A 144179-nucleotide genomic window follows, 5' to 3' on the forward strand; every position below is an offset into this window, starting at 1 on the left:
TGCATAATTGTGAGATTTGGGCTTAGAGTATACCCATCACCTGAAGAGTGAACATTATACCCAAATGGTAATTTTTGAGTCCTCGCCTCTCACCCACCCTTCCCCTCTTGGGGCCCCCAGTGTCCATTATTTCCCTTGGTATGTCCATGTGTACCCATTGCTTAGCTCCCACTTCCATTTGAGAACATGCAGTATTTGATTTTCTGTTTCTGAGTTATTTCACTTCGAATAATGGCCTCCAGCTCCATCAGTGTTGCTGCAAAGGACAGGATTTCATTCTTTTTTATGTCTGCACATATTTTTATGTCAGGATTTCCACTGAAAAGTGCTAATATCCGGCCGGGCGCGGTGGCTCAAGCCTGTAATCCCAGCACTTTGGGAGGCCGAGACGGGCGGATCACGAGGTCAGGAGATCGAGACCATCCTGGCTAACACAGTGAAACCCCGTCTCTACTAAAAAAATACAAAAACTAGCCGGGCGAGGTGGCGGGCGCCTGTAGTCCCAGCTACTCGGGAGGCTGAGGCGGGAGAATGGCGCAAACCCGGGAGGCGGAGCTTGCAGTGAGCTGAGATCGGGCCACTGCACTCCAGTCCGGGCGACAGAGCGAGACTCCGCCTCAAAAAAAAAAAAAAAAAAAAAAAAAAAAAAAAAAAAAAAGAAAAGTGCTAATATCCAAGTTCTGGAGATGGAAAAGCTAGTCATTTATGAAAAATCTCAACATCCTTAAATTTGCATCATATTATAAACTCTGTACAGGGAAAACTCAGCACTTTTGTGTTTGTGTCTACTGTTTTAACTGTATGTGATATATATGGTTATATATCTTGTCTACATTTTTTTTTTTGGAAAAAAAATCAACCTTGCACATTTTACTTAATTTGTATTGATATTTACTCTGTTTTCACAAGCAGAGATCATATATAACACACACAAAAGAGTTATTTAAGTATTACTAGTATTGGTATGGCTTTACCAGCACACGAGTGATTCATATTCCCTGGGAGTCCAGGCATTGAGGCCATGGCTGAGTGAAATACTGACTGCACAATGGGAGTGCATTGTGTCTTCATTGAGTTCAGACCTTATAATGTATAACTAGTGTTACTGTTTTTCTATGAACATGCATTTAGTGACCCTCGTCAAGTTTAATACCTAGTGATAGCAAAATCCAAGAGCTGCTGAAGATAGATAATAAAGAGGCAGGATTGTTTAAAGGGACAGATTATGTTGTGTAACGATTGATATGGAGTCATCTTCAGGATGGCCAACTCAATGGTCTTCACGTCTAAGCAGATTTGGCAGAAAGAAAAGCATTATAAGCCCCATTCACCTCTCCCTGAAAGATGCTGATGCCTTCCTAAGGCTACATCAAACACTGCCTACGCTAAAATGGGTGTTCGTGCTTGTGTTAGCTTCATGTGGATTGTGCAGTTTTATGGAATATGCCCCAGTCTGCTTAATGATGACAATAATAAAAAAAAATAATAACACCTACGAACATTCATTAAGTACTCACTACATGCTTGATACTGTCTTTAAAACTGGGAAATTATACCTATATATTAATTATATATAATCAAGATATGTATATTCTTCAAGGTTATATTTAGTTATCGCTGTACCAGGTATCCTCATTTTATCTTTTAAAAAGGTTGAGATAGGAACTATAATCATCTTACAATTCATATTAAAGCACAGAGACATGATATAGAATGTAAGCTCCATGATAGCAGGAAGATTTGAGTATTTAGTTCACTGTTGTGTTTCCTGGAATTTATAATAATGCCCAGTACATACCAGGAGCTCAATGACATTTGCTGAATAAATGAATGAATGAACATAGCTTGTCTAAAGTTACTATGCCAGCAGTTGCCCAATAATTGAAAGTTAAATACTTAGCAAATTGTAAGAACTTTTAAAATGTAATTCCCTTTTCTAAAAATGTGTGTGAATTGGAAGATTTATCACAGCTAACATCAGTTTCAATTATACAATCTTTATTAATTTTGACAGAAAAAATGAAAGGTACTCCATTCATTCATGAATTGATTTGGAAATATTCTATACACCAAGCTCAATGCCAAATACCAGAGACATGGAGAAAGTTACCATGGAAACCAGGGCGGGGAACATAAATGATAAAGTGAAGTAATGATTATATCACAAAAGAGGAAGGAAAAGAAGGAAGAGGAGGAAAGAGTGGACTAAAATTCAACGTTAAATATAGTATTGAAAAACTCAGAACATACTCTAGTCCTCTTCAAAGGTTTCCACTGAAGAATCCCTAAGAGCAGATGAGATCAAACCTGTCCTTCCAATGAGTCTGTTTCTCTTAAAGAGCCCATGGTAAGCATTAAGTATCTTTTTAAGAGTCATATTTTATCCTAAAATTCGTGAAACTTTTGTGCAATACCATCCAATAGGTTTTCCCAGAATCCCTAGAAAACAGTGCCTGAGGCAAATACTTTCACACTGACACTTTGCTGAGTAGTGCAATCCCAGAGAGGCAGGAGGGAGAGAGAAGGGGGATGAGGCAGATTAGGTGGAATGCAGATATGAGGGACATCACCAAGTTAGCCTTCCCTTTGTAGCAAGCAGAGTTGATTGCCTGGTCTGCTGGATGTCTTTTCAAAGGCCATATGGGGACTCTGTCGTTGAAGGGGTGAGGAAGGAGATGGGAGGGAATTTGTGCACTGGGTCCATTTCATATTTATCAAAATTTGCCCAGTGGGGAGTTAGCACTTCTGCATTCTGGATTAGGGTCTTATGACCCCTTCAAGACACCATAGAGCAAGCCACATCACCCATAGGGAAGGTACTTCTTTGAGTCCAGAGTGGTAAGAGCATGCTGAGACCGCTAGTGGGAGCCTCAAACCAACACAACTATGGTAGAACATGTGAACAAGGATCCTGGAGACAGGTTGAATCCCCGGGTATCTAGAGCTGACCATATGAGGAATCTAAAACAACTGAGCAAGACTGACCCCAGAAAGATGTGCCATGTTCCTGTTATGGTTTTGTATTGCCGCTGGACTCAATACCCCTGGGAGAACTCAAAACCAGAGGGAAACATTGCCTGATTAAAAGATGCATATCTGAGATTTAAAATAGGGGATGGATGTGATTTCTGACACAGAGAGCCCACTGGAGAGCAGGTGGGTGTGGATTTGCAGGGAGGAATAGAAATTAAAACATTGCAGACATTCAGGTACTATCAGGTGGGGAAAAAATGAGTAGTACTCTCAGCTGCTATTCAGGTGGAAAAAAAATGGATGATGCATTCCTGTGCAGTGGCAACCTATATTAAGAGGACTTCAAGTCATTTATTTACTTATGCTCTACCTGTTCCCAGTAAGATGTCATATTATAGAATCATTTGCAATGGTTCACAAGTAAAATTAAAACTAAGTCATGAATTAAGACAAAAAGAAAAACATCTTTAAATATTTAGATGTCTTAGAATAATTATTTAACTAACTTCCAACCCTCTGAAACTTTCTTAAAGTGCTTCAATGACAGTTTCAGTCCTACACGTGAAGAGTTACGTATCTAAGCAACTTCAGTTTTGACCAACTTCAAAAAATGTTCAGAGGAAAAATACATATGACTACATGGTATGAGATTCTGCAGGAAAAGCCATCTCAAAGAGATTTAGGAAATGCTCAGTAATTGTGCAAATACACGATACCTAAGTTGCTAACATTATGGATAAACAAAAGATAGCACATAATAAATTTACTCTTACCAAACCTGGAGAGACCCTCAGGAGAGTTCTAGTGTCATTTCCTCCTTCTTCGTGGTCACCCACCCTCCAAGGCCCTCCAACACTCCAATCACACATATGTCTCAGCACGTGATCTCTTCAGCACTTCAACGTGTGTGTCAGATTCCTTGAATGAACACACAAAAGATATAATTATCAAAATTGTAAATGACTTAACATTGTAGATAACTTAAGCTAAGCATGGTGGCTCGCACCTGTAATCCCAGCACTCTGGGGGACTGAGGAGGAAGGATCATTTGAGGATAGGAGTTCAAGACCAGTCTGGACAACATAGCAAGACCCCATCTCTACAAAAAATGAAAAAATTAGCTAAGAGTGGTGTCTTGTACCTGTAGTCCTAGCTACCCAGGAGACTGAGGCAGGAAGATCACTTGAGCCCAGGATTTTGAGGCTGTAGGGAGCTATGACTGTACCACTGTATTTCAGCCTGGGTGACAGAGCAAGACCCTGTATCCAAAAAATGTACTATTAATTATGACATACAGAATTCCCAAAAGAACTTGAAAAACTTCGACTAGATCTAGAAATATGAAGGTTTTGTAGAGATAAAATGAAAGCTTCTGGACTTTCTTCTTTCCATGAATAATTTTGAGCCTCTATGATATGCCTGCCACTGTACCAGGCACTGTGGATACAGTGGTGGGCAAGACAGAGGCTTCCCTGCCCTTGAAGCACTTAGAGTGCAACAGGGAAGGCAGATTTTTAAGCCATCAAAATTAAAATGTGTGGCCAAGTGTTATGATAGTAGAAATAGTTTTGAGGTCCCTAACTTATCTGGGTGATGTCTTCCATGCCCCAAGAAGCAACATTTAGGCTGGAATCTAAAAAAAGAAAGAGAAAAGATTTGGGATTAGCTAAGTGAAGCAGAGAAGATATTCAAGGAGTTGGAAAAAGTAGCAAAATCATGATCATGAAAGGCCCTTTAAGCCATATTAAACGATTAGATCTTATAAAAGCAACGGAAGCCCACTGAGCAGTTCAAGCAGGAAAGTAATATGATCAAATATGAGCTCTAAAAGTATCAATCTGGAAGCATGTGGAGAATAAGCATGTTCAGGAGGGGTCCCGGCAACAGAGGCTGACAGCCAGTAACAGAGAGAAAAGTAGCAGAGAGAGATTTGTGGGTAGAAGCAACCAGATATAGTAAGTTTTTGGATTTGAGATGTGAAGGATGGGGAAGACATTGATGATACTGATACTGAGATTTCTGACTTGAGTATCTCATTATAGCATGGTACTGTTTAGTGAGATGAAAATATTGGAGAAACAGCAGTTTAAAAAGAGAAAATAATGGCTAAAATTTAAGACATGTAGCATTTAGATAGCTCATGTTCCTGTGAACTATCCAACTACAGATGACCAAGATACAGTTGAACATAAGAACCTGGAGCTCACAAATGAAGTCCAAACTAACTTAATGAGGTACATATTTGAGAATCAACATATATGTAGTAACTAAAACCATGGAAATAAATGAGACAAGAGAATTGGAGATAGAGTATTAGAAATGAGTTTGAATTTACACTAAGTTCCTGGAGTCCACAGTGTGATAGTGTGATGATAGTATGTGTTAACCCAGAATGTATTTGGCTCTAAAATAAAGTAGGGACAGTCGTATTCTCCTTGAAGCTGATCAGGTCATGCTGAGCATCATACTGACTATCGGGTACCATACTAGAAGCAGCTTCAGAAGAGATTCCTGGTGATGGCGAAGCTGAAAAGCCGAGATAAAACCTAAAAACTATTGAATCAAGCATGAATGTTCGGTCTAAATATAAGAAAATTCTTCAAATATTAAAAGGACAATCATAATAGAAGCTGGAATAAAATTATTATGTCTTCTTTCATTCAACAATTATTATTGAAGGCATTGTCATGGGGGTATTGAAGCATAGGCTAGGGGAAGAGCTATTAAGGGTTTTGTAGAGTATGAAAAGATCAGATAAATGGGTAGGTTAACAAACTGTTAAGGTACTTTCCAACCTTGAGACCCTGATTCGCATTGACTAGAGATGGGAGGGACATCGACGAGGCAACATAATTTCAGCAGAGTACTTGGAAGAGGACTTATTTTCAAGTTTTGAGTCTGCCATTTCATGGTGTAACCTGGCAACTTCACCAAACTGTACTTCAGTTCCTTCACTGAAAGACGAGGGATTGACAAAATCTTTGGTCAGGTCCCTAATGAGAGTTTCTACACACATTACCAATATACCTCAATTATGTAAATTTTTCACATGCATATTTTGGTTGGATGCAAGGACTGTTTAAAAAGTGAGGACTTCCAGGGAGGCAGAGGAAATGACTCATGGGCCATTGTGCAAGTTGGCAAAGACAGTGTAAACCAATTTTGAATCACGGATAAACCATTTTGAATCATTACAAATATAATGGATTTAATATTCCTCAAAGATACACCCAGGAAAAGGAGGGTCTGGGAGGCAGTGGCAGAAATATGGATCATACAGTAATGCCCTTCCTGTATCTGAAAACAGATATGAGCTTAGACTTTACATGGCATAATTTATAAGTAATATCTGTTCACATTCACCATGCTCAACAATACACCCATATTCAGATTCTTAAAACATACCCTTCTTGTTTCAGTCACCCCTTTGAATTTCATTTTTATATGGATAACTGGAATAGCTCTAGGTTTGATAACCTGTTCAGAAAAGGCTGAAATCCTAGAAGATGCTATAAGAAGGCAGTCTTGAACAGCATGTAACTGAATTCAGTAGCAAAAGCTGATTGGCTCTTTCATAAATAAACACATATAAAATTACACCAATGAGATGGCAATATCCAGATAACTTTGTCATGCTTAGCCAATTGGCTATCTCTTAGAATAGGAATCCTGGGCTTATAAATCAGCTTCTAGCTCAGTGAGATGATAGGAAAAAAGAAAATAAGCAGACTCTGCATTGCTTTCTTCAGGTCTTGCCCTAGACATTGGGTAAAATGAGGAAGGGCCTCTACTCCCCTCAGAGCCTTTAACAAAGAGCCCCAGACAACCTAAAGGCTCTAGGAAGGAGAGAGACTGGTCTTTAAGAATCCTAATTTTCTCTGGCCTTGCCACTACCTTCAGATGCACTGCCAACACGGAGAGATGAGGACTTCCTGTTTCAGAGCAAAGTTCTTACTCCATTCCTGCCCCTTCTCCTGAGCATGTCTCTCTGCAGAGCATTGACTTCCATGACAGTCTGATGAAATGAGCTTGCCGGGGCTCACAGCTTTTTGGTATGCATGAATTTGCTCATCATCATCTCTTTCCTATTCACAGCTCCTCAGGGGTTTCCTGGACAGCAAGAGATTTGCTACAGGTGGGGAAAGCAGGGATTCAGAGCAAAACGTTTCCTGGACAGGCCAGTTCTGCTGTTAAAAACCCCCTCCATGGCCATCCACCTCCCTTCCTCTATGCAGGGAAGTGTTCCTGTCACAGGGACAGAGGCTCTGGCTGCTCCAGCAATTACACCTTGCGCTGCCCATCTGCAGACGTGGTGTTTAGCCCATTGATGAAGTTATAGGCAATAGGAACAAGTTGCATCTACTGAAAAAGTCAAAAGCCTCAAAACATAAGTGATTCCCTCTTAAGGCCTTGAGAGGTCTTTGTACCCAGAGGCTAGCTCCTAATTAAATTATTCTGAAATTTTTCCTGCTCTATTTCAGGTAAAGGAATAAAGACAGGAAAGGAATAGTATTTGACTTAGTCTTTAATGATAGATGGGAAAAAAAGAAACCAGAAATATTAAGAGACATTATAGTTGTAAAATAGACGATTAGCATCCACTTCCTTTCTTCATTTCAGACTTTGTCCACTGTTCTCCACAAGGAACGCCTCATTTTCCTAAGAATGCAATTAGAAATGAGGGGTCCAATAATTGTCTGTTTCCCTTCAAATGTGCACAGATGGCCTGTAGACTTCCACAATTTTTCTTCATTTTCTCTAAGAGACCAAATAATAACAAAGCATTACCACCTTGTGTCTTCAGAATCCTCTAAACAACTTCTGGCACTACAAGGTGGTTCCCAATGTCAAAAATTTATACAACGTTCCCAACTTACATACAGGCTTATGCTAAACTCCCTTTAGTAAGTTATTGTTTTAGTTTTTAGGTTTTAGAAATTGGAATAGTCTTTTGTGGAAACCATACTATTTTGTAACATTTCATTTGTAGTAATTTTAAACTTTAAAAAGTTATAAAAATATATACAGAGTCCCAAGATACCATTTGCCCAACTCCCCCTCATGTTAAGATTGTATATAACCACAGAATAATTTAGTTTCATGTCACCTTAGTCTCCTCTCATCTGGGACTGTTCCTCATGACCATTATACTTTTGAAGAGTACTGGCTAGTTATTTTTTAGAATATGCCTCAGTTTGGGGTCGTCTTTGTTGTTTCATGATTAAAATGTGGTTATGCATTTTTGCCGAGGGTACCAAAGAAGCAATATTGAGCCCATCTCAGAGCATCCCATCAAGAGGTACTTGATATAAATATGTTTTAATATTGATGATGATAGCTTTGACCACTTGGTTAAAGCAGAGTCTTCCACGTTGCTCCTGTGAAGTTACTATTTTTCCCTTTGAAACCATGATTTTTCAAAGCTAAAGTTTCAGGATGATCCCTGAAGGCCTGTGTAACCCATCATAGTAATCACTTTGCCCCTCTGGACTTGAAAAGAAGGGAGGGCAGGAAGCCAAATGATGCTGTTTCTCCTTTGGAGCTACCATTAACTGGAGGTGGTAGGCAGTATAAATACTTTCTCCATCTTTGTCACTGTAGTCAAAGAGGAGTACAGAGATCCAAGGAACAATTTTTACTCTCATGATGAAATGAGAATAATATGGGTTAGATTGTCCAAGGTTTGAATCATAGATCTGCAGTGTTGGACAAGTCTTTAACCTTCTCTTTAACAAAATAGTGATAATAGTTTCTATCTTGCATGATTGATTTGAGTATTAGAGATTATAAACATAAAGTTCCCATGTAGGGCCAGACCCATAGTAGGTACTTAATAAAAAGTATTAGCCAGGTCTGTTGGGAGATGGGATAGATGTCTCTGTTCTGGTGTAACACAGGTCACATTCATGAACTCTTTGTTAGCCTAGTTCATTCTTTTATTCCAAAAAAAAACCTATATTGAGTGCCCACTATATGCCAGGTGCTGGCTTTATATTCCCAGCCCTCATGGAAAATACACCTTCATGGAAGAAAAGCCAGTAAAAAAAAAAAAAAAAAAGGAAAATATATTGCTTTATAAAAGAAAAATGGGAGAGGAAACATACTTAGATGGAGTCATAGAAGAAAACTTCATTCAAGAGGCAACATTTACAATGAAACACAAAGGATGGCAAAAACTGCTCTATGCAAAGAGCAAGAGGAAAAGCATTTCTAGCAGGAAGAATAGTGAAGACAAAGACCCTGACATGGGAAAAGAGCCCGGGATGTTTGAGAAAATGGAAGAGAGCCAGAGTGGCCAGAGCACAATGAATAATTTAAGAGCTACGTGTACTTAATAGCCAAAACTATTTAAGAGGCTTATATGCATATTTTTTCCTTAGCTAATGACCATCTAGACTTCTGCCCAGTTTTAGACATTTCTGTAAGTCATTCGTGGTAGAAATGTACTTTTCTCCTGACTCCAGCCCATACCTTAATTCCGCTTGTAGTTGAAAGTGTTATTTATTCCACAGAGGTTTCCTTCCTCTACTGTGAACATATCAGAATATTAAATGTGCACCCACTTACTTCCTTTGCTTTCCCACATCTCCCATACCAGTTCTATTCTGCCAGCCTGGTAACAGTCTTGCTAAGGTCCACTTGCTGATTGCACAATTTGCTCTGCTTAAAACTCCCTAAGCATGCTGCACACATAGCATGCCTTCAGCCCAGAGAGTGAAGCTGTAAAAACAAGGTTGTCTAGTACCTTAAATTTTGTCATGTTACATTAAAAACACATTATACCTGATTCTCCAATGCTCAAAGCAAAGCAGACTCATGTAAACCTGCTGGAGAATTCTTGGCTGGCTAAACTGGCTGAAGTTTCCTTGGGGTCTGTTCGCAGACATGACCGATGGTGTCTCCTGGATGGGCTTATCACAACAGGTGCCAGTGACCTTCTATTTTCTAGTTGTGTTGCAATGACCCTGGCGCCTCATTGTAGATCTAGTAGCTCTGCCTCAAAAGCATCATATGAAAAGTTCAGAATCTGTAATGATAGGCTGAAAAAACAATGTTTACAAAAGATTGACTTTCTGTTAATATGATTAGGAAAGGCTCTGGTTTGAATGGGAAATCTTGCAAAAAGGAGTAGAGAGTATCCCTCTCCCAACCTCAGATATTTTCAGCTTTAGAGCAGAATTAGTGTTATGAGTTGCATCGTACCCCTATTCCTCCGACACTTATATGCCGTAGTTCTAACTCTTGGTACTTCAGAGTGTGACCCTATTTGGAGATAAGGTCCCTACAGAGGTAATCAAGTTAAAATGAGGTCGTTACAGTGGTCCCTAATCCAGTATGACTGTGGTCCATATAAAAGAAGGAAATGTATACACAGAGAGACACACAGGGGAAAGCAATGGGAAGAGACATAGAGAGGCGACCACCATCTACAAGCCAAAGGGAGAGCGCTGGGACAGACTCTTCCCTCAAAGCTCTCAGAAGGAACCAAGCTTGCCAACACCGTGATTTTGGACTTCTGGCCCCTAAAACTGTGAGACAATTAGTTTCTGTAGTTTAAACCACCCAGTCGGTGGCACTTTGTTACACCAGCCCTAGCAAACTAATATAATTATTTATAACCAGAGGTGGAAGGAACAATTAGATGGCTAAATATGTGAAAGTGAAAGGGATTGCCTATCCCGCTCCATTCCCCTATCATACTATCACTGTGACAGCCCCCGAGCCCTAAGACAGTGATTCTCAGTCCTGCTTGCATGTTATTAGAATCACCTGGAAAGTTTAGAAAAATTTCAAATGCTTGGGGACCCCAGATCAATTAAACTAAAATTTCTGTGGGCCAGATGCCATGGTTCACACCTGTAATCCCAACACTTTGGGAGGGCAAGATGGGAGAATCACTTGAGGTCAGGAGTTGGAGACCAACCTGGGCAACATAGTGAGACCCTATCTACAAAAACATCAAAAATTTAGCTGGGTATGGTGGCTCATTCATACTTGTTGTCCCAGCTCCTTGGGAGGCTGAGTTAGGAGGATCAATCACTTGAGCCCAAGAGTTCGATGTTACAGTGAGCCGTGATCACACCACGACACTCCATCCTGGCAACAGAGCAAGACCCTTACTCTAGAAAAAAAAAAAATCTGAGAGCAGAGACTAGCATTTGATTTTTTCAGAGCTCTCCAAGAGATTCTGACGTACAGATAGGTTTGCATTAGTTTAAAGGAGTGGTCCTCAAAGTGTGGCTCCCAAACTAGCTGCATTAGAGTCAACTGGGAACTTGTTAGAAATGCAAAATCTTGGGCCCCACAAACAGAGCTACTGAAACAGAAACTCTTGGGGCAGAGTCTAAGAATCAGTGTTTTAACAAACTCTCAAAAATGATGCTGAGACATGCTCACATTTGAAAAGCATTAATGCATTGATGCTTTACATGTTAGAAGGTCAAGAGAATCTGAAAAATTATGGGACCTTCCCACACACATACACAAAGTATATGTGCAAAAATCTATATTTAATATAGAAATTCACTGGTCTACCTCATTCTGGTCCATGACATCTCAATGTCCTTTTAAGGACCCCAATTTGAGAACTTAAGACTCCTTGCCTTCACCTCCAACCCACCAAACCATACATTTAGAAAAAAAGCTCCTTCTTTCTTATTACAAAATAAGCCTCCAAAGGAAAAGTCTTTCTTCCTGTGCCCCTCATATGCCCCTCTTCAACTAATTCAGGGCCTGCTAGGGTGAAACCTATGCCTCCTGCTTGTGGCCATCAATCTGCATGCTGAGGTTTACAGGCCTGTGGCTGAGCTGTGTATTCATTCACCTGATACAAATAGCAATATTTTTCCTAGGCTCACATGAATACAAACAACCCAGCTGTGAAAAGATCAAGGTATGTGTCTGTTGTGGCCAGTCAACTGCAAGTTATTTTTTGCAGCAGGGCACGGGAAGAATACAGCACCTTTTCTCAAATCAGATCATTTTTCTATGAAAGTGACAAAGATGAAAAGTCATGGCAGGGAAGGTTGGTAATTAAAATACATCTGTGTCCAATTAGAGTATGTGTTACAATTATTGAGATGGTAGTGATATATGCTGGTACCAGGGAGAGGATCCGAAGCCCTGAACACCATAGGCTCGTGAGCAGGGCATTGCCTTAGGCAAAAATTGAAGTCAATATGGATGGAGATTATTTCTTTATTGAATGGCAACACTGTGCCTGGCATATGCCCCCAGGGCTTAAGACCTAAGTTATATAGACAGGCAGATTGCCTGGCCACTAGGTGGTCCATGCTTGTTGGTGGGCACACTTAATGAAGTTCCTCATCTGTGCCCAAATGTAAATCAAACTTCTGTGGACTCCAGCTGATTTGTAATATCAATGCCAAACCTGAATTCTCATTTTTCAAAGGCAGAAAAGAAAAAAGATAATATGTCCCTGTTCACCTTTAAGAATCTTGCTAGAATAGCCATGCAAATTAATATTCTTTTCAATTAAGCTCTGTATTGTTTCCTAATAGGTTACAGGGACAGTTTGAGCATCTTCCTTCCTTTGCAAGGTGCCAGTAATCATCTCAGCCAACACCAGCTGGAGAGATTTGGTGCTTCTGGCTTAGCTTTGTTAATCTGAATTCTGGAAGCCCTGATAACTTCTACAAAGGAAAGAGGGAGATGTTACACACACACACAGAGACACACGCACGAACACATGCACGCACACACAAATTGATAGGCTAGGCCTTGTTAAATGAAGGGTTAATTCATATTATCATCTGACGTCTGCCCTTCAACTATCAAAATTTCCAAAGAAACAGAAGCATAATATTTGTTATTTTTTATCTAACAAAATACAAAATGTATTTTAGTCCCCAAAACTAGTATAGGAAGGGAAAATGAAGAGTCACATGACCGAAAGTACAATTGGTGTGATATTTGAATGCCTGGATGTGACAGCAAGTTGATTTATATTGGATTTTATATATTCTGGAGCATGTAATGAGTTATTGATTTGTGATAAACCAAGCTGACGTTTTTGTAACCAGTAAACCATCAGTATATCCATTAAGCATGGGTTTCACTAATGTATCGTTATAACCTGGTCATTGGTAGTTTTAGTACACATTTAAAACAGTTTTTGCATGAAGGAACATAAACACATTTACAGATATGCATGTATGTTTATGCTATTTAATTCTCTCCTTCATCCACTAGGAAATCTGTTTTTTCGTTAGCATAAACAGAGGTCTTCTGTTCACTCACCCTTAACGCGCTTCCTTGACCTAACTTGACGATGGATTCCCAGGGTGATCTGAACTCCACTTTTCCAAGATTTTGTTAGGGACTGAAAAACTTGTTTTCAATTCAAAATTTCATTAGATGACTCAGTCTTCAAATCCACCCATTTATAGTATCTACTCGAAGTGTAGTTGGACATTCAGCACTCTACCTCTCCCCACAGCCAAAGCTGTCTCACACTGCAATTCTGTAAGTCTCCTGAGCAATGGGGTTTCTTGCTAAATTCAAGCAGCACAAGGGACTTCCAGGGGTTTCTTTCAGTCTGAACAACACACTTTAGACATTGTTCTCAGGGACTGCAAGTCTCAGCAATTATTTTTAGAAGTAAGGGCTGTGGGGAAGGGGAGAGAGGGTCTCTCCGTGGTGGTATCTCCACTAGGCAAAAGCCCCTAGTGACTTGTCTTGCTGCCAAAGATGAAAAGAAAAGATGCAGGGAGTGGGAAGGACCTGACATCTGCTGTGCAGCTTCTTGGCAGCCAAGTACTGTGACAGGCCCTTCACCCAAATCCTGCCATGGGGACGGGGACATGGGGATTGTTACTTCCATTTTGTAGGTGAGAAACTGAGGCTCCAAGAATTCAGTCCTTTCCCCTTAATCACACAGGCAGTGACAGAGCTGAGCATTTGGAATTCTGCTTTAGGGACTGGCTACACAGTTCATAGATGTAGGTATAATACTGGTGATAGTAATATCTGTCTCATAGATTTCAAGTTATGTCTCATAGTTATGAAGATTAACATTTATAAATATCTCACTGAATACTTGACACGATAAGGACTCAATACATGGGAACTGCTATTATTATCATCATTCTTGAGGTTGTTGTCATCTTCATTATAATCATCATCGTCTTTTAAGTCCTACCTAAGTCTCCACTGCAATGTGATCAGATGGTTGGCATTTCATAGGTGTCCAATAAATTTTTACGAAATTGTTGAATAAGGGAAAGAATGTATCTACTGCTTTTCTCACCTTCCTTCTTGGCAGCAGATTTTAAAGAACTTACTAGAACAAGTCAGCTGCATTTCCCTTGAGTAGGAAGGGCAAGGGCAATGCACATCTGTCAACTTGCAGGAAACAAGGGTGCAGGATGGAGGCTCCTGAATATCTCTCCTCACTGCCAGAGCAGAGAACTGCAGGAAGGACATGTCTGTTCACAGGTGTTCATATCTTGATAAGAATTCTGGTGTTTAATAGTTATCCTCCTCTCCCAAACAACAAGCCCTGCCTTGATTTCCTCTCTGAACTCCCACAAGAACTTCTCAGGACACTGGAAGTATCCACAATAATGGTTTGTTGTCCTAATTTACCTCTTGCCTCCTCTCCTTTCCCACTAAGAAAGGCTGTAGCAATTTTGCCTATTGGTTGAATATTGACTAATACTTACTGAATTCGAAGGTTCATCCTATTTTTACATCTAAATTCTAATGATTTTTAGGTAATAATTTAATAAACTGGATTTGTTAGAAATCAAATGCAAAAACCCTTTTAGCCCATTGTTTGATATTTTTAATTGTCCTTTAGTCTCTTTCAAGATCTCTTTTTCTATATAGGGATGGTCTGATGAATTTGAAATTAATTCTAATTAATCTAATTCCATCACTGATTAAAGCTTTCTGATGTTTCCATCTCAACCTGTCCCCCTCCTTTGGAGAAAGCCTTATAACATCCTCAGCACGTACACCACCATCTCATGTCTGACACAGCTCTTTTGAAGATCAGTAACATTTGTTGGAAAATACTGAGAGCCGTGAAACTTAGATTCCATTCCAACCCGATGCTTCCCTAACTTGCTAAGGCCAAAAGATTGCCAACTGCTCTGGGTCACAGTTTTCCCATTAGTAAAATAGAAGACTTGGCCATAAGTGATCTTTAGAATCCATTCAATTCTTTTATTCTATCAGAAGTCACCTAATCTTTAACATATGCTTGTAGGATAATTCACTTTTTCATTTCTCCTCAAAATGGTTATTTCCCATTATTAAAATACGAGTTTAGGGAGATCCCTTTGAGATTACATATTTTTTCATAATCCAAAAAAACATTTAAATATTTCTCATGGTGAAGTAGGGAATGGTCAATAAACAATGAAATGCAAGCTATTTTAGATGTTCTGCCACTCTATGGAAGTAAGCAACCAATAGAAGAAATGAGAAAAAAAGGCCAGTATAAGCTTACGTATTATTTAACAGACAAAATGATCACATTTTCCAATGGCAAGAGCAAAATTTTATAAATGCTTTTTGCTGCTGCTGCAAAACCTCTGGCAATGAAAATAAAACTCTCTTAAGACTTCTTCAAGGCATGGCTTCCAGGCTACTAAAATCTTCCTACCAGGGAAAACTTCTCAAGAGGGAAATGAAAAATGTGTTGATATAGATGGTACCTAAAAATGTGAATCTACTAAATGAGACACATTTATAAACTTGACTGTTCCCTTCCTGCCTGGAAATCACCTGTTACTTTTTCCCTTCTTCCATCTTTTCCTCTGATGTAACTAATTCACATATATGAAGTAGAAATACATGGCAAGTACCTAGTCTGTCTTGCTAAACCCAAGGCAGGCATAACTAATTAACGATAATACTCTTTTTCCATGAGTTCTGCTGCAGCCACAGCATCTTTGTCAATGCAACATCCCATGCAGTCACTATCAGAGTTGCCACAGTATACTATACTTTCTATTTACTTGCCTCCCATGAACTGGAGACAAGCTAGATCCCTAGACAGTATGATTTTCCAGGCACTGTCATAACCTACCACCACCACCCCAAGGAGTAGCTATAACATTCTCCATTGTATGATTCAATAAACTGAAATTTTAAATAGCTGTGAGAGCAGGGGCTGGCAAAGGGAAGTGAGTGATTTTAAAAGAAGGGGGATATGAAAGAAGAATAATCCCTAAGTTGCGTTTTTATCTTAATTATCTATACAATTTATTGAGCACCTACTCTATACCCAGTCTAGTAAAGACAAGAAGGGTGAGCCTATGCCAGCTTTTTAAAGGCCTTTATTTTACTTCTCCTTTTATTCAATACTATTCAATGGGAACCTATATTTTACCTCAAATTAACCTTCACACAATCATAGGATTTAGGTCAAAGAGCAAGACAACTAATTTATTACAAGCCTACTGTGTGCCAAGCACTGTGCAAAGTACTTTGCCCTTGCTATTTTGTTTGCCTTTTACAATCCTATGAAGATTGATATTATCCCTATTTTATACATGAGGAAATTAAAACTCATCAAATTAAAGTGACTTTTCTGTGGTCAAACAGCTATTAAGGAGTGAAGTTTGGCTTTATTTGTCTCTATGCAGTGCTTTTTCACCACAGCAAATCACCTCTAAGAAAGACCTTAGAGATCTGTTGTTCTGTTTAATTAACAGATCGGCAAAACAAATCTTGAAAACATAAGCTACCAGCAACAGACAGAGGATAATGGCTGTCCCTCCAAGTCATGCCTAGGCATATACCTAAACTGCCTTCCTGCATTTCACATCAATTACATTGCAAAGGAAGGGGAATATTTGTGGGAGAAAAGAAAACAAAAGAAGAGCAAGCAAATTCAAGACATTTCACTTTCCCCATGAAGACCAAGACAAAACAAGGATGTCGCTTCTCGCTATGCTTTTTGACACATACTGGAAATATTAGCTAATGCAATAAAAACAATAATATGAAATAAAACTGCCTTTGCAGATGACATGATCATTTATGCAGAAAATCTGAAAGAATTGATTAAAAAAAACACCTCCTGGAACTAATAAGCAATTATAACAAGGTTGCAGGATGCAAGATTAATATGCAAAAGTCAATTGCCTTCCTATATATCAGCAATAAGCAAGTGGAATTTGAAATTTAAAACACAATACGATTTACATTAGCATCCCACAAAATGAAATACTTAGATATAAATATGTACAACATAGGTACAAGATTTATTTGAGGAAAACTACACAACTTTAATGAAATAAATCAAAAAGGAACTAAATAAATGAAAGGATATTCAATGTTCATGGATAGGAAGACAATATTGTTAGCATGTCAGTTCTTGCCAAATGGATCTATAGTTTCAATGCAATCTCAATCAAAATCCTACCAAGCTATTTTGTAAACATCAACAAACTGATTCTTAGGAGGCTAAGGTGGGAGGATCACTTGAGGCCAGGAGTTTGAGACCAGCCTAGGCAATGTAGGGAGACCTTGTCTCTACAAAATATTTTTTAAAAAACAAAAATTAGCCAGGCATGATGGCACACACCTGTAGTCCTAGTTACTCAGGAGTTTGAAGTGGGAAGATTGCTTGAGCCTAGGAGTTCAAGCAATCAGTTACAGTGACCTATGATGAAACTACTGCACTCCAGCCTGGGTGACAAAGCAAGATCTTTTCTCTAGTAAGTAAATAAATAAGGAAATAAATAATTTTTAAAAATTGATTCCAAAGTTTATATTGAATGGCAAAAGACTCAGAATAGCCTATTGAAGGAGAAAGTATAGGCTAGGTACAGTGGCATGCACCTGTAGTCCCTGTTATTTGAGAGGCTGAGACAGGAGAATCACTTGAGCCTAGGGGTTCGAGGCCAGCCTGGGCAACATAGAAAGCTCATATATCATTTTTTAAAGTATAATTTTGGCAAAAGAACAGACAAACAGGTCAATGGAATGGAATGGAGACCCCAGATGTTTGACAAAGAAGCAAATGTAATACAATGGAGAAAAGACAACTATTTTAACAAATTTTACTGGAACAACTGGGTACCCACATGGGAAAAACGTTAATCTAGACAGAGACTTTATACCCTTCACAAAAAGTCACAGACCTAATTGTAAAACTGTAAAATTTCTGTAAGATAATACAGGAAAAATTCTAGATGACCTTGGGTGTGGCAGTGACATTTTAGATACAACACCAAAGGCACAATTTATGAAAGAAGGAAGTGATAAGCTGGAATTCATTAAAATCAAAATTTTTTGCTCTGTGAACAGCACAGTCAAGGGAATGAAAAGATAAAGGATTGGGAAAATGTATTTCCAAATGACATATCTGATGAAGTACTGTTGTCCAAAATATATAAAGAACTCTTAAAACTCAATAATAAGAAAACAAAAAACCCAATTAAAAAATAGGCCAGGCCAGGCACGGTGGCTCATGCCTGTAATCCCAGCACTTTGGGAGGCCGAGGCGGGCGAATCACAAGGTCAGGAGATCAAGACCATCCTGGCTAACATGGTGAAACCCCGTCTCTACTAAAAATACAAAAATATTAGCTGGGCGTGGTGGCGGGTGCCTGTAGTCCCAGCTACTCGGGACGCTGAGGCAGGAGAATGGCGTGAACCCGGGAGACGGAGCTTGCAGTGAGCCGAGATCGCGCCACTGCGCTCCAGCCTGGGCAACAGAGCGAGACTCTGTCTCAAAAGAAAAAGAAAAAAAGACCAAATATTTCATCTGTATGTGAAATCTAAAAATGAGAAACTCATAGAAGTAGAAAGTAGAATGGTGGTTACCAGGAGCTGAGAGGAGAGGGATTGGGGAGATGTTGACCAAAGGATACAAAATTTCAGTTAGATAGGAGGAATAAGTTCAAGATATTTATTGTAGAACATGGTGACTATAGTTAATAACAATGCATTCTATTCTTGCAAATTGCTAAAAAAGTAGATTTTAAGTTTTCTCACCACCAAAAAACGGTAATTACATGAGATGACCCACATATTAATTAGCTGAATTTAGCCATCTGCAATGTATACAGACTTTAAAACATGTTGTACAGAATAAATATTCACGATTTGTATTCATCCACTTAAATAAATAAATAAAGTGAAAATTAAAAAGACTTTTGGTCCAGAAAGAAGGTGAAAGTAGAAATATGTAATGTAGCATAGCAAAAATTTCCTCATATGGTATTAGAGAAGCTGCTTTACTGATGATATATCCCCTTCCGTGGCTAATGGTATGAAATGCAGGAAGCCTTGTTCTGGCATCCACTCACCTGGTTCTTCAGGCACAGTACTGCTTTTAACAGTGAAGTTCAGACACACCTCCCTGAGGAATGAGGGAAACCAAGGAAAGCTGTACGCTTTCACCCATCCTTATTGTGAGTACATCTTCTGTGCTGCTAGTTTGCTGGTTTGACAGCAGACAGAAAAAGTGTCCCACTGGGGTCAAACCTAGTCAAAAGTATTTCCTATACTCAACATTTTTCTTCTTCTTTGTAGCCAAATTTTTATTCATGGAGCAACATGAACTTTCATGCATTGCTGATGGGAATGCAAAATGGTACAGTCACTTTGGAAAAGTTTGGTGTTTTCTTACAAAACTAAACATACGCTTACCATACAATCCAACAATCGCACATCTTAGTATTTACGCAGAGAAGCAGAAAACTTACATCCACGCAAAAACTTGCACATGGATATTTATACAGCTTTGTTCATAACGGCCAAAACCTGGAAGCAACCAGAGTGTCCTTCAGTAGGTGAAGGGATAAACTATAATGCATTCAGACCATGGAATATTATTCAATATTAGACTGAAACGAGCTATCAATCTATGAAAAGACATGGGGGAAATTTAAATGTATATTATTAAGTGAAAGAAGACAATATAAACAAGCTATGTACTGTATGATTCCAACTATGACATTCTGGAAAAGGCAAAACTAGGGACACAGTGAAAAGATCAGGGGTTGAGAGGGAAAAAAGGAGGGATGAGTAATCAGAACATAGAAGATATTTTTAGGGCAGTGAAACTGCTCTGTATAATACTGTAACAGTCGATACATATCATTATGCATTCATCCAAACTCCTAGAATGTACAGCACAAATAATGAACTGTAATGTAGATGCAGTAAGTGTTTATACAAAAAGATAGATGGAAAGATTTTGTATGTAGCTCTATGTGAAAATGAATTTATTTATTAAGAGCAAAAATATGCTTATTTCAAATTTCCATGTACACCTTTTTCAAAAAGACACGGTCCATTGAAATAACCCTCCAAAAGAATTTCTGTAATCTATAGCAGGTGCACATGTTGTTCATCAAGTGCTTAATGTTTACTCGAGCTAGCCCATTAATTTTAGACCACTGCAATATATGGCATGGGTGAAATTATATTTTTATAGGCTATACATTCATTTTATTGTACTTTGGGGCCTTTTGTAAAATCAATAAAAACATTTTCATGCTTTTTTCTAAGACATGAATTACAAGTTTGCTATTTAAATATAAAGGTGCACATTTGCATTTGCATAGTGAAATGTATGACATAGGCTGTAACTGTGATTTATGCCACAGTATCAATAACAACGTATTTTGGTCCAATATGCAAACTTTCATGTGCATCACTATTCCTGTGGAAAAAAAAAATGAAAGGAACGCACTACACAGCAACCCAGTTTGTGACAATTTCCGGAAACTCCTGCAGAGAAAAATGATGACTGTGAAAAACAGTTCCGGTTCTTTGAATTTGCATTTACATAAAGGAAAGTAGAAAATTAATATGATTATATAGATAATTCTGGCAAAGGAAACCACAAAAAACCCCTGCAATATCCAAATCAATAATGGAGATAAAAAGTATGGTTAGGTCCAGTACTAAACAATGGCCCAGTTCTCTCTCTTCTACAGGGCGAGGGGAGATGGGGAGGCTTAGGTGTGTGTGTATTTACCATCTGATGTTGAAATATTTTGAAAAGTTTTGCAAGGTTTCAGATTTTCTTAATAAAGATTAAATTGTCTGCTAATAAAATTAATTACTCTTAATGAAAGAAAAACTTTTTCACAGTACTGGGGGTGTGTAAAAGAAAGAAAATTGTCTGTTGCAAAAACCCAGGGATTTTTAATGTTTTGATATATAGCTTTACATAGACATACATACCTATGCGCTTGTATACACAGTCCTCATTTTGCTTTTGTTTTTCAAAAATGGAAGTACATGAAATAAGCCCTTCCGTAGCATATTTTTGTCTCTCAGTATATAGTGGATGTCTTTCTTTCTTTTTTAAAATTTTTGTAGAGACAAGGCCTTAGTAAGTTGTCCAGGCTAGTCTCAAACTCTTGAACTCAAGCAATCCTCCTTCCTCAGCCTCCCAAAGTACTGAGATTACAGTCATGAGCCACCATGCCCAGCCTACAGTGGATGTCTTTCTATGCATTAAATGTTAATATATACCATCACTTTATATTTGAAAAATATTTTATATAGTTTTAATGTATACCATCACTTTAAATAGTGCGTTTTTGCTGCCAATCTCAGAATATACATGATAATTCATATTTTGGGGCCAGGAACAGCAGCTCACGCCTGTAATCCCAGCACTTTGGGAGACCCAAATGGGCAGATCACTTGAGCCCAGGAGTTTGAGACCAGCCTGGGCAACATGACCAAACCCCATCTCTACAAAAAATTGGCTGGATGTGGTGGCATGTGCCTGTTGTCCCAGCTATCCAGGAGGCTCATATGGGAGGACTGGTTGAGCCCAGGAGCTCAGTGCTGCAGTAAGCCGTGAAGCCATGATCATGCCACTGCACTCCAACCTGGGCAACAGAGCCAGACCCTGTCTCAAAAAAAAAAAAAAAAAAAAAAAAAATCTTGTCTTCCTGCATTGGTTAACACCTTCAAAATAATGGTAAATAACAGTAGCAATTGATGATTTATATCCATGGCTGTTATTTTCTTTTATAAAAAAGGATTCTTGTGTTTTACCAGTAAGAACTGTTGGATTTTGAAATGAGAGGTTTACATTTTGAACATGGCAAAAAATTATCCTATTCTAGTTTTGTATAAGAGCTATAATCAAGATGTACTTAAAGTTTTTTAGAAAGGTTCTATAATAGTAAAAATATGTTCACTTTTCTGGTAAGCATCTTCATGTTACCACTCAAGCCATCCATTCAATAAATGCATATTTAGCTAAGCATTGTCCTAAGCACTCGGAATAAATATAAGGCACACGCTTTCTAGCACAGGTGAAGGCAATTACTTTTACTCTGAAGCACCTATGGGAGACAGCACAACAGTGGGTCAGGAGAGCAATGGTACCAAACGGAGAGAGGAGGACACTAGAGGGGCTTATTGTAATGGAGAAGGAAGGATGGCAGATATGGTAGACATCGTTTAACAAAGCACTACCAAGTGATTCTGATAAGGCCACCAAATTGGACACTGGACTTCGGTAATATGTAACTTTAATTTAGGGTTTTACAGTTTTACTTTATAAAACTTACATGATGTTTTTGCCAACATCATTTACTTTACCCTTAACAATAAACTTCACGTTAAACATTATCTCAACATTACTGAAGAGGAAACTGAAAGTTGGAATTGTTCAGAGCTCAAAGCTAAGCCAAAAATCAAAACTTGTGCTCTTTGTACTTACCCTTGTAAAATAATTAAATAAATGTAATACATGGCTTAATAATATTCATAATTTTTGGCAGTGGGATCTAGAATTCATTTTTCCCTGATTTTTCACCCATTCTCTCTCATTTCCTCCTTCAACCAGAGAATCACCTCTTAATCACAACAGGCCTTTCCAACCAGTGTTTTTCCCAATTCTTCTGAAGTACAGGGGTATCTAAGACCAGTCCCCCAGGAAATTCCCCGGGTTCTTGACGCACACTGACTTGTGCTATCAAGAGGTAAGAGAGGAAGTGCTCAAGTCAAGACCAAACTGTGCTGCAGTATGAAGAATTTTGGCTTTCTATCAAGCCCTCAAGGCTTAAGGTCATTACCAAGAAGCCAACACCTCCAGTGGATAGCCATACTCCTATGGCTTCCAAACAAGGGCAGCCTGCTCCTTCTCCAGAATGAAGACTGCTTCAGTCCCAGAGCCCTTGTCCTAATCTGCCTCAGTTACAGAGCACACACGAGAGACTGTTTGGGTAAAGGATGTTATATTTTTCTGCCTCTTTGCAACCTAAGGAATATGAGAGGAAGAAAAGTGGTAGAGGGAACTCAGGAGGCCAGATCAGAAATTCAGTCTCTGCTGAAAACTGCCCCAGATCTCACTGCTAAAGTGGGATCTTGAGAGCTCTCTGGCATATTAAATATTCATCAAAAGCCAAACACTATTTTTCCAACATTTGACTGAATAAAAGTATAAATTTGTCCCATCTCTACTCTTGGATTGCTCAGTTATACATAGCACTAAATTACAGTTTTAATGAAGTCAGTTTAAAAGATGAGGAAAAAATCCTTTGTAGTTTACTCCTGCCTTTCATTTTCTCTTAATTTAATCATAAACTAAAGAGATTCATAAAATGTTTATGGAGAGTAATAAAGTGATATTTTTAATACAAAGATTGCTTATGTAATTAAGCATACATTCTATGACATTCTATGTAAGTTGAAATGGTCTGCATGAAATTAACAAATACTTATATCTATTTTACTTCTCTCTACATTAATGACAAATCATAAAACAAAAAGAAAAGAAAAGTAAGTTCCTGGCAATGTAAGTACCTACAGTTCACAAATTGAAACTGCAGATGCTGCTAAAGACTTTATCTTTTTCTTGGAAATGTTCCATTACATTTAATTAGATTTCTCATTTGCTTTCCTTTTCACTCTGTCTCTCTCTCTCTCTCTCTATTTTTTCTCTCTCTCCTCTAGATATTAGGAGAACACTATATAAGTTGTTTTAAAATTACCCACATAATATGAATGAAGAAACAAGTCACCATAAGAAAAAAAAAGTGCCCATTTTGTAATCCTATAACTAATACATGATAAATTGGCTTGAACATTCTGCTACCTCAAAGCACCCTAACCATTAAATAATATCGTGATGCTTACGATATCCATAGTCACTTTTCATAAGTTTTCCTTTTCTAAATAAAATGGAAAACTCTGCTTAAATAATTAAATTATATCCTATATATTTCAGGGTTTTTTTTTTTTTTTTTGTAAAGAGAATTGGAAGTGATCTAATCTTTTGTTGTTATAGTATTTTATCATCTGGCTGTCAAGATGTGATTCTTTTTCCTCTGAAATGGTCCACTCTCTTCTATGTTTCATGTTAGCATTTCAAATCAAGTAAAATGACATGTTCATGTTGTCCAAGAAAATTGAGAGAAACTACTGAATTGTATTTCCCCAAGTTCATTTACACTTTAGCAGCAAATCTTGATGATCAGAGCCTAAGGATGCCTAAGTTTACATGGAGTGGTAATGGTTAAGTAAATTGATTTGGGTAATTTTTCAACCTCATCTACACCACACTAAGACTAAAGTTCTCTTAAAATTTCTGAAATAATGATTTTTATATAGTTTTGTTAAAAGTTTTAAAAGTATCAGCATTTTCTGTAAAAGTGTCAGGCTGAAAAGATATCACTAAATAGTCAGCTCAAAAAAGATAGTAGATAAAAATATGATGAATTGCCATGTCTGCATTTCCTATGTTTGCAAGCCACCAGTAAGACTGCATGATTTCCAAGTTGGAGGACAGAGTCTAGGAAGGATGAAGGGTTTCTTGCACAGTTTCTTCTGAGCACGTGCACCTTCAGAAGGTAGATAGGCTAACCCGCATCACTGGATAAAAACTAGATTTCCTCTCACTTTTTCATATGTTTGTGGCTCAGGTAGATTTTGGTATTTTTCTGAAAAATATGTTCCCCTTGTCTACTGAGATAACTGTGTAATAATTTCCAGTTTTCTGCTGGGCATCACTTCATGGACACCATGCCAGCCCTTTAGACTCCATTTACCCAAAACCATACTCACTTACCCCCCATTAACATTTTCCCCCTCATGTTTCTTTTATCAAAATTCAACTGTTCTTAAATTTGACCAGACTAAGAAACTTGGAAAAATCTCCCACATCCCCTTCCCTGACACTCAAACATCTACCAACTCTGTTGTGTCTTCTGGTGTATGTTCCCACTTTTCTATTGATTTTACTTCCATTAAAGTTATCTTCTCTCCTGACCCCTACACTAGCATTCTTACATCTGAAACCTCTTGCTTCTCCAAGCTGTACCTCCTCTGGCTTGAGACAGCTTGAGAGCTGTCTCTCACTCAACAGCATTACAATCGTCTTTTCCTGAAAAATCTGTCTTCTAAACACATGAGGAAAACATTCAAACTCTAACACATGCCAATTAAGGAACTCGGTACAATGATCTCCTCCTGTCTTTTCCATCACATCTCCTGTTACTTGCCTCCAAGAACACCAATCATGGCCCCAGTATACCATGCCCTATCACCCTCCCCTGATTCTGTTGCCCTCTCTGCCCAAAGTACCTCTGTTAGAGTTTCTACCTGTAAACATTTATCTTCCCATGTGACTCAGCTTATAGGGCCCCAGGTCATGAAGCTTTTACAACTTGCAGTATTACGCATTTCCCCTTGTCCTATACATCCAAAGTACATTTTCTCTACCTCTGGGTTTGGTATTTACAATATTCTGCTACATGTGATGTTAACTCTTTGCACATCTGTCTCTTCAGTCAGGTTGCATGTTCTCTCACTTATTATTCCATCCATCAGAAGTCTCCTGGGTTACTATCTCAGCCTCTAATTCTAGACAGTAATGATACAAAGACCTAGTTCCCTCTCTTAGGGAGCTCTGTCTAGTAAGTAATAAAACATGTTAATAAAGTTACATGGTGAGATAAGTGTAATAAGGAAGTCCAAAGGGCAAAGAATAGGGAGACAGTGTGATAAGCACCAGACTTAGATTCAGAAGACCCAGGTTCAAGGTCTGGCTCTGCTATATAACTGGGTTATCTTTATAATAAGCACATTTCCAGTTTCAGCTTTCTCATTTGCAAAAGGAGCACTCCTACCACATAGTGCTCTATAAGGACCAAAATTAAATAGTAAATTTCCATTTGTGCTACCAGATCTACTCTTAATCCTTTCTTCCCTACTCCCTAGAGGTTGACCATTAAGGGCTACATCAATGGGCCTCCTTGCCCTTTGTCTTCAAGTGAGGTTGGACGAATGAAGAGCACCTGCAGGGGATCAGAAAGAGGGAAGAGAATGGGTGGTGATATTTATTTCCCCATCCCCTTCCTACATGTCACCCCAGGATGAGAGAGTCCCTTGACTGAAGGACACAGCTGCTGCAAGTGGGTCCTCTGTACAGTCTTCATATCTCCAGGTTCTGCTGGAGCAATTACCTCCCTCATCTGGCTCCTTAGGACCTAGAGGTAGTAAAGGCCTCAGAGTAACTGGCCCTTATGGTCTCCCTGTACTCTACCCACACCTTAATAAACAGTCCCTTTATTAAAGGCTTCTTAAATTACCAAAGTCAAGTGCCATCTGTTCCCTGCCACAACTCTAAATGATAAAACTGCTTTTGAAATTTTAAGTTGCTGTCTAAATGCAAGGTATTTCTCATTTATCTCTGTGTAGCACTTTACACAAAGCAGATTGCTGCTATTAATAACAAATGGTGAAATGAATATATGCAAGAATGAATGAGTGAAGGATCCTGCCCCCTTCCACTTTAGTTACAGTCTTATGCTGGGGATATATCCTTGTCACCTTGATTAGATTTTGTAATGCCCTGATTTGATTTGGGAGGTCCCCTTTTCCCTTGGAACTCACTGTCTCTTAGACCATCTGCAGAAATGTCAGCCCTTGTATATTTCTAGTGGTTTAACTTGAAAGGGCCAACTTTCTTCCCAATTTCTAGAAATATCCTCCTTCTATAGGCTGCACATTTACTTGATATCAAAAATAGGTTACTTATTTGTTTATTCATATTTTTTCTTCTTCAACATAAAAACTGGCCAAAAAAAGTCAAAAGCAAGTAAATTGATCGTTCCTTTACTACATGGGAACCAAGATCATATTTAAGGAGTCAGTAGTCCAGACTCGGGTAGTTTTCTCAAAGCACAATAAATAAACATCAGGCAAATAACTTCCTCTACTGCCCCTTTTACAAGCAAAAGCCTAGCCAATGACTGGGCAATTGGATAGCCTAACGAAAAGATCTAAACAAAATAAATCACAGAATCCAGTAGCTTGATATTTATGAGGAACTGAAATAGTGGCTAATGGATTAGCTTTTTATATTAAATTAATTTATTTCCATCAATTATAAATTATCCTTGTCTCCTGAATGTTCACCTATGTCAATGATATAGGAGACAAGCGTTTCTTCTTATTTTAATATGACAGTTACTGAGGTTGATGGCTTACAAATGAGAAACCGACCCCTGGAAATATGCCTTGGAACTGAGTAGGTATTATTCATTAGCAAATAATTGCATAACTGGAATTCTTAATTAAAATTTGTGACAAGAAATGAATCTGTTTATTTTATAATCATGACCCAGAAATTCAGAACATATTGTGCTAGTTTATGAACATAATTCCAAAGATTTTATTATAGCAAAAGAATTCATAAAGCCTTAAACAGAAACTCTTGGAGGAAAAATACACGCACACACACACAAACACACACACAATGTGTGCAATGATATAGTGGCAATAAGATTTGAAAAGCCAGCCATCCAATACAACTATAACCAAAATATTCAAATTTAATGGGTGCGTGATATTGTTAAAAACCTCTAACCAGTCCTTCTAGACCTTTTCGGATTTTCCAGAAAAGCTCTCAGCCAAACAGGTTTTCATTTTAGCTGTACTGCAAGTGAGACACAAAGGCGGACGATGGCAAATTCTGCGAGGCTCCTGTTTTAAGCTTTCCTTAAAAATATAAATTTGAAGTGATCTTTTCGCCATATATCACAATTCAAACTTCTAGAAGACAGCCACCAAGGAACATACACCCTAGCAATTGTCAAATGAATCAGATAATGTTTAAATCTAACTTGGTTGCCGGGGCCAACCTACTAAGAAAGTTTGTTGTAAAAATGTATAGGCCTGAATTATTTTTACTCGCTGGCTGGCGATTGATTAGGTTCGAAGGCCAGAAGGGTTTAGGAACCAGAACTTGGGCAGTACACTTTGTGGAACCAAATAAAAGTTAAACACACTAAGTTTCTCTTAAGCCTCCTTCTAGGACATAAATGAACCACCCCCCCGCCCACCCCGTAACTGGGACTGGTGGAGGGAGCACTTCTTGCCACTTCACCACAGCTTAAGAGGGCATTTTGGACTTCAGACAACCCCAATTATTAAAGCTGAACTCTAACAGTGTTTGCTTTTGATTTTTATCCCAGAACATCAGCTTCTTCCTGTCCCCAAAACACACACCACCCTTTACTCCCTTGCATATTAGCAGTGTAATTTTAATAACTTCAATATATTAAACGTTAATAAAATGTCCATAATGGTAAACGTCCTATCTGAGAAGGCAAACAGGAAAGAAAAGATTGTTTTCATTTAGTGCCTTTTACTTGGAAAGATGGAAATTACCCAGAATTCTGTTCTCTTTTCCTTAACCAGTAGGTGGCACTAGTGGTTTCTGGCAATGAATCAGCTCTCTGTACCTGTAATGTAGGGGTTTTTGTGTGTAAAACATTCAATGATTAAGATTTTTGGGGAAGATGAGGAAGGTGTGAACATATGGCCCTAAACATTAATTGAAACGTTTATAGCTTAACCAAAGAGGTTTATTTTAATATAAATTTGCATGGTGTGAAATAGGTCTTATTATTATTTACAGGTGATTAAGGACAGTTATATGAATAATAGAATGTATATAATATACAGAGGTTTAAACTATGCTATGAATCCTATCGCAGATATCCTTACACTGGATTTTATGTGACAAACAAAAATTATTTAAAATTTTGACATTGAAGCACACATTTACTTGTAGTCTAGCTTTGAATATCTGTAGGTTTTTACATGTATTTCCTGTGTTATCCAATATATAGTTTTTAAAACTTGTGCTTATACCATTTTTCATAGACTGGTATACTAGAAAAAAAATAAGGATTGAGGGGCAAAGAAACCTGGATTAGAATCTAGGTTACCACCTACTAGGGCAGAAAACCCTAATAAGATAGTTATTTTAACCAAGCCTAGGTTTCTTTGTTCATAAAATGGTGTCTGTATCAAAGAGCTGTGGTAAGAATTAATACTATTGTATCTGGCCAGGATCTGGGATGAAACAGGTCAGTTCCTTCTCCCTTTGTCGGTTTGAATTTTAAGGTTGGCAGAAGCAAACAATAATAATAATAATAATAATAATAATAATATTAGGTGGGGAGGTTTGTTTTTAAAAACCAAGTTTTAAGTATATAATTTTAAAAGTAAATACACTATTTTAATTCTCTACCACTTTTAATTAGTTTCATTATCTTTCTCCTTGGTTAAGACATTCTAATATTTAACAGGTATTATTCAGCTCCAATCCTTCAAGGTCAGACGCTTGGTTACTGTAAATTTGTAGGGAGAAGTCTATCAGGAATTTGGAGTCTCGGTTCCTTTTTGTTGGGATGTAAGCTGGCATTCCAGTATCCTAAGTATTCCTTTTCAAAGTACAGATAAGCACAACGAAGTGACTGACTGAGTTGCCAGATTTTTGTATGACCCACCCTTCAAAAAGTTGGTTTTGCTTCTGTTTGTTCAAAAGATCTTTGATAAAATGATGATAGTCTTCATATCACTTGTCTGTTTGCAAAAGAGCTAGTGTTATTAAAGGCTGTTTGCTATTCATCTTTCTTATGGAAATAACAATACTTTTTTAAAGCCTGATTCTTATTTGACTTGGGCACTCAGTGTCCTTCCACACAGTGACACCTACAGAGCCATTAGCAAAATTAGATAAGTAACTGATTTATTAGTTCCATAAATGCACAGTGTATTCCCTTTGCTCAGAGTGTAGAGCAAAAATTATGCATGCTGAGGTAGAATAATCAAAATGACTTTAAAAAGCACATTTTTATCATTCTAAACATAAGCATTGCTATGGTGGTATACTATCGTAGTACATAATAATAGAAATGAATTATGTCAGTAAAATCTTGAGGCTTAAGATTTACTGTGATAAATATTTTTCATTAAAGTGAAATATCTTGGCAGAGTCACTTTCATATGCAGACTATTGACACAAGGAGGCCAGCTGTGCCTATGCAGATGCCGAGATTTGGGTCTATATTATTAATGATTTATCATGTCATGGAGAGCTTAGATTAGTTTTGAAAGCAATCCCTTGCCACAAAAGCACTTTCTATAATGTGCAAACACAAGGAATACTATATGTGCATTCCAAATTAAAGTAATCACAGAAGCTGCAACAAGCTTTGAAATTTCAATACCTCTTTTTATTTTGAAACATGAAATTCTACATCCTAAATTTTATTATTCATTAAAATTCATACAAAATGTTATTTCATATCAACTGGATAGTGAGTGGTGTGTGTATCAGAATTAATAGACATATACACATAGATAAGAAAATGAAGGAGATGAAATGCAACAAAAATTTATTGCAAACCTATTGTGTAGCACAGACTTTTGCCCTTAATCTCACATTTAATGTGAGGTTGGATTAAGTTTTGAATTCAATTCTGCAGGATTCCAAGATGCTGCTGCCTTCAGAGAATCTATAAAAGCATTGTTTAATATTTATTCAGTGCTTGCTTTGTTCCAGGTCAGATGCTAAACACTTTACATGCGTTACCACATTCCGTTTTCATAAAATCCATTTGAATATTATTATCATCATCCCTCTTTTCCAGATGAGAAGACCCAAGCATGCGTGGCTAAATAAATTATCCTAAGTCACAAGTCTAGTGAGAGGAGGAGCCTGGATTTCAATCCAGACTAATATTCCGAAGACTTCATTATCATCTATTGTTATTAACTATGACTTCACTATTAACTACTATTACAACTAAGTAAGGGGTAGAATTCAACTCCTACTTGCTTACTACCTCTGTGATATTAGGCAATTCGTTTAAACTCTCTAAGCTTCAGTTTTCTCATCTGTAAAACTGATAATGATAATAATAATAATAGTACTTACCTTGTGGCATTGTTGCAAGTTAATATTTGTAAAATGCTTAGAACAGAGTTTGGATGCATATTAAGTACTGATGTTTTGTTTAATAACTAACAGTTAAGAAGTTGTACTTTCTGATGACTGATGAACTTTTATTAACAATTACACACAGATTTTCTGTAATTTTCAGATGACTGTTATGCCTCAAACTAGACTGTAAACAAAATGACTACTTTCCACTGATGGGAAATGTATGTAGATAATGTTTAAGCATAATCACTAACCACTAAATTGTAAAGTCTTGAGCCCTTTACAATTTCTTCTGGTGAAAACGGTCAATTATCTCCATTCATCCATACCTTCCTTCTTTTACTCATTTAACAAACCTTCTCATGCCAGTACTTTGCTGAGTCCTGGGGACACAAGGTGAATAAACGGAGAAGCGTCCAATCTAGAGCTGACGATATTCTCTGGTTTAGCACATAAGGGAGTGTGAGAAAGTCATAGGTTCCATTATTAGATCTGTTTAACAAGTATTTATTGGGCGTCCATTAAATGCCAGGCACTGTGGTAGGCACTGGGACTGTCTAGGTAAATAAAGATTTCCGTTGTTAAGGAGCGCCGAGTGGGGAAGACATGCTAAATCGATAATTCCCCTTCAATTTACTTAATTACATAAGTGAACTGGTTAGGGGAACATGGAGGAGAAGCACTTATGCCCATTGCAGGGGCTAGTGGGATGAGGCAAGTTTTGACATTTAAATAAATTGTTGGCTAGAAGTCAAGAAAAGCAGAAATTAAACTACATACCAATATGGAGATGGAGTACCCAGAAAGCAGAGACACCATGAACCAGTGTGGCACAGTGGTCAACTGCAACTTTCTGGGTAATGCTAGCATCTAAAGCGTAAGGTAGGGAGAGGGGGGAGTCAGGCTGGAGAAGTAGGCAAAGCTAAAAGGTTAAAAGTGTGTAAAATCAACTGATGAGCCCAAATGCTAATAAACCACAACAATGGTAGCTGCATAAAGAGACTTCTTAGACTTCTTTTCACTAAAATCCAAATGAAAGGAGCGCTGTTTTCCTATCAAGATTCTTGGAACCAGGGAAATGATAAATGCTTAAAAGTAATATTTTGGTCTTGACCAAAAGGTAAAGGGTACCATTCTTACCATGCCACAGTGAAGAGCCTACTTCCCTACCTCTCATCCCCAGCAGGCCAAATATAGGGATTGACTCTGAGGTCTTCACTGATATGTAGACTGAAAACATGTCTAATCCATGGCTTGAAATGACCTACCAGCATATCCTTCTGCAATCTAAAAGTTTCTTTTTCCTGGATTTAGGAACTCAGTCTAGGGCAAATTGCACTCTTCGGGTGGCACCCTGGAAAGCTGGTCATTGTGGAATTTTAGCAAGGAATTTAGGAATCTCCAGAATTGATTTTTTTTTTTTTTTTCATCTTTGCTGCTACTGCAGACGCAGGACAACTCAAGAGCTTTCTGTCTCCAGGTGGGTGGCGATTTGATTCCTCATCAAGCCAACAATGACCACCCCCTTGCAATCTTTATGCAATGCACAGTATCCTCTGCCTGCAGAGAGGCTTGCTCCCTTGATGGAGAAAATACAGAATAACTGGACGCCAGGAAACAGGCACAGCTTTCTGGGTCAGAAGTTGGCTGGGGAAGGGCCCTGACTGCCAAGTAACTTGCAATGATGTCAGAGCCCAGCACAACCAGAAAACACCAACTAGTCAGCCAACAAAAGACCTAATAACAGGAAAAAAATCACAGAGCTGTGTTGCCAAAGCTGTTCTTTCCGCCCCCTACTCTTTTCTTCTAATTGGAAGAACAGCAGGAAAGAGTCTATATTTTAAAAGACTCCTCATCCTTCTCTTCCCTTCTTTCCTTGGGTTACAGTGTTAACTAGGGAGGAAACAGTTCTCCGGATGAATCCCGCAGCAGTTGCTGGGGGTGTCTTTTTTGAGTTCCTTTTCAAGGCTGTCCTTGGAAGTTTCAGAAACAACGAGGACCAGGGTATTTTTCCTAAATGTAAACATGTAACTGTGTTTGGGAGAAAGCAGGAACCATTGAGGAAAGGAAGTCCTTTCTGGGCCCCTCTCTTCTCTGTTTCACGGTAATTAACCATACTCAAATGAAAATTAAAAGTTTGGCGGAAAAAGCTCTCTTTCTTTTTCTTTAAACGGGCATCATGGTTCATTCTAGCCATTTAGAGCCCTCAGTGATCCATAATTCAACTGGAAATTAATAAAACACAGCCCGTTCTTGGAAATGAAGTTTGAATTAAAATCCTCTTGTTTTGGAATATGTGACTTTTTTTCCCCTTTCATTTGTGACAGTCAATTTTAAATGATGCCACTTCAAGGACATTTTCATTTCTCCCACAACATATTACACGAAACACTTGCCTGTAAAACCGGCTCATTAGCCTGCAAAATTATACTGTACAGAATGGCTTTCATTCAAAGTAGAAATGGGATTTTTAGTAGGCAATTTCTGTATTTTATAAAGATAAAGCAATGTTTGATTGCTTCTTCCCAGCTGTTTTGCTTAGTGGTTATAAAGAGAAATGGAGTGGGGGGAGGTAATGTGGGGGCTGGTTTGTAAAGATGTGCTTAAAAAATAAATCTTACACTAGAAAACTAAGGCAGAACTTCACGGAACAACTGCGTCCGCAGCTCTCCTGGGCTGCAGTGATTTGTCCTCTGGGTGTCTGGAGGAAAGCTCTGAAAGAAGTGAGCGAGAGGGAAAAAGAGGGAAAGAGGGAGGGAATCGAAAAGGTTGCTTCGCAGGCTGCAGCACCCACCGCGAGCTGGATGACTGAGACACTGGGAGTTGCTGGAAGGAGCAGCTCCTCAGAGGTGGGGAGAGGGAGGGTGCGCAGCAGAGCGCCGGAGAGGAGGGACGCGGAGGCCACCGAGGGGTCAGCAGAGCCGCGGCGCCAGGGTGGGGGCCTCCAGGCGGCGCTGGCCACGGCTCACCCGCGAGGGCGAGCGCGCCCGGCCGGCCGCGCCTCCTGCTGTCCGTACCCGGGGGTGGGACCCGCGCCGGGAGCTGCCTAGTGCGTGGAGGGAGCCAGGCTCCGGCTCGCCCGATGGATTGACTTGGAGATGGATCGAATTACACCATTTGCCGTGCATCGGTTTGTTTTGCTCCTGCTCTGTCCGGCGGCGGCGGCGGCGGCGGCGGCGGCTGCTGCTGCTGCTGCTGTAAGAGGTGGTGGCGAGTTTCAGGATTCTATCAAGAAAGGCAAGACCTAAGGAGACAGAGGGATATCTATTTTTACAATATTTTTCTTTATTTTCTTTCTTCCTTGCGCGTGGCAAGCTTTTTTTTTTTCTTTCTTTCTTTCTTTTTTCTTACCAGCCTCCCCCCAATGAGGTAAGACCGTTTTCAACAATTTGCTAATGCTCTTGTGGCGCCCGGTGGGGGTCGGAACCTGAGATCCCGTATCGGGTGGGTGGGGGTGGGTGGGTGTGTGTGTGTGTGTGTGTGGCCAGTGGACGGTTGATTTCTTTTCCAAGCTGCTCTCTGCCTGCCGTGTAAGGGACGCGCGAAGGGCTACAGAGGTTTGGCGGACGCGTCAAAACTGGCAAAGCTGGCGGCTTAGGGGGAGGGGCAAGTGGACTTGGAGGCCCTCCTCCACTGTGCACCCCCTTGGAAAAAAAAGCGGAGGGGGCACCAAGTAAAAGTTTCTTGCCAGGCAGAGCCAGCTCGGCGTCCCCCACACATAGTTGGGGGGAGCAGGGGTTGCTTCGGTGCCGGGCACGGCGTCTCGAGCCAGCCGGAGAGAGCTGAGCCAAGGCCGAAGGAGCCGCCTGCGGGCTTAGCCGCCCCCTCCCGCCGGTTGGCCCCGGAGCGGACGCTGGGACGGCCGGGGTCTGGCAGCTCCGGCCCCGGCTAGGAGCGGGCGGGCGGGCGAGCATTATTCGCCTGCGTCCTGGAGAAGGGGCGCAGCGCTGCAGCTGAGGCCGGAGCAGCCCCTCGCGGACGCAGGATACCTGTCAGTGAGCCCCGGGATTGCACGGCCCCCGGGTAGTGCTTGCCGGCAAGGGGCAGGGACTCGGGTGACTTGGCCACCCCCATCCCCGGCCCCCCAGGCACCAGCTCCGGCCCGGAGGGCGGCCACTTCCCACCGTCCCTCTCCCCCTGCTGGCAGAGCGCGCTGCGGGCGGACTCCCGGGCCCGGAGCTGCCCACCGCCCACCCCACCTCCCACCCGGCGCCCGGTGTCTCCTCCCGGCCGCTCTCCCCAGCAACTTTCCGTGCTTTGTTCCCCGGCTGGAAATGCTTTACGGAAGCGTCTTGGACAGGGTCTCCGCCAGGCGGCAAGAGCTTGGTTCTGAGATGTGTTACGTTCTCATCTCCCCATCAATTATGGATGGAAACAAATAAGGAAGAGTCAATTTTGCATGAGCCCCTTCTCCGGCTGCAAGAGGCGTCCTGCAGCCGGGAGGGAGCCGCCGCTCGCGCCGGCAGCCGCTGGCGGGGGCTTGGTGAGGAGGAAGGTAGGGAAACTTTTATTTCCCGTCTTGACAGCGGCGGTGTTTTTCCCTGGTCTGCAGAAACTGACACAGCAGCCGCCTTTCTTGGGTAATTTAGGAAGGCTTGAAGCTTTCTCTGTCATGTGTAATTCTTGAATTGAAATGAAAGGTCATAAAGGACTTGAAAGTGTGGACGAGAATTGGGTTTGAAAAATTTGTGTTGCATCCACTCTTGGGACCACTGCTGTCAGGTGATTGTTTAAATCCTAAACTTGTTAAAAGGCGAAATGTCAGGGAGCTGGCGGGTCTGGGGGTGTGGAGGGGGATTGAAGTCCCGGTATGAATCGCAGCGTTTGAGGAACTTAGGGCAGTACTCCCTGTTCTGGGGTGACCAGTCGGTAACTGATGTTCCAGCATCCTGAGCCCTCAGCGCCGTCAGCTGGGTGATCTTACACGGAAGGCACAGCACATCGTTACTATAGATATATAGACTTCGTCAACAGTCATTGGACCTTCTGTCTGCCACTACAGCGGGGACTTTCCTTTAAAAATAACTGTGGTGTTTCCTGTTACTTGGGGTGAAAGGGCAATGAGTAGGACGATTTTTTCCCCAAAACTTCTGGCCATTAAGAATTTTAAGTCTGTAGTAAAAATTATGGGTGCCTTTTAAGGTTGCCCTTCCCCCTACTTGATATTTGGAACCATTAAGTGAATTCTTTTGTTTATTCCAAAGCTGAAGTCCCAGGGAAAGGTCTAACATTTTTCTAAACTGGTTTGATCTCTGTCCCTTAGAATCGGAAAAGTTCTTGTTTGAAGAACATTTTCAAGGTTTCTTCCTTGTAGTATTAAGAAATCTCATCTCAGACCGCTGGAGGGAAGGATTTTACTATCCTTTGGTGGCTTAAAACAATAGGTTTTGATACTGGTTTACTCATGCTGTTAAAAAAATAAATCCCCTTACTCTCTTAGGTGTCTAACTCAGGAAATTAAGTTGTGTGTAGTCATGTTTAATGTAGTGAGTGACAGGCATATTCTGTCAAGCTGGCAGATATTACACAAACATTTACTCTGGCTTAGATAAATAGAAATTGCCAGATAAGCCCTGATATTTGGGTCTATATTACCATGAACCTAAACATCTAGAGATAAATAAACCATAGCACAGTCATAGCTGAGTTTTTGTTTTTTATAGTTACTGTCTGTGCTTTGTTTGGTTTAGGTCTCTAGAATGTACTTCCAGAAAGACAGTTAAATAGGTAACCCTAAGGCTTCCAAAATGTGTTGTTGAGCAGACTATTTTCTTCCATTGGCATATTTTGTTAGATTAACAACCAGCAACGATTTCTTACTGCATCCTACAGAATATTCTTACCTGGCCTTATTTCTAGTGGGGATGCTATATCGATAACCTTTTTTTTTTTTTTTTTTTTTGGAACATTTCTGTGATTCAGGAGAGTATGCCAGAAATATTGTGACTTCTTCATCACCGACAGCTGGTTAACTTGAGTTTGATTTAGATTTGTGGGCATTCTGCCCTCTTCCTCTTCTTTCTCTCTTTTTTTCTTTTGGTGCCCTTTTAATAGCACCATCTGGTCATGTCTCCCCTGGTTTGATGGGTTGATGGATTTGAAAGATGGCTGTGATGTAAATCCGTTAGTCCTTAGAGTGAGGGCAAGTTAGAAATCCAGAAGACTTCAGTTCTCTTGCTTGCTGCATGCACAGAAAGGCTCTGTCCAGTAACTGTGATTGGGGTAAGCAGGTCCCTACATCAATGTCGGGGTTTCTATTGCTTGAAAGGCCCCAAGCAAGTAAACAGGAATCAGAACCTTGATTCACAAAGATGGCCATAATTGCTAAAGACTTACTGAAACTGGAGAAGTTCTTCACTTCTTGCTGCTCCATCATAATGAACCTTGGTAATTAGCTTAGTCATTGTTCTTGCATGTGAGTTTCACTAAGATACAAAGAGTGAAAAATGCATCTGAAATAGGGTCATTTTTCACCCTTTTGATGCATTTTATGCAGAGTGAAGAGCCTGGCTGAATGCTGAACTCTTCGTAGTGTAACCATAGGAGGTGAACTCTTTCCTTGGCATATTGCAAGATAAAATACTGTCTTTTATTTTAATTAATAGACTTCAAGCCTGCATATTCTAGATGCCTTTCTAAAGGAAGCAAGAAGCAGTTGGGGTATGCCAACCAGGCAGTATTTATTGAATATTTATCATTTGCAAGGAGCTGTACTAGCCAGTGTTCCAACACCAGGTGAGCTAGATATGTTTCTCTTGTATTTTCAATTGAGCAAAAACAAAAAGAAATAAAGGATGGGAAAACAGACCTTTTGAGAAGAAATGTAGATATGCTCCTTTCTTTAGAAGTGTAGTATTTTATCCTAGAGATTTTAAAGCAAGATTACCCATATCAGATACTTGCAGTGGTGCAGCCTACCTGCCTTTAACACTAGTGAATGATTCAATGTACTGTTAGTGTAATTCATGCATTGAATCTGCCCTTAGAGTGAGAGATCTCACTTTCTGTGGCTCATGTGAGTGGAGACTTAGTGTTAATATCTGTCAAAGCTAGTGTCTTAGGTTGCCGCTGATTCTGTGAACAGCTGCCAACTTCCAATTGGGAAAAAAAAAAAAGTGTTCTGATTTATTCCCATGACACACGGAGAGAATAAAAATCACATAACTATTTTAAACATACCATAACACTTTCTAGTTGAGGTGGCTATTGTCGGGCGGAGTTTTCCTCCTCACACCCTGACAACACGCCACTGACAATTGAAGCTGCTTGCATTTCTCCCAACAGGAAAACTACTAGACGTTCTTACTTTGAAAAACAACCATTTATGTAACCAAGGGCGATCAAATCAGTGGTCCACACAGATACCACATGAGGTGTACTTATTTCTCAAACTTTCCTTTTCTATTAAGCTTTTGTTAACTCACCCAGATTAGCATTTTAACAACCCTGAAGTGAACTTCTGCCATTCTCTCTACTTGGACACAGTATGTAGATCATCCATCATCCTGTCCTTGGCTACAACAGGCTGCTGGCTCCATCACCATTTGGAGCTACATGGAATCCATCCGACTGTGAACAGCACAGCTGGCTACAGCAATTTTTTCTTCCACACCACTGGCAGTATTGTCTGGCTGTGGTAACTAAAGTTAACACCCAGAACGGGAAGTTTCCATTGTTTAGCAACCTGTCCCAGGCCCCTCATCCAGTTCTGGGGTCGCACCTGCTGAAAGGCCCTGCCACCTTGCAATCGCGTGTTCCATTTAAAAGGAGGCTTGCCCCAACCTTACACCACCGCAGAAAGATTCTTGAGGCTTGTAAGATCAAACCACCAGAATCACAGAATTAGAAGGAGCCATTCAGCCACCACTCATCTTACACCTTCAGAACTTAAGTCTACTTGAAAAGGGGAAGAAAGGAATGAAGTAGCCTTCAGCCTGTGATCCCAAATGACTGAAGACAGAAAAAGACCTACCTAGTTTCTTGGTGAACTGAACATGTTATTGCTATATTCCCTTTTCACAAAGAACATGCGATGTACCTAAATATGGGGCCCATGTCTACTAGTGCCCAATACTTTCTGTCGCCTTTTTTTTGTTTTGTTTTCTTCTTTTTACTCAATAAGATATCTGTTACAGTGGCCATTGCTTGTTAAAGCAAGAATAACATGAATTAGCTGGCTACATCTGTAGGTTCTGTTGCCAAACTTTTTTGTTTGGATGTTTAAACTTCCATAATTAGGAATCTAGTTTTTGGAGATTGATGTGTCAAGGGGAGACTGCCTCATGTTGGGTGTGAGTTAGCATGTAGTCTTCTCTCCATAACATTTACTAGTGAAATCAGCCACAAAACATCGGAAGGATGATGGTGATGATGATGGAGGCTGAGGAAGAAGAGGAGAAAGCAGCAACAATACTAAACACTTGATGTTAGCTTACTAAATTCTAGGTACCATCCTAAGATCTTTATATTGATTATATCATATAACCCTCAGACAGCTCTGTAAGGTGAATTATGTTATTATCGCTACTTTATTGGGAAACAAAGTGAGGTACTGAGAAGCTGTCATTTTCCTGAGGTTACACAATGGAAAGGTGGTAGGGGCAGGATTTGAACTCAGGCTTCCCGACATCTCAGCCCACTTTTTCACCACTGCGCCACATTGCTTCCAAGAACACAGACCATCCTGCAATTTTCTGACTTCCTAATATTTCTGACATTTGTTTTTCAATGAAAAAGTCATGATTTGGGGGAAGATTGCATACTGAGTGAAATGATACGTACACTGTGGATATGCTCTTGAAGCACCATCTTTTTTCTAATCTAAATCATATTGTTATACTTTTTAATTTTTTATTCCGATTGGCCATATAATTATTATACACCCTTCTTTTCAAGTATCCTAGAATGGTATCTTCTCCCACCATTTTTCTCCGTGTTAGGTTTTCCTGTCCAAGATTACAGTGGCATAGGACAAATGGCAATATTCATCACTCTCCACCAAAAAGTGCTTCTGCGTCCGGGTGCGATTGACATTCATTTCCCTGATCTTGGCAGGTGAAGATCCATGATGTATCTTTGTCCCATTTCCCGGGAGTATTTATGGGCCCCATCAGCAAAGACAGTGAGAGCTGCAGCTGTTCAAGCATTAGTGACACCAGTATGGAAAGTGTATTACTGAAGTTAAAGTCTCTATTAGATTGTACTATACATTTTTCTTAGTTATGATGGAGGGAAAATCTTTCAATCTATGTGAGTAATCACATACATTGTTGAGAAATTCTCTCTCATGCATCAGCATTATTTTTTGTTCTTTTTAATTCAGGATCTCTATGAGAGGAAACAAAGGGAAATACGCATGACCACTACACATAATACTGAAATGTAAGGTTCTCAACATATATTTACAGGAAGGAATATGGGTTTTTAAAGCCCAATATGTTGGTACATATATAATAAGGCCTCAGGAAGATCTGCAATTACTTAGCCTATTATTGGAGTCTGTACTTAAAAATAACGTCAGGAGATTCTACTCAGCTGAGGAACTGGCACATAAGAACCAGAGCAGACGAAGCTCTTTGAGAAAATAACACTTCCACTCCCCAGGAGCAGGCTGTCAGGAAAGCAGGGACTGAGATTCCCTCTCCATTGGCCTACGCCTCACTTGTTATTATAAGGGTCTTTGCAAGCTTTGTTTTGGTCTGCAGAGTTGTCTTTATTTATCAGTAAGTCCTCAAGCCTCCTCTGGGTAATTGGTGGATCAAATAAAGATGTTTTTAAAAGCTACAGAGGGAGAAGAGGAGGCAGAAGAAGGAATAAAGAATGTTGCAGTTGTTCTTGCCATTGCTGGCACTAACATTTGTTCATTCGGCTAACTTTTACCCTGGGTCTACTCTGTACAAGTGGGTACAGAGCAGGAGAGGGCTCAAAGAGGAGCATCACACAATTCCCGAGGTCAGGGATCTCACTGAGTGCTGTAGGAAAAACAAGGTGTACAAATAGCTGAAATGCTGTGTGTTTTAAGTCCCAGAAAAGATATACACAGACTTAGGGAAATTGAGAAGAGTGAGAGGTTATTTCTGGTGAGGGTGGTCAGGGGAGGCTCTGTGGAGTCACTGATATTTGAGCTGGTTCTTGAACTAGGTAGGATTTGGACAGGTGGACAGTGAAGGGTGGTGGGGGAGGTGTTGAGAGGGAGGGAATTCCTGGCATACAGAACAGCTTAGGCAAAAGCTCAGGGGTGACAGCGGGGGTGAGGGTCTAGATCAGTTGTCCGTATTTACACCCTTACCTACGACAGACTTACAATTCAGGTGTGAAGAGGCAGTTTGCCATGCAATCCACAAATATCTATTGAGCATCTCTGGTCTGCTATACTTAGCCATTCAGCAGATGGCCCTACGGCTTAAGCCATCAGAATGAATAGGATCAATTCACTAGATTGCTCCGTGATCAGGACTAAAACCCGCACATCAGCTGCCAACTGGTTCAGTGATACACATGAAAGTTGCAAGGAATAAGATGATTTGCCTCAAATTACCCACCATCGAGTTCCTCTCATAGAGTTGTTTAGCAGAACCAAACTGGAAGGCTGTGGCTTCATTGGCTTCATCTTTTTTCTTAAACTTGAAAAGGTTCTAGACATAAATTCTATAATAAAGAATATGTTGCATATGTATATGAGGATTTTTGGAGGGGAGATAAGGGAATGTGAAGATAGGAAGTGGAACAGAGGACAGACACATACTGAAACCATGCTCATATGAGTTGGACTCTAGTTGCTGCTTAGACTGCAGGTTCTTTGAGGCTATATTGCGCGCTCATCACTGTAAGTTAGCAGAGGGAGTGACATGTAATAGATATGCAGCAAGTATTTTAATAAATGCACTAATTGAGTTTAACTTTTCATTACATTGCAGATATAGCTTATCATGGCTGATAAACTGAAAGGAATGAGGTTGGAGCTATGACAGCCTTTTCCTAATAGAGAAAGGGGAAATGACTTGGAACGTTTTTAATACTTTCTTTTGGAAAATTTCATTTTAGGGTTCCCAGGGGGAAATCATACCTCTTTCAGGGCCTGAGTCTTCCAGATAAACTCGTCTGCCACTAATCATCCCCAATCCCCCACTTTCCCACCTCCCTCACCTCCCTTTGTCCTGCCATACTCAACCCCCTCACCCAAGGTAACCTGTTTGGACATTAGAGTTTCCAAGCCATCATTAACCCTTTGATTAACATGAAGTATAATCAATCCATGGTTAAGTTTAATAGTGGAGGTAATAAGCTTCATGAGAGGAAAGACCAGAAGTTCTGTGTAGTATAAGTATGCTTATTAAAACACATAATAAAGGAAAAATAGAATGAAAACAGTTACATTAGGGAATGATCAAGTCAATTGTTTTGCCAAGAATTGCTCCAGTGGTTCAATTTTCCATGGTATATTTAAGTCTGTTACAAGTTAATCGTTATGTGACAGACAGTCTTAGAGACGAATCTTAAGTCTGTAGAATCACTGCCAATTAAAGATCAATCAGAAATTATAAAATAGGTCAGTAGGGAAAAAGGATTAAGCATATACAAATTCAGTATTGGGAACTTTTCAGGAATATTCAAGTGACATAAAGCAGAGAACCTGTTTAGTTTAGTAATTGGTCTGGCTCCCACCCAATTGCTTGTCGAAGTGAAGGGCAGCCTGCCTCCCCCTGCGCAGAGCACACTTGCCTACAGACAGGATCTAAAATAAACTGGCCTGGTTCAACTAGACTAATAATAACAGCTAGCACTTACTGTGTGCTTACCATGTGCTGTGGCACAGTGCCTAGCACTTCAAATATGTTATCTAATTTAATCCTCTCTCTACCTCTGGGAGTATAGGACTAATGGCTAACCAAGAGCCAACATATATTGAGTGCTTGTTATGTGCCTGATACACTTTTAAGAACATGTAATAAACTGTTTGATCAGCATTCTTTGACATGAGTAATATTATTATGAATATTCTCATTTTGTAGAGGAGGAAACTGAGTCATGGGTGATGAAGTCATTTTCCTAGGGTCAAACAGCTAGTGACTAGTGGAACCAGGGAACTTGGACTCATGATAAGCAGTGTGAGTAAGAACATTAGAGTCTGCTTGTTGTAGGGTGTGAGTCTTGGAGTGTGACTCATAAGCTGTGTGATCTTGAACAAATTACATCACCTCTCTGAGACCCATTTTCACCTTATAAAAGGTGGATGATGATGGTAGTACCCACCTCCTAGGGGTATTGTGAGACACAGATGAATTAATATTTGAACAGCACTTATAATAGTGCTTGGCATGTAGTGAGTGCTATAAATATATCAGTGTCTGTTAAATAAAAATAAATGCAGGCTGGCTTCAGAGCCTATGCTTTTAGCCCTTGTACTGTGCTATCTTTTCACATGTGATTTTATCCTCTCTCTTTAACTAATATATGTACCTTGAGGCCAGTTCCACAACAGCTACCCTGCACTCCCACTCGGTATACTTGCCACATATTCAGCCAAACTGGAAAGGGGAATTTGGAAGGAGAGGTTCAGTGGACTGGAGATTTTACTCTAGACCTTGGCACCTTTTTGAAGATCCCTAACCCCGAGGTCAGCTGTTTCAGAATTGTGACAAAAGCCTGGCTTCCGCTATCGGTTCTGTTGAAGGACAAAACATCGATAATTAGCACATGTTCTATGCTGGTGGCCCCAGGGCTGTTAAAAATGTGAATAATGTCATAAAAATTTAAGCACACTCCTGACCATCTCTGTCATCACCCACATCTTCGATCTCTACCAGTGGTCTTCAAACTTTAAATTTCATCACAATCATATAGGGTTAAAATGCAGATTCCCAGAGCCCCAACACCAGTGGGTCTGTTTTGCTGCATCTGGAATGAAGCCCAGTAGTCTGCATTTTTAAGGAACACTTCAGGTAACTTGTGCCCATTGTCCCTTCACCACATTTTGAGAAATGGTGCTTTAGTTTAGTCAGAGCTCCTCAAACATCAGTGTGTCTACAGATTGCCTGGCATCTTGCTAAAATGCACATTCCCATCCAAGCAAAGTGCTAGACCTCAGGGTTACTGTTGGCAGGCCACTCAGTAGTAGATCTAAGACCTCTTGCCTACGGTGCGAGGAGAATGATTATGAGCCAAAGACATCCCAGCTAGCTCATGAAAGACTAAAGAAAGTAATAAAATCTACTCAGAGCTAAAGTGGCTTCCCCCCCTCCCACCCTCCCAGTTTGCAAAAGATCTTTATAGCCAACAGAAATTATGAAAGAAAAAGGGCACTCACTTATTTCTGCTGACTGGCCTATATCATTTCATAAATGAAGTCCTGGGCCAGTATTCATAGCAACAGTTTTTGATTTAATGATAAACTGAGATAAGGGTAATCAAACTTCATGCTTCAGGGCATAAGGTGATTGCCTGCTGCGGTCAGGATGGAATTTTTCCCCTTGTGCTTTGCACAATTGACTAGATGCATTAGAGAGAGTGCTCAAGCCGTGCTTGGAAGAGCTGGAGGCCCAGCAGAAAGCTCCGCTGGCTGAGATCATATGGGAAATGGTTTGGGTTGCGATGAACAACCCCCATCATCATTTGGCTTTAGCATTTTTGTGTCATATTAAGATTCTGTGTACTGTATGTGTGTATTTCTCTAAGCCACACAGTGAAGCTGGGAGCATACTGTATTTGGAAGCAGATGCCCTGTACTCCAGCCCTGGCCAACAGAATGAGCTTCTGAGTTACCTAGGGAAAGCACTCCCCACATGGAGACTCAGTTTCCTCACCTGCGGATGCCTTATTGACCCTGCAAAATTATAATGAGCATTAAATAAGACAATATGGATAAAAGTGCTTCATAAAAACCAGATAGTTGTTGCTCTAGTGAAAAGTATTATTATGATACAATGAAATATACTTTATGGAATCACTTTATTATAATCAGCCATACATAAATTCATACTCTGTGTGGTGACATCATAAACATAATGACAGCAAACATTTATTGAGTTCTTAATCTGTGCCAAGCGCTGAAGTTTTATTTACATTCTCTCATCTAATGCTCATGTCAGCCTTTTGGAGCACATACTTTTACCTCCCATATTATAGATGAGGACACAGGTGCTCAAGGAGCATCTCTTAGCTTCCGATCGCTGTTGTAACGAATTTCCACAAACGCACTGACCTAAAGCCACACAGATGTAGAATTTTAGTTCTGGAGGTCAGAAGTCTGAAACGGGTTTCTCTGAGCTAAAATCCAGATAGCAGCTCCAGGAGAGAATGTGTCCTTGCCTTTTCCAGCTTCTCAAGCTGTCTTCATTTCTTCACACGTGACCCCTTTCCTCCATCTTCAAAGCCAGCAATCCTGTGACTGAGACTTCTTCCGTAGTCACTTTTCCCTCTCCGACCCTTCTGCCTCTGTCTTCCATCTTCAAAGGACTCTTGTGGTTAGCTTGGGACCTTTCAGATAATCCAGGAATCTCCCTATTTTAATATCCATTACTTAATTATAGGTGCAGAGTCCCTCTGGCCAATGTAAGGCAGCATATTCACCCATTCCAGGGATTAGGACATGGACATCTTTGAGGGATGTGGACGTTATTCTTCCTCCCACAGTGAAATGCCTTGCTAGGAGCGTGCTGCCAGAGTCAGAATTCACACCCAAGGCTGTCAGTTCAAAGTCCACCATCTCAACTACTCACTATAAACCCTTCAATTTAATCAGTGAAGGAAACAATAAAATTATAGAATGTGAGTGGTGAGGAAAGCCCTGTTGCTTTGAGAATAATCCATTCGGGACTTTTAAATATAATCATCATAGTATTAACAACACAAACATTGACCTGATGTTCAAGTCCTGCTTTGTACTAAGCATACTACATGGAGTCATTCATTTATTTCTTCTCAGCGTGTATATTGTTTATCCAGTTAACCAGATTTACACGGATCCCTGAATCCATTTGTCTTTCACTGGATAACTGAAGGAACAAGGAGCATTTGGGGGGCCAAGGGACCACTTTGGAGGTCTATAGGAGTGTGTTTTGATGGAACTACTACTTCAGCAAAGGGTAGTTGAAGAAGGATGGCAGGGGCAGTTGGGCCATCATTTTCTGGCTCTGGCACTGCCCCTTGGCAGATTGGATGGGGTTTGTCAGGTAAGACCAGCCCACTCCATCCGCTGATAGCCAAGACCATTTCCAGCCTGTGAGGACTGGTACCCACAGAGACCAATCAGACAATCCGGAGCCTGTATTCTGGTAGGTTTCCGAAGAACTGTAGAAAGTTATCAGAGATCCCTCCCTCACTCTCTTACCCATCTCTCCTGCGCTTCTCTTCACCACACACTTAGCTAATCTCTGAGGTTTAATGTAATTTTAAAGTTCAAAATGTGTGCTCATTACTGAAAAGGCTGTCAGAGCAATTTGAAAAAGGAGTAGGAACACAGAGCTGAGAGTCTGGAAAAACACAGCCTAGCTGAACTGTTAGACAACCAGATTACCTGTGGACAAGGACTGGCCTTGCTAGCCTTAGTTTTCTCCTTAGAACAAAGAGAGGTGGTGATGGGCAGGCGAGAGTCTATATGACCCTCCAGAGTTCTTTCTAGTAGTAGGATCCCTTCATGTTTATCTTCCTATTGTAATCCCCTAGGATTAAAATCCTAGGGGCAGTACAATCAAATACCATGCTGATTTTAGACAATATGAATCTACTTCATGAACCTGCATGTAGCTACCTGCAAAAAGAGACAGACACACAGATAGTCCAACTTCTCAAATTTATTATTGCCATTTACATTTTATAACACTTTGCCCTTTTCTTTTGGGATCACTTAAACTTCATTGCTGCTAATAGAGTTTTTAGACTCAATTTTCAGAAATACATAGATAATATTTTCAGTTAGCAGTAATTGCACCTCATTCAGCTCTCTGGGGTTGATGCGTTACCATTGCACAATTTCCCAGTAATTTTCAGTTATATCCCCAAAGAGCCACCCTGCCCCTCCCTGCCGTTGAACACTTAGAACTGAGAGGGCAAATGAGTTTCAAAGTAGAGAGCCAAACCTGACTTACTGGTAGTGACTGTTGCAGCTTGTGCTACAGAAATTTGTAGGCCTGCATCCAAGGTCAAAGAGAAAGAGAATGCCTTCACAGATTGGCAAAGTGTTCTATGAAAAAGGGAGAGTGTATGGTAGCCCTCATTGAGCATGGTCTTTGTACAGGTTGATAAGTGTTTAATGCAGATGTCATCTGAAGTGATGTCCCAGCTAGCTGCAAGAACAGAGCTTCAATTATCTGATCCATGGCAGATAAGTAGCTTCCAACGCATAAAAAAATTGGCAATTATTACTTTACCCAGTTCTTGCCATTTGATTTATTTTGTTGCCTTTTTCCTCAATTATTCCTGCTATCTTTAACCATCAAAGATTCAAAATATATGGTAAATGATTGTGCTACCATAGATATCGCCTTCACTGCACATATATGTATATGTAAGTATGTACGTTTGTCCATGCTATACATAGGTGTATGTAAATATAGACATATATAAAAATATAATACACCACACATAGTGCCCCTGCAGAGATTTTAAATGATAGCTTTCAACGTCAGACAGACGTAAGTTGGAAACCCATCCTGTTTGCTTAACATATTTGAGAAATTGGGTATATCATTAGACCTCTGAGTCTAGTTTCCTTTTCTGTAAAATGAAGAAAATATTCTTAAAGAGATGTGATGTCGGTTAAAGATAATGCATGGAAATTGACCATCACAGTTCCTAGAACACAATAAGGTGCTCAGTCGTGTAGGGTTTTCCATTGTTAGTATGCTTTGGACTACAAGTAAGAGGAAACCTAATTTAAAATCACTTAAACAATTAGGATCTTATTAAGTCACATAATAAGTCCTGAAATGTGGTTGCTCCAAAGTTGGTTAATTCTTTGGCTAAACAAAGTCATCAAAGACTCAGGTGTTTTCCATGTTTCTTCTCTGCCATTCTCAGCCTGTTAATCTTCTCCTTTGCTAGCTCCTTTCATGTTCCTGGTAAGACTGGTACACTCCAGGTGAGAATCCAACAGATCAAGAGACAAACTCTCCCAGGAAACCTTCCCTAGTAACAGATTTCCCCGGGCTCTCATTGGATAATGTCATGTCACTTGCTCATGTATGAAGGCTAAAGCAGTCTTGGGCAGGGGAATGGGACCACCTCAGTTGACCCAAATGGGAGAGACTGGCTTACCAGTGGATACATAAACAAAATCACCATTTTGTTATAGAGAATTATACATTGTTATTTATACCATTGTTATTTATACATATTACCTACACGCAGTGTACATTAAACACATTTGTGAATGTGCTCAAACTATTCAAAGTTTGGTGTTTGGCCAGCAATATTTTTTTGAAAATTTTGCATACTTGGAACAGAATTTGCATTTGATTAGGCAATTTAAAAAATAAAAGATACAACATTATAAGAAAATGCTACAAAAATGTAGGCAGCATTCATAAAATGATTTTGCTTTCACTATACTTCCATTTTTTTTTTTGCTGTAGCTTCTTTTAAATGAGAAATAAGATACCCCTGCCAGATTAACACTTTGAAACATCATAGTAAACACGAGCCGTAATTATGAAGGCACTTTTATCTCTTGAGAGGTGGAGACATAAACGCTAACTCGATTCTCTTCAACTCTGTAAGACATTTCATGATTATAAATTCACATTTTCTCATGGTTCCTACTTCAAAAAGCTCATTAACCCTTAAAGCTCTAAAGTTAAAGTTTTGTAGTATTTCTGTTACATGTGATTAATTCTGTATCTACTGAGGACAGGTACCCACTCACTTTTTTTTAATCCTTCTTATCACTTAATGAAATATACTGCAGACTACCTGAGTGGAACTCCTGGCCTGGCTCCGAGTCCTCCCTCACCCTGTCCTGTTTAACCTCTTTTCCTGGTACAATAATACAATAAATCAGTCCTAAGACATCATAAAATACGGGTGAGGCGGCTCCTCCTTTACCTCTCTTTGTACAGCTGATATTTCTTTGCAAGAAGCTGTAAAAATTAATCACCTAGATTTTCAATATTTGAAATTTCTACTTTCAGTGTTTTATAGTTGCATTTTTGTTCACCAAGGTAAAACTTCACTCAGGCTTTATTGAATACAAGTCTTGTTCCTTAAGGGAAAGCAATAACCCTTGCTTCACTACTCTCTCTATATTCAGCCTGCACAATTTTCCTTCCCAACTGTGCATCCTTGTGAGTCCAGAGAGTCCGGAGTTCAAATTCTGAGTCTGCCACTTAACCTCACAGAGGTTAATTTTCCTCACTGGAAAATTAGGATAGTATTTCTACCAAATAGGGATGTTATTAGGTCTTCAGGAGGACATATATGCAAGGCACTTAGCATGGTATCTGACATAAACTCAGTAAGTTATAGTAGTTTTGGTTTTTATATTTACTATTTTCAAATCAAGGATGTTTGGCAATATATGAAATATTCTTTATGAAAGACTTATGGATTTTATACATGGATTGGTTCCTCCCCCAGAAAATGTATTTGCATGGCTACTTCTAAAAGCATAAAGAGACAGAGAAAATGTAAGAAAAATTCTGCATGTGGCATTTCTTGAGCCCATCAGAGCACAGAAGCAGCACCACATGTACACATGGCCACTCATTATTGAAGATGATTCTGGAGACTTGTCTGTGGTGGGGTGGGAAGGTTTATCATGTTGTGAAGTGTTTTCAGATGATGAATTTTGGAACTTAAAGGATGGACTAAGTACTCATAGTAACTTTCTGGATTATCTCAACCTGACCCTCATTCTTAGTAGTAATTTTTAAGATGCTTCTGGGTATAGAATCATCTTACTCACTTATACATTCATTCATTTATCCATGCAACAGATAATTTTAGAGCATCTTCAGTGTTCACAGAGCTTTTCTTCCCCTTTGCCTTCAAAGCATCAAAGGCCAGTAAATCATGGAACAACTACATGCAGCATCAGTTTCCTGGGTATGTGACCTGCAGCTGCACTTGGTCCCATGCTTGGAATGTTCTGCTGTCGCCGTCTTGAAATCCTTAATTTTTTTCAGACAAGGAAAATCCCATTTTTATTTACACCAGGCCCCGCGAATCACGTAGCTGGTCCTGACTTCTCCTTTTCACCAATGACATTTACTCTGTATTGAGCTGAGTAAGCAGACATGAGTTGAAAAGAACCACAGACTTTGGGTCTTGAGTTTCCACTGTGTCTCATACTCAGGAAGCTACCTAATTTCTGGCCCTTGGTTTTCTCAGCTGTAAACGAAGGCAGACTACACATGGTCTCCAAGAATGTGGTTGGTAATCTTGATACCTCAGGAGAATAAGACACAGGTAAAATAATCCCAGGCCTGGGTTTGAATTGTAAGTGTGGTGACTCTACTTTCAAAACTAGAAGTTATGGGGATTATGGGAATTATGGAGCCAAAATAAAAATGGAAATTAGCACTCTTCTTGAGAAAGTTGAGCTGTGTAGTTGAAATCTTTGACTTCTAGCCTAGGCCTACATGCAGTTTGGTGGTTTTTAAAATATAAAATCAAATTGATTGGGCACTGGTATTATTCTGCTCATTTCATTTAGATCTGTCCTTTCTTTTCTATAGATTTTATGCTAATTTCCCAGGGGAGACTTAACTCACTCCTGTACTTTTGCCACACTTAAAAAAAATCTATAGCCAAGACCTTAAAACTCTAATATACAAATATTGACATCCCTGAGGATCTTCTGATTTTCAGCCCAAGAAGTTTTGTGTGTTAGGAGATTATAATAAAAAATATGTTGCCAGCCCTCTGGCATGGGTGCTAACCAATCAAAACAGACCCCACAATGTGGTACCAAGTGATTGGAAGCCCTACAGTCTTACATGTCAACGATAACTTTTAGAGAAGGCACTACAGTATAGTCATCATGGCCCAAATATCTGTTCTCCAGTGACCCAGACTCTCCAAGATACAAGGAAGAGGTACCACTAAACACAGTGAGTCTGTATTTATTCAGTGTGGGAACCAAGATCTCTCCTAGTTCAGTCAGCTTGCACCTCTGCAAGCATTGCTGCAAAGTGCGTGTTAAAAGTTATAGCTCTTCAATGGCAGACACAGACTTCAGATACACTCATTTTTCATCAACTTAAGGTCATTGACAAATGGAAATGATAAAAGACATTTCAAAGAAAACAAACAACTTCAAATTAACTGAGATTCCGCAATCATTTTTAGATACACCTTCAGTTCTGCTTGAAGCCATCATTTCCTTGAGCAAATTTGAGATCACAAGAGAATGCAATGTTCAGAGTGTCTCTAATCACCCGCCTAAACATTTGCATCATTAAGTTAGTCTCTCCACTTTATAAGCCTGCTGTCGGCCTGAAGAGATGGGGAGCTTTTCCATAATGGTAAAAGTCCACAAACAACTCCAGTGTAAGTCACAGTATCAAGCCAATTAAGATCAAACCTGTGAGGCTTAGTTCTACACATTTCATCACTTAACTATTAAGCAATTTTTACTTTGACACTAATCAAGAGGTGTTAATGCAAATTCTTTTAAACAACTCAAGTGATTTAGGGTATGTGTAAGAGACAGAAGGAGAGAAAGGGAATGATTGTCTTTTCTACTTTCCAGAGCTATCTTTGGGCCTCTTAAAATTCGTTATCCAGTTTGTGGGGTTTATTTATTGACTTAGTTTAATTTAATTGTATTTAATTTATTTTTATTTTATTTTGGTGGAGAACATTCTGACTTGAGTCTGTTGGTCTGTTTTATTGTGTAGCAGTAGGCTGTTTAGCTTAGAAGCCTGCTAAGAAATGAGGGAGTTTACATTTTAGCTCCCAAGCCCCTAATGGTTGGCTAACTAATGTGTTTACATTTGTATTAGCATTGAGTGGGCTGATCTGAAAAAAGCCACAGAGATAAGAGAAGTCTGACTCCTTGTTGCCCTAGCAGAGGCAGAATTGCAGAATCACCCTTATCTGCTATGATTATCTTATGACTGAGAAAAATGCTCAATGTGACCAAATTTTGAAATAGATTCAGTGTTCCAAGCAGCTATTTATCTTCAAAGTAAAATATAAACAAGTCATATGTAGAAATTTGTTTGTGAAAACACAGATTTACTGTTTTGCTACATATTCAGATAGAAATTTACTTAATGCTTAGTTTGTCGCTTATTTGGATGGTGGTAATGTAGGGTGATGATTCCAGCAAAGAGCAAGAAGGCTGGCACAGAAAATGTCCTTCCTTCCTGCTGTCATACACACAGGACTTTAAGCGGGATTTTGGAATGTAAATAAGCCAGGTCTTCATTCTCCATTTCCCTGTGCATGTTTTAGAGTTGAGGAAGATCTTAAATGCCAGTATTTGAACAACTGGGATACAAATGTTTTTGGCTTTAAATATTCAAGTACACAATTGCAATCAGTTTTTTGTTTGCTTTTACTGGTGTAGACTTGACCACGGAGAAGTTTAAGCCAGGTTTTCTTTCTCCTGTGTGACTGTAATTTTAACTTTTAATGCAAAAGACAATCCCTGTAATACCAGCACCAAGAGAACAGCAGTGATTTTGAATTGGCATGGATCTTTGTGAAAATTAGATTAAAGTTCACTCTAAAAATAGCAATTGCTGTTGCTAATTTTACTTTAGCACTTTATATTTCAGAAGCTTAGGAAGGAAAAAGTAGGAGGTAGAAAGGAAAAAGTAGGAGGTCAGAAGGAAAGAGGGAGCAGAAATTATAATACGCTAATTTAGCTGAAATCTCTTAATTACCTTCGTGTTTTCTTAGCGTACACCCACAGTACAAATTAAACAAAACATAATCAAGGACTTGTTCTCTAGGAAGTTATCCTCTAGAATAAATTACGTATTCCAAAAATCATATCCCATAGAACCCCAGTACTAGTTCTTGATTTTATTCAACAGACAGACAATAACTGTCTTCACCAAGAAAAGGAGCTGTTTATTTGGATGGAAGGTAACTTAATGTTTTTTACTGGAGCATCTTCCCATGCTCCCTTTTTTAAATGTTAAAAAAATTATAAAGTATTACTTTTGAAGGGGAAAAAATCTAAAATAACTTAAATTTTTAAAAATCTATTTCCTTCTAGTGTTTGTCTGTATGCATCTCCGGTTTTATAAAGTTGTGATCAGTGAACATACCTTATATTTTGATTTTTTTTTTCGTTCCTAGTATTGCATCATAAGCTGAAGATTACTGGTTTTCATTATTATTATCTGAATGATTGCATCATATTTCATGAGGCTAGTGTAATATACTTTTAACTACTCTGTGTTTACAATTTTAAGCTGTTTCCAGTTTGTTCACCATTATAAAATAAGTTTCATTTATTTCCTTCCTACTTTAGATTATTTGCTAAGGGTAAATAACCAGAAGTAAAATTACTGAGTCAAAGGTTAGTTTTGTAAGCGTGTGTTGTGTGTATGGGAGCATGTGTGTTACACGTTGCCAAATTATTTTCTAAAATGATTGTACTAATTTACCCTGCCATGTGCAATATATTGATTTCATCCCAACTTTACCTGTATTAAGTATTATCTTTAAAAAAAAAAAGAAGCTAATTTCAACAGTGTAAAATTGTACCTCCTTTGTGACAATTTGAATTTCTGGTATTACTATCAAGAAGGCTGATTTTTTTATTATTATTATTTCTTCAAAAAAAAGGGGGGATACATGTGCAGAACATGCAGGTTTGTTACATAGGTATTTGTGTGCCATGGTGGTTTGCTGCACCTATTGACCCATCCTCTAAGTCCCCTCCCCTCAGCCCCCACCCCACAAGAGGCCCTGGTATGTGTTGTTCCCCTGTCTGTATCCATGTGTTCTCAGTGTTGAACTCCCACTAATGAGTGAGAACATGCAGTGTTTGGTTTTCTGTTCCTGTGTTAGTTTGCTGAGGATGATGGCTCCAGCTTCATCCATGTCCCTGCAAAGGACATGATCTCATTCCTTTTTATGGCTGCATAGTAGTCCATGGTGTATATGTACCACATTTTCTTTATCCTGTCTATCATTGATGGGTATTTGGGTTCGTTCCATGTTTTTGCTATTGCAAATAGTGCTAAGAAGCCTGATTTTTTAAGACTGGGACAAGACATTTTAGGGACAAGTTTCTACTGTTTGACACATAGAAAAGCAATCTGAAGACTATTACTAGGGAATTGTCATAACATCTGTATTCTGACCAAAGACTCTCTGTTTCCCTGCAATATTTCCAGCTCTGACAGCTAATTTCAATCTTCAGCTGGACTGAGAGGAAAGAGCAAAGGACGCAGGATTTCAGGATTAAGAGAGTGCTGAGGGGATCCAGGGAAGGATTCATTTACCCAGCCACCTAAGAAACCATCCCACAACCTAGTGCTTAAAACTACCACGATCGTTTGTTTAGCCCTGAATCTACAATGTGGGCAGAGCTCAGCAGAGACTCGTCACTACTCTGTGTAGTATCAACTGGGGTGGCTCCAGTAGGTGAGGGGGGGTTCAGTTCTAAGGTGGTCATTCTCATGGAAGGCCAGTGGGTGCTGCCTGTCAGCTCAGGGCTCAGCTAGGGCTGAGAGCTATAGCCTTAGTTCCTCTCCCTGTGGGCCACTTCATGAGGACGTCTTCACAAGCACTTTGACTTTTTCATACTTCAGTAGCTGGGTTCCAACAAGTGTCCAAAGAAATAGAAAGTGGAAGCTGCCCATGTGTTAAGTCCTGGGCCCCAAACTGGCAGAGCATCACACCACCACATTCTATTATTCAAACAGTTGTAGCCCAGAATCACAAGGAGGATATATACACCCACTCTGAATGGAAACAATATAAAAAACACTTGGAGACTGTGTTGTGTTTATAAACTGCCATACAGAATTTTCAGCCCTTTGAGAAGCTGAAAAACTAGATAGTTGGAGCACAGTGGACTAATAGATATTATAGCACCAACCTCCACCTCTGCTTTCCAGAGTCCAGGGATGGGCTCTCCATTAACCTAGTCTACCTTTTCCACAACAAAGAATTCGGCCAACTGTCTCTTGGACTGACTTTTGCACTATGGGGAATCTGCAGTATTCCACCACCGCCCCCGCCCCCCGCCCACACAAGCAATCAGGTCTCAGGGCTTTTAATCATCTGTGTAGTTGCTCTTTCCTATTAAGATAGATTTTAGAGGGGGGTCTGAGCGTGTGATACATCTCAAGAAGAATAATGACATTAGGCATATTTGGTCCATGTACACTGGCAAGATGCTTGACTTCTAATGTGTTGACAGCCATATGTATGAGAATCCCGCCTGATTGCTGAGTGGTTGATTTAGGTGTCTCTATGACTAGGAAAAGGGAAACTATTTGAACTGCAGTTTCTTGGTCCAGTCTTCCAAAGAATACTCCAAGAGACAATTTGGAACATAGAAGAAAATATTGAGGCCGGGCGCAGTGGCTCAAGCCTGTAATCCCAGCACTTTGGGAGGCGAGACGGGCGGATCACGAGGTCAGGAGATGGAGACCATCCTGGCTAACACGGTGAAACCCCATCTCTACTAAAAAATATAAAAAACTAGCCGGGCGAGGTGGCGGGCGCCTGTAGTCCCAGCTACTCGGAAGGCTGAGGCAGGAGAATGGCGTGAACTCGGGAGGCGGAGCTTGCAGTGAGCCGAGATCGCGCCACTCCAGCCTGGGCGACAGAGCGAGACTCGGTCTCAAAAAAAAAAAAAAAAAAGAAGAAGAAAATATTGAAATCATCAGAGTGGTCTTCAGAAAAGGTTAGAATATGACAGGGCAGGGGACACAGCAGAGAGGAAGCATAATGAGGCTAATAGTGATGTCAACACAATAACCATAATAACAGCAAATAATTGTACTTACTTGCATAAGTTTAAGTTTTCCATATATTAAGTCTGCAACCCAGGAAATAACCATTTTAGATAGGTTCAGTTATTATCTACTTTTAATAGATGTGAAGTGAAGTAGCTTTTCCAAGATCAAACAGCTAGCGGGTGGTGAAGCCAAAATATTCATAAAGTAGGGCCTGCTTTCCCATTGGTTTATATGAGGGTGCTTATCCTCCAGTGTGGTGAGAGGATGACCATCATCCAGGAACTCCCAAGGGTTTCGTGCATTGCCACTCCTTTTTCAGCCATTTTGTGGGGTTGGGTTACAGTATTTTTGTTGATAGTCGAAAACAGAAAGTAAAAAACATGGCCAGGCATGGTGGCTCATGCCTGTAGTCCCAGCACTTTGGGAAGCCGAGGCAGGCGAATCACCAGGTCAAGAGATCGAGACCATCCTAACCAACACGGTGAAACCCTGTCTCTACTAAAAATACAAAAAGTTTACTGGGCGTGGTGGTGCGCACCTGTAGTCCCAGCTACTCGGGAGGCTGAGGCAGGAGGATCACTTGAACCCGGGAGGTGAAGGTTGCAGTGAGCCAAAATTGCACCACTGCACTCCAGCCTGGTGACACAGCAAGACTCTGTCTCAAAAAACAAAACAAACAAAGAAATGTAGACAAGCCTTCTAGAGATAGAGACTTGTCTTCTGATGTACTTCTCCCTCATATCCACTCTCCCTGGTCAGCCAGATACTTAAAAGAAGGGTTTCAAAGGGAGCCTCTCTTTAACTTGGAAGGGTCCAGGAGCCAGAGGAGCAAGCCGTGGGCCCTCAGTTTATTTCCAATCTAGAGCACCTGAGCAGGGAGCTACCCAATATACTCTTTTCCCTGACGTTGGGGTAGGTCCCTGCTGCACCACTGCCCTGTCATGCCTGGAAACAAAGGCTTGATGTTAGGTCTAGGATGATAAGGAAGAGGCCTCTGACCACTGAGGAACCTTAACTTCAAAGATAGAAAGGTAGGAGGAAGAGGTGGAAACCAATACCGAAGACGTAGGGAGACAGGATCCTCGCTAGCCCCCTGCATGAATCTTCTCTTGTATTTGACTTTTTCATAGAAACTTTTACTTATTTATTTTTCTGACACAGTTACCTGCTAGACTATTAGTCTAGAAGGGGGAAATAGTGCTGTTCATGTCTTAAAATAACAATCATAAAATCAAGCTAAAAAACTATGACAGTATTCTTATCTTAATAAATTCTTAAGTTCTCTTTCTCCTCTCTGTTCCTTTTAGTCTGTGTTACCTTTTTCTGCTGCAGGGATTAAGACTACAGACATTGGAGTCAAACTGATTTAAGCCCCATTATTTAGTTTTGTGACCAAAGGCAAATTACTTCATTTCCTCATCTGCAAAATAGCACCAACCTCCTGGGGGGTGCTTAGCATAATGCCTGGTGCTTTGTTAGCATGCAACCCTGGCTTGTTACAATCAGCTCTAATTTTCCAGTCTGTGACATCTACGCATGACACCTAATTCCAGGTGTGTCCCATGAAAACAAAATAAGAAGGCCGGGCATGGTGGCTCACGCCTGTAATCCCAACACTTTGGGAGGCCGAGGCGGGCAGATCACCTGAGGTCGGCAGTTCGAGACCAGCCTGACCAACATGGAGAAACCCCATCTCTACTAAAAGTACAAAATTAGCCAGGCATGGTGGCACATGCCTGTAATCCCAGCTACTCAAGGCTGAGGCAGGAGAATTGCTTGAACCTGGGAAGTGAAGGTTGCAGTGAGCCGAGATCGTGCCGTTGCACTCCAGCCTGGGCAACAAGAGCGAAACTGTCTAACAAACAAACAAACAAACAAAAACAAAATAAGAAGGTTAGCAAGCAAACTCTCTTCTCTTAGTAGAGCAAGCATGTGAAATATTTTCTGTTTGGGCCTGGGAAGTTATTCCTACTAACAAACCATAGATCCTGCCTTCTAGGAGCTCACAGTCTAAAGAGGAAGACAGGAGGTAGATGAGCAATTCTACCCACTGTGGCAAATCCACAGTAGAAATGGATAGTGGGTCCTGCGAGGAGAGCAGAGAAGAGGGATGGAGAAGGTCTCAGAGTGGCCCTGGGTCCTAAGGATGACTAGGAATTTGCCAGTCAGAGGAGCTGCAGAAGGTGTTCCAGGCGCAGAGAACAACAGGAGCTAAGGGCGGGAGGCCTCAGCTGAGCTGGCCACTCACAGAGGAACTGCAGCAGTAGAAATAAGCTTGTGAATACTGATTTGAGCAAAAGTGTAAGCGATGTCAGTATAGCAGGGTGATGCAAACTGCGACTAAATAAAGCAGTGATAATAATACAACTTCTTCACACTTGTATAGCACCTTTACAATTTATAAAGTATTTTTACTCACATTTTCTCACTTATCCCTTTAAAAAAAAAACCATGGTGAAAGAGGGAGTCAGCAGATGCATCCTTACCTCATCTCAGAAGAGGTGAGGTAAGGAGGGAGGTGGGAGCAGCCAGCAGTGCCTTGTTGCACTGGAGGGATCCCTCCTGTCCTTCACACTGGCCTCCATTCCCTCTTCTCCCCTGGGCAGCTTGGATGCTGCTGAAAGACAGTAAGCAGAAGGTATAACCGACCCACTTGAGATAAAGCCTAGGGCCTGGGGATTGGTGATTAGAGCACCTCATAAACCAGGCCAGGCCTGTTGGCCTGGGGTTGTGTTTGTGTTAATGGCTGCTTCTACTTGTTGAATGTCCACTGATCTGAAGGCTATCTGGGACTGTCAGCACACATGACATGAAAGAGGCGGCTCTGCCTCTCTACCCAGCTTGGAGTAGATGCAGCCCCTTTGGAAGAAACCCACAGGTCCCTCCAGTTCTTTCCCCCAGTCCTGCTAGAGCGCCTTTCTTACTCTGGTTGTAATCCTACCTTGTCCCTGTATCCTTCATACAAAGGACCCCACACCTTTTGTGTTTCCTGGTTTTATAATCCTTTCCTTTTTATCAAAGAACTGCAAGTCTCTATAGTGAGAGTAGGTGGGGAAAAGGAAAACCAGTCACACTTTTCCCTCCAAAGATAATTAGGCTAATTTCTCTCAATCTTTTCACCAATGTTTAGCCTGTTTGCATGTCTAAAGAAAGCAACATTCTTTTTTCTCTATACCTCCCCAGGATACCTCCTGTGATTAGAATAGAATTTGGGTCTCTAGGTCCAAGGCATTGGTCAATTTAGGAAATGGGCCAGACAATATCACTGGCTCACTGCTAAGTCCTATATGTCCTTCCCAACAATTTCAAAATCAAGGGAAGCCCAAATCTCACTATGGTCACATCTGCAGCTGCAAGGGCAAATGCCTACCAGAAATACTGCTGCATAATTTAATGCTTGATTTAATAATTTAATGCATAATTTAATGTGTTGGTGTGTGTGTCTGTTCATTACTGGTGATCGTGGATGACCTGTCATTAACAGTTCACCATCAGTGGGTAAAGGGCTCTGTGGAGATTTTTCAACTTTTTTTTTCCTTAAGAAGGCACAGGGTCTCACACAGAAATTCGTTCAACAAGAACTATTAAAACCCTGTGGACTAACCACTTTTTTGGGAGTTTATTTATGGACATAAAAGACAGTTCCTGAACTCAAAGAAACCTACAGTGCAGGGGAGTAAGTTATGAAAAGAAGGAAACATACTATCATGTGATATGTGCTCTGATGAAAGTGAGCCCAGATTTTCATGGCCAAAGAAGGAAAAGAAGGAAAATCCTGGTGGGAAGTGATTTCTCATGAGGAATCAGTCATGAAGAGGAAGGGACAAGAAGAGCACTCCAGGTAGTGATGGGGACAGCACATCCAAAGGCAGAAAGGTAGGAGAAGCTGAGTTTGCACTGGAATGAGGGGGTGCTTTACCATGCCCGAAATATAAGGGTGTTCAGAGAAGTGGCATCCAAACGCTGTCCTCTGGTCCCTCTTGGCCTCATAGTTGTAAGACCAATGCTGAATGTCACTGTGGAACCTAGTTTTGATTTTTGTCAATGCAAATCCATTTTGAGCCTCTCTGAGTTTAGCCGTGGAGGTCATAGAGCAATGGACCTGGAGACACATAACCCAGAAGCCTCTTATCAGCAGTATGACCTCCAGGAGTTCTTTAACTCCTTGTCTGAAAAGCATCTATTTACTAATTCAGCAAATATTTGCCAAGTAGATAGTGAGTTCCAGATGCTATGGTGGGTAATAAAGATAAAGTATAGAACAGACAGACACGACTTCTGTTCTCCTGAAGCTGACACGAAGTTCAGTGGAGAAAATAAGTTCTGCCCTAAGCCTCTTAAGGGCAGCTTTAAGGACTAGAATAGATCAAACATATTTGCTTTGAAGAGCGTAAAACACTGTAAGTGAAAAGCTCTTCCTCCAAACCCTGGTCTAGGCTGAATATCGATGAGAGCTAGGCACTCCAGTCCCCACCCACACACAGAAGTTTATTAAATCTCAGCTGCAAAGTACTCTGGGAATGCAGAGACAGGCTAAGAAACCATTCAGAGGTCCTGAGTGTATGTGAACTGAGCTTCCCACAGCACGTCGTACAATTTAAGAAAGAAACTGGACATGATCTGCTGGCCTGTGGGAGCACCTCACCCCTCGGTCCAAGAAAGCTCGAGGAGACACTTAAAGGCCGTATTTCCCAAGGCCACATGGTTGTGGGGGAAAAGTGCACCCTCTGCCATTTCATCTGGGACGCCATCAGAATGCCAAGTCCACATTCGTAAGTGCCAGCGGAGGCTCGGTCGCTGTTCAAGGCATCAGTTAGTTTGTAGTACAAAGCCCATTTGTGGTTCGGCGTCACAGATCAGAGGCAGCGATCGCAGCGCTCTCCTGTCTCAGGGTACAGAGGGAGCACATGCACTTTGTATCCTAGGCAACGGCAATGCTACAGCAAAAAACTTAGACATGTGAATTGGGAGGAATTTTACTTTGAGTAAAGAACCGTTTCCAACCCAGGCACCAAACTCAGAATCATAAAATGTCACAACTTGGAAGGGGCCTTGGAGAGCACCTGTGTTCTCATTGTATAGATTGGGAAACCGAGGCTGGAAGAGGCAAGTTGGATTTCTCATGGTCTGTCGGATCCTTAGAGGCTGAGTTAAGAGTAGAACCCAGATTTTTTACCTCCCTATTATCTCCAGGTGTGTTTAGTGTCTGGGCTAAGACTAACATCCTCCAAGGTGATTCATAAGGAAGGTGAGAATAAATGTAGATAAGGGTAATACAATAGTGTTTGAAGCGTAATTATCTCTGGCATTAGAACCACACACCCTTCCTCAAGGTTGTACCTTTTGCCTTGAACAGGCTTCCTGGTACTCACCTCGTCTAATAGTGATTTTTATGGTGCTTACCATGTGCCAGGATCTCTAGTGAACTCTTTCAAGAACTCCTTTAGTCCTCAGCAACTCTATGAGGCAGCTGCTAGTATGATCCCGTCCCCAGTGTACAGGATAATGGAGATACCAAGTGGTGAACTCACTCACCCAAGGTCAGATCACTGGTTGCGCAGCAAAACTGGGGCACCTACCTAGGTAGCCTGGCTCCAGAGCCACGTTCTCTGCCCCATACTCCACTGCCCAATGCTTGTCAGGCTCCATCCCTGGCAGCAGCAAGGGCTGAGTTTGCTTAATACCCTCTTGGTCTTGCATCAATTTAGTAAAAATTAGGAACTGAGATTTTAAGAACTTGCATGGATTGACCTAAACTCCCATTTTGCCTCTGTGGACCCAGAGGTTTCAGAAGTTCATAGTCCATCACATACGGAGCCTAGACAAAAGGCTGCAGGTGGGCACAGGTGCACTGACTCAGGCTTAGCCTGGGCCTTTCCTGAGCTTCGCAGGACATAAAATTCACCTGGGCTGTTTATTATTCTTATTCTTGGTCACAGCTCCCATTTTTAGTCCAGAACTATCAAATGGAACCTAAATGATCATGGGCCACATTTCCATCAGTAGGACAAAATATATTAAAAAATAATTATTTTGTAGTAATTATGAACTCACAGGAAGTTGTAATAATAGTACAGAGAGTTCCGTGTCCCCTTCACCCAAGAAGTACATTTTGAAAAACGAGTTAGGATTGACTTACAGAATCCTGATAAGGTTAATGCTCTAGATCCTTCTGAGCAATCAGTAATCTTTCTCTGCATTTGTTAGAGACGGGCAACTGTTACTGTACTTTCAAATACAGAAGGCAAATATTAATACAAATGCCTTATTTTTGGTGACCGAAAACCAAAGGACTTGGGACTAAAAATTCTTGGCTTTTAAAATTTCACTTCTCTTCCTCTGGGTCGTTAGAGTTTTAACCTTTCTGAAAACTCATCACCAACTGTTTTAAAGCATGATATCACCTGAGAACCTCTGATGAGGTACTTTGCAGAATATCAAGCCTGAAGACATGAGCCTTTTAAAATAGAATGAAATCTCGTTGTTGGCAGTGAGGCTAACATAGATCATTGAACTCTGTTGTGACATCTGGGTTCTGCACTGGCTTCACCACTCCTGGATCATGAGTCCCTTAATTTATCTGCTTGTCCTTTGTCAGACAGGAATAGGAGCAGCAGCCCATCCTCAGTTCTTCTTTGCCAGGGTATTCATTTCTTTGAAAGCCTGAAAAGGCTCCACAGAGTACATTGAAAGTTCTGGCTACACGGTAGTTGCATCAGACAAGTCACTAGCCTCAGAACAAATATATTCTACTTCTGTCATCCCAGCCCAAAGGGCAGAACCAGGCATAGACCCAGGCCCTGTTATCCTGAGCAGAATGTCACATGCAGGCCATATGGCAGCCTCAGCAGGTCATCTGGTAGAATAAGCCAATGTTCCACAGCCAGGCTGAGTCCTTTGGCATCTGGGTCATCCCTTGGAACCTTGAGCCCTTCCTTTGTCTAGAATGGCTCCTTTTCCTGGAGGCTGAAGGGGAGGAGCCTGGTCTGGCTGGGATATGCGTATGGAGGAGATAACCAAAAAAGAAGGCTTTTAATTTCTCTTGTCATTAGTTAGCCTTGAAAACCCTGCGGTTCCCCTGAAAAAAGGAGACACCATTGTTCATTTCTGTCACAACAGTCTCCTGCTACGTGTGTGTATGTGTGTGTATACATATATACACATACATTACAAATGGTGTAAACGACATACCATACACAAATACAAAATATTTTTGTATTTTTAGTAGAGATGTGGTTTCACCATGTTGGCTGGGCTGGTCTCGAACTCCTGACCTCAAGTGATCTGCCCACCTCAGCCTCCCAGATTGCTGGGATTACAGACGTGAGCCACCGCACCCGACCTAATTATTGGATTCTTATCAGGCACAAGGGGTTTGGCTACATGCTTTACATAGGTTATCACATTCTATATATATATATAGTAGAAGGTTCCTTATGCATTATACTTTCACAAAACAAGTTATTATCTTGATGTCTTAAGAGGCTGATATATTTTGTCATCTTCCTGGATAGCAGATTTTCTGCTTATGTATCAGGCTCATATTCTCATTAGTTTCTTGTATTATTTTCACTTTTAATGAGGATTGTTTCTAGGACAATTTTGCTTTAAAATGAATGTTATTCAATTTGAGTTAGGGCAGACAGGCAAAAACTTGTAGGCAAATTGTCACTAGAATTGTGGTCCCCAGAGCAATGGTTCTGATCAGAGGTCAGATCCTGGGATTCTTGTCCATGCTTAGAATTGGCAAAGACAGATTAGATCCTGTTTTCTGTCCCTTCCTGCCCAACTCTTTTTAAGTTCAGTTCCTTTTTGAATTATTAATATGTGACCAAAGTATCACTGATTCAGATATTCGTGTGCTTTGTTTTAAGAAAATCCAGACTTAAAGTGGAAACCTTGCATGAGAGGTTTTTAATTTTCAGAAAACTTAAGTCGACAGCTTTATCGTGTACATAAAATATAACTCAAATAAAATTGACCCAACTTTGAGTAAGACACTGATTTTAAGAGCAAGGCATTAATAAGGATCACCCAGACTTCCATAGCCTCAGCCTCCCCTTTCTTCTCTCCCATGGTATCTACTGCCACCTGCGCTTTTTTCTCTTCTGTCAGAATCCAGCATGTTCTGATTCACTGGGTAAGATCAGATCTTATAAATGTCTTCATACTGGTTTCTGGCTATCATTACTTAATTTATAACTGGAAAAAAGGCCATCGGCCAAAGGAAAGAATTTCCCATTGCAGAATTTCAGGCATAACTCAGCCATTAGGCAAGCTGATTTTCATTTTATTTTGTTTGTTAGGTAGTGAAGAGTCACATAGGATTCTTCTCTGCCAGTCCCATATACCCACTCTCTAATCTCAGGAATAGCCCTGCTTTCCTTCCCTTTGCTCTGGGAAAGCTGCAAAGTAAGCAGGAATTCCAGTAGTGGAGGTGGGGAGGTTGACAGAAATCATTTAGTTATTTGGCCTGTGTTGCCCATTTCTGGTGGGCAATTTGTTCATGATGGGTAGGTGTGAAAAGAGGCATCTGTTGCCTTTTATAGAGAACCTCTTGGTTTTGCAGCACCTGAAGCTCATGGACTGGAGGCTAATGAGGATGCTGTGCCAGTGCTGCAGGAGAATGATGGTAGACTCAAGATTCGCTGTTGGGTTGATGGTGAAGAGCTGTTCATTTTGATGTGGCCTGTGTGCCACAGCGGAGTCCTGTCAGTGTTCTGCTTTCTTTCTTTATTCCTCCATTCATTATTTACTGAGGACCTGCCAGGTGCCAGGCCCTGTGCCTGATCCTGGCAGTAAAGAGGAAAATGATCCCTTGAGTAGCACAGCCCGATAGAGAAAATGTGAAAATCAGTAACATTGCTGTGGAGTGATAAGTTCTGCAGTAGAAGTATTTATGCAATATCATAGTATGACTAGCTGTTCTGAACGGAGCAGTGTGGCTGAAGAGGGAAGAATGAGAAAGGGGAGAGGGCCAGGTAAGTTTTGAGCTGGTGAATAGACAGTTTTCAAGGACATTTTAGAAAGAATAGCGTGTGCAGAAGACACTGCTTTGGGATCCAGGTGGGGACGTATCAGTAGGTGAAATGGAGAAGCTGGCAAGAATAGAATTGTGACGGATCTTGTAAATCTTGGAAATGAATTTAGACTTTACACATAGGCCTTCGGGAACCATTATAGTGCTTTTAGACAGGGATGTAACATGATAGCATTTGTGTTTTAGAAAGATCATTCTGGTGGCATTGTGGAGAATGCACTAGAAGTCTAGGAAAACAGAAACCAATGAAGAGTCAATTCTAGACCAATGAAGAGATAGAAGCAATGGGACATACTGACAGGTTCAAAGGAGAGGATGATGGAGAGGGGGCCGTCTAGGAAGACTCCCAGGCTTAAAACACAAGTGCCTGAGAAGGATATGAAAAATAGCAATAACAATAATAATAGTTGTAAATCTTTTTTCTTTTCTTTTTCTTTTTTTGGAGACAGAGTTTCATTCTTGTTGCCTAGTCTGGAGTGCAGTGGCACAATCTCAGCTCACTGCAACCTCTGCCTCCCGGGTTCAAGCAATTCTCCTGCCTCAGCCTCCCGAGTAGCCAGGATTACAGGCACACACCACCATGCCTGGATAATTTTTGTATTTTTAGTAGAGATGTGGTTTCACCATGTTGGTCGGGCTAGTCTCGAACTCCTGACCTCAAGTGATCTGCCCACCTCGGCCTTCCAGATTGCTGGGATTACAGAGGTGCGCCACCATGTCCAACCTAATTATTGGATTCTTGTCAGGCACAAGGGGTTTGACTACATGCTTTATATAGATTATCTCAATCATCGTAATAATATTAGTGCTATTATCCTCATTGCAGGCAGGAAAACAAGAAAGTTTGAAAGTGAAGTAACAGGCCCCAAGTCACATGGCTGGTAAATAGTAGTGCTTACATTTGAAGCCAGGTACTCTGAGCTCTAAACCTATGCTCTGCAGGAAATTCAGCAGGAGGAGACATCAAGGCAAAGTATCTTAAGTTCAGTTTTAGACTACTGAATTTAAATTGCCTATGTTTTACCAAGGTCAAAATATCTAGCGGGGAGTTGGACAGCTGGATTGGAAGTGAGGAGTGTGGTGTGTGCTGGACGTGTGATCTGAGATTAGGTAGTGAAGAAGGTAGGTGTCATGTGAGCACATCTCTAGAGACCCGGGATGGAACTGGGAAGAACGACATCCAGCGGGCAAGCATGTTAAGACAAATTTGGGAAGATGATGAAAAGGAGCAGCTAGAGAGATGGGGACAACTAGGGGAGTCAGAGGCGGAGTTTGAAGATCAGATGGAATGACCAGTGAGATTAAATGCCTCAAGGAGATGAAGGAAGATTTAAAATGAGGATTGCCTTGGATTTGGCAATTAGGTGGTTGGTGCATAGGCATTAAAGTTAGGCTAGAGTAGGCTACAAATATAATGAAAAGTGAGAAAATGGAGAATATGGACTCAGGCCTCTCTTCAAAGAAGCCTGGCTGAGAAAGGAAGTGGGAGAGAGAGAAAGCAGAGGCAGCCTCAAGGTCAGGGGAATGGCTGTTTGTTTATGATGATAGTGACTCGAAATGCTTGGATGTTGAGGAGAAAGAACCCTGGAGCAGTGCGAATTACACCAGGATGTGTATCCCACTAGATAGGGGAAGTAGGAATCCCTCTAGCTGTCAGGAGAACATGGATTCTTAGAGAAAAAACAGGTTTCTACAGTTGTAATTTAGCAGCCCCCTTGTATTGCATAAAATCAGTCCAGATTGGTGAAGTGACTTGTCTCTGGCCACCTAGCCAGTCTGTGACCCCAGATCTCCTAGTTCCTGGCCTCTTTCCTCTCTCGCTGCCAGTGTCGGTGGGAGAAGAATCATCCCTGATTTGTTCCTCATGGTGTGAGTCTCCACTGCTCCCATCAGAATGCACATCTTCACAGATTCTGATGTGTCAGCAGGGCTTCAGCTGTGTGGAAGGTGAGTCACAGAGCTGCTTCGTCATTTCCTCCACATGCCACGGGGCAGGTGGTTAATTATAAAATGTCAGTAACATAACAGTGCTAGAAGCCTTTTCCTCTAACCTGGGAACTCACATTCCTAGAAGGAGGAAGGGTCTCAGAGTCACGGGCCTTTCAGCAATCTCCTTATGGCCCACAGTGAGAGAGGATGTATGTATTTGTTCAGACGTGGCACCTGCACACACAACCTGTGTGCATGAGGTAGGGGTGGGAGTGGGGGAGTAGCAGTAGTGATTCCTTAAATGGAAAAGCCTCTGCTCCTTTAAAACACCACATCAGCCAAGAGTTACTTGGTGAGCCTGGAGGCAAGGAGCACCCATGCTTTTCAGAAGGGCCCAGGGTAGCCTGCCCCAGCTCTACTTAGGGGTCTGCTGGAATCTGTTTATCTATAGTGATGATTAATAACCTAGTCTTCTTACCACGCGTGGAAGGTGAAAGAAGGCCTGCAATTCAGTGGACATTACCTTCTTATATTCCAAAGCTTGTGGTGTCAGCCAAGATGTTGTACCATTCTGATTAAATACAGTGATCATTAAGATCTAAAGCTCTGCCCAGAACACACTGCTTAGAATCTAGGCACACAAATGCTATATAAACCTAAACCTCCCTTTTATAGTTGATCTTCAGTTACAACCCTCCTTGTCTTGGTAGGCTCCAAGGTATAGCAATCAACTTGCTTCTCTTTGCTCTCTCTCAACTTACGTAAACCCATTGCTCCTTTTTTGTTTAGTCTCAGGGGGCTCTCATGATCCATAGTTGGTAAATGGATAATTCCTGTAATGCCAGGTGCCATCATTCTCATATACTACAGTGTGAGCAGTGCCCCCTGAAATGTCCTAGACTACAGAGTGAATGGTGCTCTTTGTGCCACAGATCTAGTTCCACCCCCTCTTCTTCCTTTAGTTACAGCATTCTCAGCTAAAAGAGTCCAAGCTCGTGGGAAGTGGAAGGCGCCAGGGGCCCATCCCCCCTGGGTCTACTGCCCTCTGTTGTTTGTTTAGTGGTATTAAATCAATCTAAATTAGACTGGAGTCCAAAATGCTCACCTTGCGCTAAGAGATTCAGGGGGAATGTGGTGATTCAGGACATGTGGTTCATTCTTCTGTTTATTCCTATATTCACAGTTGATTCACAGTTGTCTTGGGAATTGACAACTGTGAGATATACTTGACCCAAGGGACTGAAAAATATCTTCCCTAGTTTCTGAAACGTTAGAGGGACTTAACTAGGCCAAGGACGGGAGGCAGTAAGGGCCATCTAGAGGGAAAGCGGGAGCAAGGCTTGGTAGATGGCATGACATATTCCAGGGCTCAGAACAGAGGCAGGGTGGTAGAAGCACAGGAAAAAGAGGGATAGAGGCCCAAGGTGAGACAGGACTCCTTGTGAGAGGGGGCAGGACTCAGAACCTGAAAAGCCTTGAAGGCCACATTTAAAAGATTTGGGCTCTATCCTAGGAGTAATAGAAGGTTACTAGAGGATTATGAGATGCTGTGATTAGGTTTATATTCTGAAAAGATCATTCTTGTTGTATCTGGAAAACGAATGGAAGATAAACAGGCAGACAGAGAGGTGGGTAAACCATCAGAAGAATGTGGTATGAGGAAAAGCAAGGAAAGGCGGTGTCTGGAAAAGCTGTGAACTGTCAACTGCATCTAAAGCTACTGAGCAGTCAAATGAAATAGGACTGGAAAATGTCCATTGCCTTTAGGTACCTGTAGATCATCAGTCTCCACTGAGAGAGGAGCTAGAACACAGAAAGTAGAAGAATGAACCGGAGGTGAGGAAATTATAGCAGAAGAGCAAAATTTGTTTCAGTGCCAATAAAGAGCAGTGAAGACCCCGGTGATAGCTTGAGTGGGCTCAGGGCTACAGAAGGTATTTTCCTTTTGTGTGTGTGATGAGGGAGACATGGACAAATTTCAATGCTGATGGACAGTATTTAATTGGTTAAGAGTTACAGAAAATACCAAAAAGAGAGAAATATAATCAGCATCTTTTTATTCCAGAAAAGAGTGAAGGGATTGGATTTAAAGTATATGGGGAGCTGGGCATGGTGGCTCATGCCTGTAATCCCAGCATTTAGGGAGGCCGAGGTGGGCAGATCACTTGAGATCAGGAGTTTGATACCAGCCTGGCCAACATGATGAAACCACACCTCTACTAAAAATATAAAAATTAGCTGAATGTGGTGGTGCACACCTGTAATCCCAGCTACTTGGGAGGCTGAGGCAGGAAAATTGCTTGAACCCAGGAGGTGGAGGTTGCTGTGATCCAAGGTTGCACCACTGCACTCTAGCCCTGGGCGACAGAGCAAGACACTGTCAAAAAAAAAAAAAAAAAAAAAAAAAAAAGCACATGGAAAAGAGTTGATGTATTTGGCAATGGGAAAGGAGAAAACGGAGGAAGCTCTCATGTTACGGCTTTCATATTCTATGTGAAGTAAGCTGTGGGTCAGGAGGAAGGAATGTAAGTAGCAGAGTATGGAGACAGCAGATCAGGGCCTTAAAGAAAGTGGGAAGTTTACATTTATGGATTTGGGGAGTGGTCTAATATAATTGAGAAACATAGGATCTCCATGGAGTTTTTGATTCTATTTGTAGTTGATGACAAAGAATTCTGTTATATTACTAGCGAGTTGTCCCAGAGTGTGGTTGTCTCAACTAGTGCTCAGCTGCTCTGTGGAAGATGCAGAAGGTGAGTGGCAGAGTTCATTCGAGGTTAAGACATTGCAAGAAAAGCTGACAAGGACACAGAGGATGGAGAAGTCAGCAGCACAGGCAGAATAATGGACATGATCGACTATTGACTATTATACCTAAGATGGATAAAGAGGTATGTCAAGATCAGAGAAGACTAATGATCAGCAGAGAAGAGAACAGTTAGTGGGCTGAAGGATCTGATGAGAAGAAAGTAGAGCAGTATGAGCAAGCTGGAAGAACAAGAGGTTAGCATCAGAGCACACAATGCTTTACTTTATGATTCTGAGGCGGAAATCCCCGTATGGAACCATGGGCTGAGGCTAGTAAAGTCTTTGTAAAGCTAGAGAACATGACTGGGAAACTATCAGGTAAAAGAGAGGAGGAGGGGCAGGACTTATACCAAAGACTTTTTGTAAGATCATGAAGGCCCAAGGTCTGGAAGACTCATCAGGAAACTAAAAGGAAGCAACTCCACATTCAGATCCTGAGGCAGGAGGAGTAGGAGAGTCTAAGCAGATACTCTTTGCTGTAGTGACATCTTGGGACGAGAGCTAGGGGATAGCTTTCAAATCAACATGGTTTCTCTCTGGGTTCTTTGGGCTAGTGATAAAGTAGGTCTACCCCATTTCTACATTCTCATTTCCTTTGAGCTATCTAGTTTTCAGGGAGACAAAGACTGTATACCACTTTCTCTATGTGGGATTTGTGAATTTCAAATTTGGCTACTATGCTGTAAACATAAAAAGAACTTGTGGACAGATATGGTGGCTCACACCTGTAATCCCAGCATTTTGGGAGGCCCAGGTGGGAGAATCACTTGAGGCCAGAAGTTCAAGACCAGCCTAGGCAACGTAGTGAGACCTCATCTCTACTAAAAATACAAAATAAATTTTTTTTAAGTTTAAAAATTTTCATTAACCTTCCCTATAAATTCCCCTGCCCAAAGAACTCACCTTCAATATTTCTTTTAGTTTGTATCTGGTAACAACAAATCTTTGAGTTTTTATTTGTATAAAACATCTTTATTTTGCCTTCATTTTAGAAGACTATTTTTACAGGTTGTAGAATTCTAGGCTGGAAATTTATTTTCTTTCAACAACTTAAAAATGTCATTCTATGGCCTGCTGGCTTCCATTGTTTCTACTGATAAGTCAGCTGTCTGTATTATTCTTGCTTTTTGGAAGGTAATATATCTTAGTGTTTAATATTTTAAAAATTTTTCCTTGTTTCAACATTTTGACTATGATGTGTCTTAACTGTTATTTCCTTATATTTAGAACTTCTTAGAATTTCTTGAATGTGTGGCTTATAATCTTATATCAGTTTTGAAAATGTGCACAACCATTATCTTGTCAAATATTGCTTCTGTCCATTTCTCTCTCTGCAGTCTCAGGGACTCCCGTATATTAATTCTTTCACAAAATCCTATGTCTTTTACTCTCTTGTCTGTTTTTTTCAAACTTTTTTCTCTCCATATTTCTGTCTGATAATATCTATTTGTTTGTCTTCTTACTCACTAATCTTCTCTTCACCTCTGGCAAATATGTTGCTAAAAACATCTATTAAGAAGATGTGTTATTTATTGTGGCTTTTTTTCTTTTTTTTTTTTTTTTTTTTTTTTGAGACAGAGTCTCTCTTTGTCACCTAGGCTGGAGTTCAGTGGTACAATCTCAGCTCACTGCAACCTCTGCCTCCCCGGTTCAAGTGATTCTCCTGCCTCAGCCTCCTGAGTAGCTAGGATTACAGGCGTGTACCACCATGCCTGGCTAATTTTTGTATTTTTAGTAGAGACAGGGTTTCACCATGTTGGTCAGGCTGGTCTCGAACTCCTGACCTCGTGATCCACCCGCCTCGGCCTCCCAAAGTGCTGGGATTATAGGCATGAGCCACCGTGCCCAGCCTTGTTGTTGAATTTTTATTTAATACTTCTTTATAGATTCCAGTTCTCTGGTGAAATTTTCCATCTTGTCATCTTTTTTTCTTGGACAATAAAAGCACAGTTATTTTCAAAACATACATTTGGTAACTCTAATATCAGGGTTACTTGTGGGCCTGTTTCTATTGTGTTTTTTTCTCTCTCTCTTAGTTGCAGTTTTTGGAATTTCTGATAATTTCTACTTGAATGTTGAGCAATGTATATAAATAATTGTAGTCTCTGGATGATGTTATCTTTTTCTATAGAAGTGTCATCTTACCTTTTCTGGCAGGCAGCTAGAGTGGGAGATTATATCCATTCAGTCTGGGACTTAGCTTATTGGATTGGATTGGAATTTTTGTAAATCATGGTTTACCTCACATTTTTCTCCTCTTCTAGAGTGTAGCTTGTCAGGGGGCAAGATGATAGCCTTTGGTTATTTACTGGTACTCCCTTCTTGGTGGGTCCAAAACTTGTGACTGCCAGAAATTTGACTTTTCTTTATAGCTATACTCTCATTTTTATAGAGCCTTAAGCTCTATGAAATTAGCAAATATAAAATTATAAAAATATAACAATATATTATAATATAAATGTAACAATATATTATGTATAATAATATAAACAAATATTATATAAAATCATCAAATCTCCATAAGGTAAAATCAAATGCTGAGTTTGGGGCTAAGCTCCATGTACCTCCTTTTCCCAAGTATCCTGTCACTCACGCCCTGGTTGTTCTGGCAGCTCTGAACTCCCATTAAGAGCTTTCCTCATCATATTTAGTATTTAACATTAACAATGTACGGGAGAAGTTCATATAAAATACCAAAAACTGAATAAACATACCTAGTCAGGCATCCTTGCTCTCTGACTGTGTCACAAACAGGAATGACTTCATGTAGGAATGTTCTTTACCCTAAGCTTGCATGTGAGGAAGATGGTTTCCTCTTTTTAGGAGGCCTGTCCATCTGTGAAGCTGTGCCTTATCCTCTAAGAATGCGCCTGTCATTGTTAGGACGGTATACATAAACAGTTTGGCAAATATTTGTACAAGATGAAGGAATGAACATTGCTTTTGTTTTCCACCTTTTTGTGAGACAGGATGTAACCAGAATAGACATGATGATATTCACTAAAATTTACTAAAGCCTTACTGTGGAACAGGCTCTGTGTTAGATGCTTCATACTGATTATCTCATTTAATCCTAAACAGAGCCTATGAGGTAATAAAGATAGTTATTCCCATTTCACATTTGATGAAACTGAGGCTTAAAGAGATGAAGTTAAACAGGGCCCAAGAGCCAGAAGTAAATGGCACAAGCAAGTTTGAACTCAGATTTTTCTAATCCTCAAGATCTATGTTTTTTTCCAACATTTCATCCTGCTACTTGGCCTGCCCTTTTTCAGCATGACTAGTATCATGATTTCACTGACCCCTGGACTCCTGATATGTCTTCTTATATAAAGTCAGAGCTAAGTAGTCTGAGGGATTTACATGCAAAGACATCCCCTTTCTGGTACATTGCTTTCAGGTATTTCCAGATTCTTCCCTCCCTGACCCAGCCTTTGAAATATGTATCACATTAAATGCCTCCATTTATAACTACTATGGCAAGTCTGAATGTTTTTTTTTTTTTTTTTTTTTTTTCCAAAAATACAGCTTTATGCAGAGACAGGAAGCAGTTAGTGGTAGGGCTTTATTTTGGGAGGATTAGAGTGGTAGGGGGTGGGGCATGGGGAGAAATTGCTTTCTGCAGTGTCAGATGAATGAGTTATAGGAAATGATAGCTCAGCCAGCAGCTTGGTGCTTGCTAGTGAGTCAGCAGTGATTCCATCCTCAGCCCCAGTGCTGGGATCACAGCTGAGAGACACTCTTCCTGTTGAGGGCTCCTCCCCGCCCACTGTCTGGGACATGGAGGCTCTGCTTACCTGATGTGAGCCATTCAGTTACCTGTCACGGAGGAGAAGGAGACACAGAACAGTCTTTTTGTTTCAATGCAGATGTTTCTACACGTCTTTGGGATTAATTGGTATTTCTAATTGTTCTTCCTGATATCCAGCAGAAAGATTCGGTGACTTTCTATCTAGAGGATGATGATGTTAGGACTGGTGTCAAAGCAGAAGCTAGTTCTTAGGGCAACATTTTATACTTTTATACTACTACAACCTTAGAAGGGATTTATAAATGATCAAAACAGTATGGAAAAGCAAGACAGGAAGACACTGCTTCAGAAGAAGGGGTAAACAAGGAAAACCCATCTTGTCAGGACAATGGAAACCATGTAGAGGTAGTAAAAAACTAGAACCAAATCATTGTGGTTATTGGGGTAGGATAGTAGGATTATCGGTGATTGCTTTTTTGTTTTGTTTCATTACTTTATTTTCCAGGTCCAATACACAGGCACATGTTATAAAATTTATTCTATAAGTAGTCCTTTAGTGTTTTAAAATAACTAGTTGTGAAAAATAACTGGCCAAATAACCTTAATATTTTAGGATATCTTTTCCCCAGGCCCTGATGAGACTCTTAAAGTCAATCTAGTCATACCCAGGATTTTCTAGTAGGAAATGGGTAGAGAGGTCTAACTTTTCTCAGAATTTCCTATGTGCTAGGCATTAGCTTCCTTTTCACTCTAAGAAGGTGCTGTTACCCATATTTTACAGATCAGGAAACTAATGCTCAAAGAAATTGAAGGAACATTCCCAGGCCAATTTTTAGTATGTGGTATAATTTCATCCATGCCCAAGTCATACTGACTCCAAAGTCCACACTCTTTTAACTTCAGTACAAAATGATGCCACCACAGTTTCCATTCCACCTGCTTTTTGTAAGGCAGTTTAAATGTGTTAACATACTGCTGGATTGATCATCCACGAAAAAAAACTGTTGCAATATATTATTCTCTTTTTGAAAAACTGGGACTCTAAAACTCACATATACTTGACTTGTACTTTAGTTAGAGAAATATTTAGAGCATTGGATAGCATGCATATCTGTGTGCTTCACCTGAAGTCCATAAAAAAGGCACAGTAAGTACCTGGTTTAGTGGTTGGACTCCCCTGGAATTTGCAGTGACTCTCATGATCTCTCCTAAAGTTCTTAGATACGTAAGACTGATGATAAAGTAAATGTTTTGTTGTTCAGAACAGTAGCTGGAAGTGACAGTTTTGGTTGAGGGAGGGGTGTTATTGTTGCAAAGTAGAACACTTACAGCTTCACAAAAATATCCATCTCATTGGCCCAACAGGGCCCTAATTTATCTTTTTTAATAAGCTAATAACATTTAAAGATCTTTTAAATTTTTTACTGTTATTATAATGCAATTAATGCTGTGTTTTGATGGCTTTATTGAGGTATTGATATATAACAAACTGCACGTATTTAATGTACAATTTGATTAAATTTAACACCTATGAAACATCACTTCAATAAAAATGATGAATATATCCATTTTCCCAAAAAGGTTTTTGTAATGCTGTATTTTTGAAGGAAAAAAAATTCAGTCATTTATGTTCTGCTTTCCATTTGGTGAAAAGGAGCCTGGACAGGGACCCAGATTATGTAAGTCTGGACTCCAATCTTGCCTTAACTAGCTCCACACAATTCAGTGAGCCCTTTAATTATTTTTGGCCCTTGGATTTTCATCTGAAAAATGAGGGGGTTGGACTAGATGGTCCCTACGGACCCCTACAGCTCTGAAGTTCAATAAAGCTAAAAGGACTGGTGTACTTAGGGTATTGGTTTGCGTCCAAATGGTTTTATGTAAAAACGTGGACTTCCCTAGTGGCCCGGTGTCAGCTGTGCCACTTCATCCCTGCGTTGCTTTGCTTGATTGGTTATCATGGAATCATTGTATTTCTTTTAATTCCCTTTCACCCTGATTCAGGGTCATTCATGTCATTGTCTCCATGTTGGTCTTACTAAGCATAGGGAAATACTCGACTTAAGAATTTAGGGCTAATGCTTGGGTAATGCTGGGAATTTGGCAACACCATAAGCAAAGAGCTGAGGAGAGATTATGACAGGATCATCAGCCCTCTGGCTATTTTTGAGGCAGCTTGAGCATGTTATGGGGGGCAGAGACAAACTGTATTAGATATATTTCAGGACTGGGGGAAGGGAAGAGGATTGGAATTTAATTAAAATTCTGATCCCAACTTTGCCCATCTTCTTGCCAAGTCAGCAGCTAGCATTTCTGTTCATGGTTCTGGTGACTCTGCTGTGATGACATAGGATTACCTCCAAAATTCTTGTGAATTTGCTGAAAACTTCAATATGCTCAACCAGATGCTTTAATCAGGAGTGGCATGCTGCCATCTTTTGCCTGTGCTTTTGGCAATACCTGATCTACCACTGCCAGCATTCCTGGTGGGAGAGGGGATTTGGAGGGAGCTGATGGTGAAAACTGAGCTGATTACAAACAAGAAACCCATTTCATTGCAGCATAGAGATCTTTCCACATTGCTTCTGTTTTCCAGGTAGCTCAGTGGCATTTCTGAGCAGGGGCTACCCTGGCTTCACCTTGGCCCACCATGAGGGTCTTCCTGCTTTGTGCCTACATCCTGCTGCTGATGGTTTCCCAGTTGAGGGCAGTCAGCTTTCCTGAAGATGATGACCCCCTTAACACTGTCGATTATCACTGTAAGTCATCTCAAGAACAGTCTTCTATTCTGAGAAGGAGGCTTTTCTGTTTTTCATTTTCTACGCATGTTCATTTTCAGAAAGAGGCAGAGATTTTTTGTCTTAAACATGAATTTGCATCTGAATTTATCAGTACTCATGTCCTAGTGTTTGGAGAAAACGGGACAGTTTTGTTGGGTGCTTTTCTACAGCAACCCGTATATGGGTTATATATGTTGAGTTAAAAGAAAAAGACCATTTGCTGACATTCACTGCCTTTTATTCATTTATATTCAAGACCTTAAGAGAGGAATTTAGTTAAAACCCTTCTACAACAAGTATATACGGCTAATCAATGCTGTTTATTGATCCCTCAGCTCCATAATCCTGAATGATGGTTTAGCCCATTTTTACTTGCAGATTCAAGGCAATATCCGGTTTTTAGAGGACGCCCTTCAGGCAATGAATCGCAGCACAGGCTGGACTTTCAGCTGATGTTGAAAATTCGAGACACACTTTACATTGCTGGCAGGTAATTTTCCTCTCATTGGTTTATTAGATTAAAATTCTTTTCTCTAGTGGTGCTTGCATTAATGTGTCTAGTTCATGAAAAACTAATATGTGATTGTGATCAAAAATTGCAAGTAGCCAGAAATACTCACCGAGAAGAGTCAGTGTTGTGTACCAGGAACAAAATACAAAGCTCAAGCCTTCAGCGGTGCTATTTTATTACTGCCATCAAGAAATCATACACCATTCTTTTTTCCTAAAGCAGCAGGGAAAAAAAAAAAAACCTTTCTTTATGCGTTTTTAACTTAGAATTACTCAAGCAAATATCAGAAATATGTCTATGCTAATACCAAGTAGCAGTTTGACCCATGCCTGGAGAGAAGAGCTTTCTTTGCTCTCTGACCACAGTGATGTATAAAAGCATCTCACTAATGAAAAAGTACTCTTTGTTGACTTTGTTTGAGACAGAGAAAATCCAGATGATCTCTAAAACACAATAAAGGCAGATCTGTAAAAATAAAATAAGAAGCAGCTTAACATTTTTATGTATTCACATGATATGTTTTATTGCCTTATTTCCAATAGGGATCAAGTTTATACAGTAAACTTAAATGAAATGCCCAAAACAGAAGTAATACCAAGCAAGGTGAGCAACTGTAGTTGGCAAATTTATTTACATTCCCTCTGAACCTGATTAATTTTTCCACTCCCTACCCCCAAAATGTTCCCATTTAAAAACTAAACTTTGGTTTTGCTTGATTAATACAGAAACTGACATGGCGATCAAGACAACAGGATCGAGAAAACTGTGCTATGAAAGGCAAGCATAAAGTGAGTTAAACAGACAAATGTTTGCTAGATTTAGTCTTTCTGTGGGCTTGATACCACAGTGCCAGCACGTTTGAATGTCAGATATTAATGTTACTACTACTTTCTTTAGGATGAATGCCACAACTTTATCAAAGTATTTGTTCCAAGAAACGATGAGATGGTTTTTGTTTGTGGTACCAATGCATTCAATCCCATGTGTAGATACTACAGGGTAAGTATACTTTATGCAATGTGCTTCTTTTGATCAACTTTTCTCCCTTCACTGGTATGCTGTTAGAGTTGAAACCTTTCTGCTTTCCAGTAATTTGTTTTATCTCTAGTGCTATGAAAGAATAAAGACAGAATTCTTCAAATGGAATTTTAATACAAATAAAACAGTATTGCCTTCAGACAGGCACATTGAATAGATATGACACTGGCTATTTATTTTTCTTTTGTAGTTGAGTACCTTAGAATATGATGGGGAAGAAATTAGTGGCTTGGCAAGATGCCCATTTGATGCCAGACAAACCAATGTTGCCCTCTTTGCTGGTAAGATCCTCTAGCCTAATGAATATAAATGATTAATGACATTGAAGGCAAAAAAGGAATGTAATGGAAGAGTAAAAGTTAATAACTTGGATACCCACCTTGATCTAAGTGTTCGAAAGGCTAAAATCTATGCACAAATTTCCAAAAAAAAGAAGAAATTAAGGACAAGAATATTTCAGTGCACACTATAAGTATTATGACACCCTGTTGTTAACTAGGCCAATGACTCCAGATAAGTTGCTTAACTTTTTGATGCCTAGATCCCTCATCTGTAAAATTAGATAATCCCATGGCTGACCTGTCACACGTTGATGTATCAGGTGCAGCCCTATTTGTATAGATAATGGTAATACTGGTGAGAGGACTGCAAAGGGCATAGCACACTACTGAAGCAAACACACTGCAGGATAATTATGGTTATCTTACCAAAATTATAACTTCGGTTTCAGATGGGAAGCTGTATTCTGCCACAGTGGCTGACTTCTTGGCCAGTGATGCCGTTATTTATCGAAGCATGGGTGATGGATCTGCCCTTCGCACAATAAAATATGATTCCAAATGGATAAAAGGTACCTTTGAAGAGCAGTGTCTTGGGGTCACCAGGATAGTGGATGGCCCAAGTGGGGACAGCAGCCACAGCCATCGAGAAGTTCAGCACATGACTTTATATTGTTTATTTAGAACAAGTAAACACTGCTTTGGTTGTGAACGGGAGCATTGACAGGGAATGAGGAGACTAGTAGCCACCTCAGGAGAGTAAGTTCATCCAGGTGTTTATCCCAGGTGACCTCAAAAAACAAGCGGGGAGAGATTTCATCTCTGTGTGTACCAATTTGTCTAACCTTCTAAATGCACATAATACTACTTGCCATTTACCCATCTTGGAAAGTTAACAGAGAGAATCGATTAGTCTGTATGAGAGCCATTTTGTTCTTCAAAGTCTAGAAATCAAGATTTTTTATTTTCAGTGTAAGAGGTTTTCTTCCCTAGTTAAATAGATTAATGAATAAATCTGTTGAAACAAAGACCTTTGCTGTAGTTCAGTTCCCTGTAGGTCTTTTTACAGTCCATTAGCTGACTTAAGAGACGACGGGTTCCCTGAAGCTTGAACACACCCATATTGGGACTCCTCAAAATCATTGGCAGATTGGAGTTCTTATTGGCTTGAATGTAACTGTGCAACATCTGTCAGTCATGCCTTGCAGTCGGGGTCTTATGCTAATTGAATTATTCTTTAGGAACCAGTTTGTTTTTAATTTTTCTTTCAGAGCCACACTTTCTTCATGCCATAGAATACGGAAACTATGTCTATTTCTTCTTTCGAGAAATTGCTGTCGAACATAATAATTTAGGCAAGGCAAGTGTATGCATTTGGCTTGAATCGTGGACTTGTACTGCATGAAATTGAGACCACTGTGATAGAGTTAAGGATGCTCCCTTGGCATGTTTTCCAGCTCTCAATTCAGTGTACATAGGGCCAACTGCAGAGAGGTGGGTTGCTTATCATGAGAATAATTGCTGGAAAACATCTGAACAATAACCTGAGTGGGAACACCAGCCTTGAGTTTTGAGAAGATTTCCTTTTTTTTCCTGCAGCCACAGAGAGTGTTCTACAGGAACCCTTGAGCTACGGATGCTTTTTTTTACTCTTTAGAAAATCACTGATAGTCTATTCTTTCTCAGTGTCAAAAGGCAGGATAGAAAGTAGGGACCCCATTCAATTTTTAGTGTTTCAGTGAAGGCCCATGTGATTTTAAAGTATTGCAACCCCTTCTATGCCAGGTTGAAAGACGACACGTTTCATTAACAATACAGGAAGCAGAGTTGGAGACCAAGTGCTGGAATGGTTTTCATTCAGCAAGGCAGATAGACAGCTCACTTCTTGGGGAGCACGTTTAGCAAAACAGTGGCTCTTTTTTTTTTTTTCCCATAGGTGAATCCAGTTTACCTTCTTACTGGACAGACCCCTAGAGAGAAGACTGCTAGATTCTTTTGAACCAGATGTATCTTTAGCATTTTTTATCCCTCCCTTAAATAGTATCATTTTGTTTCCATTCCTTTCCATGCTCACAACCCCATTGCTTTGCTTCTGTCTGTTGGCCAGGCTGTATATTCCCGCGTGGCCCGCATCTGTAAAAACGACATGGGTGGCTCCCAGCGGGTCCTGGAGAAACACTGGACTTCATTTCTGAAGGCTCGGCTGAACTGTTCTGTCCCTGGAGATTCGTTTTTCTACTTTGATGTTCTGCAGTCTATTACAGACATAATACAAATCAATGGCCTCCCCACTGTGGTCGGGGTGTTTACCACACAGCTCAACAGGTGAGCGCAGGACCCCGGCACTGCAGAGATGTTCTGTACATGCCTGTCAGAACCAAGACAGGCTCCATGCCGCCAGCCTCTTCCTGATGGTTTTCTTCCTTTTCAGCATCCCTGGTTCCGCTGTCTGTGCATTTAGCATGGATGACATTGAAAAGGTATTCAAAGGACGGTTTAAGGAACAGAAAACTCCAGATTCTGTTTGGACAGCAGTTCCCGAAGACAAAGTCCCAAAGCCAAGGTAAATAAAAAAGTCAAAAAGGGTTTTGTCTTGAACAAAACCCTCCAGTCACTGGAAGAAGCCCTCCTCAGGGAGCAGCTTGGCCAGCCTCCCACACCAGGAAGGGGTCTGTCTCTCTGCAGCATCTCAGATGGAGCCAGCAGACATAGCCTTGTGACCTGCAAGCCCATGAGTGTGAATGGAGAGCCCACTGAGTTCAGGGGCATAGCATTGCTTCTTTAGTTTCACTCACTCTCCTTCCTCCCTTGACCTCTTCTCTGAGAATATGCACTTATTCCTTAGATACAGTACATGGTGTGGCAGGGGCAGCCAAGAGCATAAAAGAACGCTGTTTTCCTTTCAGGCCTGGCTGTTGTGCAAAACACGGCCTCGCAGAAGCTTATAAAACCTCCATCGATTTCCCGGATGAAACCCTGTCATTCATCAAATCTCATCCTCTGATGGACTCTGCTGTTCCACCCATTGCCGATGAGCCCTGGTTCACAAAGACTCGGGTCAGGTGAGATTGTATGGGAAACACTCCTTCCTATCCAAAGTTTTCTCTGCCCGTTGGCCTCCCCTTCTGATCTGTGCTCCCGCCTCTCGTAGGTACAGACTGACAGCCATCGCAGTGGACCATTCTGCCGGACCCTACCAGAACTACACAGTCATCTTTGTTGGCTCTGAAGCTGGCGTGGTACTTAAAGTTCTGGCAAAGACCAGTCCTTTCTCTTTGAACGACAGCGTATTACTGGAAGAGATTGAAGCCTACAACCATGCAAAGTAGGTGTATGTTACGAGAATACCCTTCAGTACTGCTCAAAAATTTCCGGCGTGTATTTCATCTAGTCATGTCCTTTTGGCCCTCTAAATTAGCCGTGGTTTGGCATAATAGTGTTTTGTGTTTTTTTCTCATTGAAGTAAATCTTGGGTTTGTTTTTTACCCGAGCCTACTAGGGCAAGGAGGGTGAACAGTTGACGAGTTTAAAAATAATTCAGCGCTTGTTTTTCACCTGTAGACTATGAGAACATTTTAACAGCACCTCTCTTATCTTGCAGATATATTCCAAGATGCTACATGCAGCAGACAGTTGTGAGCTTGCATACACACACACACACACACACAAATATACACGCACACACATACACAGAATGTAATACTAGTTAAGCATTTCCTTCCTATCATTAATATGTAAGAGAATATTTAGACCATTTTTTAAAAAACAAGAAATAAAAGAGAGAAATGGAGCAAAGGGGACTAAGGAGAGAACCAGAACCATCTAACGCAGGAAAATTTAAATGCATTAAAACACGATCCTTTTTATTTCTATAGTCAAATGTGGCCTTCGCAAATGCAATTCATTTCTATCATCATAACAGGAAAGCAATCTTTAAAAACCCTTTGTCCAGCCTGAAATTTAACCAACCGTGCAGAGAAGTAGAAGATGAATCACTAATTATTATTTCCCAAACTATGTACTTGCCTGGTTTGTTACCAAGAATATTCCTTATGATTTCCCAGCTCTCAGTAATTGCTAAACCAAACCACACTTGACTGACTAAACATATGGCTTCAAAATGTATCCCATCAAATAGGTGCAGTGCTGAGAATGAGGAAGACAAAAAGGTCATCTCATTACAGTTGGATAAAGATCACCACGCTTTATATGTGGCATTCTCTAGCTGCGTTATCCGCATCCCCCTCAGTCGCTGTGAGCGTTATGGATCATGTAAAAAGTAAGCTCGTGTTTCTTTACTTACCCCGGGTCTTGCAGCATCAAAACCTTTGGTGATGAGAAAATCCAAGTTACATTCTGTTTGGTGTTATACAGGTCTTGTATTGCATCTCGTGACCCGTATTGTGGCTGGTTAAGCCAGGGATCCTGTGGTAGAGTGACCCCAGGAATGCTGTAAGTATACTTTCTCACATGAGCTAGGATGAACTATCCTTTCCAGGGTCTCTAAAGCTAGAAATTGTGGAAAACTTCCAATTACACTACTCTTTCTCTTTTTCTTTCTTTCTTTCTTTCCTTCCTTCCTTCCTTCCTTCCTTCCTTCCTTCCTTCCTTCCTTCCTTCCTTCCTTCCTTCCTTCCTTTTTTTCTTTCTGTTTTTTGTTTTTTTGTTATGGAAGAAACAGGAAAATGAAAACCAGGAGATGTGAGAAGGAAGGGCATAATAATACTTAAGGGAAATGGTAGACCTAGTAATACTTAAGGGAAATGGATGGAGAGAAAAAACCAATTCTCTTCTGTTCTCTTAAACATTCTAGTTCACCAGTTTTTAACAGAAATAGCCATTTTAGCAAGTTATGTTAAAATGTTTAAAATTTTTTTTTCTCTCTGCACATTCTTACTAATCAGTCTGTGTTCTTGGTTCTGCTCTGGTTGTCACTTGTGTTCCTATGAAGGCTGTTAACCGAAGACTTCTTTGCTTTCCATAACCACAGTGCTGAAGGATATGAGCAAGACACAGAATTCGGCAACACAGCTCATCTAGGGGACTGCCATGGTAAGACAGAATCTTCCATTCCCACCTGGAGCTTCTCTTGGACCACCTTTGCACGTGGACATGATTTTACAATCAGTCTTTTTAATGACTCAGGACACGTACCACCTAGCATTTTAACTTAAACTTCGCAAAAGCTGAGCTGTTTGATCATGGGGATCCATTAGAAAAGAGGCTTCCTTTTTTTCTTCACCATTTACAATTTTGTAGGAAATCTAGAGAGAGATAGTCTAACCAGTAGGTTAATCTTTTTAATTTATAGTCTTTTTTTTTTACTTTTTTAGTTAATTGGAATTCATAAATTTTTGCTTTCTTTTGGTTACTTTTCACTGATTACTTGTTCCTTTAATTCTTTTAGAAATTTTGCCTACTTCAACTACACCAGATTACAAAATATTTGGCGGTCCAACATCTGGTTAGTTTTTTTTAATTTTTTTGAATTAACAACCTTTTCTTTCCTTCAGTTCAGCATTTTCAGCCCCTTCTCCCCTCCTTTTGCGCAGTTTGGCAGCCCTTCATTTTTCCGCTTTGACTCATAATCCCACTGATGGTACCAAAAGACTTTTCTTACTGAGCACTTCACCCTTGTATAGCATGTTAACACTTCATCATTGACCAAGCCACATCCTTTAAGAAAATTCAAATGGGCTAACATAGACTGCATTCCAGCTGCACGCACGCCCACCCAAGCTTTCTTCTTTCTCACCTCTTTGCATTGTGAATGTTTCTTCTGGTCATCTGTATTTAATGGATGGCGGAATTTCATTATTTTTCCCCATCTCTCCTCACCTTTCCTATGACCTAGTAAACAAATACACATTTCCCATAAATGTGTATTTAAAAGTTTTAGAGATCTTTGAATGGTTTGCGCTCATCCTGCGAATCTTTGAATGTTGTGGTCTCGGTCATGTGAAAAAGGCTTCAGTGGAATGAAGCTGATTTTTGATGTATTAAGATGTTCAGTGGGCTCTCCAAGCCTCTGTGTACCTGTTTTGGAATCTTCTTCTGTAATCGTTGCACCAGTCAGAATTGCAGTCTCTGAGGTTTTAGCCTAAAAGCGTAGCCTTATATTTTGAGGGAAAATCTATTTGGAGGAAATCAGTACTGGACATGCTAAAAGGTTAAGTTACTCCCAGTCCTATTGCTGCTTCTAAAACTCACCAGCAATTCCTTTCCTCAGGGGGAGAAAAAGATGGCAGATCTTACGTATCAGAATATCCTCGTTCAGTTTGTAATGCCATTGCCTTTGCATTAGGTTCTGCTAACTCTTTGGAAGAAATTCCCCAGCAGTTTTGGAGAGTACAGGCAAAGTCTGTCTCTCCTTCGGTGTTTTACTGTGGGGGGCAGAGCCTCAGTGTAGTGAACAATCTACATATGGACAGGAGGCCACTAGTAACAACCTCTTAGGCAGAGCTGGTTTATCACATCCAAAGTCAAGTCTTTTCATAGACTTAACCAGATATTTTCCGACAAAATTCCATCATAGCTTCTTCCCCAATAAATACTATAGATTTTCTAACCATCTGTGAAAGTGCTTTTTAGAATGCATAAAAAGAAATGAAATGATGTCTCACAAGAGAAGGAAGAAACAGCAACTAATCTGCCCTGGGAATTATATTACCTTTTCCATGAGTGTCATTAGTAACCACAGGGGCTTTCCTAAGAGCCTTTCGAGTATCTTTAATTTTGAAATCTGCTCAATATGTCTTTACTGTTAATTTTCAGTTTTCTTTCCTCCCTTGAAAGGAAAGAACTTGATGTAGCTTCCTCAGGCGTGTTTTTGCAAAATCTTAGAGCAAACGTTCTCATCAAATTTACTCAAACTTTATTTAAAAATGCAACAGACCAATCAAAAAAATCTTGACATTATCCATATTAATAAAATCTGTTTGCCACCACAGACATGGAGGTATCTTCATCTTCTGTTACCACAATGGCAAGTATCCCAGAAATCACACCTAAAGTGATTGATACCTGGAGACCTAAACTGACAAGCTCTCGGAAATTTGTAGTTCAAGATGATCCAAACACTTCTGATTTTACTGATCCTTTATCGGGTATCCCAAAGGGTAAGGCCTCAGCAGGGACCTCATCTCTAACTGCATGGAAACCTGATCCTTAATATCACTGAGGAGTATGTGGTTCTCCAGAGGTGAGCCTCACTGGAGTTTCTGCGGTTGTACCTCCACCGCCCCTAGCCACAGTCTCTCTGGCGTTCTGTGGTTATATCTGAGTGCATTCCTTAAAAGATAAAAGAGGTGGAAAGCTGTTGGAGAAAAAGCTGGTGAAGCAGCCACTCAGACAATCTAATCTGTGTTGATTTCTGTCTGAAGAAGCAGAGAGCGTGCTGGATTTCAGGGAATTTCAAGGGTCACCGCAGCAAAAAACAAAACTCATTAATTGCAAATATCCTGATATCAGATGTTTTGTCTAGGAACCTTTCCCAGCCTCTTGTTTAGCTTCAATTCAAAATGCAATCTGAAAAGGATATGTGAGATGCTAAGTTGCTTGAATACCACAAGCAATAAAACATAACAGAGTGCTTGTCCATAACTATCATTTTCAGCCGTAATAGGAGCAGTTATAAAATAGCTGCCTGTTGAGTTAGCTTATTAGATATATTACTCTAGGAAAAAAAATCTATTCTTTAGTGCTTACTAAACTATGGATGGTATCAGGTTTCCAATCAGTTTTTATGGCAGCGCATTGTCATTTATGATTTATATCGGTTGATTTTCATTTTATATGTTTTCGTTGTAAACAATTTTATAATCATTCTTCATTCTTCTTTCTGCTTTGCTTTCTTTAGTAATACCATTTTTTTCTCCTTTTCTTTCTTGGTCTTTCACAGTGCCACTGAATTCCGTAACATTAATTAAACATTAATTAAAAACAACTAATGTTCAAAGGCCTTAGCACTAACTTAAAGCAACAGAATCTTCAAAATCACTCTGACTTACCTTACTCTGGGATAGCTGTGTTTATAGCATGTAACAGACTTGAATACCTCTTAAACTAACATTTTTAAATTAATTGTTAGATGTCTGTGGTTGCAGTAAAAGGTTAAGTTTAATTTCAATAATTATAAACTAATTTGCTCTTCTTTTTCTAGGTCTAATTTAAATATTTTCAAATATCTTCAGATAATTTGACAATTTACTTAACTAATACATAGTATGTTTCCTTAGACTGTCTGGATTTCTTACATAGTCGGTCATTCAAGAGTGCTTCACCCCAAGATGGAATGAAAAAAAAATTCAAGCAAACATGAAAGTCTCTTTTTATAGCTAACAGTGATCAAGCAGATATTTTTGGTTTGTGAACAAATTATGTGTTCTTATTTAAGTTAGTATAATTTTATTGGGATATTATTTTAGCATAATGTATGTTTATGCTAATTATTATATTTTCCTATATCCTAACAGCTACCTTTTAATCCTGAATTAAGAGAAAATTATGCCACAAAACATATAATGAGTTTAAGGTTAACTATTTAGAAACTATGCACTTCTAACTATTTTTTAGATCGAAACCCTTAAACTTTCTAACATATAACAACTATTTATGAGGGATTAGAGGAAAAGAACAGAAGAATATAGATCAGTGGGAGATTAGAGTTATCCTGGCATTTGCAGCAATCCTGTATGTCTCTGGGGATCCTAGTTTGATTAAAGACAAAATATACAAGGAATTTTGGAGTCTACTTGACCCTCCAAGCTAAGCATACGAACCATGTGAAGGTCGTGTTGGCTCACTGAAAGCCATTTGCTGTTTATTATTATTTTTAAAAAGCACCTCATTCACACGTCCCATGTGTCTATTGCAGGTGTGCGATGGGAAGTCCAGTCTGGAGAGTCCAACCAGATGGTCCACATGAATGTCCTCATCACCTGTGTCTTTGCTGCTTTTGTTTTGGGGGCATTCATTGCAGGTGTGGCAGTATACTGCTATCGAGACATGTTTGTTCGGAAAAACAGAAAGATCCATAAAGATGCAGAGTCCGCCCAGTCATGCACAGACTCCAGTGGAAGTTTTGCCAAACTGAATGGTCTCTTTGACAGTCCTGTCAAGGAATACCAACAGAATATTGATTCTCCTAAACTGTATAGTAACCTGCTGACCAGTCGGAAAGAGCTCCCACCCAGTGGAGACACTAAATCCATGGTAATGGACCATCGAGGGCAACCTCCAGAGCTGGCTGCTCTTCCCACTCCTGAGTCTACACCTGTGCTTCACCAGAAGACCCTGCAGGCCATGAAGAGCCACTCAGAAAAGGCCCATGGCCATGGGGCTTCAAGGAAAGAAACCCCTCAGTTTTTTCCCTCTAGTCCGCCGCCTCATTCCCCATTAAGTCATGGACATATCCCCAGCGCCATTGTTCTTCCAAATGCTACCCATGACTACAACACGTCTTTCTCAAACTCCAACGCTCACAAAGCTGAAAAGAAGCTTCAAAACATTGATCACCCTCTTACAAAGTCATCCAGTAAGAGAGATCACCGGCGTTCTGTCGATTCCAGAAATACCCTCAATGACCTCCTGAAGCATCTGAATGACCCAAATAGTAACCCCAAAGCCATCATGGGAGACATCCAAATGGCACACCAGAACTTAATGCTGGATCCCGTGGGATCGATGTCTGAGGTCCCACCTAAAGTCCCTAACCGGGAGGCATCGCTATACTCCCCTCCTTCAACTCTCCCCAGAAATAGCCCAACCAAGCGAGTGGATGTCCCCACCACTCCTGGAGTCCCAATGACTTCTCTGGAAAGACAAAGGGGTTATCACAAAAATTCCTCCCAGAGGCACTCTATATCTGCTATGCCTAAAAACTTAAACTCACCAAATGGCGTTTTGTTATCCAGACAGCCTAGTATGAACCGTGGAGGATATATGCCCACCCCCACTGGGGCAAAGGTGGACTATATTCAGGGGACACCAGTGAGTGTTCATCTGCAGCCTTCCCTCTCCAGACAGAGCAGCTACACCAGTAATGGCACTCTTCCTAGGACGGGACTAAAGAGGACGCCGTCCTTAAAACCTGACGTGCCACCAAAGCCTTCCTTTGTTCCTCAAACCCCATCTGTCAGACCACTGAACAAATACACATACTAGGCCTCAAGTGTGCTATTCCCATGTGGCTTTATCCTGTCCATGTTTTTGAGAGGATGATGTTGTAAGGGTACCTTAAAACAAGAGACTTGCTTGTATTTTAAGAGAACCAAGTGGCCAAAGAAACTCTTTCTAACTTTGGCAACATCAGAACTTGCCACATGTAGCTACTGCAGCAAGGCTTCTGTGTACTTGCCTGAAAACAAAGGAAGGTGCTGGTCATTCCATTTCTTTTGTTTGAAGCTAAAGAGATGTGTAGCTCCCAGGGGCTACCTTACCAGTATAAAGAGCTGATAACAGTACTCAGAAGAATCTGTGAACAAATACTTGAAAATGGGTTCAATGTAGACTGCCATTATGTGTGGTCTTCCCATTAAATGTGAACGTTTTAATATGTATGCATTCACCTTGCCTCTTGCACAAATGTCAAAAAAAGATGGTAATGTCTCAAAGAAATGAACTTGTAGATTACCAAGCAGTTTGCTAAAAATTCAATCTTTGACCCAAGCTGTAGCATTTTTTTTTTCATGTGTGGCATTTTTTTCATGCCACCAACAGACTTGTTGCGTGTGTGTGTGTTTGTGTGTGTGTGTGTGTGTGTTCTGTACCCACTAGGATTTGTTTAGGTGCCCATTGCATCTTTTTGTGCTATGGAGTTGTTTACATTGAGCATGACTGAACGAGAGAAAATACTACTTCACACAGGAGTCCATTGGGTTCAGCTTTGAAAGAGGAATAGAATCAAGGCTCCTTTGACCATCAAAATGATGAACTTTACTTACGTGGTACCCAATGCCAGAATGTAAGAGTTGCAAGTGATTTTGTGCTGCTATTCATTAAAACTTCTATTCCAGTCTTGCCAGCTTAAGGAGATCAAGATATTAAGAGGTATCCTTGATTTATTTTCCAGTATTCAGTAGTAAAATTTTCCTGTCCACTGTGAATCAAAGCCTGAGTCACTCTATTTAACCTTAGACACATTAATAAGGTCTTATTTTTATTGTGTGTGGTTTATTCCCACACAGTAAAATTTCTCCTCCTTTAACTCCTCCTACCCCCCAAGGTAAAAAACAACAAACAAACAAACAAAAAATAGAAGACAAAAGAAATACATATGAAAGGAATTGTAATTGGCTTAACGGAAACAGTCTGTGAAAACTTAACAGTGGTGCAATCATGTTGTCTATGTTGTGTTATGTGAGAATTTTCTCCTAAGTCATGCAGGTAATGACAATATACTGTAAATACCACATGTGAGTTTACCTGAATCTGTGCATTTTGTGCCTTATTCATGAGAATGATAGAAGTACTAAAATCTGTCAAGTGTTTTCAGTATAGCACATTATTTACTGAGTGCCAGTTGTAAATGTTTTTCAACCAGCACCTGAAAAGACTCTTTGCAAAAAATCACAGAAACAACCTAGAACAATTAATTGTTAACATAATCCAACCTCATAGCAGCATTACATTCTTTGCCATGATAAACATTCCACTCCTGCTTTCCTAAGGATGAAACAGTGATAATGTGAACTCAAATGAGGTTTCCTGGGTAATGTGACACCTGCAGAAACTATAGAGCGTCATTTATATGTAGTTTGGCAGAAACCACTTACAGTTGATGATGCGCAACCCTGCTGACTGTTTCAGTTAATATGCTGCAGACCACACAGTTGTTTAGTGAACCAAATCTAGAAAGTACCGAGGCAGAGGAATGCTCCTGCTGTAGTCAGGCAAATGAGTTCAACTGGATTTCTTTTGACAATACTGTTGGTACCTATTACTTTGGGGAGGACAGGTTGCAGAAGACCAGATCATTTTTATACAGAATGTGAAATACTGATACAGCTATTCTTTTTTTTTTAAAGAACATTGTTTTATAAAGAACATGATTTCCAGTGATCTCTGGAGGCGCTAAAGCTAAAATTTCTGTTCTTGAAACACTTCAGCTTTGCAACTAAAATATTACAGATTAATAATAAATTAAACCAACCAATGATAAACACTACTCAGTCCACCAACAACAATCGTGTTTGAATTCACCTTACCAATATTAATCCCAGCGTGTGTAAAACGGAACAGTAACTCTATGTGACCCCAGATAACATTTTGTAACATTGTACTTCCTTGTAGTTTGTAATGTGAGTTCAATCAGTATTTATGTTGAAATTTCTAACATGAAATCTAGTCTCTATCCTGTTAATTTAATTTTTAAATGCTTTATCCATTTGTGCAAAGGTAAACGCAGATTGTATCTTTTTTAATGGTACGGCATAAAAAGTAACCCTCAAGTGAAGTGGCTCTATACTGTTTTATAGAGTACTTTAACATGTATAGATACCTTGTAAACTTGTATTGTGGATGTGTAAATAATACGTACTTTGGGTTTTTAACACCGCATGTAAAGTCAAAATAAAATATACAAATCATTATATCTTGCCTCTTGATATTGAAGAGGTTTACAATGTATTATATTTTTAAAATATTTTCAAGTCAATCAACACCGGTAAGAGTTGCTTTTAAAATCTGCCAAAATATTCTTGGAACAGTTGCTCTCCAGTCATGGTTACACTACCATTCTCTCCTTGGAAGGCTGGTACTGAAGGTCAGAGCCCCTGAGAAAAATGAGAAACTGTTCAGAAAACCAGTTGAACTGTACTGCATCAACAGTCAGATGCTTTAGGCAAACAGTAGTAGTTCACATTATCCATAGATCTATCTAGTTCAACAGACATTTTTAAAATTCATGATTTGTTTTCCTGCATGAAATATTTCACATAATTTCAGTTCAAAATTATAACTGGCAAACAGGGTTCCCGTGAACATTTCTTGCAATTTGGTATAAGGAGTTTCTCAGTTCCTTTGTTTTAAACAAATAGAATAAATTAGGAGCTATCTAAATATCTAAATATTGAAATGGAAGGTAACAACATGATTCTATGGCTCTTTCTTAGCACCTAATGAGTTGGTGGCTGCTGTCATTGCTTCTCATGGATGTTGACAGTGACAAGCCACTTCTGAGAAAGACAACAGGGGTGCTTGTAGGAATCCCTGCCCTTTTGGTTCTAGCTGCTACTCCTGGCCAAAGCCCATCTGCAGCTCCCATGTGATCATGTTTTCTCAAGGACCTTCAGCAGCATCTTTGCTGAACAGCACAATGGCCATATTCCTGTCTTGAGTCTTACTCTCCCTGATAGTGTCATCTAATTAGGGGTGCTGCATTTCAGTGTAATTTAGTGGTATCAGAAGTCCTTGTTTATTCCTATCATGGCATGCAGTACTCCAGAGACATAAGGAAAAATTTGCAGGAATCCTTTTGTGAGAGAGAAAGACCAGTGGATGACCTCTTTGCCCCATTTCACAGCTCCCGGCACCACAGGTGGTGCCACCAGCCAGGGAGCCTGATCTTGGCCTTCCAAATGACCCCATCATTGGAAGGAAGTCTCTGTAAGTCTGCACACCATTATAGTGCTGGAGAAGAGGGTGGAAGGTGTCTCCCATCACACTGACTTGCAGAAGTCAATTTGTAACTCAGAATTTGAACAAATGGATGAAAGAAGACACAAGGGAAATGCATCTTCAACCTTGTCTTGCTCTGTCGCCCAGGCTGGAGTGCAGTGGCAGCATCTCGGCTCACTGCTACCTCCGCCTCCCGGGTTCGAGCGATTCTCCTGCCTCAGCCTCCTGAATAGCTGGGATTACAGGCGCCCGCCACCATGCCCAGTTAATTTTTGTATTTTTAGTAGAGAAGGGGTTTCACCATGTTGGCCAGGTTGGTCTCGAACTCCTAACCTCAGGTGATCCGCCCACTTCAGCCTTCCAAAGTGCTGGGATTACAGGCATGAGCCACCACATGCAGCCTCCTCCTAGGCTTCTTTAGCATTGCATTATCATTCATTTGCATTGCCTGTTTCCATTAACTTGGTGTTTATTATACCTACTGCCTGTTTACTAGTTTTTCTGAGTTCAGTGATTTTTTTCTCTTCTAAAAAATGCACCTTTCTTTTCTCCCTTATAGAAGTTCTTAGCCTTATTCCATCATAGACATTTTTGATAATTTAATGAATGTTATGGACTGAAAGGCGCATTTCCCTTTCCTCTCCAGGACATTTACAGTCCCCTAAAATCACATCTGTGAATCCTCAAGATAAATGCTCAGATCCCATTTGAGAGACATAGGGTAAGGGAACTTGGGATTTTTTTCAAAGAGAACACAAAACCAGAGAGTAATGGGACAAATACAATAAACTAACCAGGACAAGGCACTGTGTGCTCTGGTTCCAGAAATTCCATCGACTAACCAGTTGGTTACCCTGGGAAGGGGCAACTTTGAAGCCAGATGCAACACTTGAAATGCTGATACAGGCTAAGAAGAAAGGGCATCTCTTCTTCTGCCAGGTAGTGGCATGATGGCCCAGGTGCTGGTCTGGCACCAGGAGGACTCACCCTCCTGCCATGAGAGAGATCAACTTTCTCATTTCTCCCAGCTGGTCTGTCTCATCTGCTTGTCAGAGGAGGGAAAAGAACAAAGTGTCCAAAGCAGCCCTAGGTCCAGGTCCAGGGAGCTGAGTTCTAATCCTCACTCCATCACTCATCTAGTGATTAAGGGCATTATCCACCTCTCCTGACTCTGGTAAAGAGATGATTTGACATCCATTTCTCTGACAATTCTATGGTCTCTGTCAACTCTGCAATTCTATTATTTTATGAATGCTATGCTTAACTATTACAAGTTCAGTAGCTTGGTTGGTAGTATGTTTATGGATGCATGAGGCCTGCTTCCTGTTAGATATAAGATATATGTGAGATTAACAATAAGTTATGACAAACAGTGCACTTTAAGCCATTTACCTTGGATCTATTAATATATTTGATGTTTACACTTTTTGCAGATATAACATGTGAAACACTTAAATCTCTGCCAGTGTTGCATTTTTTATCAAATAGATGTGATATCATAAACAAAGAGGAATGGAACTATAATAAAATCAATCTTTAATTCTTGAGGGGATGGAGGGTGCAAGGCTGGAGGGGGAGGTAGTGTCTTGGTCATTCAAATGGTGAATCTAGTAGAATTCATATATAAAGAAAAATAGCATATTTTTAGCCCCTGTCTTATAATTTTTTTAAAATCAGGTATTGATTACTGGTTGATAAATCTCATTTTAACATGCACTTGAGTACACTTAGCCTCATATGCAGGGTTTGGGTAAAGTATGAAAATACAGCATTATATATGCGCTGTTACTTGTGAGCGTTCTTCATTAGTGTGAGATGGACCTACCCAATGCTACTGTAAAGATTGACTTCCGACCAGTTAGAGCAGTGGTAAGAAGGACAATTTGTCAATGTCAAGCAGCCCTGTGCAGTGGAATGTTCCATGCTGATGGAGGTTCTAAATCTGTGCTGTCCAACCTAGTAGCTTAGCATATGTGGTTACTGAGTACTTGAAATGTGGCCAGTATTTGTGAGGACTTACTACACTGGGCAAAGCCATCTACAAGGCCACCCCTGCTGCTGGCACCACTGTAAGAGGTCAGGCTGTGGCTCTGAATACAGCAATTCCATGAGGTATTTAACTCTGATTAAAAGATAAGACATGCCTTGTACATTTTGTGTATCTACCCTGGGGCTTCACAGAGAGTTGAACTCACACTTGATCACCCAATCAATCACAGATCTAGTTTGAGGTCTGTTTTCTGATTTAGAAACTATAATAAGCACATCCATTGACTGCTAAAAAGCATCAGCACTTGGCTTATGTGGACAGACTTCTCTTACATTTTCCTGGTGCTTTTGAGCCTTATTCAGTTAATCCCCAATATGCCTTTTTTTTCTTTTTGAAAGGGATAAGATTGTCATTCCCATTTTCAAGGTACAGAAATTAAGATGAGTGTGAGTGTGACAACTGTGGACATATAAATGACAGTCAGTTCAAAGATCAGGGCTAATTCACATTCTCACACTCATGCCCGATGCACAAGCTAACACCCTCTGCAAGAGGGTTGAAAAGGGAGTATCGGTGTTCAATCAGTGAGGATGGCCTCTCTCCAGCACTTCATGTATAATGAGGAGAAACAAAAAAGGTAGAATAATTACAGTGTCCAGGAATACGTGCCAAACTTCTAATGAAAAACAGAACATTCAGTGACATCAGTCGCATGCTGAGCCATCATAATGAACATGCCAAATCAATTATTTGAAAAAACAATCCATGGGCTGAATTGACAAGGTGTAGGCTGAAAGCAACCAAAAGGATGCATTCAGAGATGCTACAAGGAACTAACCTGATGTGTCCAAATGGTACCCATCTAGGTTTCTGGGCATCTTGCCAGATCTACACCTGCGGACTGGCAGAGAGTCTCTGGGGAGAATTTGTTTATTTCTTACTTTGGAATGTCTTCATATTGAGCTGTGGTTGTATATTGGGAGTTAAACACAGTTACAGTTTTTCCACGGCTCCCTATGGTTGGGAGATCTTTAGGAGTCGGACTATCTTAAAGAATGTTTTCTGATCATTTGAGCTGCCTAGCCTTCTGTGAGGCATTAGAGTAAGCACACACAAAAAAATCTGTTGAAGAAGCAAATGTGGTGATCGCCCCAGCGTCTTATCCTAAGTCAGGTGGCAGGGCCTTGCCAGACATTTGCAACTGTTAATGCTAATAAGCGTAGTAAAAGCATATATACCTTCTTAGCATTTGCAAATCAGGTTTTCAAATAAGAAGATTATAGCATTCTTTAACCATTCTCAAAGGAGCATTCCATGGGTTTGGGAGACAGCTTTGGAAAGTGTAATAATAGAAATGGAACCCTTGGAGTACTTTTGCAAATGTGAAAGTTTAGAGAGTTTTAGAGAGCATTTGGGATATGAATTAGGCTCCAAAGTTCAATGACATCTCAGGTTCAGAGACAGAGTCAGGCAATTTGGAGTTTTGTTGGTCTGTATGTTACCGGAGTGACTCATAAAATTGAGATCAATTCTTAAGATTCAATCTGATCTGATGATAGCCTCTTCTGGCTGCCCAATTAAGGCTTCACCCTGAAAAATTCCATCAGTTTTTCAGGACTTACTAAACTATTATTTCCAACTACCTATGGAACTTACACTTCATAGAGATAGAAATGATTGACATCATGTGGTTTGCTTAATTTACATGAATATCATAAATGAGAGAAAAGAGCAAAACACTAAAATGGAAGAAAACAATAGAGTTCAAATTATTTTAAATATGTGTACATATATAGGAGTCTAAAAAACATACAAAAATATTAAAAACTGCTTAGAATCATTAAAACTGACATATTTTGAAACATGCTTCATTCAAACACATTTTTGAAAATTCCCTGTACATTTTTATTCTAACTTTGTTTTAAAAAGGAAAAAAAAAAATCCTGGAAACAGCCCCTGACTTTGTTTAGTTATCGAGTCTCAAGAAAAGATGAAGTCTTTATTTACCACTGAAAACAAACTCCCAGAAGTTTGATTTTGCTACAAGGAAGGTATCAATGATTATGATCGACCTTGACGTTCTTTGGTTCCTAGAGTGCCTAAATAAAATGTTTCTTTTTTTTTTTTTTTTGCTGGAGATACTGGGAATAAACCGATGAAATGTGGAAATTATAAAAAACCAAAAGACAGAACTCGGGACAGAACTAGGACCCAGGCAGAACAGCCAGGCAATGGCAGAGCACGGTGTGGGTACATGGCTAGCGTCCAGAGCAAAAACTCAGAATGGAGATGCTATGGCAGCCTGGGCCTTCTCTGTGTCTCAAAGGGCAACCACACAAAAAACTGGAAAACCCCATTTTCTCCTTTGTCTTTTCTTTCCTAGATTCAAGAATAACAGAAAGGAAGCAGATGAAAAGAGAGCAGGTAGCTTTGAGGACAATGAGATTATTATGGTAATGACAACTTGGGAAAATATGAAATAATTAGTAGAGCAAACTCCTCTCCTCTGTGACAGCATGCCAGTTAAGGATGTCAGGAAAACCACACCCCTTTGCAAAGTTCCCTGCAATTCCTCCCCTCCCCCTACTTTTTAAAAAGTAAATTTTCTCAATTTAACAAGTTCTCTTTTAGGAGAAGTAACTCTGCTCCTCCTTCTGTTGTAGCTATGGACTACCTTAAGGAGAGAGATGTTTTGGGGTAATCTCAACCACTCTAGCCAGCCAAAATGGAATTGGCATTTAATGGCCTGGTTGTATGTCATACCAGTTCATTAGGGTTTCCACAGTTCCAACTTACATCAAGAATGTCAATACCAAGACTACTCAATAGGAAGATCTTGTTTCCTGAAAATGAGCCTAGGAATCAAAAGGCATAAAGCCACCATAAAGAAAATTACCCCCATTGTTGAAAAAAATTAAGTTATTGCATAACTGGACATGTCAGAGGCATTCGAACCAGAGCAACTCCATTTTGAGTGAGGGCTAGGAAAATGAGGCTGGGACTTGCTGAGCTGCATTCCCAGAAAGTTAGGCATTCCTAGCCTCTAGATATTTACAGTTAAGGGAACAGATTGATACTGTTTACTAAACAGACCCAGACTTGGGTTGTCCTAATAGCCTGATATCTTGAGAGCAAAAGCATTCCTAATTTTGCTTGAAAGATAATAATATCGATTCTTATGAAAATTAAACCTTTATCAAAAACCTTTGTAGCAGAGCACATCTCCCCATAATCTTTTTTCATCATATACATATATGTGTGTAGATATATGTGTGTGTATATATATGTGTGTATATATGTGTGTGTGTGTATATATGTGTGTATATATATATACACACAAGCATTGGACCTGGGGTGGACGTGTTCCTCCTACTTTTGGAAGCACCCTACTCTGTCTATGGAGTAGCTGTCCTTTCACAACGTTACCTTCTTAATAAACTTTCCTTTGCTTTGCACTGTGCACTCGCCCTGAATTCTTTCTTGCAAGAGATCCAAGAACCCTCTCTTGGGGTCTGGATCGGGACCTTTTCCTGTAACAGACGTGTGTCTCTTGGTTTTAGATTAGTCACCCACTGCCAGGGAATTAGGAGGTAGCTCTGGAGTTAGAATACTTTTACTGCACATATGAAATCTCCCCAGCTGAACAATTTCTAAATCCCCAGTATCTAAAATGTGTACCCTGGGAACACTGAAAACACATTGGTTACATTTTGAGACCCCTGCTGCACTGGGCCTTATACACATTTGGTGAGAATCAGGCCAGGCCCTAGCCTAACAAAGTTATTGCCCTGCGCCAGCATTGATGGTGGCCAAGAGCTACAATATTTTGCAGTTTTTCGCTTTGAATCTTTTATGCCTTTGCCAGTGATACTATCTTTTGCTTCTTTTCCTCTCATGTTTATTTGAACACCAGTATATTTAGGCAGTTATTTAGAAGACATACAAGAAAGATTCAGGTTAACTATGTTTGACAGAAATCTATAAGATAATCCCTGTATAAACGTGTCTAACAACTATTTGGTTTTGTTCACATCTGATTAAAACGTAACAGGAAAAGTCACAGTTCATAAAAACAACACAACAAAAATTCTTGGCAGAATGGTTGAGTTTTAGAGCTTTGTGAAAAAACTCCCTTCAGTGTCGGAAGAAACACTGAAAAAGGAAGGCAGGGAGTCTAGAAAGAATGAATTCCCCTTCAGCCCTATAATTAGAATCCTTCCACCATGTGAGTGGGAAAAAGCATGGGGAATGTGGCATGTTTGGAAATGTAAAATATCACTCTGAGGTCTTATATTTCCCTTAGGAGAGAAGGTAGCTTCCAGAAGCTTAGGAGGGACAGATTAATTACAGGCTTTCATTGGGAAAGCAGAAAGAGAATGAAGGATCTTAGAAACTGAACGGGAATGTCAGAAGACCCTGAACACTTCTCTAAGAGTAAGCAACTAGTTAAAAGACAGAAGGGCACGTAGAGAACATTCTGCTTCATAACTACGTTACCCTGACATCCCAAACAACGAAGTATGAGGGAGGCTAGGAAGCTCTGTACTCATGCTTAGCTGGACTCTTTGATAAAAGTTGAAGGAGATAGAAAGGAAAGTTGAATAGGAAGGAAAACTGGGAGGAGCTGGGGAGCAATGATAACATTTAAACACTAGTAAGCTAGGTACCTAAGTGTTTCTACATACTTAAAACGATTGTCATAATATACAGCATAATATTATTTTGGTAAATAAATAATGATACACTTCCATTCTATAAGTATATGTATATTCTATGATTTATATAAGCACTGAGGAAATTATTGAAGGATAAATACCAAGTATTAACGTATGTTACTGAGTAAAGTGCGGGAAGTCAAAATGGTAATAACAATAGCAGAATGTGACAGGGAGGACGACCACAGTAAAGAGCGTGTATGATATCATCCCATTCCTGAGTACATATCCATATCTACATCTATATAGACACACAAATACTGTGTCTTTATATCAGGATAAAGAGATGTGTGGAGGATCAGCATATTTGGCTGTCTACCTACTAACCACCCACCCACCTATCCCTACTCTAATTTGCTGAGAGTGGTCAGCTCCACCTACTGAGCCTGAAAAGGCAAAATACTTCCTTTTCCAGTCTCTCCTACAGTGAAAGCATAGACACGTGACTCAATTCTGGCCAGTAGAATCTGAGCAAAAGTATGGGAGGGCTTTAAGGAAGGTTGTCTTTTCTAAGAAAAAGGGAATACATGAAGAAAAGTCTGCTTTCCGGTAGTGGAAGCAACAGATGGTGCATGGATCAGCAGCTGCCATCTTGGTACCACGAAAGCAGGCTGGGGGAAAGGTTCACATGCTGAAGATGGCATAGTAAAGAGATTGAGAGCTCTCAAGTCCTTAATGAGTATGTAGAGCTGCTAAACTAACCAACTTTGAAGACTCTCAGGTTTGGATTTCCTGTTACAGAAGACATGAATGCTTTTGTTTTGTTTTGTTTTGTTTTGTTTTGTTTTGTTTTGAGACGGAGTCTCGCTCTTTTGCCCAGGCTGGAGTGAAGTGGCACAATCTCGGCTCAGTGCAACCGCTGTCCCCCAAGTTCAAGCAATTCTCCTGCCCCAGCCTCCCAAGTAGCTGGGATTACAGGCACAAGCCACCATACTAATGTTTGTATTTTTAGTAGAGATGGGGTTTTGCCATGTTGGTCAGTCTGGTCTCGAATTCCTGACCTCAGGGGATCCATACCCCTCAGCCTCCCAAAGTGCTAGGATTACTGCAGGCGTGAGCCACCGCACCTGGCGAATGTTCTTCTTGTCCCATTTTTGGTCAGGTATTGCTTCTTCTAGTCAAAAGCACCCTAACAGATAGAGTAAACAACATGTTCAAGATGGTCATCTCATAGTGGATGAATCAGGAGGGAAGATGGGGTGAAAATCTCCACCTCTCTCTTATCTATTTATCTGTCCTATATAATATGTTTACATTGGTGCTTTTCAAGCCTGGTTGTACATTAGAATCATCTGGCGAGGTTTTTAAAACCACCAAAGCCTGGACTATATCCCAGAATAATTAATCAATTAAATTAGCATCTCTAGGGTGGGCTCAGGCATTGGTATTTTAAAAGTGGTCTCCAAAAGATTTTGATGTACAGAGTTGAAATCCCTTGTTCCGTGTTACGTCTTCTCTACGTATTATAAAAATGCTCATGCGTGTTATTTGTCATCTACTGCTACGAAATAAACTCTTGTATTAGTTTCATATTGCTGCATAACACATTAGCACAAACTTGGAGACTTATAACACTCATTCATTAGTTCACAGTTCTGTAGGTCAGAAATGTGGGCCGACTGGACAGGGTTCCCCACTCAGGGTTGCACAAATCTATAATCAAGGTGTTAACTAAACTGTGCTCTTATCTGGAGGCCCTGGAGAAGAATCTGCTCACAACTGTCTCAGACTGTTGGTAGAATTCAGTTTCCTCTGATTGTAGGACTGAGGTCCCAGTTTTCTTGCTGGCAGTTGGCAAGGGCTGCTCTTACCATCTAGAGGCTGTTTTACTTCTTGTCATGTGGCCCTCTACATCTTTAAGACAGTGCGGCCATATCAAATCCTTCTTTTCTTTTCTTTCTTTTTTTTTTTTTTTAAAGGAGTCTCGCTCTGTTGCCCAGAGTGCAGTGGCATGATCTCTGCTCACTACAACCTCCATCCCCCAGGTTCAAGCAGTTCTCATGCTTCAACCTTCTGAGTAGCCGGGATTACAGGCACGTGCTATCTCACCCAACACATTTTTTGTATTTTAGTAGAGACCTGGTTTCACCATGTTGGCCAGGCTGGTCTTGAACTCCTGACCTCAAGTGATCCACCCATCTGGCCTCCCAAAGTGCTAGGATTACAGGCGTGAGCCACCATGCCCAGCCTCAAATCCCTCTTATTCTTCATATCTCTATGAGTTTTTATTCTGCTACCAGCCAGAGAAAACTTGTTGCTCATAAGTGCTCACTTAAATATTTTATAAGATCACATAAGGATCCTATTAGAAGGTCAACGGACTTGGGGCTTTAATTATATTTGAAAAATCCCTTCACAGCAGTACCTAGATTAGTATTTAATTGAATAACCAGGCAATGGGAATCTTAGAAGGGCAATATTTAGGATTCTGTCTACCACAATACCCTCAAATTTGATGGCTGACAATAATAACCATTTATTTCCTTACAGTTCTATAAGTTAACCATTTGGCAGGGCTCCTTTGGGAGAGCTTACCTCTCCTCCACAGAGTGTCGACTAGGCTTACTTATGCATTTGTAGTCAATCCGTTAGTAGATTTGTCTGTGAGATTAGCTGTCCCAGATGGCCTCATATACCTGGGTCTTGGCTAGGATATGTGGGACAGACGGATCTCTATTGTCAAATGGTCTCTTTCACTGTCTCCCTGTGATCTCTTAACCTCAAACAGGCTGCCTAGACTTCTTTCAAAATGCAGTGTTCCAAGAGAGTGAGAGAGGATGCTCCCAGGCCTCATTAACAAGAGGCTTGGAAATCGCACAAAATCACATCTGCCACCTCTTTTTGGTCAAAGCAAGTCACAAAGCCAGTCCAGATCAGAAAGTAGGGGAAATGGACTCCACTACTTGATAGAGGAGCTGTAAAAAGTGTTTAGCTGTATATATCACAGTGAGTAATCAATATTTATGATGATATATTAACAAAGAGGTGTCTGAATGGTTTCAGAGGTGCAAAAAATCATGGGTAGATGGATTTGAGTTATTCCCAGCGACAACCCAACATAGTTCAGTTGGCTGTGACTGAGAAAATCGCAAGTGGTTAACTAAAATGGCATGTTAAGTTGTGACCATTAGATGCCAGTTATTCAGATGGCCAAAAACAAACAAAACAATCTGCTTCTACAAGTTTAACTTTTCAAACCTTAGAGTGGCTGCAAAAAGCTTACAATTTTAGGTCCAGCACTTTAAAGAGCATTGTTTCTTTCTCAGAGGGATGTTTAATAAATGAGAATGGGAACATTTCTCTTTCCTAGTTTGAAGATAGTCTTGTTTGCAATTAAGAACATGGAAGATGTTTGAGACTTTGCACTTTACAGAAATGACAAATAATTGAGCACATTTAGCTTATACTAATCTCATGAGGATACATTGTCTTCTAAAACTATACAACACCTTTAGACCATGTAAGCTGGGTAAAGTATATTTGTTTCCAGCAGTAAGCAATAGATTTAAGGCAACCATACCTATGTTTGAACTTAAAGCCCCTTGTTCATTGAAGTTTTGTTACTTTTTGAAAACAACAAAAGCTTAGACATACATCAGATTTATCACCAGAGCAATCCATCTTCTATTTAACCATCAGAATAATCTTTCTAAAACAGCCTTGACCACTAAATCACTCACGGATTACTTAAAATGCTTCAGTCATCCCCTATAGCAAAAAGAAAAAATAATAAAATGCAACATCCTTAGTCTCATATACAAGGCCCTTCCCAACATGGCTTCCATGTTGGGAAGGGGCTTACTATCGCCCATCCTTTCCCTAAATTGGCTTAGAAAACAGGATTGTTTATTCAGTGATTTAGTTATTCATTCCTTCAAACAAGTATGCATTGAGGGCCTGTTATGGACCATATATAGTATTCTAGTAGCTGGAAATTTAAAAAATGATCAAAGTATTATTTCTCTCCACAATGGGGTCAAGGCTTATTGGAAAGACAAAGATAAAATAATGAATGGCAACTCGAGTACATTTTGTATGATGAAGATTCTTTAACCCAGATACCCTTTTGCAACTATTCATTTATTTAAATGTACATTTATTGAGTGTGTACTGTTGAGCCTCATGACAGCACCCAGAGAAATCAGTGCAAATGCCTTGAGCTTAAGTTTTCCACTTTAACTGGGCTTTGATGATGAATAAAGAAACAAAAATGGAAAACACAGAATAGGCCAGGACAGTTTATGTATCTTTTCTTAAGCAGGGCCAATCCATGCAGAGGAAGGGTCTCTTGTCTGGGTAATTACATAGCACGCTGGAAAGTACCGCTGCTCTGTCACCAATGAGAAAGCACCTGGCTCAAGAACAAGCCAGGTTGTATACATTGGTGGGGCTGTGAAATGAACCAGTTGTTCCCTGAAACCAGTGGTGGCAGACATGGCCTCTGGTCTTGGAAGGACAAAGGACAAACTCACATTCTCTAAAATCTGTCCCCCTTCTGCTTTCTCATGTTTGCTGCCCCTGGTTCTTGGGAAAGGGAGAGAGAAGCAGTAGAACTGGGTTAAAGGGATAAAGTAAATAAGCATTGCTCTGGGATCACATTGTTTATTTTTTTCCCATCATTTCCCATCACGTCAAGTGATCCCTGGGATAAGACTGAGTGAGAGCTTGGGAAATCTAGGTTGAGCATGCATTTCTGACATTCCACAGAACCCCACTCCACTCCCATTTGCGCTTGCACTGAAATGCTCCACTCATAAAAAAGGACAACGGAAAACAAAAAAGAGAAAGTCAACAAAACAAGGAGAGAGAAGATACAGGTTAAAAGAGGAAAGGAGAAGAGCATGAGGGTGAAGATGGACAGATTCCTAGAAACAGCAAACTCTAAATCCTCTTCATGTGCCAGAGGCTCCAGTCAAACTAAGATTTCTCTTTCCTGCACATGCAATCAGGGTTTTTCAATCACCAGCCATTTGCTTCTCCCGTTTCATTCTCTCCACTTAAAATGTGCTTCTGCCCATCACTGCTACATGTCTGAATATCCTCTCTCTCCTTTGAGGTCCAGGGCACACACAGCCACCTCCTCTATGGCAGTTCCTTTGATCTGTTGGCTGGAAGCAATCTGGCCCCTGAGAACTTTTTAGTCTTTATCTGAACTCCTCCTATGATCCTTAAGACTTCTTACATTTCAGTCAAATTACGTGCATACGTGTTGTTTCCCATTCTTGACTGCAAGCCTATTGCTGGAAGACTCCCTAACTAACACACTTTTGTGATCCTCGATAGTGCCAAGCCTAATCCTGTACATAACAGACCCTCAAATAGCTCAAGGCCAGCAGACTGAAGGTTTTAGCTCAGTCCGGCCTCCCTGCCTCCCTCTCCACATGGCTTTCTCTGCCCCCAAGTGCCAGTAGCCTCACTCTCCTTTCTCTTTGGGGCCTGGAGTTGGTCATCACTCTCTGCTCTAACTGGATCCCAGAGAAAGCACTTCCCTTCTTGTTTCCCTACACCCCACTGACAGTTTTATAAATTCTCTATTAAACTCACTCAGGCTATCCTCATTTGCATGTGTTGTCAGTTTCTTGCTCAGATCCTAACTGACACAGAATTTCGTCAATGGCAACAGTTACAGCTACTAGCTGTTGAACCACTTTGTATACATTTTCCTCTTCTTTGTGTTTACAATAAACTAAGAGCTGGGTACTTTTAACCTAATTTTACTCTTGAGAGATTCAGTGAGGCTAAATAATTTATCCAAAGTTGCACAGCTTATAAAGTCTCAATTTAAATAGTACCTTCTCACAAAAGACCTTCCCTACTTAAAATAATCACTTCCTCCCTAGCCCTGCAGTCACTCTTTATCCCCTTCATAAAACACTCATCATCATCAGATATTCTCTTATTTGTTGGTATATTCGCTACTTGTCTTCTCCAACCAGAACGTGTGTTCTGCAGAAACGGGGCTCTGTTTCCTTCATGGCTCTATCCTCGTATCTGACGTTCAGGAAATTTGTGTTGCATAAACAAGTGATTCTCCACCTTCAGTCCTGTGCTCTTCCCTCTACACCATGTCATCTGTCACAATAGCCTGGGATTATTTCCTTTCCATTTGCATCAACATCTTCAAACCCAGATTAGAGATCAGTCAACTCTATCCATATCAAATTCATATCAACTCTTTGTACCAAACTGAGTCCCAAAATTGATTTTGATGCCTTCAAAGGAAAATTAAAGAGCCAAGGAGTAGTGTGTGTGTGTGTGTGTGTGTGTGTGCGCGCGCGTGTGTTTGTATAGGGGTGGGGGAGAGGCAGGGAAGAGAAGTGGGAGGAGGAGGAGAGAGAGGGAACAGGAGGAGACAGGGAAATTCTCCAGGGCTGCAGCTGTACTGAGAGCTGTTTGTGGGCCTCTGATAAGGAGCAACAGGCCTGAGCACATGCAAAGCCTGGTGAATTGCTGTCTGAATTGCATTAAAGATTGTGGTCCTCTGGTAACTCACAGAGCAATGCAAACTCTTCAAAGACCTGTGCCTTAAAGAAACAACAAAGTATAACTAGTCATAATTTAATAATAAATACATTTAATAAATAACCCTGCAAAAATTTAAAACCAAACAACTCACTATTTTGAAAAAAATTAAACAGGAATACCATAGGTAGTGTATATTCCGTAAACACTTTACAATCTATTCTGTTTCAGAAAAAGTTTCACATTCTCTATTAAATTTACTGCTTGTAATTATACAATTTCACCTTTAAAATATGTTCACATTTCACAATTTCACATTTAAAATATTTTAAAATTTCAGTATAAAAGATTTCAAGTTCTTATAATCTTTAGTCATTTTCAAAACAATCAATTTTGGACATAAAAATTATTGTCCATTTCTTGTTCCATAAACTACTCTTTCCGCATAGAGCTGGTCCCTGCCTGCTGGATGTTTGTATGAACTCTTGTTCTGAGCTTTCTCTGTTTAGAAAGCACAGGATTAAGTTAAACTGTCATTTCACCATTGTCTATTCTCTGTTCCCCACTTCAAATTTCCCATGTACATCATTATAAGGGCATTCCCGGGAGCTTTCCAACAATCATAAGCTGTAGTTCTCCAGGCTGCAAGTCCTAAGGGGAGGGAAGGAACCTTGACCAGCACTCAGCAAATTAATGGCACTCAAAACTATCAAGTCGTCTGGCTGGGTGTACTCAGGGCTTCCTCAAGAGGCTAAACAACTCCCTTCTATCATATTGTTTTCTTTCCATATAAAAGAAGTTCTGGCCTGTTGGCAGGCTCATAATTTTGATACTGTGTTAACTGGATAACAACAAGGACCTGTTGCTCCTTAAAAACTGCTTCTTAGAAGACTGGTACAGTGACTCACGTCTGTAATCCCAACACTTTGGGAGGCTAAGGCAGGAAGATCACTTGAGGCCAGGAGTTCATGACCGGCCTGTGCAGCACGGCAAGACCCTGCTTCTACAAAAAAAATTTTTTAAAAATTAGCCGGTGTAGTGGCTCACACCTATAGTCTCAGCTACTTGGTTGGGAGGCTGAGGCAAGAGAATCACTTGAACCCAGAGGTTGAAGATTATCAGCACGCTATCATCGTGTGACTGCACTCCAGCCTGGTGACAGAGCAAGACCCTGTCTAGGGAAACAACAGCAACAACAACAACAACAAACTGTTTCTGGATGAATATGCAAAGGGGGAATTAAGCCCCTGAAATTAGCACAGACCAGAACAGGTGTTTGCAGGGAAACATCATAGTTTCAAACGAGAAAAATGGGACAGGAACAGACCTGAGCAACTCTGTCTGTTCATACATAGAGTGATGAAACCAATCGTTACTGAAAAAGGACCAGTGGTTAAAGATGAACACCACACCTGTGTAAGTGATAAGGTGACTCTTTAGCAAACCTAGGTAATTTATATAAAGTGTTGTTTTTATTCTTGTCAAATCCTTATTTGTACTGTACCTAAAATCCTTGTATATTCCATAGAGATACTGTTCATCAGAAGTCCTTGAAACCTCTGAAGTGACCACATTATCATCATTTTTGGAGAGGAAGAAACTCCACGCTGCAGATGTCCCAAAGATGGACCATGGCATCTATCCCTCACCCTGACAATGAGGATGCAACTCAAGAAGGGTCACATACTACTGTGGATAACTTGGCTTTTCAGGGAATCTCTGGGCTGAGCCCATCTGTAACAGCAGGTTCATGGCTATGCCCAGATCTCCAGGGGTGGTTTTAAAAGGGGGAGCCTCACAGAATCTGCATAAAAATTGTGCCTGTCAAAGTGATTTGCCCTCTCTTGAAATAACATCACTTTGTGTTTGGGCCAATAAAACTTTAAATTTTTTCTTTAAAGGAAATAAACACAATAGTGTGTTTTGAACTGTCCTCTTACATTATCTTCCAAACAAATTCTAATCATGACCTTGAGATGAACACATTTTATGTCCCAGTTGTGGATCCAAAAAAAAGTTACCAAAGAATGGGGATGCAAAGAGTATTACATAGAACATCGAGCTCAATGAGTTTTTTGTTTGTTTGTTTGTTTATTGTTTTAATGCGGCATGGTGTAGGTTGATGTGCACAGGACTAGGGCTCAGGAGACTTGGAGCTACTTTCAAATTTGCCATGCAAGTTTACAGTTTCCGTTTCCCAAGAAACAAGAGGTTGCATCAACTAAGATAACATTTATTTCATGTCTTTGCTCTTGTGATAGTTTTTGCCGGCGGGTGAGAGGCTCCAAAGCCAGTGTGCCTGCAGTTGCATCATGAACTCTGCCACTTATTAACCGATATGCTGTATGAATTTGCCCTCTGCCAAAGACTAAACTATACTGTTTCCAAATCTGTTCAATGGAGTCAATAACCATATACATCTCTCTCAGGGGACTTGTGAAGATTAAACTAGTGTTTAGGCAGCATTGGCACTAGTAAGTACCCTACAGATATTAGCTATGATATTTTACTTATTGTTATTTTGTCTTCATTGAGGAAAGCTAAACCAAAGCTTCTCATGGTGAGGGGAAAATTCAGGCAGAAGGATTGTAAAAGTGCGCACACAGGCATGGGCTTGACTAGTAAGGTTTTTGAGTAGGGGCTTCCATTTTCTAATACCTGAATGATGAAAACATGAATGTCCTTGAAATGCTGCACAGGCTTTCACAGATGCAACCTTCTTCCCAGGGAAGTCACTTCTTTCTGGATAAACAAGTCAGGCCCTATCCAGTGGCAGCACTCCAAGTGAAGCCTCTTTTTTTGGTGTGATAGGAGTCTGAAATAAGCATTTCAATTAGATTCATTAAGACAGTTATTACTTGGTAATTGAATAGCAACAGATTGCAAAGGAACACTTATTGAGGTCTAATAAGTATGTAGAAGAGAAATCTTCTCCTTCTGTAATTCCATCAGCTATAAACCAGTGTAATTAGATTCTTACTAACACATTCAAATTGAAGGGAATGTTGAGGCATATAATTGGCACTTAGGGAGATACCTGTATTGTGTTAGGGTGCCTTCCATTTACATACTTATTAAGTGTCAGTTTAAGCTGTTAAATAATTGAGACTACTGGACAGTAGTAGGTCAAGTAGTTAAGCAAGAATTAAATTCTTAGACATATAAATAAATCAGGGTCAGATATAGCTTAAAATACAAAATGCAACTTTGTTGTGTCCATAACTTTGCCTCAATACACATACTATTTTGATGCTTCTCATGCACAAATTCAGGACTCTAAATTGATTTTCTCAAGTATAATAGGTACGTTTACTTATTTACTCATTCATTCATTCAGTTGCAACTATCCTTTGAGAAACTACTATTTGAACAAAAAAAGCAAGTTATTTGCCATCAATTTGATGATGGAGATAATGGTTCTATACGGAAAATCCATAATTGGTCTCACAAGCAAAGTGTGCTTGGAGAGCAAAACCACAAGAAACAAACAAATTATTTTCATATTATCTCTTTTAAGTGGGACACTATTCTCTCTAGAATTTCAATTTCCCACCAGTGATACAACGAGGTATTTGCACCTCCTAAATCAAAGTACAAGCTTCAACAATGGATCCTTATTTCTCATTATTTTCAATGCAAAAAGATTACCTGGTGCTAAGTGTATAGCAAGTTAAATTAAGTACTTATAAAACCTCATATAACGTTTTGTAATTAAAATGTATGTAATTGTTGAAGAACTTATCTTTAATTCAGCTACATTAATAAACAACCAAACTGTGGATAATCTAGTTTATCTTTTATTGAAACCAATCATGAGAAAATATAATTTCATTTTAAATACAAGAGTCTACCCAAATCCAATCCCACAGAAAATTTATAGGAAAACACAGGAAAGCAAAAATTGCTGCATATATGTGGTTGTGGTGAATGATTCAGACTGCATTTGTAAGACAGAAGACTCACTCGATAGATGACTGGGGCAAAGTGCCACTTTTGTTACAAAAGCCCCCATAAGGCAAAGAAAAGCCAATCATTACTACCACGCCCGCTGCTACACTCACACCAAAAACTAGGACTGGATTATATCCATTTTTGATGTGCTTCTAATGAGCGACCCTTGCCAGAATGTGTACATGTTGTTAAAAGTTGTCATTGCAACATCTTTTTCTGTCCCCCACTCCTTTTTTTTTTTTTAGCTTCCTACTTATCTAGGAGAGGACAGAGAAGCAGAGAAAATGTCTTCTTTACTATTCTGGCACCATTTTGATTTTATTATCAGAGCCCTGGTAATATCACCACCTTATATTTATAAATCCAGCTCCTTATCTAGCAGACCAACCTCTCCCCTCTCCTTCTTTGTCACAGATACCATTGTCTCCCTCGTCTTTCATGCCCACTATCATGGGCCTGCATCTGACTCTACCCTTTTCTCCCTGTCACTAAGAAATGGATGTCACTAAGCCTTGTCACTTTTCCCCTATAACATCTCTAAAGCTCCATCTCAGCTCTCCGTGTCTCTAAAACCTTTACCTATGTTTTATCCTGTGTGAAGACATAAAACGAGCTTATGTGACAACAAGGGATTTATCTTAAACATAAGGCAGAATTTCCTGATCATGAAACACTAGAAAAGGCTCCTGAGAGAGTCTGCTGCAGTATTTAAAAATGGGAGACTCACTTTGGACGGGAATCATTTTAAATTTCTTCTCTCCCAGATGCCACCCTCACACCCCAGTTCCTTCAGTTCTTATTCTTGCCTTCATTATTTCTCCCTCAACTAAGTACATGAATTTCTTTACTGCTGATACCTTAGAATTTCCTTACAGATTCTCATGAACATCTTGCTAAACAATCACTTCAACGACTATTGCAATACAGGCTAACATGTATTAAGCTCTCACAATATGACAGGCCCTGTCATAAGTGTCATAAGCACTTTGCATACATTATCTCATTTAATTTCATAACAACCATGTAAGGCAGTTATTAGCATTATCCTGATTTTCCAGTTTGAGGAAATGAGACTTAGGTTAAACAACTGGTACAAGGTTACGTGGTTATTAAGGGTAAAACCTGGGTTTACACATAGAAAGTCTGACATCAGAGTCCCTCTTTTTTAACTTTCAGGGCACCAAGAAAGCTACTTTATTAAATTTCAGGTTTGTTTCCAATAGAGCAGATGTTTGCTGCTTACCTATCAAGTATTCATTCCCACTCTTTTTTAAAAAGAAACATTACCCAGAATTTTCATGGAAAAAAAAAAAAATCACTCATCCCCAAACTGTCCTGAGTACTTGTAAGAAACGGAACTTACTCAAAGCACCAACCAGCCCTTGTTGGTTGAAGCCAAACACGACATTCCACTTCCTTGTCAGTTATAGCAGTGGGCATTGACGTGTCTGAGCCTTGCAATTCTTGCTTAGAATGCTGGGATTGAGGTGTTCTTTCCGTTGCCGAATGTGAAAAAGGAAACATGCCAACTGCTACTGGCATCCACTTATGACCACAAGAAGAACCAGTCTTGAGATAAAACTACTATATGTTCAGTCTGATTGCTAGGGAAATATTTATTTATATATATATAAAAAGGCTACCATCCAGAAGGCAAAATAGAGACATTAAAAGAAACTGGTCGAGTTGTTTCAAAGCCCACCTAACCTTTGCATTTCTGCTAACGCAGGCCAGTGAATCTCCTTTATTGCCTTAAGACAACTTGAGTTGGGCTATTTCAAGGGTGGAAATGCATCCCTGTTTGCCTAGGGCTGTCCAAGCCTACACACCTGCTGTTGTGGTGTAACTGTTAGTAGTGCTTTCTTGCACTCTCAAAGTGTCCTCATCTGTATAATAAATACTACAGCCACCCTAGTTTTTGTGTAACTAGGAACAAGTCCTAATGAATGCATTCAATTCTTCATCTAGTTTGATTTCGTTTTTGGGCTTTTGGAGAATACCCTGCAACTTGATATGAAAAGATAAAAAAAAAAAAATTAACCCCCCACCACTCTGATAAATGAGTCATGGTGAATTTGACACATCAAATTTCTGAACCCTTTTTACTTTTGCCCAGCTGAGAAAAGTTGTCTTCCTGCCCAGATGAAAAGGTCATCTGAGAATCTGAGATTCAGTAAGTTCCTAACTGCTATAAGCCACACCTAAACTTAGCTGATCACTGCTCACAAGCATCTATGCCAGAAATCTAGAAGCATCTTATCCACATTCATTTTGTCAGCAGGTGAACACTAGGCTGTTTCTTGCTGCTCTATAAACAGTCAAATGTATCCCTTAGAATAGAAACAACTATGCATCACTGAACATCATATTGATGTCCTCAGCATAGTACATCAATGCAGGCACCCTGGGAGCCAGACAGAAAAGGTGTTCTTGGCGTCTGACTCAGAGCTGGAACGGTGTACTAAGTTAACTACAGAGTCCTGGTAGGAATGCTAATTTTAGCAGGGAAAGAGAAAGAGAAAATGAGAAGATAGTTCTAACAGAGACTAATAATTGAGAACCTTGGGATTTATTCTGAAATGCAGCACAGGGTTTAGGATGTGAGCTTTGGGGAAGAGAAAACATAATGATTACAAAGAAAAAATAAGGAAGACTAAAGTAATTTAATTACTCATGCACTTCCCATCCTTGAATGATTCCTTCCTCTCAAATTCTAAGAAAAGCTTTGAAAAGATGTACTTTTTCCCCTGATCAAACCTCATCTCCTAACCTTTTATAAAACTTTAAAATAGCAATCGTGGCAACTAATAAAGTACATGTAACAGGGTGTCCCGGCTGGGCAGAGAATGGAGCTCCATTATTTTGAGTGTACCCCTTTGCATGTAGTGATTGAATCTGGTAGGGGAAAACTTGAAACTCATTCAATGAGGCTAGTTGGTCTCAAGGTCCCCACAGATCTGCACCCAGTGGAAAGAGTCTGGAGTGGAGGATCAGTTGCGGAACTGGTCTTAAAAGGGGATGGGAGTTCTGACCACAGCCTGGAGGACCTTACAATATTTGTCCCTAACTAGAGCTCCAGGAATCTATGTTGCATAATAAGGTATTCCAAAACTTGATAAGTTAAAATAAGGATCATTTTATATGGGTCAAGAATTGACTGATTTCTTTAAACCATGTGGAGTTGATTGGGGTGCCTGGTATCCAAATGGTGACTGGGCTGGGCTGAAGGGTGCATGGGCTTCACTCCACATGTCTCAGTCCTCTTCCTCTCCATGGAGGCTCAGAGCCTCTCCACAGAGTTTCTCAAGCAGGGTACTAGTCAGGCGCAGTGCTCAAAGAAGCCAAGGCAGTGGCTACCAGTTTTCTTAAAGGCTAGGCTTACATCTGACATAGGTTCACTTGCACTATACTCTACTGATGAAACACTCACAGGCCAGCCCATATTCATGGGGAGAGCAAATAGCCCCCAACTCTCCATAAGAAGCCTGTGAAAGAACTTGCTACCATTTCTAATCTGCTGCATGCAGCTGCAGTGGCAGTGTGTATGCATGTGTGCATGCATGTTTATGTACCTTGAAAGGATTATATATCTCTAAATACTTGAGAGCTATTCATGCAACCTTGCTCTGGGAGCCTAACTTCCTTTCCACACTAAAAATGAAGTCATTTTCCCCCTTTTACTTCAAAAGTATTGCCCTAGGCATGTCTGGTACACCACTTTAAACCTCAGGTAGTGAAGAGATAGTCACTGTTATAGTGATGTGAGCAGATATCTGCCCTTAGAACTCTGAGGAACTGCTTGTCTATGGATTACTGATCCAGGCTTAGATCTAGAGAGAAAGAAAGAACTGGATTGCTAATTGCTGTGATATTTTGAGGCTCAAGCTGAGTTTCTGCAGGAAATCCGGCCTTCCACCCTCTTCTTCTGACTTTGCAAGAGTGGTGATTAGGATCTCTGGCATCAGGGCTTGAGGTAGGCTTCAGTCTCATTGACATGGAGAACAGCTAATGTTCAATTCCTGCAGGATTCGAGGAACAGTAGTAGAGACTGGAGCCATATTCTAGAATCCTAATAGTCTCTCTCTAGAAACATCAGGGCAAGGCTTCAGAGTCTCCAGGAAATACTGAGTACAAAATTGAAAAGCAGGCCAGTCACAGTGGCTCTTGCCTGTTATCCCAGAGCTTTGGAAGGCCAAAGTGGGCAGATCACTTGAGCCAGGAGCTGAGGCTGCAGTGAGCTATTATTGTACCACTGCACTCATGTCTGGGCAACAAAGCAAGAGCCTGTCTCTTAAAAAGAAAATAATAAGCCATAACAAGTCCAATTACCCTGGAGTGGGATGGGGCATGCAGTTAAATATTATTATATTTATTAGCTAATAATTTATTATTATATATCATTAGCTAATGCTATTTGGGTGTTAAAAATTTGTGCTTACTGGCTGGTAAAGCCTGAGATAGGCATGATACACACACACACACACATACACACACACACACACACACATACATAGTGAAAAAAACATTAAAGTAAAACATCAGCTAGCTATTGATACCTGACTTACCAAAAGGAAAGATGAGCACTATGGGAGAGTGATGCAAAATAATCCCTTTTATTCTGTTCCATCTACCTTACTTCACTTAAACAGTTTGTGTTTCAGCCCCAGTAGGGAGTGGTAGTAAGTATTTGTGAGCTCCAGTTACGAGGCTTTTGTAGAGGTCCCTGGGGCATCCACACAACAGTCCTGCTTCATGCTGTAAACTAGGGCTGAGCAACCCTAGAATTCCTTTTTCCCCTGGGTTGTAAGTGCTTAAATTGTAGATCTGAAACTTGAAAGGAATGGAAATGCTTAATGGAAACATCATGTGTAATCATTTCTTGCTAGTGGCCTTTTCTGGTTTATTTCTCAGAAATATGAATACCGTATTTCACTATAAATGGTACTTTCATGAAGGGGAGAAATTATTAAAGAAAGAAAAGCTATTTGATCATCTTATTTTAAACTTCACTTCGAATTGTGGTATAACTCACTGTCTCTTAATAAAGTGAAAACTTTTAATAACAGTTGTGAATTATAACGTACTTGAGGCAATGCTGTTTAATTTTTGCTTTTCTTCCCCATTTTTAAGATAAATTTTTCATACAAGAAATTCTGTAATATTTAGAGGTATGATGTAAAGACAACAACCGTAGCACTGAGAAAAGAATAAATTGAGTTAAAATGGTCTTATTAAATTAGACAGGTGTGGTGGTGTGTGTCTGTAGTCCTAGCTACTTGAGATGGGTGGGAAGAGGTTGAGGTGGGAGGATTGCTTGAGCCCAGGAGGTCAAGGCTGCAGTGAGCCCCGATTGTGCCACTGCACTAGACTCTCAGTGACAGAGCGAGACCCTGTCTCTTTAGTAAAAGAAATAAAAGATCTTACTGACTGTCTTATTGACTAAATGTTCCAGTGTACAGGAGGGCACATTGAAAGACGGTAAGTGTGTGTGGTGTATGTGTGTATGTATTTGTGTGTTCGCATGTATACACACATATATACATATATATAAGAAAATATTAATCACCAATTTAGCCACCCCTTTTATGAAAGTACATTTCTCAGATAATATGATGAAGAGTTAATTCATCTTTTGAAAAGAAAATGAAAACAGGAAAAGATGGTTATTCATTGTGTAGGTAAAATTGGACACAGAGCATATCCTCAAATCATTAAATTTGTTTGTGAAGAGTCTTGTAGTGATTAGAAATACGAAGTTCACCGTAAATGGAAACTTGGGGGTTTCTTTCACTCCATCCTTCAGAAACAATAGATACTTTTTATGTGTCAGGCTCTGTGCTGAGTGTCAAAAGAATTGGGCATGAAAAGTTGAATAAAACCTAGCCCTTGACCTCAAGCTAACAATCTACGGTAGGAAAGAGGCAGAAAACCCTTGCAGTGCAGTGAGATAGGTAAACTGATAAGTACAGGAATAGGAGCACCTCCAAGGTATGTCTGTTATGGCATATGGATGTGGTGCTGAAGAGTGAGTGGCAAATTCTGTGGAAGGTGATAGCTTTTTGGGTGGCAAGAAATGTGGAAAGATATCACAGACCTGAGTAGGATCTTAAAGTATAGCATACAGACAAGGTACGGAAGAGGGCAGAGGGCAAGAGGCTGTAATGATTCAGGGAAGATGTCATGATGCCCTGAATTAAGGAAGTACGCCTACTAGAATGGCTAAAAATAAGAAAACTGGCCTAACCAAGTTTTGGAAAGGATGTGGAAGCAACTGGAACTCTTAGATGCTACTGGTTGAAATGTAATTTAGGTGCAACCATTTTGAAAGGCAATTTCAGAATTTCTTTAAAAGTTAAATATTTCACACATAGGTATTTATCTAAGAGGAATAAAATCATACAAATAGTTGTACACAAATCTTCATAGCAGCTTTGCTTGTAAAACCCATAAACTGGAAATGACTTAAATGTCCATCATCAAGTGATTGGATAAATCAACTGTGGTATATCCACAAAATGGAATGCTACTAAGAAATTAAACAAAATGAATTACTGATACCCACACATGAATGGATCTCAAAATAGTGAAGCTGAATGGAAGAAGCCAGACAACAAAGAGTACATACTGAATCATCTCCTTTACAGAATTTGAGAATATGTAAAATAATCTATAGTGAAAGCAGATCAGTGTTTCCCTGGGGATGTGAAGCAGGTGTAGAAGGAATGACAAACAGGCACAAGGAAACTCGGAGGTAATGATTATGTTCATTATCTCAATTATGGTCATTCCTTTCCAGCTGTAAACATATATCGCATGTATCCAACAGTACCCTTCAAATATATGATATTAATTGTAGGTCAATGTTGCCTCAATAAGGCTGTTAATAAAAAAAAAAAAAAAAAAAAAAAAAAAAAAAAAAAAAAAAAAACTACCTGGCAAGTGGAGATAAAAGTTTGCAGAATAGGAAAACAATCTTAATTGAAGGCAGCAATTGATATGTGAATAGTCCTTAAAAACCTTGGATGTAGATGACTCTAGATGAGGGAAAGGAAAACAGAATCCTATGGGAATGCCGACAGGGGACTGGCAGAGCAAGAGGACTCACGGTGAAGGCAGGGAAGGCACTGTCAGAAACATCTATTTCTTAGGTTGTTGTCTTGTTTTTGTCATCCTTTCGTACTTGGACAACCCATAGTATAGTTTTGAAATCTGTTCTCCAACGCTTTTGCTCTCAAGTTAGGAACGTAGACTTCCCAGATTGGGTCACTCTGTCTACGTGGGACACTGGCTCTGATCTTGAGTGAACTATCTTCAAATAAAAAATGAAACCAGGAGAAAAATTTTTCCTTTTCTTGGGCAAATCAGTGATTTTATTGGTTAAACCTCATTTCTTCCTGTTTCACGTGACACCACACACTCATTCATTACCTGTAAGGTGTGCAGTTTGAGTTCTGCACCTTGAACTACTATGGCAAGAGTAGAAGCAGATAGCCCTGATTCCTCCCCACAGCATCACCTGCTGCCCCAGCATGCTGGAGTTATGGGTGACCCAAGCATGGTCTAAGCATGAGTCCACTTAATATGGCATTTTCCAACCAGCATAGTTAGGTGCTCGTTGTTGTTGTTGTTGTTGTTTGAGATGGAGTCTCACTCTGTCACCGAGGCTGGAGTGCGGTGGTGCAATCTTGGCTCACTGCAACCTCTGCCTCCCGGGTTTAAGTGATTCTCCAGCCTCAGCCTCCCAAGTAGCTGGGATTACAGGCATGTGCCACCATGCCCAACTAATTTTTGTATTTTTTTAGTAGAGACAGGGTTTCGCCATGTTAACCAGGCTGGTCTCAAGCTCCTAACCTCAGGTGATCCACCCGCCTCAACCTCCCATAGTGCTAGGATTACAGGCATGAGCCACCATGCCTGCCTCATAGTTTTTAACATTCTCTTTGGCATTCTAAATATTATAAAAATAAAGGAATTGGCTGGGCATGGTGGCTCACGCCTGTGATCCCAACATTTTGGGAGGCTGAAGCAGGTGGATCACCTGAGGTCAGGAGTTTCAGATCAGCCTGGCCAACATGGTGAAGTCCCATCTCTACTAAAAATACAAGGATTAGCCAGGTGTGGTGGTGCATGCCTGTAGTCCCAGCTACTCAGGAGGATGAGGCAGGAGAATTGTTTGAACCCAGGAGGTGGAGGTTGCAGCATGCAGAGATCGTGCCAATGCACTCCAGCCTGGACGACAGAGCAAGACTCTGTCTCAAAAATAAATAAATAATTAAATAAAAATAAAAATAAAGGAATTAACACAGAAATGAAGATGGCACTCATCCTATCTCCTGCCATCATTTTCTTCAATTTGTAGAGGATCTATAACGTATGAACAAAACAGGTAAGGTAATTGCTCCCTAAAGCTCATGTTCCAGTGGTGATATACACAGGAACAAAGAAAAAGAAACATTAACAACGTGATTCCAGTAGCAATAGGCCTAGAGAACATTATAATATAAGGTTGATACGACAACTTGCTCCAGATTGTGTGGTCAGAGGAGGGCCTCTCTTTGGACAAAATCTTTGAGGTCTGTTCAAAGATTAGGCTTCAGTAGAGAAAGTTAGCCACCTTATCCTCTGGGGGAAGAGAGTTTCAGATGGAGAGAAGAGGCCACGATGAGGCCCATTGATGGGAGGAGCCCATGGGACTGGAGTAGAGTGAGTGAGTTGAGAAGTTTTCATTCATTTAATGAATGAATAGGAAGATATAGAGGTAGAGAAGGAGACAAAGGTCAAAGTTCATGATGTTCTGTTTGGATTTTGAGTGTTTTGAAATTGGGAAGGGGAGAGATTACAGTGATAATCTGAGAAGTGATTTTGAGAAGATCACCCTGGCTTCTTTGTGAAGTGCAAGACAGGTAGTAGGGAGGCCAGTCGGGGACAGCTGTAACCTAGAGATGGTGGATCAGAGCAGTGTTGATAAACAGGAAGCACAGTGTGCACACCTAAGACGTATTCTGGACAAAGAGTTGACAGGCCTTGCTGATGGACTGGATGTGGGTGTGATGGAAGGCGGCATTCGGGAGTGACTTCTGCCTGGGATTTCAACATGAGCAACTACATGAGTAATGATGCTTTATCCTGAATTGGGAAAGTTCCATGAGGGAGAAAAAGATTCTGGCCCGGTGGAATGATTAACAGTTCTAGTTTAAATGAGTTAAATCCTTCTCAGGACACAAGACCTTCAACTGCCTCTAACTGCATTACCTTTTTTGTTTCCAGGGTCAAGGAAGCAACAAGAAAAAGCATGTTAGCCACTTAGATTGACACCTAGGTGACAGAGGATCAGGAGAGCAAAACTCAGACACAGGGCATTGGATCCCGTGCCAGGACCCCAGGAACCCAGAAACCAGGGGACACAACAGAGCTGCAGGGGAAAGCTGACACAGATCAGGTAAGCGCTGGCAGATCCCTGGGAAACAGGCCAGGTTGACAGGGGATTGCAGCATGGCTTAGAGGACAGAGAGGAAAGAGGCATGTCAGAATCAACATGGAGAGGCCAGTTATGCCCAGACAGATGTCCTCTACAACCTTCTATAAAATATCCCATATTTACCTGATGCAGCTCTAGGGCCACCCTTCTGAAGGACATAAGATCTACTGGAGACATAGCTTATCCCAGTTATCCCCTGCCCTGACATTTTTACAGAGAGACACCTAGAACCAGCTTCACAGATATCTTTTCCCACTGCCACATGCAGGCACGCTGAGACTTCCACTGTGAAGCTTAGTGCACCCCTTTTGAAGCCATAAATCCCAGGTACGTCTTCAGGGCAGGTGCCTAGAGGGATTCAAAGAGCCTCTCCTGCTCTCCCACCTTCCCTCAGGTGGAAGGTGCTGGCAGAAGTCAGCATAGACTATAGGATATGATCAGCTTAATGGGCTCTGCCACAGCACTGAGACCTGAGTCCTAGTGTGCTGACAGAGGAGTGGAAGATCTGTCCATTCTAGAACCCTGCTGCTAAAGCAGAATCCACAGACCAACAGTGTTGGGCTCACCTGGGAGCTGGTTAGGAACTGCAGACTGTGTGGACCAGTCACTGGGGGGCTTGTTCAATGCTGGACTCTGATCCAGGAAGTCTGGGGCAAGTCCTGAGAGTCTGCATCTCTCCCTGGTGACTCTGCTGCCACTCATTTTACAACAGGCATGGCACTAGGACACCTGGTCATTTCACCGCAGGTTACTCTCTCCATTTTTAAGGAAATGTTTTTAAAATTGGAAAACATGGTTAGGTATTCTTGAGAAATCCATCTCATTATTCTAGGGACGAACAATGCTGAAGTCAGTGAGGGCAGGGGAGTAACAGTAGAGGGAGCAGTGGGTGGAAAGGAGAGAATTGTTAATAATAATAGTTGGTCTGAATCCAGCTGTTTATGCATGAATCAGACTTTGTGCATGTCTTCCAGTAGTCAATTCTTTCCATCTCTCAGGTGCTCTGTGTTTTTATATTGTTACTATTGTTCATTATCATTATTATGGCAGTTAGGATATAAGACAGCTCCCCTAGTTACTAATTGTGTGACCTTGGGCAAGTCATTTAACCTCTCTGAGCTCCAGCCTTCTCATCTGTAAAATGGGGATAGTAATTATGCCTCCCTCCTTGAGTGGTGTGAGACTGAAATGGAGTTAAACAGAGTATGGGTGTAAGCAGTAATGATCTAGTGAGATGTCAATTGTTGGTACTGCTGTTAGGTATTATACTACACTGACACACGTGTCCCGCAGAGGACTTGGATGCCTTTTCCTTAAGCAGAAGAGAGAAATTGAATCCTTGATGTTAAAATACAAAGTCTATAAATGGGTCAGAATAGGGGAATTGTTGGAATAAAGTAAGCAATTTGTCTGAATTAAGTAGGTAACTACTTCTAAAAGTTTGACATGCCTCTGAGAATACATCCACTCAGTGGACTCTGGAGAAGGATTTGCCAGGTTTGAATATCCTGACCTTACTTTTTGTCCTTGTCAAGTGATGAGACCAAAACTGGACTCTCTTTCAGTGGCCCAGTAGCCAGAGCCTGGTCCTGTGCCTGGCTCATGGAAGTCACCTGATGCCAAAGTCCTATGTCATGCTGCTGATTCAAGTGCAAAGAAATGATGCTATCAGAAGAGGATAGAAAAGAATATTTAGGAACTGACAAGAAAGTGAATATGCCCAACTCATGTCAATATCCCGTTACTTCTTTCTATTGCTTGTTAAAATTTGGAATAGAAGGGAGGAAGGACAGGGAACTAAGATCTGATTTATAGTACTCTATGAGTCCATTTTAGATGCTATTATCCCATTTAATTTTCACAACAACATTATGGGTTAGATAAAATTTCCACTGTTTCACAATTGAGGAGACTGAAGCTCATACAGGTTAAATTACATGTTTGTCTAAGCTCACACAGCTCATAAATGATGGGGCTAGGATTCAAACTCAGGTCTGGCCTGACTCCAAAGCCCATAGTCTTTCCATCACATCTTGCTGCTTCCTGAGAAAGACACCAACTTGAGACATGAACAGCAGCTACACAAACTGTCAATACACTGTGGGTTCTCAAAGCTTTATGTAAGGCAATTGCTCTCAAATACTAGCATGCATCAGAATCACCTGGAGGGCTTGTTACAACACAGATTTCTGGGCTTATCCCCAGGGTTTCTGAATCAGTCTGCTTGGGGTGGGGCCAGAAAGTCTGCCTGTCTAACAAGCTCCCAGTTGACGCTGATGCTGTAGTCCGAGGACCACGCTTTAAGAACCAGTGGCTTATAGAAGTGGTTTCAAACTTGGCTGCACGTGAGAATCACTTTGGGAATTTAAAAATGTTACTGTCTAGGATGCACCCCACATCAATTACGTCAGAATTTTTTTGGGTGGGACCAAGACATCAGTGATTTCTAAAACTCTTCAGGTGAGCCAGGAGTGGTGGCTCATGCCTGCAAAAATAATCCCAGAACTTTGGGAGGCCCGGGTAGGAGGACCACTTGAGGCCAGGAATTCAAAACCAGCTTGGGCATCATAGTGAGACCACATATCTACAAAAAAAAAAAAAAAAAAAAAAAAAAAAAAATTAATTGGGCATGATGGTGCCTGCCTGCAGTCCTAGCTACTTGGGAGGTTGAGGCAGGAGAATTGCTTAAGTCCAGGAGTTCAAGGTTACAGTGAGCTGTGACTGCACTGCTGTACTCCAGTGTGGGTGACAGAGTGAGACTCCTCTAAAAAGAAACAAAAAACTCCCCAGGTGATTCAAATGCACAGACAAGTTTGAGAACCTGTGACTGATGTACGGCCATGACGATCCAATCAGTGGATTTAGCTGAACATCTGTGAAATATTGATAGATTGTCGTTCTTAAAGTTATGGTACAGGGAGGAGGAGCAAGACTTTTCTTTCTGGGGAGGCTTCTTGGGTGGAGAAACCCACTCAAAATCTATGAATGGGAAGTTCAGTAAGAAAAAGCTCTGCTTTACCACGTTTTCTGTTTCCTATTCCATTTTGAAGGAAACCAGTAGCCTGCTGACTCTCTCTAGCCTCTGGGAGCAACTTCTTTAGAAACTCTCCTACGTTCAGGGCTGGAGCCTGTGGTTTAGAAGAAATCTCGAGCAAATCAAGCTTCATTGCAGCCTTCAGCTCATAAACTAAAAGTAAGCAAACTTGATTATGCTAATGCCATGCAGTGCAGCATGACAACAGCCAAACTTTGTAATAGATTTAAAATCAGAAATGTATGTTGTGTTTTTTTCCCCAATCTTGCAATCCTTCCCTGACACACTATTTCCTTGCTTTTTTGGTCATGTATCAGAAGTTTATGGGTTCTTAATTTTTAATAAATGAGATATTGATTTGTCTTGCAAAATGCTCCAGCAGGTAAACTTTAATTGACTGTTCCTAAAGACCCAGGCTATAAAAAAGCCATCAGACTCCACAATTACACTTTAAGCGTTTTTACTTTGGAACTTCAGGAGATGGTAAAAAGCATTCCTGCCTCAGTGGCATCCTTTGGAATCGTTTGACCTCCTTAAGAACAAAGCTGTGTTCATTCCCAGAGGAGCTGTCCAATAGAACTCTGCCCTCTCACATCCTGTTATTTCCAGAGTGACTTTTTCATCTCAGACATTTCAGCTTGACTTGTGGGGGGTAAGGGGGGGAGTATCTTTGCTCTGTTCAGGATCACACGTTAGGGAGGAGAAAAAAAGCAGCAATTTTCTAGGGCATCTAGAAGTCAACTCCTTCATGCCGATCAAGGAAAGGGTGAGGTTTCAGAATGTAAAGAGGTTCCTAGTGCCTTGTGACCAGCTCACTTCAGCAGATCTCTCTGTGAGATACTTTGTAAAATCACATCCTTGCTTTGCAACTTATTGAAGTGGGTTGCTCATTGACAGCGAAGAAGGGAGACAGAGGAGGTGGCAGGTCAGAGGGTAGGGAGAATCCTCTGAGCACTACATTCCAGACCCTGCAGCTGTATTCTATGTCCGATAATTAAACATTAACTTTTGACACTAAAATTTAAAAACATGGCTATTAAACTAATGCACGAGGCCATCAGGCTAAATAGGAAAGTCTATTTGTAGTTGCATTCTTGGTCCTGGGGCTATACCTTTGGGTTTTGAGGCATGGACTGAAATGTGCGTTTTTCAAAATATGGCAAAACTCAGGACTTAAAGCCATCAGTAAGTCCTAAAGAGTTTATGAATCAGTTCATTCAGGAGGTCCCACATTCACACTGCAGTAACATTCTAAGTGGTCCTCAAGCCGTTCCCAGCCAAATGCTCTGCAGACATCCTGAACAGATTAGTGCCAGCATTTGGTGGTGGGTGCACATATTTGCCTACTTACTGTTTCCTTAATTTGATTACTCTCTTCCCTCAGTTTGGCCTACCTGCTGTAATAGTGGTTATCCTGTCAAAAGGAATGATTTCATACTGTGCAAAGATTCCGTCAGGGCAGCATATGGTGCTATGCAAATGAGTAAGGATGCTGCAAATCACCTCAAGTGGAACCTGAACGGGATGACATTGGCTGATACCATCAAGCCGGGAAACCTCAATTAAACAAACTGCCAAATAATCACTAGCCCCTGGTAAGTGAAGCTGATATGATTTTCTTTGTTTTCCCACATAGACACATTCACTTTTATATATTTGTAAAAACGATAGCTGATTATGGGGAAAAAATCACGCAATAAGGAGTACAAAGAGCAAAGAAAGGAAATCATGGGGAGGCATCCCAGCTAAGGAGCCTGTCACAGAGGCTTTAGGAAACTTTAGGGACCATGATTCTGGCTAGCTATACACAGACGTAAGGAAGGAGGTCAGGAAGCAAATTTCACAATAAATGAAGTTACTGTGCAAACTATTTTTGTGAAAATATATTAAGCTTCATTTATCTAAATGTTAATAATGTATAAGCAAATAAAGTAAGATAAAGTACAATGGTCTTCACATAAGTGTTTTAAGTTTCTAAAAGATGCCTACAGTTTGAAAGAGGTTATGGACAACATTAAGAGACTGAGAATAATTTTTTTGTAAGTTCCCTATTCTGGCCGGGTGCTGTGGCTCATGCCTGTCATCCCAGCACTTTGGGAGGCGGAGGTGGGTAGATCGCTTGAGGTCAGGAGTTCGAGACCAGCCTGACCAACATGATGAAACCTGTCTCTACTAAAAATACAAAAATTAGCTGTGCATGATGGCACACGCCTGTAATCCCAGCTACCTACAAGGCTGAGGCAGGAGAATCATTTCATCTCAGATGACAGAGAAAGACTGTCTTGCAAAAAAAAAAAAAAAAAAAATCCCTATTTTGACTTAGGCAGTGATTATTGATCCTTGCAATAAATTATAAGGCAATTAACACACAGCTCTCTCCATCTGATGATTATTATTGGTTCTATGCTCTATGGTCTGGCTTTAACATTTGTGAGGTTGTAGCAACGGTAAAATGAAAACTTACTTTCCCTATGCCTTAACATTTAAATGTTATAAATGGTAACTGTTAAATGAAATACACTTTATCCTCCTACCTTGACAAATATACCTTTATAATTACAAAATTGAAAAACACGTGTATGCATAAAATGATAGTTTTTTTTAATATGGTTAAAATTGGGAAATATTGTAGAGAAGCGAATATAATTATTTTTAATCCTACTGATGTATTTCAATGTTTAAGTAATAAAATGAAGATATACATAATTTACCAAGTATTATGTATTTATTTTTTATACTTTAGAAAAATCACATATTATGTCTTTATAATTGAGATTTTAACATAATTTATTTTCTACTGGCAGTAATACACCAAAGCATTCAAAATAAAATGTAATTTTCATATAATACATGAATATGTTTAAAGCCAAAGTATAAATTAAAGTAGACATAGAAATTAAAAATCAAAATTATTTTTCATATGGATTTTCCCCTGAGTTTTCAGTTGTGTTTTATCATTGAATGCTGTCACTTAGATATTTTTTTCATGTAGTTATGATTTGCTTAAATGCCACAAGATTCTTGCCTTATAGTGTGAGTTACTTGGATATAGAAAATTTCATATCTGCTTTTGGCTGACGCAGTGTTTTGCATAGCCAGACAATAAGTGCCACATAATATCTTATTATTACTACTAAACTACTAACATCTCCATAAGCATTTCTTTGATTATATATTTGAACTTTTTTTTTTTTTTTTGAGACAGAGTCTCTCTCTGTCGCCCAGGTTGGAGTGCAGTGGCACGATCTCGGCTCACTGCAACCTCTGCCGCCTGGGTTCACACCATTCTCCTGCCTCAGCCTCCCGAGTAGCTGGGATTACAGATGCCCACCACCACGCCGGGCTAATTTTTGTATTTTTAGTAAAGATGGGGTTTCACCATGTTGGCCAGGATGGTCTCAAGCTCCCGACTTTGTGATCTGCCCGCTTTGGCCTTCCAAAGTGCTGGGATTACAGGCGTGAGCCACTGTGCCCAGCTCTCTATTTGAATATTTTAAGACTCCTTTTGTTTTGTATCACATAGGAGAGGCAGTATAACACAGAAGTTTAGAATATGGACCCTGAAAGCCAGACCACTGGTCTCAAATCTCAGCTCTGCCACTTATCTCGATGTGATCTTGGATAAGTTACAGAACCTCCTTGTGCCTTGTTTTCCTCACCTATGAAATGGAGACCTACTTTCATAGGGTTCTTATAAGGAGTGGGATACGTAAGATATGCCATATGTATATGTGTCTGACTTCCATATTTATCATTTTGTTGCTATTACTTTATTTTTAAATTCAACATTAAAATAAAATTTTTGTTGTTATTTAAGATAATTTCATCAAATGTGTAAGCAATGGCTCTGACAATGCTTATATCCAATTTTTTTTCTACTTTTTGTTTATGTGGCCTTCCTCTTTGCAATAGTTCTTTTCTCTCTTCCATCTCTTTTCTATGCTCTTCCAGCTCAGTTTGCAACTTTTTAAGCAGTCTTACCTCATCTTTTCTTTGATATTCCCATTTCTTTTCTTTTTGAACTTTTTTAACTTCAGAAAGTCCATGCCATCTTTCATTTTTCTAAGACTCTAGGGCACTAGTTGGTGAACTCTTCTGCTTTCTGTGATAATAAATTGATTTGTACTTATGTTAGATACTCTACTAAAACTAACTAAGTGTAAAGGCGCTTGCATTTGCTCATTGCACTGAAAAGTCCTAAGGCAATGTAGCTTTGGAAACATCTGAGATCTCCACTGTTTCTTAAGCTCTTTACAAGTGGTAGCCATGATGGTTGCTCTCAACCCAAGACTCACATTCTACTGCTTAGCAACCCAGTTAAGAAAAAAGCATCTTTTCTCAGAGAACTGATAGAGAAATTCCAGGGAAGACTCTGCTTGGCCCAGATTTTGTCACATGCCCACTCTTGAAGGTATCGTCTGACTAGGCAAATGGTTGTTTTGATTGGTCAGATTTGGGTTACATACTTCTGGCTGGAAAAGTAGGGGAAAGGGATTGGAGCCACATGAAATGAGAGTGGATTAGTTCCCAGCTCAAAAAGTGGATACTACCAGTAAATTTAGGAGAAGGAACATGTTGACTGTGTACCTTTGCTTATGTTTCTTCCCTGGTTTTCCACCACAAGAATCAATGCCTAAGTTCTACATGGGTTCTCTTCTGTTTAATGACAATCTTTGAATGAAGCTGTCTCCACTGAGGTCAGCGGGAATATCACCTAGAAGGGGAGGACGAGTGAATTGGCCAAGTTCATGGTTTTAGTCGGAATGTGCTATCTTGATGATTCTCTCACTGAATTTGCTACACCTCCCCAGAGGTAAGTCATCCTTCTGTTTTCAGTAATTCCACCTTCTGAGAACGCAAGAAGTCAGTGAAGTTCACGGTAATGCCACCCAGATCTCAAAGACCCAGTGTGTGATTATTGCTTCCCTTTCTCTGTCATCTGAGCATATTTCTTGCAGTCTGCCTTTCATAATAGACCCTTGCATGGGCCTGAGCGCTTTTTCCTTTATATCTACCAATCACGTTGATGAGGAATTAACCCATATTGATACATTTCCTCACAATTCTGATGGCCCATCCAGGCCCCTAGATTATTGAACAAACCTTTTAGGATTGTGACATTGCTTAGAGAAATGCATATCCAGCCAGGCATGATGGTTCACACCTGTAATCCCAGCATTTGGGAGGCCGAGGCAGGCAGATCACTTGAGGTCAGGAATTCAAGACCAGCCTGGCCAACATGATGAAACCCTGTCTCTACAAAAAAACACAAAAATTAGCCGAATATGGTGGTGCACACCTGTAATCCCAGCTACTCACAAGGCTGAGGCATGAGAATCGCTTGAACCCAGGAGCCAGAGGTTGCAGTGAGCTGAGACTACACCACTGCACTCCAGCCTGGACAATCGAGTGAGACTCTGTCTCAAAAAACAAACAAATGCATATCCTTCCTATAGTTTAGAGTACCATATATTGGTTTTTAGTGCTCTCTCACATTTTATCCCAAACTTCATTGTATAGTGTACTAGGTGTCTGTCCCTTGTAAAAAATTGCCCCAAAACTTAGAGGCAAAAACCAATAAATATTTATTATGCATAGTTTTGGGGAGTCAGAAGTTTGGGAATGGCAAAGGGTCTTTATCTTGTGTCAAGGTACCTGCTGGGAGGGCTGTCATTTGAAGGCCTGATGGAGCTGAAGCATCCACTTCCAATATGATTCACTCCCAAGGCTGTTGGCAGGAGATCTTAGACCTTCATCACCCTGGCCTACCCACAGGCTGCCTCAGTCCTCATGCCATGGCAACTGGCTGTCCCCAGTGCCAGTGATCCGAGCACACAAGCTAGAAACCACACTCTTTTATGGCTTTGCTTCAGAAATTGCACTCCATCCTTTCTGCAGTATCCTTTTGGTTACAGAAGTCAGCCCTATTCCATGTGGGAGAGGATGCTAACAAGGGTATGAATCCTGGGCCAGCTCGGAGGCCGCCCACCACAGGCAGATAGTCCTCATGGTTTAATAACAGAAACAGCTTCAAGGCTTTTCTCTATCACTTAGTAGCTCTTTTTGTTATTATAGAATGGGCAGACAATATATCAAAATTTGGAGATAAATGCAGTGCTTATCCTGGAGATGACTAAAACAAGTTTCATGTAAGACCTGCACCAGTCTGTAGGCATGCCACATGCGGAAGCACGTCCCTAGCAGAGACTAAGAGTATCCAAGTTTGGAGTCACATCCATCATATTTCCCCATAGGCAGAAGAGAAACTAGAGTCTCGCTTGAGCCAGCATTCCCTCTTTCTCCTTTCTAACCAAGTTCAAATGTGTGATCCTACCTACTGGAGGCTGCTGGCTGAAGGGACAATTCCCTGTCTAAACACATGTTGTGTTTCCCTTCAAAACTGGGGGCCTGAACACCACCCATCAGCTTCCAGATCAAGTTCCTTTTGACCCTATATCTGGCCTGCACATACCATCCACAGGCAGGGCAAGCCACAAACACCCTGTGGAAGCCTCCCCTCTCAGCACCTTCCCCTCCCTCGGCACCCAACTCCCTGCCCTCCCAGGTGCCTTTTCTGTTTTCTTTTTTCACAGATCTTGTTTTCAGTTAGCTGTCATTTAACTGTCAACAAATTTCCTGGAGGCATTACCTGATGGATTATACACACTTAACTCACTCAGAGGCATTACATTTTAATAGGGCATATTTAAGGCAAAGACGTATTCAATACCCAAAGGAATACATCCTAAACAGTGAATTTTAAGTATCAAGGCTGAAAAGGGTACTAGATAGGACAAGAGAGAGATTTCGTAGTTAAGAGGCCCTAATCATTGCTTTTCCAGTCACTGGCCACGGATATAATTTGCTCTGGGAGCTTAATCTTCATCCCTTTGTCTCCTATGTCCTTATTCACAACTTGATTTCCAAACCCAGAGCTCACATACCATTTCTCCTCCAGAGTCTCTTCCAGCTCTCCTGCACAGCTACTCACATCCATTTGTGCCTTGCCCTGAGAGCACAAATTCCCATTTCTCTGGGCCTCAGGGTCCTCCATTTTAACATGAGGAAATTGGACAAGGGTATTCATAAGGTCTTTCCAAACTATGAAACGCAATGCAAGAGGTTGGGCTTCATGTCCCAATCTCTCTAAAGTGAAGAATTCATATTTTCTTCACAGTACGATAAGAAGAGTGAGTTTGTTTTTAAGAGTACTATTTACACATGTTTGTACAAATCAATGAACATTCCCATCTCTACTGACTCATATGGCCTGGAACGCAAGTTCACATACCAAAGAGAACTGAGAAGGGGGATGAGAAGGGTAATTTATCAAGGTAGGAGCACCACACCTATTTTTACTCCATGAGTCTTAGGCAAGGTCAGCCTCCCCCTCTGCAGGATGGGGAAGTTCTGGATGATTCTCTGAACAGCATGGGGTCAAGGATGACTGCGAGTCATCAGGTGTCATCACACCTGCCTTTCTCCTGGATGTCTTTGCTTATCATTACAATTGAAATGCAAGAGAAACCCTAAAGGAAATGTGAAGCTGAGAAGGACACAGCTCTCTGACCATGACCACAGAAAGTGATAAGCACAAACATGTTCCTCTGGTGGTTTCACATTGTTGCCTCTTCTGTCCAACCCTGATGGGTCTGAGCAAACACCCATTTTTAAGACAATAAGAGGCCTGACATTTGCTGTCTCTACTGCTAAACCTTTTTCTTCTTTTGCACCCATACACTGTGCCTGGGGTAGACTCTGTAGATGCCAGACCCAAATCCCTTTAACTGGCTGGTGACTTGACTTTACCTACTGTGAGGGGTAAGTGCTAATGGCTCACAGCTTCCCCCTTCTCCAGATAACTGCCCTCAGAGGACAGGAGCCATCTTGCCAGCATCATTCCCCTGATGCCCACAGCCAATGCCTAAGGGACATGGGCTGTAAAGCTCAACCTCCTATAAGGGGATAGTTGTTCTGTGTAGTGTGGGCTCCAAAACTTTCCTCTCATGGATCAGATTAAGACTAGGCCTCACCCAAGACCAGATCCTTGCTATGCTTCTCCCACTGCCCTCTGCTGTGTCAGGCTCTGTTTCTAAGGAACCCAACCTAATTTAGCTCATCTCTCTTCAGTCTGTGATTCCATGGAACCCCCTTGTAGACAAACTATTTTCACTGGCAGGCAGACTGCTTTGCTGCACAGCTGCCCTTTGGAGGTTTTGTGTAATCCTATTAATATTTGTCTGTGATTAATTTATATTTAAAGGGCTAGTGGGTTTCTGGTAGTAACATCTGTAGATCACTGGGGAGGAGGAACCTGAGGCAGCATAGACTAGTAGAAAGAGTGTGCCTTGGCGTTGAAGGGAACTGAGTCCAGCTCTACTCTCAAGGGTCATTTTGACCAGGGGTCAGTTGACGTATCTCTTGGGTCACAGTTGACTTCTCTGTCAGGTGGAGAGAGGGCAGAGATGAAGCCTAAAGTCTTTTTATGTTCTGCTGGGTATTCTAGGACTTTAAGATTCATATTCTTCTCTCCATTTTCATCCAGAAGGAACATGCAGAAAGACATGCCCTTATGCAGGAAGGATACATGTGGACAGAGTGGACCCTAAACTTAATTATCTGTTTCCTATCTCCAAAGCAGAAAAGCCACACACATATTTTAGTGATATTTATTCAGCACATAGTGCATTCAAAGAGCTGGTTTTAAATAAAATGGTCCAAGCACCTGCTTTTTGGTAGGAAGCTGGCAGCAGGGCTTCCTCATTTCACTTTGGCAACCACTCAACATCTGCTCTCCTTGGCTGTTTGCATTCATAAAACTATGTCGGCGTCTGTTGCAAAAGACAAAACCTGCTCAGATCAGTGCAGGACTGATTTGTAAAATCGAAAGTGCTCACTGAATCAATCATAGACCACATTGTTCATTTGAAGAGTGGAGACTTCACTTGCTCTTCCTTTCCTTTTAACTTTTCGAAATGCTTTCACATTTCCTTCTTCATCTGGTCCTTCTGGCAGCATCATAACATACTATCATTTGTACTTGGAAGGAAACTGAGGCAAAGTGTGGTTGTATGACTTGATTTTTAAGTGACCGAGAGTTAACATCAAAGCAGGCCCAGAGTACCCTGTTTAGGCTCTCAGCTGCCTGAATTCCTACCACATCACAGTCTTTCAAAATGGTCTAGAGTTTTCCTCAATGTTTCTTAAGAATTGTGCACAGGAAGTTTTCAAGGAAGGGGGATAATTGTTACAGAAAAATGAATGGTTTCCCATGGCCTAAGTTTGGGAAATGCTGCAGTAAGCAGGCTTCTTTACAATGAGACATCTTGGAGCCTTGGATGCTGCTGAAGTGTTCCAAGATTAGGCATTGCATTTAGGATTTCCAAACATACTGGACCACACCTCCCTTTATTCCCAGATCACCTTGCATCTTGGAAAGCATTCCAGTAAGGCAGGCAGACTCACTGGTGTATATGATACCCACAGTTTGGATATTTGGATGATTTCTGGAACCACGTAGGCTATTAGTCTGCTATTGCAACTATTTCAGTGATCAGTAACCTAATAGCTTGGTTTTGTTTGCATGTTTGTGTATGCATGAATGCTAACAACCCTACTTGTTGCAGTGTGAGGAGTGTCATCTCTAGCCCTTTGGCTTTGAAAAGGTTGCCATAAAGAACATACTGATCACTCTCCTGTAGAACTAATTCAAATCTCAAACCCTCTCAAAGTTTTCAGCCGGCTAACGGGGCCTCGTGACTTCCAACAATCTAGATATTCAAGGTATAGCAGTTCTGACACAGCCTGTAATCTCTTGGTCTTAAACTTAAGACTTATTCAAGCTCTTTTTTTTCTGAAAAGCTCTACAGCTCTCCAAAACAGATTGACATCCATCTATAATTACAAGCACTTAATTGCCCATATATAATAAAATTTCAAAGACTGCAATTATCTCCTCCACATAGACATATACCTCTCACAATTTGAAACCAAGTACCTTTGTTGGATTCAGATTATGTATTAATACTTCCCCAGATCACTCTGCCCTACTTGCCCCTAGGTCTTGGATTTTGCTCAGTGGAGATCCCTGGCTATGGTCTCCCCATTTCCTATCACCACTGGCAGCAGCTCAGGCATCCTATACAGACCTTACTGGATCCATGAAAGCCTGGGACCTCCTTATTTTGAGGAAGTGAATGAAACCAGCCATGGAGCTGGGGATTAGCCTTCTCCCAAACAGGTTGAGTAACACAGGCTGCCAATAGAGGGGATAAGGGGGTAATTACCTCAGTGAGAGTCCTGACCAGTAAGAGGTAGGAGGCAGAAAGAAGCCAAGAGAAAAACTCTGCTCCTATCCTCCTGCTGACAGGTAGTTCTGAGGTGCAGTGGTTCCTCATGCTACCTCCAGAGCCGTCCAAGCAAGTGGCTGTGTGTGTGTGTGTGTGTGTGTGTGTGTGTGTGTAGCTATGGCTGGCTCAGAAACCACCACCTTTGACTTACTGTGTCAACTTCCCTTGACTAACTCTTTATGCCCTGGACTTGTATCTCCGAAGGAAGCATTAACATTCAAACTCTTCCTTAAGCTCTGTTCTGGGGAACTCAAGCTAACAATTCCATACATTTCCAAGAGTTTTCTCTGTTTGTAAAGTTATCATAATCATAGCTCATGTATACCGAACCTTACTACACAAGCTGTTCACAGACAATACCTCCCACTGCCCACTGGATGGAAATAAAATTGTGATAAGCCACTGTCTGTAACACATTGTTTATTCTTATTGGCGCTAAAGTAGATCTATTTCAAAGTCTTTTCTGTGGATGATCGATGTAAGTGCTCATTAAGAAAATAATTATGCTCTAGACAAGAATGCTGCCAGATTTCTTACTGTTTAAGTAGGACTAGCTCATGATTTTCTACCCCAATCCTATTCAAGGGATAAAATGTATTCAGATAAAGAAGGGGAATAGTATATGTGCTATATTATAGAGGTTATAGATTGCACACAAACCTAGGAAGAAAGACAGATTCATCTAATCATATATTGTAATAAAGCAATTGAAAAAAAGTGGTTAATTCTCTATCCTTTTCTGGCACAATCATATAAAACTAAATTTGTATAAAACTTGATTCTTTCCTAGGGCCTAGATAATCCATAGTTCCCTGGACTGGAGATGAGACCTTTTCAAACCCTCATCTGGACAGATATTCCTATAAACATAGATTATTTCCATGAAATGCACTTCCATTGGCAAGGAAAAGTCCCTATCTTCCCAGAGGGGATTGTGAGAATCAGGAAAAACAGAACAAGCTGTGCTACAGTAACAAACAAGCCAATTATGTTAGTGGCTTATAACAGTAGGAGCTTATTTCTCACTCTCCCTACATGTCCATAAAGGGTTGGCAGGGCCTGTAATCCAAGTCATCCTCCCTTTGGTAGCAGCAATCGCCAAAACCATCGCCAGTCACCTTGGCAGGTACAAGAAGTGTGAATTATGTAACAACTCTTAAAGCTTCAACACAGAAGTGACATAATCATTTCTTCCCACATTTTAGTGAACAAAGCAAGTCAGATAGTCAGATGGCCACACCTTATTTCAAAGGAGGTGGGGAAAAAGATAGTTCTACCAAAAGTCCTAAAGAAGGAGGATCAGAATATTTGCTCATAGCTCTAATTACTGGGGCTCTATGCACTGTCACTAAAGGAAGAATCTATCCTGGGAAAGGACGGTCAGTAGAGCAGTCTTGCCAAGTATAGCTTGCCCTCTCTGAGGTCGCTGTAGCTATCCAGATGTTCTCTAATATTGGAAGGTGGTGTGCCACAGGTGCATGACACACTACCACCTTGCTCTGCCCCTGACTCAGGCCACCTAGTGTAAATGTGTAAACACTTGTCTGAAATCCCCATCTAAGAAAGAGGCAAACGGAGCTCTTCCTCTCTGGGCTAAGCAGCTTGAATAGGGGAGAAGTAGAAGCCTGCCAGCCTCATTGTGGGGCAGGATGGTATTCAGAAGTCATACCCTGACATATCATCCGCTGTGCTGAAGGTTTACATCTCCTGTTTCTGAAACTGAACCCTGCCAGTAGAGGTGAACTCCCTAATGATTTGGCATCCAGAATACATCATCTCCAGATTCATCAGCCTGCTCTGGAAGGCTTTGCAAATGCAATCCCCAAATCCTCTGCAGAGAGCATCCTGTCAACCTGGGAGTTGGCTTGTTTTCTGTGGTGCTTTCTTAGCAAAAACCAAAAAGCTATTTTCCAGAGAGTTCCTTTGAATAGTTCCTATAAATCAAAGATGAAAGACATTGTGGCCAGAGGCCTTTTAAATAAATTTTTGGTCTTTCTTCTCCAAGCTTTTAAAAGACCACATCTTCAGAAGCCATTTTAAAAAAAAATCTATCTAGGGCTAAGTAAAGAATAATATAGAGCAGAGATAGAGGAGAATTTTCCAGAAAAAAATAAAGAAAGAATAGAACAAATCATAAAGAGTTTTTAGATATAGGAACCTAGAAGCATCTATACTGGACACATTTTTATAACTATAAAAATGTCATTGTTTCTTCTTTAACCCCATTAAATGGGGCAAAGGAGAAAAGCACATTTCCCATTTTCTCCCCTGAAGCAATTCTCCCATTATGCTGTCCGTGTGCCCAGAGGTTAGTGCATTAGCATGACCAAGCCCCCAAAGGTCACATCTGCCAGCTCAGAGCCTCTCTGGCTGCTTGGAAAGCAGGCCGCAGTTTAATGAGACAAGTTCCCCTCGGAGACTCTTCTCCCCTCAAGGAATTCTGTAAGTGCTTTATATAAAACAGTAATAGGATGGTTCAGCCAGACTCTCTGGCTCAGATACACTAACTGGTGTTCCCTTTGGGAAGAAGGAGCAGGTAGCCGAGTGATAAGACCATTAGGACTGACTGCGCCCTGTGAGCTAGCAGTCCCCGAAGCCACTTTTCTTGCCCTTTGTAAGCATGAAAGGAAGTCAGTGAAAGGCTGGTCAGAACAGACTTCCTGGTGGGAGATAAAGCTGTCCGTGGACAGACTCTGGATGATAATGGGCAGAGAATGATTTAGTATCACGATTACTTCTGAACAAAGGCTACACGCATTGGGCCCAGGAAGCCCAGTGGAGCTGCAGGGGAGTGACCAGTGAGAAATTCACTAGGCTGGACACACATAGGACAGCTGAGCTGCCTACCTTGGCATTAGGAGGAGCCAAGAGAAACCTCTGGGAGGCCTTAGCAACACCTCCCAGAGCTCTGGGAGGCATCCGATAAAAGATTTCCATCTGTGGAGAATTTCCCTCCTCTTTCCATACACACTTTACCCCTGTCCTCTGAACTTACAGATTTTTAGTTTACTTATGACTCCAGGCTTCAGGGGTACCCAAGCCTCTGCCTTATTTTTATTTATTTATTTTTTCCTGACAGGCTGGGAATGTTCTTGAGATTTACTAATGACAAATCAACAACTGGAGTTAGGGAGAAGTTAGTGAACGCCATGAGCAGTGTCCGAATGAAATCAGATCTGTGGATGGGACTTGAGATGGAACTTCGTGAGGCAGGATGAGGAGTGGCCTGAAAAAAGCTGTGCTTTTCTTTTACTTTCTTTTCTTCTTCTTCTTCCTTTTCTTCAATGTATGGTATTGATTGAGATCTCACTGTCAACTGCACCAAATAAAAATTCTATTCAACCCGTGGAAAAATTTTAAGATATGTCCACAAATTATTTGATATTCTTCCCTTTATAAGAGTTGGAGACTAATTCTCCTCTGCTTGAATATGGGCTGGACTTCATGACTTGTTTGTAACAAATAAAATAAAGCAGACATGACAGTGTGTGACTTTAAAGACTAGGTAACAAAGCTTATTGTGGATTCCTGCTAGTTTTCTTTCACTCTCTCACTTGGAGCACTCATTTTGGGAGAAGCCAGCTGCCATGGCATGAGGACTCTTGGGCAGCCTATGGACAGATCCGCTCTGTAAAGAATTGAGGCCTCCTGCCAACAGCCATGTTAGTGCACCGTCTTGGAATCAGATCCTCCAGCCTGTCAAGCATCATTTGTTGCGGCCCTTGTCAGCATCCGACTGCAGCCTCACAAGAGATCCTGAGCCAGACCTCCCAGTTATGCTGCTTCCAAATTCCTAACCCACAGAAAGTAAGTGTGAGATAATATGTATTTCTTGTTTTGGGATGATTTGTTATGCAACAACAGATAACTAAGACAACTGGGATTGTAGTTCCTGTCACACAGACAGTGGCCCGAAGTAAGTAACAGATGACCAGAGTAAAGTTTGCACCAGTGTTCTCTAGTTAATGCCACAGTTTATTAGCACTTGCTTTTATAAAACACTTTGAAAATCTGAAGGCAGCGGTGCGGGGGGTGTGGAAGAAAAACGAGGCAAAAGCTTTCCGGTCTGTGCATGGTATTGGCCAAATGAATTTGTTACTTTAGAGCATCACATTGTTTGTGCCTTTCCCTGGCTCATGCGAAAAAGTCTTCTAGTTGAAGCTGTACTCAAAGCAGTGGTTACATGTTCATCCAGTCATCATTTAAAGTAAATTAGAAGACATATTTTTCTATTCTGTATTTAGACGTTAGACTGGCTACATTGGAGCAGAAAGGAAGAGAAGGAAAGCGGGGAGAAACAAGTAAAAATGAGAACTATAGTTTATATTAGCTTGTCTATGAAGCACCAAAAAAGTCACGAAATTTCATATTTTAGCAGCTAGAGAAAAGGTGTCCTCCCGCAGGTCACGTGTTTATGAATTTTATCGCTAAGCTTTTCATACCCACCTTGATTTATTAGCCTTTCTCAGCATTATATCTTATGGACCTGACAGAAGAACACAGTGCGATGAAACATCTGGTACATTTTCCCAGATCCTATTATGAAATATCTTCAATGTTCAATTCAGTGAAAAGTAAACAAGTCATTGTCTTCCCCAGAAGTGATTCACTTTGCTGTCAGAACCCACGGGCTGTAGGCAATAGAGGCTTCAGAGTCCTTCCTCGGGCCGATGGGCACATGGGGCCCCATCTTTTGCAGTGCGGGTGAGCGGGAGGGGTCAGGAAACTCTTGGATGCCTCACCTAAACAAAGACATCTGCTTGCTCAGTGAAGGAGTCATTTTTAAATTTTCAAGTAATGTGCTTTGTTGTTGTTTAGAGGTCACTTATGAATTGACATTACATCAGCAAATAGTAATTGCTTAATTTCTGCAAAAATACCTCGTTTCATTTCCATTCCAACTTTTCAACCCAAACACACACACACACACATACACACACACCCCGTGGCTAGGCTTGAAAAAGACAATGCAGATAATGTGGCCACCTACAGCTGCTTGTTGTATTACATTGCCAGCTTCTTTCTCAAAGGAAAGCATTCCAGCAGATCTTTCTGACAGCAGTCTGTCCTGGACTTAAATTAAAATGCACATTTCTGAAAACTTTTTATTCATTAAACAGAAAACGATGCCCAATAGCTGGAAAAGATATTATCAGCTTGGTATATCAGGAGATTCTTTTTTCAACAGGCATGTTTATAGACATAACATATAGAGATACTAAGCAGATACACTTGACTGACAGACAGGGAGGCCTGAACCATAAGGACTTCAAACAAGCACGTACTAGCTTCAAGTGCACTGAGCATCTGCCAAGAGACTGAATGACTCAGCACCAGATGATTTGATAACAACACATATGGAGAAACTGAGGTCGAATGTGGGAAAGAGATTTGGTTAGCGTTTCACATAAGTGATATCAGTGTGGTGCAAACAATTCAGATGTTAGAAAGTGGGGGGAAAAAAGGCAAAGATAAATGCTTCCAAAATTAGAGTGGGTTGGCTTGATTCTGAAATCACTGCAGCAACTCCATTACAGAGGCTCAGAAATGGTCCACAACAGGACATCTGAACTGTGGCTAGCATCTGATCCATTCGAATCGTCAGAGGCTGTCTCTGCAGTTCACAAAGATAAGCTCAATGATTGAATCTTATTAATATCATCCATATCAATCACAGTGCTGGCCACGTAATACTCATTCAAGAAATGTTTATGCAAGAAAGGGTGGAATTGTTTTCATCATTTTGGATCATACCTTCTACATCAGCTGTGTACTTCCTGCTTTTCTTCCATTTGAAGCTGAATGAAGACAGAGGGGGATCCACCCCTCCCTAAATCTTTTTCCTTGAAACAAATGAGCCTGCTGGAAACGCTGAGTCTCTGGCACCATTGTTCATACAGTTTCTCTGTCTTTCTCTCCTTTTGATTTCACCTTAATAAGCCCTAAGCCTATTAATGCTTCTACCTGGGGAAGCCAGCAAGGGGAGAAGAAGGAACACCACCTGCATTTTGACCTTCCTTTTCTCCAGGAGCCAAATTATGTTATTTTTGTAAAAGCATCTCTCCTTTTTTTCCTAGTTATCTCTCGGAGATGATGGTGGATCTCCTCCGTGTGGGGGCTGCTTATCTTGGTGGGGGTCTGGTGGTGGACTTTTAAAGTTGGTCCAAGCTGAGCTGGCTGTCTGCAATTCTTTGTGCTATTTATTTACTTTTTTTAAAAAAGGAAGAATCATCTATTGCTGTCTCCTCTGGTGTGCTGGTGTAGCAAATGTGAGTGAACGTTTTCATTTTCAGCTCCAGTTTCTTAATCCCTTGCAGTGGAAGAAAGACAGTAGGCCAGCAAACTTAGAACTTCCCAGGCCCCACACTCATGCTCAGCTTTATGGTAAATATTGTAATACTGCCCCAGGAAAGTGGGACACAGGCATGGGAGAATGTCTAAAGGCAGTCTGAGTGTGCTCCAGTCGGTAGTATTTTCTTCTATGACAAATAGTTATCCTTTTGGTGAAATCTGTTTAAAAATGCTAATCCAGGTTTGTTAGAGTTGGCCTCAGCCAGCAAGCCTGCAGGCCTGCCAGGCCGAGCAGCCATGTGTGACCCTGTTCCTTGAAAACAGCTTCACCCAGGGCTCAGGCATCTTGTGGAAGAAGGGTTTGCTACATCATGAAACCAAGGCAGTAGAGGGCAGAGCTAAGAGCAAGCGGCCTTGGAGTTTTCTTATTTGATATGAAAAAATTGGCAAAGCCTATTTCGGGGGGAGATCAGGGTTCAAAAAACAGTGGTCAGGAAACACTGGATAAGGCTAAATGTAGTGGTACAGAGAACTTTGATTCCTCCACCAGCCTCTTCATGTGGGATCAGATAGGAGAGCTGGTGTAAAAGCAAGCAGCCAGCGGTAAAGTGTTGAATATGAATGTGTGGGCTCATCATGGGCTGGCTGCTGAGTGGGGTCATCTTTGTGGCCAGAACTGCTGTCTGTTAGCTCAGTTCGATTGCATGGGCCTTGCTGGCCTGGAGGAAGCAGTGACAGAGGCAGACCCATGCTTATCCAACCTCAGTGCCCATAATAGAGAAAAATTAAAGTAACACCTGAAAAATAAAAAAAGAAAAACAAAAAATGGCTACACAGCCAGGCAAGAAGGAAATGAAGACAGGATGGCTCTGAGCTGTGTACTCTCCTTTTTTCCTTATTGTAGGTTAAACTATGTTCTATAGAATGCTGAACTTCCACAAACATCTAACCTAAATATCCCCTGTATTAGGAAAACAGTCAAATTTCATAAAAAAATGAATTAAAAGGGAGCCCAAAATACTATTTTATGAAACTGAAGGCAGCTTTTTGAGTATAATGAGTAGGGTGTCTATGTGTGCAAAGATTAAGAGTGAGGGCAGGTAGCACACTTTTATTTAAAGGATTCCTGGTTAGGGAGGTAAGGGTATGGCCAAGAATGGGATTCTCAAGACAAGAGAACCTAAATTACTGCACACAGTAAGGCAATAATAACAACAAGAACTTTCTGTCATGTGAAATGAGGTTTTCATTTCCTCTGTTCCAGTCTCAGTAACAGGGTAGGGAAGAGAAGAGTGGACAGGAGATTCAATGAGGAAAGCATAGGTCCCAGCAGTAAGATGAGGAAGCCAGGGTCCAAGGAAGGAGCTCTCAGGACAGGATGATGGGGATGTGCCAATAGTGAGAGCTCAGCAACTATGACGTTGCATAACTGCTGTGGTTTGAATGTGTGTTCCCCCAAATTCATGTGTTGAAATCTTAACCCCGCTGGGATGGTATTGGGAGGTGGTACCTTGGAGAGGTGATTAAATCATGGGGCAGAGTCCTGATGAATACAGTTAGTGCCCTTAGAAAAGAGACCCCAGAAAGCTCCCTTACCCCTTCCACCATGTGTGGTCTCAGCAAGAAGATGGCCGTCTACGAACTAGGAAGTGGATCCTCCCTAGACACCAAATCTGCCTTGATCTTGAATGCCCCGGCCTCCAGGATTGTGAGAGGTAAATATCTGTTGCGTATAAGCCCCTGAGTTTATGGTATTTTTGTTACAGCAGCCTGAACAGACTAAGACAACAAATGCTACAATCACTCTCCGGCTATCCTCACACCTTTTTAAAAAGAGCTTGAAGAGCCATTAAGTTTAGGATCCACCTGGTGATGAGGCTGCTTTGGGTACACTGTGCTCACACTGCAGGTCACAGGGACCCAGAGGCCAGAGAGGACTGAGAAAGTGAGCCAGGTTGGGAGAATGCTGTCAGGTGACACCAGGACACATGGGGACCATCTAGGAATTCTCAGAAATGTCCCCCAAAACAGTCAAAACCATGGTCATCAAAATGAGGAATGAGCTGAAGCTATCTCACTTTAATAGTTAAGCCAAAGTTAACCCAGAAGTCTGGGAATTGGGAAGACTGTGTCACATGGCCACAGACACTGCTCATATTGATGAAAAACATAGATACCATGTTGTTCTGTGAGCACAATGGTGCCCACGTGCACACCAGGATAGACAAACACCTAGTTTCAGAAATGCTGATTCGGCTGTCCCTACCGTCTTCCATAATTCCTGGTACACTTCCTCATCTCCCTGCCTCCTCTCCTATAATCTTCTCCTCACATCTCCCTGGCTGTGTAGCAATTAGCAAGCCAGGCGGTGCAGGTCCTGCAGCGCCTGGCAGCTACACTGTCAGTCAGCAGCTTTATGCCAGCCAAGGAGTGTGGGAGGCTGTGATGATTTATTGAATTTATTGTTTCTACTAATATGAGTAAACAGGCCAAACTACTTTTAAAAAACCAGAAGTGAAACTACTTCTCCTGGGGAATCATTAATATAAAATAAAATGATTGGTGGAGAGCTTTAATGTAATATCATGCTAAATGTATAATAGTACAAGGTTAAATTGCTTTCTGCTATCTGTTCTTTTTGTCTTACAGTCTAACACTCTGTATGATATTATCATTAAACCACATAAAATGTTACTTCCTCATTGTCCTGAGACTTGAGTAAATACTTTATTTTGGTTCTTTAAGTTGCTTTTTTTTTTTTGAGGGGGAGCGGGGGTGGGCGCTTATTTCTATTTTTAAAATTTATTATTACTGAATTAAATTTACATATAAATAATGAGCTTAGAAAAATATATTCACCCGTGAAACCACTACCCTAATCAAGACATAGAGTATCTCCATCATCCCAGAAAGTGGCCTTATGTTCCTTTCCAGTTACTCCTAACCAAAGCCATCCCCTGCAAGGTCACCACTGTTTCCATTTCAAAGGTTAGTTCAGTCTGTTGCCGAACTTCACATAAACAGGGGCATGCTGTGTGTAGTCTTTGGTGTCTGATTCCTTTGCCTCACAGGTTTTTAATATTCATTCATGTTGGTGTATGCCCCAATGATTTGTTCATCTTTATTGCTGAGTCCTATTCCATTATATACATGTAACACAATGTGTATATTCATCCTACTGTTGATGGACATTTGGGGAGTTTCCAGTTTGGAACTATTGTGATTAAAAGCTGCTATAAAGGTTCTTATGCAAGTGTTTTTGTAGGTATGTTTTCATTTGTCTTGGGTAGGAGTAGAATTGCAAGATCAAAGAGTAGACGTATGTTTAACATTAAAAGGAACTGCTAAACAGTTTTCCAAAGTACTCACAACGTTTTTCATTTCTACCAGCACAATAGGAGAGCTCTGGTTGTTCCACATCCTTGATGCCTTCTTTGATGTTAGCCATTCTAGTAGATATGGAATGACATTTTGTTGTTGATGTAGTTTGGATGTTTGTCCCCTCCAAATTTCATGTTGAAACATGATCCCTGGTGTTGGAGGTGAGGCTTAGCGGAGGTGTCTTGGTCATGGCGGCAGATCCTTCATGAATGGCTTGGTGCCCTACTGGTAGTAAAGAATGAGTTCTAACTCTATTAGCTAATGTGAGAGCTAGCTGGTTAAAAGAGTTTGGCATCTCCTCCCTCTCTTGCTCTCTCCCTCACCATGTGATACACCTGCCCCGCCTTCACCATCCACCATGATTGTAAGCTTCCTGAGACCTCACTAGAAGCAGATGCCAGCACCATGCTTTTTGTACAGTCTGCAGAACTGTGAGCCGAAATAAACCCCTTTTCTTTATAAATTACCTGGCTAGCCTCAGATGTTCTTTTACAGCAACACAAAATGGACTAACACAATTACAGACTTAATTTTTATTTCTCTTATGATGATGGTGATCCTATTTCCATGTGATTATTGGCCATTTGCATATTTTGTTTTGAGAAATCTCTATGCAAATATTTTTTCCATTTCATTATTGAGCTATTATCTTTTTACGTTATGGTTATTTATAGATGTATTTACACATTCTAGATAAAGTCCTACTATGTTCTCCAGTCTGTGGCTTACCTATTTATTTTCTTAACAGTACTTTTTAATAAGAATTTTTTAGTTTTGACAAAGCCTAGTTTATCAACTTTTTTCTTTTATATGTAGCATTTCTTCATTTCCTCTAGGCAATCTTCACTTACCTGTTTGAGTGGTTTTTCTGCTGAATCTTAAAAAAAAATTTAGAAAGTGTGCTCAATAATAAAAATGCCAGATTACCTATGATTTTAAAAATATCTCTTTATTTTTATTATTTTAATTTTAGTTGCCCAAATGCACTAGTGTGCTGGTAAACTGATTTCAGCTTGGGCAGGGGAAGCCCTGATTTATAGTATTTGTCAATTTCCATGGTGTGCATACTCCCACCATGGCTGATTTTAAACTGTGATTTAAAAACTGGCTTAAAAAATTCCTGAATATTTGACAGTTGGCTCTTATTAGCTATTATGAGCCCCTCCAGCACACCACTACAAATGCCACATGAAAACATGTGGCCAAAGATACACCCTTAGGGAAACATTGTTCCCAGGAACACTAGAAAGATGCCATGTTTTGAGAGACACTTTGGAGCAACAGTGACCATGACTGACCTCAGAGTCAGATCTGACTTCCAACTATGGTTCATATACACAGAAGTGCAGATCAGAGTGATGTGAAAGCCAAAAATTCAACACTGAAAATGATGAACCCACTGTCCTGGTAAATTAGTTTAAGAGTAGAGGGTCTGCTGATATTCCAATTACTGATAAGATGAAGAGGCAACTATCACCTGGAAATGCTAAAAGGAAACTGTATGGGAAACTGGAGGACCTCATAGGCTGGGGCAAGAGGATAGACACTGACACTATAGACAAAGTATAGACAAAGGGAGCAGAGTAGAGACCGACAGGGAATGACTCAGGAAGCCTCAGGACCCATGGATGTATCTTCTACTAGTAAGTTCACCTGGAGTAGGAACTGAACGTTAAACCACAAACGCCAGTGAGAAGGTAAGTGGATATGTATCATCCACCCCTGCTGTGGTGAGGGACATGCTGACGTTACATCACAAGAAAGGACCATGGGCTCAAAACACCTTTGAGTAATAAGGAAGAGTCTCATACATTACTTTCTTTTCATCAAAAAGATAAGAAAATTCATAGTAATCTCCTACCATGGTAGTAAAGAAAAAGAGGCATTTCACAGCAATCATTCTGCAACGAATTTTCATATTAGAATGGGGAAAGCCTAGAGATTTACAGCTGCATATGGTTCTCTGTAGCAGCAATAACAGAAACAGGGAGCAGGGAACATATTTTGAAAAGCCTGTATTCTTTCAAAACTAAGCTTTGACCAATTATAGACAGATTTGGAAGCATTTCCAGTTTAAATATATTAAAGTTATTTTATGAAATATACTATATGTGCATATATATACATATATTTATATTTAACTTAGTTTAAATCATAACAAAATGAATCCACTTATACTCACTAACGAGCTTACATAGTTGTCCCTCTGTATTCGTGGGTTCAGCATCTGCCTGCAGATACTGCAATCCGCAGATTACAAATATTTTTTAAAAAACAATTAAAAATAACAACACAAAATTCAAAATAACGCAAATTTAAAAATAGTACAAGAACTATTTTCGTAGCATTTACATTGTATTAGGTATTATAGGTAATCTAGAGATTATTTAAAGTATATGGGAGGATGCGCATAGGTTATGCAAGTTCTGTTCCATTTTATATAAGGGACTTGAGTATGGGGGATTTTGGTATCCACAAGAAATGAATCCTTCATGGAATACCAAGGAACAACTGTATAATAAAAATTCCCCAGTGCCAGTACTTGATATTCATCCCTTGATCCAGTTTCGCCACTTCCCTCCATTCATAGAGGAAACTTTTCTTCATTTCAGGCCCCAGTGGTTTTCCTAACTCTACTATCTGCTCAGTCATGAACTAAAAAGATGTTGTTTTATAATTTATCCCACAGTTTTATGTGTCCTATATTAAGAGATATTTCTTTCACACTAGTGTGGC

The 144179-nt window shown here is 40.5% G+C and overlaps 1 protein-coding gene and 1 long non-coding RNA gene across 11 annotated transcripts in view; one reads left to right on the plus strand and one right to left on the minus strand.

The window, feature by feature from the left end:
* Nucleotides 1-34183: 34183 nt before the first annotated feature.
* Nucleotides 34184-90767, plus strand: SEMA6D (semaphorin 6D). Of its 10 annotated transcripts, none has more exons than XM_030931348.1 (19): nucleotides 34184-34540; nucleotides 76165-76327; nucleotides 76727-76838; nucleotides 77402-77462; nucleotides 77585-77647; nucleotides 77757-77858; nucleotides 78088-78178; nucleotides 78628-78747; nucleotides 79447-79535; nucleotides 80283-80500; nucleotides 80607-80738; nucleotides 81082-81237; nucleotides 81327-81500; nucleotides 82314-82454; nucleotides 82550-82627; nucleotides 83127-83227; nucleotides 83583-83639; nucleotides 85126-85293; nucleotides 87051-90767. In XM_030931348.1, exons 2-19 carry the CDS (start codon nucleotides 76219-76221, stop codon nucleotides 88337-88339), a joined length of 3261 nt encoding a protein of 1086 aa, XP_030787208.1. In that variant the 5' UTR covers nucleotides 34184-34540; nucleotides 76165-76218; the 3' UTR covers nucleotides 88340-90767. The 10 variants fall into 10 exon arrangements, with proteins under 10 accessions (XP_030787208.1, XP_030787209.1, XP_030787216.1 ...); XM_030931349.1 differs by having other exon boundaries at nucleotides 83166-83227; XM_030931356.1 differs by lacking the exon at nucleotides 87051-90767 and adding an exon at nucleotides 86413-86505.
* A 29234-nt stretch (nucleotides 90768-120001) lies between these two features.
* LOC104657951 overlaps nucleotides 120002-144179 on the minus strand; it is a 208348-nt gene continuing 184170 nt past the window's right edge. The window contains exons 3-5 of the long non-coding RNA XR_747365.1: nucleotides 143638-143683; nucleotides 121408-121516; nucleotides 120002-120053 (exon numbers count right to left, since the gene is read on the minus strand). This is a non-coding gene — a long non-coding RNA (uncharacterized LOC104657951). The remainder of the gene's footprint in view (nucleotides 120054-121407; nucleotides 121517-143637; nucleotides 143684-144179) is intronic.

The sequence above is a fragment of the Rhinopithecus roxellana genome, chromosome 5 (assembly GCF_007565055.1).
Source record: "Rhinopithecus roxellana isolate Shanxi Qingling chromosome 5, ASM756505v1, whole genome shotgun sequence".
In the NCBI taxonomy this organism is placed as follows: Eukaryota; Metazoa; Chordata; class Mammalia; order Primates; family Cercopithecidae; genus Rhinopithecus; species Rhinopithecus roxellana.

Coding starts and splice junctions, on each gene's coding strand:
- SEMA6D (XM_030931348.1), top strand. CDS start 76,219: ATGAGGGTCTTCCTGCTTTGTGCCTACATCCTGCTGCTGATGGTTTCC. Junction 77,859..78,087: donor CCATGTGTAGATACTACAGG/GTAAGTATACTT, acceptor TTTCTTTTGTAG/TTGAGTACCTTAGAATATGA. Junction 78,748..79,446: donor TGATTCCAAATGGATAAAAG/GTACCTTTGAAG, acceptor TTTTTCTTTCAG/AGCCACACTTTCTTCATGCC.